This window comes from Parambassis ranga, chromosome 17, assembly GCF_900634625.1.
Source record: "Parambassis ranga chromosome 17, fParRan2.1, whole genome shotgun sequence".
Classification (NCBI taxonomy): Eukaryota; Metazoa; Chordata; class Actinopteri; family Ambassidae; genus Parambassis; species Parambassis ranga.
In genome coordinates, this window is record NC_041037.1 from 13,555,306 (window position 1) to 13,661,382 (window position 106,077).

At 41.1% G+C, this 106,077-nt stretch overlaps 7 protein-coding genes across 14 annotated transcripts; 2 read left to right on the forward strand and 5 right to left on the reverse strand.

The window, feature by feature from the left end:
• Positions 1-1,771: 1,771 nt before the first annotated feature.
• On the reverse strand, positions 1,772-4,888 carry nsun4 (NOP2/Sun RNA methyltransferase 4). The gene is made up of 8 exons (XM_028428617.1): positions 4,766-4,888; positions 4,225-4,444; positions 3,816-3,981; positions 3,573-3,727; positions 3,333-3,493; positions 2,851-2,975; positions 2,432-2,564; positions 1,772-2,276 (listed from the first exon to the last, which is right to left on the reverse strand). Exons 1-8 carry the CDS (start codon positions 4,856-4,858, stop codon positions 2,133-2,135), a joined length of 1,197 nt encoding a protein of 398 aa, XP_028284418.1. The 5' UTR covers positions 4,859-4,888; the 3' UTR covers positions 1,772-2,132.
• A 127-nt stretch (positions 4,889-5,015) lies between these two features.
• LOC114450504 (cytochrome b-c1 complex subunit 6, mitochondrial-like) lies at positions 5,016-6,513 on the forward strand. Its single transcript, XM_028428657.1, has 4 exons — positions 5,016-5,169; positions 5,538-5,597; positions 5,883-6,044; positions 6,130-6,513. The coding sequence occupies exons 1-4, from the start codon at positions 5,122-5,124 to the stop codon at positions 6,160-6,162; spliced, it is 303 nt and encodes a 100-aa protein (XP_028284458.1). The 5' UTR covers positions 5,016-5,121; the 3' UTR covers positions 6,163-6,513.
• A 901-nt stretch (positions 6,514-7,414) lies between these two features.
• Positions 7,415-14,534, reverse strand: pif1 (PIF1 5'-to-3' DNA helicase homolog (S. cerevisiae)). Its single transcript, XM_028427510.1, has 13 exons — positions 14,414-14,534; positions 13,647-14,210; positions 13,386-13,509; positions 12,995-13,120; positions 12,232-12,385; positions 11,760-11,874; positions 11,149-11,255; positions 10,833-10,972; positions 10,398-10,504; positions 10,209-10,296; positions 9,794-9,939; positions 7,840-8,031; positions 7,415-7,459 (listed from the first exon to the last, which is right to left on the reverse strand). Exons 2-13 carry the CDS (start codon positions 14,196-14,198, stop codon positions 7,415-7,417), a joined length of 1,896 nt encoding a protein of 631 aa, XP_028283311.1. The 5' UTR covers positions 14,199-14,210; positions 14,414-14,534.
• An 11,431-nt stretch (positions 14,535-25,965) lies between these two features.
• Positions 25,966-27,511, forward strand: ptger4c (prostaglandin E receptor 4 (subtype EP4) c). Its single transcript, XM_028428639.1, has 2 exons — positions 25,966-26,814; positions 26,924-27,511. The coding sequence occupies exons 1-2, from the start codon at positions 25,966-25,968 to the stop codon at positions 27,509-27,511; spliced, it is 1,437 nt and encodes a 478-aa protein (XP_028284440.1).
• A 1,402-nt stretch (positions 27,512-28,913) lies between these two features.
• Positions 28,914-42,859, reverse strand: artnb (artemin b). Its single transcript, XM_028428633.1, has 5 exons — positions 42,796-42,859; positions 41,934-42,253; positions 31,414-31,481; positions 30,085-30,298; positions 28,914-29,928 (listed from the first exon to the last, which is right to left on the reverse strand). Exons 2-5 carry the CDS (start codon positions 42,049-42,051, stop codon positions 29,423-29,425), a joined length of 906 nt encoding a protein of 301 aa, XP_028284434.1. The 5' UTR covers positions 42,052-42,253; positions 42,796-42,859; the 3' UTR covers positions 28,914-29,422.
• Positions 42,860-47,122: 4,263 nt separating this feature from the next.
• On the reverse strand, positions 47,123-87,122 carry st3gal3b (ST3 beta-galactoside alpha-2,3-sialyltransferase 3b). Of its 5 annotated transcripts, none has more exons than XM_028428611.1 (13): positions 87,017-87,122; positions 80,248-80,395; positions 74,223-74,285; positions 73,750-73,791; positions 72,640-72,682; positions 71,410-71,502; positions 67,639-67,733; positions 63,820-63,883; positions 63,632-63,727; positions 62,502-62,688; positions 54,220-54,366; positions 52,431-52,577; positions 47,123-50,224 (listed from the first exon to the last, which is right to left on the reverse strand). In XM_028428611.1, exons 2-13 carry the CDS (start codon positions 80,354-80,356, stop codon positions 50,135-50,137), a joined length of 1,176 nt encoding a protein of 391 aa, XP_028284412.1. In that variant the 5' UTR covers positions 80,357-80,395; positions 87,017-87,122; the 3' UTR covers positions 47,123-50,134. The 5 variants fall into 5 exon arrangements, with proteins under 5 accessions (XP_028284412.1, XP_028284409.1, XP_028284410.1 ...); XM_028428608.1 differs by having other exon boundaries at positions 74,190-74,285; XM_028428609.1 differs by lacking the exon at positions 87,017-87,122 and adding an exon at positions 82,286-82,819 and having other exon boundaries at positions 74,190-74,285.
• A 5,634-nt stretch (positions 87,123-92,756) lies between these two features.
• kdm4ab (lysine (K)-specific demethylase 4A, genome duplicate b) lies at positions 92,757-105,874 on the reverse strand. Of its 4 annotated transcripts, none has more exons than XM_028428509.1 (23): positions 105,740-105,874; positions 104,441-104,602; positions 104,084-104,259; positions 103,871-103,985; positions 103,533-103,726; positions 103,289-103,338; positions 103,097-103,200; positions 102,875-103,012; positions 102,548-102,774; positions 101,694-101,860; positions 100,942-101,609; positions 99,951-100,058; positions 99,633-99,744; positions 99,377-99,552; positions 98,882-99,095; positions 98,163-98,242; positions 97,328-97,383; positions 96,836-96,944; positions 95,878-96,069; positions 95,085-95,255; positions 94,821-94,940; positions 94,485-94,577; positions 92,757-94,224 (listed from the first exon to the last, which is right to left on the reverse strand). In XM_028428509.1, the coding sequence occupies exons 2-23, from the start codon at positions 104,579-104,581 to the stop codon at positions 94,102-94,104; spliced, it is 3,534 nt and encodes a 1,177-aa protein (XP_028284310.1). In that variant the 5' UTR covers positions 104,582-104,602; positions 105,740-105,874; the 3' UTR covers positions 92,757-94,101. The 4 variants fall into 4 exon arrangements, with proteins under 4 accessions (XP_028284310.1, XP_028284309.1, XP_028284312.1 ...); XM_028428508.1 differs by having other exon boundaries at positions 99,633-99,747; XM_028428511.1 differs by lacking the exon at positions 99,951-100,058.
• Positions 105,875-106,077: the final 203 nt, after the last annotated feature.

Here is a 106,077-nt window from a genome sequence, read left to right on the forward strand (position 1 = left end):
AATCAGATCAGAATCTATAGATCTAATCTTTGGAAGATCATGTATCGTGGCTTAAAACAATAATATATATATATATATATATATATATATATATATATATATATATATATATATATATATATATATATATATATATATATATATATATATATATATATATATATATATATATATATATATATCTCATCATATCATGTGACCTGTTTCCAGTCCATCACTAGTCTGACAGTCTGAAACATGTGACTTTATTTAATTAATGTTTCCTTGCATGCCTGTAAATAAAGATTTGCTTCATGAATGAGCAGTAAACACCGAGCAGCTGTAATCAAAATGTACACAGAGTATCTCCATCCACCCTGTAGCAGAAAAAAAGAAGAAAGTGCATCCTGCTGGGCTCAGTCTACACAGTAAATCTGTAACAAAAACCCCCACTGTTAAAAATCTCTTTCCTTCCCACAGCCAACAGGGACACAGGTCTGATCCTCACCTCTGGGCTGGAAGCACCACAGCACTAACAGCACTTTCTGGTTTATGTATAGAGACTACAACTTACAGTTCACCTAGAAGCACTGACGACACAAGCATTAAACTATTTACCAACCTAGTGTAGGTGCTCAAATATATAAATACAACATCATTCATTCAAGAGCTTCTGTGTTACAAGGTGAAAACTTTAGGCTATTACAGCATATTGCATGTTTATTAACAAAAATGCAACATTTAAATTGCATTTGATAGCGCGACACAAGCATTGCTGTGCACTTAAATCCATAATATTCATCTTTCTAATACACAGCATGTCTTGCTAACACAGGCTTACACACGGGCACACAAATGCACAGCGCTTCATTGGCTAATTCAATAATAAAGCAGGCAGCCATTCGAGTCTATAGACAGGCAGAATGGAGAGTAACTCATCTCTAACAGTCTGCCGTCTCCTGAGTGTTAAAACATGTAAATTTATGTAAGAGCCCATAGGAAACACATATTTACAATACGTTTAGGTAATCACAAGATATGCAAGGAGGCATCCGAGGCCCTGGGGAGGGATGGAGTCAATACAAAAATAGTTTTTATGTGTCATTAATTCCCTCTGCATTCCCCGATACATCCCCCTTTTACCGCAGTAATACAGTAATCACTCACAATCGCACAGAAAATTATCTGCACTCATCTGTGGAATAAAAAAGCGGAGGGGCAAAACAGGGCGAGTCGTCCCATTTTAGCTCTCTGCTGCCTCTTTAATGTTCATCTGGGAGCCGCATGGCTGCCGTCCATCCCTACACAGGGATAGGAGTCAGCTCCGGCACTTGGAGAAGCTTAATGACAGTGGGATGTGGATGGTGGACTCGTTAGACACACACATACACCTTTTTCACGCTACATTGCCTGGCCAGGACAACATAAAGGGTCATCGGCAGTGTGATGGAAAAAGAGGCACCTCTGCGCTCACATTAGGCTGCGATAAGAGGAAACATTTCACCTCTGAGTGATGTCAATGCAAAACGGGAGTCAATCCAGCTGTAGTAATGAAAGTTGCAGATTCAGATTGTGAGATGCCAAATGGTCAAATAAGTCATTACCTGCCTGTTCATTATGTCCTCCTTCCACATATCGCATTATTAGGCAAAGCCATCAAACCTGATGACTAACCACAGAACAAACCAAACTCATTTTCACTGCAGACTTAAAGAGAGAAAGTAATTCTGATGGAAATTTGTGTTTCAGTAATATGATTCTGTAACCTGAAATATCATATCTATACATCTGGGACAGTGCAGGAGGACAAACTCACTGGAATTCGTCCTGCAACTTTTATTCAGTACCTACAGTATATGTTGAGTGTCCTCTAGTGGGCAAAGAAGATACACAATACCTTTACTCTGCTGACACCTATGGGGCAAAAATGAAACTACGAGTCAAATCCACTTTGCAGTGTTGGCTTGTTCTGTTCTAAACAAACCAGAATGCAGTTGTGTCTAATGTATTCACAACTATAATGGGTGTGATGATATAAAAATAAAAGTCAGCAGTTGAGTCCATCAGCCGTCAGGAAATGCAGAGGTGTTCAAAATATAACAATGTTCTGATTCATGGGTTCATCAAAAGCGCTGAGGCCAACAGTTCACAATCTATGTAAGTCTCTTTAGCTTGCACATGTAAATGGGTCCAAAGTTTGCAGCTAAGTGTGGTATGACCATCTCACCCAGGTGGAGGTCAGGAGCAAAGTGAAAAGTGTTCCTAAACATTTGTGTGAGGTGTCTTAGACCGACGACCTGAATGTGGATGGTGATGAGAAAAAGGAAGAAAAAGAGGAAACAAAAACAGGAAATTACTTTCAGAAATATTAGAACAAAATTAATATTTTTATAGTTTTGTAATGTGCCTCTCTAGTACACTGCTTCTTGCGCACACTGAGTGTCTCACTGACCTGTAGGTGGATGCCATGATTCTGTCGGGCTAGGTGGATAGCCTGTTCGACCACAGCCAGGTTCTGGCTTTGAGAAAGTGTACAGGTGGAGTAAAGGATTTCTCCACCTGGACAAGCTGCTTCAATTCCAGCTCTGCAGGACATAGGAGGGAATTTGGTTACAGTCATACCACCTAAATAATAACACACCACTTCCCCAAGATGAAGAAGGAGGGTGTGACCATTTTGACAGTGATGATGACATCACAGCTGCTGTGGATGACTTTGTGGAGGCCCAAGAAGGACAGCTACAAAGTAGGGATCTGTATGCTATATGACCATTTGTAGGACTATATTGAAAAACAAATTTGCCCTCTTACTCTAGGCCACAGTCTAATGTACAATTACTGTAAAAACATGTACATTGTGTTCGAACTTACAGCAGCAGCTCCAGCTGTAGCTGTGGCAGCCTCCGTCTCTCACCGATTCTGCTCTTACTGAATATATTGTTGTCATCCTCCATGACTGAATGTCTGTCTGTGGTGCAAGGGACATCAACAAGGACCTGAAAACAGGAAAGAATTGTGGGTAATGCAGTAGAATATGAATAAAAAGCACCACAGAACGCCACAGGAGGACTGTATAACTCCTCCCCTTTCTGTGGGGAGGAATGCTGGAAGAACAGATAATGGTCATACTCTCCACTGGTCTTTATTTTAACATACATTGTGTACAGTCATGCTGCTTACTGCTCACTGTGTACTTGTATTTTTAACATGCAACCTGTAATCTCTGGCAAAAGAATATCCTTCAGGAATAATAAAGTTTAATCTTATGTTATCTTAAACATGTAATTTCACATATGTATTCAGGCACAGGCATTCTATACAACATAAAGAACAATTATATGACACTGCCTTACTCTGTCAAAAGTGTTGCTCTCGATCTCTCCCCATTTGGTGCCATCAAAGGACGTGATGCGAAGTTTCTCAACTGTCAAAAGCTCCTTAGGTGTGTAGCTGTGGAGGACCCTTTTCAATCGCAATGTCCGAGACACTGAAGTATCATTTACACACAGAAATCCTAGGAAAAAAAAGACATTGACAAAGTACTTACAAAAGAAATGATTAGGGATGGAGTGAGTGAGGACCACTCTACTTACTGACAATCTGCATCTGATGTAAAGCCAGGGTCTTCCCTCCAGGAGCAGCACAAAGATCAAGCACTGTGTGACCTTCTTGAACATCCAGTGCAAGACAAGGCAACAAAGATGCTGCATCCATCAGGTAGTAGCCCAGCAGGCCATACGTGTCTGGTCTTAAAGAGGACAGAAGAGAAGTGAAAATCAAACTACACTTCCACAAAAAGCCATGTCATACCTAATGTCAGATTAAATAATGCTTACTTCGCAGGTTTGAATCGTGTGATATCCCCTCTTGGAAACACTAAGCATTTAATATTTGGGCTAAACTGCAGGGAAGACAGCTGCTGACTGTTGTCAGCAGACTTGTTTGTAGACATGCAGTCCCTCCTGGATTCAACCTCAGAGCTGAGCTCCAAACATGGCTGAGCTGTAGGTAAGAACAAAAACTCTCATGAGACAGGTTAGTTCAACACTACTGTTGCTGTATCATTGCAATCGTAAACCTGCTGGACAAGAAAGCGCAAGTTAAAAAAAATAAAAATAAAATGTACTGAAATGTTAATTACAGGTGTCTGAAATAAAGTGAAGGTGCACACTAGGAAAATAATAATAATAATAAAAATGTCCATAAATTTAAAGTGATCACTCCATACTGAATATGCACACCTACCTTCTTCAGCTTTGTCACTGATGAAGTCTCTGCATCCCTGAGCTTGGAGGTCTTCTAAAACACCATCATGGGAGAAATTGTTGAGCAGAGCCCCGTACTTTCTCTCTGACAGCAGGGCAACTCGAACTGATGGCCACAGCTTCCCTAACTGGACACTGTAGGTGGCATCAAAATGCTGCAAAGCGAGTTTGGTGGGGGGAAACTTGGGACGTGTAGCAGCCTGTCCAGAAGCAAAGGAGAAAAATAATCTGTTGTAAATAGTTGATGCTATTTTCATTTCCCCAAAGAGACTATTTAATATTGCAAATGATGGAGATGTCACATTGAAACGCTCAAATACAATTGTGTCCTTTTCTATATCCAGCAAGGGTAAAAAGACATTTATTACCTGCTTTAACTCACCAAAAAGCATGTACACGTGCATTTCTCGTTTATTTCATATCCTTTAAAAAATCTTCACTGAGTATCCTTATTGCACTTTAGTGTAATTGTTGCTAATAACAACTATAAATTATTTAGTGATTGCGTGTTGAAAACGTACCCATTTCTCCTTCACACGGGTTCTTCTGGGCGTAAAACACCTTAAATCTTTAACTTTTCTTAACAGCAGTCTTGTTTCCATGATCAGCGCCATTTTGTTGTGCGACACTTTTTAGGACCGACTCCTCGCTGACACCCAAAAACAAGAGTTCCGCACGCACTGGATGGGTGGGCTTCACAGAGATCTGCGTCTGTGATTGGACCAAAGAAACTTCAATAATCCTTCTTAACCAATAGAATACATCATCCGGAGATCCTTCTAGTCGTTTCCGGCGTGTGACCGACCTCGCGTCCTCAAGCAAAAGGTTCTGAAGTGTTAGGACTCCTTCGAGTTTTATAAATTTCCAAGACATAATCATGGTTTTCGAGAGGAAAATGCTCACATACGGAGACCCAGAAGACGAGGTAATAAAAATGATGTCGTTCGAAATCACTTTTGTGTGTGTTTATGTTACCCAACTCTGCTGCTTTCGTAGAAGTCCATCGTAGGAGTTAAGTGTCAAGGAGTTCATGTATTTAAATTTTGCTCTGAAACGTGAATAAAGGCTTGTTTTCGCCAAGATTATATTAATCATATTAACATTTAAAATATAAAAATAAAACGTATGCCAATTACAAATGGCCTTGATATCTAATGTCTATACTGAATAATTTGATTTCGCCGAAATATTTCCCATATGTGATTAACTAGCAGACATCCGTTTTGTTTAAAAATAATTTCCATTTTGCACACTGATTTTACCTAATGGTCTGACATTATTGGCCCTGATCAGGAGGAAGAGGCCCCTGCAGAGGAAGAGGAGGAGGAGGAGGAGGAAGAGGAAGAAATGGTTGTAAGTATAAAGGAAATCATGTAAAATTTACTTGATATTGTTTGCACACACAAATGACTGAGGACCGATTCATAGTCCAAGTGTTATTCTGTAGACAGCGTTCATTCTGCATAAAAAGTGGCTTTACCCTCAACACAAGGAGGAATGTTAAGTAAAACGTGTCTGAGCACTTTCCCCTCTCTGCTTACTCTGAATATTTTTTTTTAAATCAGCATTTATAATTTTGTTAGGCATGCTTTAATGTAATTTTGCACACACCAAATGTTTTCATCTTGCCCCTATCAGGATCCTCTAGAAACGATACGAGCCAAGTGTGAGCAGACTGAACACTGTGTGCACTACAAGGAGCGTCTGGAGACTTGTGAAGCCCGGGTCAGCTCAAGATCCCAGACTCAGGAGGACTGCACAGAGGAGCTGTTTGACTTCCTGCATGCACGGGACCATTGTGTAAGTTTGTGTTACAAAGGATGGATAAATGACATTCTACTCTCTTTCAGAGCTAGATGCTAATTGCGCTGTCCTCTCTTTACAGGTTGCACACAAGCTGTTCCATAATGTGAAATGACCTGCCTGATCTGTCCCCACACATAGCAGCTATAGAACCTATTTAATTGCTAAAACTGTAAAATAATTAGCATAGTTATGAAATCTGTTGTTTTCCTGACCTAAGCACACACCACCCCCTTCAAACACACTGCATACTTGTTGAGATGTCATAAGCAGTATTTGAGGTTATAAATGACTGCTACAATCAATGTGTCCGTTTTAAGGTTTGTGCTAAAAAGAGCTCTGACTCGAGCATGATGTGGTCAGATCATCTGCACAGGCAAGTATGCTGCTCCAGTAATGGAGACTTTACCTCAGGTTTGGTCATGTATTTGTTGTTTGACCAGAAAATAAAGTTTTCTGTAGTTTCTGCATGTTTTCAGTGTATTTAACCTGTGTGTAAGTCTGATAATGTTAGTGTCATAGTATGGTTTAAAAGTCACACTGTGTCACAATACACATTAGGAAGTCAAAGCTTTCCCTTTTTTTATTCACCCATTCTCCACACTACTTAATATCATGACTGTGGTGGCAGCAAAGGGGTGCAGAGGCACCGTCCTCCCTGTCTGCTTCTGCGAGCTCCTCCATTCAGATTTCGAGCTGAACTCAGCCTGTTGGGAAATATGATCCTTCCACCGAGTCCTGGAACACTCTTAAAGCCTCTGCCCAGCTGCTGGATCTCAAACACTGCCAATATTGTCTCTGGATCTGGTTTCCCTGTCATGCATGGTCATGTTTTCCTTTGTTTTTAAGGGTCTTTTTCCATCCCACAACTGTTTCATACCCTGCAAGATGCCCTTACCTCCAAATAACTAAACTGTCTTAACCAATCAACCTTTTGTCATGACAAGGCCTGATAACAGCCAGCCTACTTAATTATAAATTTGTGTTCAATTCTTTTACATTTTCTAATTAAATCTTTGACTACAACATATTCTGGTTATGGAGGCATTTTAAAGCTACGTTTGATTTCAATATCAATATCAAGGGCAATCCCAAAATGGCTTCCACACATTGAATGAATACATGAAATTGTAGGTTAACTAAAATTTTATTTGAACATGATAACATCCATGATAATAAATTAAAAATGCAGCAAAAGAAAAACTCACAAAAAAAAAAACTGACAGGAATGAACATGTGGTGGCAGTATGACTCCATGTACCACATGCAAACGGGATAAGGCCATTTAAAACAAAAACCGTCACTGGGGGCAGTGGATCACTCATGCACACAGTGCATATTATTAAAGATTTAAAAGCTTCTCTTCCTCACCAAGCATTTTCTTTATTGCCAACATAATCATCCATGGAGGCCTGCAGAGAGCAGTGGAGACAGAACAGTTTGTCAAGCTGTGATCAGTTCATGTGATAACTGCAGTTTGTTAGATGAAAGCTTTGGTATTATTTAGTCCGTCTACCAAACACACATGCAAAATCTCACTAAACTCCTTATTAGGGAATTCACCTTACTTACATATACCACATACTAATTGCCTTATTTTAACATTAACCAGTAACCAGTGGAGTGTCCCTACATGCACCAGACATCTCCAGTTAACCGCTTTGGATCTGGTGTGTGTGTTTAAAAGTACTGTATTTACATAAATCTACATAAAACAGCTTACATTAAAAGAAAAAAAAAGTTATTAAAAAGGGTAATGGCAATATAAGTGAAAAAACACCTCTACACTTGCCTGCAAGAGCAGTCTCTCCTTCCTCAGTTTTCTGTAGAAGAGGAGAACGTCCGGATCCGCCCGGACCACACGGGGATCAAAGTCCATGACCCTCAGACCCTCCAGGCTCCGAGCCCGAGAGAGTGCAACATAGGCCTGGCCGGTCTCAAATACACGTGCCAAGGAGATTTCCACGCAGTCCAGTGTCATTCCCTTGAAGACAAAAGCATGTAAAAGCTGTTTTACAATCAATACCATCTGTCAATGAAGATTCTCAGTCATCCAGGTCATTTTCCTTCAAAAGGGTTGACCAACCATACTATCAGTGGTATAATCAAAATAATGTAGCACTCACACTTTATGGTTCAAAGTCACCAGAGTAATAGACAATTCCTCCATTCAATTCTCGGGGTAATATAATTTATTTATAAGTACCCATTTCCTCTGTAGGCATGCAGGTTTAGAATTTCCTTTTTATGTCCCTCTGACGTGACACCTCAGCTGCAGATCAAACACAGGCCACACACTGGTCACGACCACTGAACCCAATTACCCAGAGAGCCACCTTTTCCCCCTCCAGCCAATTTCAGAGTCTGAGGTCAGGATATAGAGTCAGTGGTGGCACCAAAGTGAAAGCTATAGAGATTGATTGGTGATGATAGTTACAGCTCATTGGTGGCTAGCACTAATAACAGGGGGGTATAGTGTTCAGGGTGTCTGACTGGGCCTTCATAGCAATTTCCCCTCATCAAACACGATTACTGCACCTTGTCCCACCAAGCCTGACTCACTCTGCCAACATGATTGATAAGATAAAAAAAAAGGAAACAAAAATAAAGTAGTAGACTTTTCATCTCATACTTTTTGCCTTTGAGTGCAGGACGTTCTAAGCTCCTTTTGTGTTTCATTCAGTGCAGAATAAATTACATGTGAGCGCTGCTTGAATGGAGACAGATGGAATCAGAGTCATGAGTTTACAGATCAAGATGAGCAGCAAAAGAGGTATGGTTTATGCCACTACCGACCCGAAGCAGAGCTGATAAAAACACGCCATTACTGCAGTCACTTGACACAGGAGTGAATGTCAGATGTACCCTTCTGCAGACAAAAGCCAAATGTAAGCCCAGTCTAAAAGATCAACAACAATCTGGAGCCTTTGTGCCCACTTTAATCAGATGTAATCCATTGTAAGTGAGACTTACTAATACACATTTCCCACATCAGTGCAAAGTCTGCATCTCTGACATAATGAGCTTTAGGGCAGCTTTAGGGCAGCCTCTGCTTTCTGACAATAATGAAGAGCAAAAAAATAAATTAGGTTTTGGCCATTTACATTAAAAATAGGAATTCATCAGGATTTTCAATTTACACAGACCCACGTAAACACTGGTGTATGGAGCCCCTCTGGTGACAAAAAAAAAAAAAATGGCCACGAGCTAGTAATGCCGGTTAACATAAAACCCCCCGCCAGTCGCTCCCCTCTGAAATCATCACCCCACGACTTTGTAGTTCTTTTCAGTTACACCGCACACAATATACATGGCCTTGAACACAAAGACTATGCTGATGTTGGGGAAGTAATGGAATTCATTATTCATCAGCTGGACGGACCTGGGATACTACATGGCTACATGTGGATGTACAACAGGTGCTTAAAGAATGGCATTCATGTAAAAAAGGAAGATGCCTCAGCCATCCGTCATTATCTATTTATGTTAACCATGTCATGACCACACATTAATATGCATCAATTATCTCGTGGACACGCATTATTTTATTTTATTTTTTTTAAATCAAATGTCACTAGAGGGGCTCTGTACTACTGAACTACCACAGTATTTCCAGTAGATAGGAACACTTCTGACATTCTGCCATTTACAAAGTTAATAGTGTCCAAACCTGATTCTCCAAGTTAATATGTGCAAACTGATTTGCTGAGCATTTGTCTCAGCCAACATGTCATATCTGCACTCACCTGGCTCTTGTGGATGGAGATGGCCCAGGCCAGTTTAAGTGGCAGCTGCTGTCGACTGAGGTGGATCCCACCACCAGACTTAAACACCCAGCGCTCGGGCTTCAGCACTTCTGTGGCACCGCACATGAAATGTACACGTGGGAGTCCTGATGAAGCAACAAATGAGAGACAAAGTTAGCTCTGCTGTTCAGACAGCTCTTGGCTTTAAAGATATTTTCAATTTAGTTTTAGAAGAAAGACCTCCAAATTTTTTTCACCATCAGGTTAAACTTTTAGGCAATATTTTCCCCACATTAAATAAAAACAAGTAACTATCGTAAGTTATACTATCAAATATCCATGTTCATAGTTTAAAGTGAGCAGAAATTAAAATAATATTTCATATTGCTATAGGCTTCAAGCTCTTTCTACTGACCGTGTTTTCCAGACTCAAAAGCCACTACAACCCCTCTCGCTCCATTCACCAGACCCCGCGCAACATCCAGGTTCTTTGTCAGCATGACCTTTAAAACAAAACCAAAAAATACAATAAAGAGCGGAGCTTGATACACTTACAAGTGAAATGGCATAATAAACTCTGGTGGATAAAGAATGACACACACACCTGAGCCCCCACTTTGAGCTGGATCAATCTGCTGACAGGGCTGTGAGCATCCATGGTCCGCACCAGCGCTGGGTCACTGTCCAGTGCCTCAAACACACGCACTGCACCTGAAGAACAGGGAGATGTTTCAACAGACTGACAGTTACAGCAAAAATATGGGGCAGACTAAAACCTGAAGATATCAGTGCATTCAATTCTAAACACAAGTTACATTGAAACAGATAAACAGGGTCTTACAAAATAAAAGTAGACCAGGTAAGGAAATAACAGAAGTCAGAAAGTTAGTGAAAACCACTCTAGAGGAAATGAGATTTAACACAGTTACTACTATATTGGTGACTGAATCCATGAAGCAGATTATTTTCACCTGGCTTCCAGCTGAACTAACACCTGTTCCAAGCTTTAAAAAAAAGGATCGGATAAAAGCAGTCAGACCTGGCAGCTGCTGGAGTTTGTTCTCATTTGTGAGCTCCACATCGTCCTTGTGTGTGCACAGCCTGGTCGCTAGAATCCCGTTCTTGTCGATCTGATGGTAGGCACTTTTCATCAGCTTAGCTGTGACTTCCTCTGTCACCCTGGAAAGTGTTAATTCACAACCTTAGAAAAACCAGAAAAGGAAAAAAAAAAAAACATCCATACAGCGCACAGACCAGACATCACACTGGACTTCTGGTATAAAAAAAATAGAAAGCGCACTTTTATGCCACATGTACAAAAACGGCAACGAAACGAGATTACGTGATTATTTTACCTGCCCACCCTCACTGCCTGCAGGAGGGAGATGAAGGTCTGGTCTGTTTGCCTACGTACTTCCATTAATTCCATGTTGACCTGGATGACCTTACGCCAACTCCTGGCCTGAGGGTGCAAAGTGAAAACGCTCTTTTCAGTATAATTCCATTAATGCTTTTCAGGAAATAAGCCGACAGTAGAGCAGATGCGGACTTGTATAACAGAACTGTGAATAAATGTAAACCAGTACGATGCAGTAATGACTCACATACTCAGACCAGACTGAACATATGCATGAACATACCACACAAAGAGAAGGGACCCGGTAAACTACCACAGTTCATTTTATTTGAGCTTCTTGATAATATCTCTCACGCCAGTTCCTGAAGCTTGGAAGCTCTTTGATTTAAAAAAAAAAAAAAAAAAAAAAAAAACTCTTCAAATTCATATAATTAAGGCTTTCTCTTAATTAAAAACACTGTTTACATTTCTTTGTTCTGCCAAACCTCCTTTGGGAAATGTATCATATAATTCTGTTTCCACCAGTGTGTAACTTTATGGCATTTCTTCACTGTGATTTATTGCTGAGCTGGAAGATGCCATTAACCCAAAGATGCACTGTAATCCAACCTGGAAGCAGAAGCTGGCCTTTTCCTTTCCCTTCGACACAGGAGGCAGCTGAAGGAAGTCACCACACACAATCAGCTGGATGCCACCAAAGGGCTCAGTAGACCTCCTCACTGACCTGCAGGAGTGGAGAAAAGGAGCACCTAACATTTATTTTGATTAATCTATAAACATATGCAGCTGGCTTTCAGCACACCGTGTACCAATAGTTTCCTACCAGAGTATATCTACAAAGGTAAACTGCACAACACACACTGATGCAGCTGTAATGTAATTTTAATCCCAAAACTTCAAACAACAATGACGGCATTTCACTGCAGAAAAGCACTTTTAATTTAAGCCAATCATAAAGCCACTGCATACTTTATAAGAGATGTACACATATATAAAGTTTGATTTATGAAAAAAGGGGGATTATTGTGGACCATTGATGCGGCACACAGCCTTGATGCTCAGCTTTGAATCAGATCCTCACCTGGCTATCGACTCCAGTTTGTCAAAGAACTGGGCCTCCACCATGGAGATCTCGTCGATGATGAGGTGCCGACAGCTTGTCCAGTGCTGCAGCACCCCGGGCCTCTGAGCCAGCTCAATGCACTGCTCCAGAGGGGCAGAGCCAGAGCCGATACCTAGAAAGAGCAGAAAGACAGATGGTCAGAAGGGACACAAATGAATAATACCCATGCAAATACTTGGTTATCACCTTCTACTGCATATTGAGATTTAATTTAAAACATCTTTAAATGTGGAAAGACATCTGAGACACCATTCTGAGATGTATTAATGATTCATATGCTGGGATAGGACATTATAAAAGAATCCAAAAGAGAGAACGATAAACAAAAACATTAAAAACATACGGAGAAATTAATGAAAAAAAATCATTTTGCTAAACATTCACTGGTACCAGATACTCGAATTTAAGCATTTGTTGTTTTATTCCATAAACCGGATTTGTGGCCTGAGAAAGCAGCAATCTCGAGACAGAAGGAAATTATAGACAACATGATGAATGAAAACAGAAACTTAATCAGCAGATTAATTAGTTCTGAAGTTTGCTTTGTGTTCCCGTCTATTTCTAATTGTGTAACTCACCTTGCTGAGATCTGCAAATTATCCAGTTATTTGAATAATAGCTAGTTATTGACATGGGAAGAGGGGCCTTAGTACATCCCAGGCCCATAATTGTGTTCTTTTTATAAAACAGATTTGTGGGTGGAAAATAACAAACAACTGACCAGCAAAGTTGTGTAATGTTGTTCCTCCGATGTGACAAGCAGCCACCCCTGTGCTGGCTGTAGCAAATGTGCTCTTTGGTGGGAGAGATCCTATGATTCTCTTGAGCAAGAAGGACTTTCCTGTACCTGGAAATACACACAGACATACAAAGTTAAACCAGAACCTGAAAATGTGTTACTGAAGGAGATTTACACCAAAATCTTATATTAAGAGACAAAATGTATCATTAAAAAGGAATAATAAGTGGCATAATTTAAATTCTATCTATTATGTCTAAAAAGATAGCTGCAAGAAACACATACAAACAGACAAAACACCATCAAGCAGACAACCCATGTAAACACAATACACAAGTACGCTGCAAGTTACTCTTTACCCTTACAAACCCACCTGCACTTCCAGTGAAGAACACATTTTTGCCACCCAGCACTGCACTGAGGACAGCGGCCTGCTCTTTGTTTAGTTTACATGTTGGCAGAGACAGGATGGGCTTCTTACTTGGGTTGGCCTTCACCTGAAAGAACCAAGAAATCTGTTTACAAATCCTCTTTAGGGTCAATGCAAGACAACAATCTGTATTAAAGCTAAGAGGAAAGCCATTACTGCAGCAGGTTGCTACAGACTCTGAGAATGAAGAAAGTTTGAACTCACTGGGCTGAAGTTACTGTCACTCCTGGAGCGCTTGACCTGCTGCCCTCTGCCTGCTGCAGTCATCTTATTGGTGCGGTCTGTCAGGCCAACAGGAGCCACTTTAGAGTTCAGCTCATTTACTTTCTGGATGTCCTTTTGCTGCAGGGGGCTGATGGCCTCGAAGCTGCGGGGCAGACATGCTTTGAGCTTCTCTCTGTTGCTCAGGGGCTTGCTGCTCTGCCAGGCCCGGTGTTTGATGCTGAGGGTTTTGAGGAAGAGGCTGAGCTGGTGGGGCGGACAGTTGGAGATGAGCACCTGGATGTTTTCAGGGAGCAGTTTGACGGTGCACTTTCCGTCCCTGGCGAATTTGGTGAAAAGTTTGAACTCTTTCAGATGGTAACTTTGGCTGATTTTGCCGTCGTGGACTCGGAGGATGATCTCTTGGAACTCGTTCCGGCCCAGAATAACAGAGGCTTTGCGGATGACCTGCTTACGTATGGTCTGGCCGGAGCTGTTGAGTTGCTCCACCGTCACAGCGCACTGCAGCTGACCGCTGTCCTCTCCGGCAAACATCGCAGTAACTTTCTGCGGAACACAAACACATTAAATTAATCACAACACAAGGCAGAGGCCACGGAGCGTAAAACTGGACACAACAAAACAATGTAAGGCTACCGCAGCTGTGCGTAACCCAACGACACAAACAGTGAATCGTTTACTACACGGTGACACGTCGTGATCCCAGTAAACAGACCACTGCTGTTACAGAACACAGTTTTAACTCTTACCTTTGTTTATGAATAAGTTCCGTCCTGATGTCTTTATGTGGCGCAGCTGCTCCTCCACCTCTGCACGCTTTTCAAATCCTCAGCGTGTGAAATCAGCCAATGGCAGAGCGGTACTTCTGTCCTATCAGGGGGAGGAGATTTAAAATTCTACCCAATTAAATACTACAACTGAAGCACATGTGACCGTAATGGCCAATCAGCGGAGCTGTGGGAAATTCACTCCTAGCTACCCGGAAATGATACAAACATCTCAACAAAACGATTTTCTACGTCAGTAAAGATCATTAAACGATATATTAAATCATCTAAAAATCGGTATATGCTAATATACCATATAAATACAAAAGGTCTTTAATAATATAAAGAATTAAGATCATTCACTATACTTATTCTACAGAATGCTTCAGGTAAGATGCTACTGTTAATGACAAAATATTCTGTGAATTATTTAATTGTTAGCTAAAAAAGGGGGCTCCACTTTTGTTTATTAAGCCTAATCTGCAAAATACAAAGTTGCCAAATTGAGTAAAGATCCTTAACACACAGAAAAAAATACATCCAAATTTAAAAATAAAATAGTTGTGAATGGAATGTGTGAGACCAAAGCTTTTCACAGTATATTAATTAAAAACTTTTTAGGTGTACAACTTTGCCCTCCCACGATTGAGCTGCCTATTAATGATGGTTCTAAAGTTAATTTGGCACAAACAATATCAACATGTGGGTTCTCCTTTTTACATGGCCTCTGAGGATTCATTTTCACATCTTCATTATTTTCTAATAATCACACACACAGGCCTCCCACAAACCTTATCAAAACAGTTTATATGAAGCATCTCAGGACACGTCAGGAAGAGGAAGAGGAGGAGCTAATGTTACTCCAGAACCAATCATTAAGCAGTCATTAGATAAGGCTGACCAAACATGATCTATTTCAAATGACTCACACCTTGATCTTGTAGCTAAGGAGCAGTGTACTGTGACAGTCAGGGCGTTGGATCAGAGTCATACAGTCTAGACATATGTAAAATATTCTACATTTATTATGGCTAATGTATTAATAAACATAATCATATAGGCCTATACGCAGGATGATCAATCACTCCTGTAGGTACAGGTCATCAGACTGATAGATTAGAATGCTCAACAAGTAAGAAAGATGGATAGACAGAAATAAAGAAAAGCTGTAATGATGAAGATACATGTAAAAATAATGCAAATGAGTCGGATTTATCAGCATAGCTTGTTGCAAATGAAAAGATGTTTTACTAATTAAAAAGTGTTTAATATGCATGAGTCTTACTCAAACCTTTTCACTAACATAACCCAGGAGTGAGATGGCAAAAGCAATAATAAGTAAATGGAATTAGTTTTTTTTCAAGCATATTCAGTCAGTGGTCCTGCTCAGGGTTTCTTCCTGTTAAAAGGGAGGTTTTCTTGCCACTGTCTGCTTGCTCAGGGGTCAGGCTCTGGGTTTCTGTAAAGCACCTAGAGACAGTGATTGTAAAAGGTGCTATATAAATAGAATAGAATTGTAAAAAACAAAACAACACTATAATCACACACTATAATCTCTGTATACTGCAGAAAGAAAAGAAAAATAAACATATTTCTGGGGTCATCACTTGGCCTTAATATGTGGCTGTCAGAACAGCCTTCATTTAAAATACTTGGGATTTTATTGCTTCACCTTTTATATTTACAAGCTAGTAGAATAACAATGAATTGTTTTGCCTGCTGCAGCACAGTCTGAATTCATTCCTGTGACTCTAAGTCATTGAGACAGTTGAAAGATATTTTCAAATAGTACTAGATCCATTGAAATGTAGCTGTGGTGACCTTCCTGCAGGCAAAATGTTAATCAGTGTTCTCCAGAAGCAGACTTTCAACCACAGCTATAACTGTTCCATGGGATTTGAGATGTGCCCAGCAGAACAAGAGTGTGTTTTTAAAGCACTAAAAAGTTTCCATCTTGGAGATTATTTATGAGTTCATGGAAAGCAACACATTCTGTGTGGGCAGTTCGGTTGGTTAACATTTGAGATGTGCTAACCTCCAGGCGGTGACTCCCTCATGAGGGTTTTAAGGTGTCTCTGCTCGTATGATCTGTACTGATGGTACATTTATAGTAAATACTGGCCTCTGATGTCACTGTAGATATTCAGGCTCGTGTGGTCATCATGAAAGCTCTTCAGAAACCACAACAACTTTTAATACTCTGTATTCAAGACAAACAGAAAATGGACAACAGCAACACTGATTTCCCAGCACTGTGTGGAAATGGAAAGATCCTTCTAATATGCGTTACATGAGGAGGTGTTTGAAAGCTTTAAGTAATAAAGCATAGTGTGCTTTTAAATGCATTTTAGATGTGGCAGATGCATTAGAGCACATTTTCATTAAAGTAGACTGCCACAGGAGGACATTATTTATCCTTGACCTTTAAAAACTATTGACTTTATTGACGACCACAGGGAAATGTGTTTGTTATATCCCAAATAATTATGACTAATAATAAGGATAAATGTGAGTTTACATACTGAGACACGTGTGTTATGTTGTTCTGTTGCCATATTTCAACATTATATTGAGGCTGAATGAGGTCTTTTTGCTGCATTGTGAATTCAATAACTCGCCAGGCTCATCTGGTGTCAGTTAATGAAGGTTCCACACAGAACACACAAGTGTGAAGAAAATATGCTCATCATATTTTATATGAGAACAATGTTTATATTCTTCCTTTCCCTGCCTTATTCCCTCTCATGCTGTCTTCATCATGCTGTGTCTCTCTAGAGCTTACAGAAATAGAGAGCACTTGAGTGCTGTCAAAATAAAAGGCACATCCACTCAACCGTTACCTATTCATCCACCCACAGGTGCAGAACTTTAACCCTGACCAGCAGCTAATTATGTGTTGCTAAATATTTATTGTAGTCTCAGCTCATTAGAAAGGGCTTCCAAGTAGCTATTTGACAGTATCTCTAGTTGTACTCCCTTTGTAAAGTTGAGTCTGTCATGCTAAGCCTTTTCACTCCAAATAACCTTTACATTATTCCACAGAGTGAAGGCTGGGCATCAATGGCAGGTCACTATGTCAATATGATTATATATAAAGTTTGAAAAGAATATTTATCACACCATCTCTGCTATTTTTCTCCAGTGTGTCATGCTAAGCCTTTTTTCACTTTAAATAACCTTCACATTATTCTGCAGAGTGAAGGCTGGGCATCAATGGCATGTCGAAACGTTACTATGAGTATATATAAAGTTTGAAAAGAATATTTATCACACTATCTCTGCGATTTTTAATGTTATGTATACAGCCATTACTTTCTTGAAATGTGGTTATATAATGGGAGTTAATGGGACTTAAGTGGGAATTTCCACTTAAATCTGATGCTACCAAAAAAAACAACAACTAATAATTCATCAAAGTCAATATTTTGCCAAATATTTGACACATCCATGACACAGCCACCCAACATTTGTTTTATGGAAAATAACTCTTTTTTTTCTCCATAAAAACCAACTGTGACATCAAGTAATCAAACTGGCAATTTAAGGGTTAAATTCGTCAAAATGATTTATTGTTGTAGTATAAGTTTTGAGCAGGGCTGAAGAGATTTATGCAAAAAAAAAAAATCAGTTAAGATGTTATAGCAGGTTTTTTTAGAAGGTGGACATTTTTTGTCCCTAATGAATTAAGAGGGTCGTAAATTTGTTTCACTGTGTTCTATTGAAGTATTAGAAAAATTAAAATTATAAGAGAGAGTCTTGTGTCATATGCCCCAACAGACAAAATGGTGGCCAGATAAAAAGGAACAAAACGCCCAAATGGACAAAAAAGTCCCTAATGATGCACAAAGGTTAATATAGCTGACTGTGGATTTCTGTACATTCTGAAGACAATTCAGTTCACCCTGAGGACAATTTCCCCATAGTAATGTGCCTCATTATTTCGGACAAGGGAACAAAGCGGTTATGACTCACCATTTTATATCTAAGTACGCAAATGCAGACTGGTACAAGAATCCCATCTTTCACTTACATCTCACTCACTGTGCCTGACAGTTGGGTCCTTAGAGAGAATGGAAATGTCTGGAAAAGGATGGAAGGTAAATTAAGATGAATCAAGGTAGTCAGGATGAGAGACACACACCATCAGCACTAAAAAAGAGCATATTTCAAGTGATATATTTATCAGACATTTGTATAAAGAGGATGTGACCAAAACTGTCTTAGGTTTAAACAGATGTGCAATAAAATAGTTTTGAAGAAAAGGCTGTAAAGATGAGCACAGTCATATGCCAGACATGTAGATACAGTAACAAACTTCCCATCTACACTAACCGAGTCATTGTCTTGGAGGAAACCTGCATACTCCCACCATCAGCAGAGGGTAAACGTCATGACAAGATAAAGACAAAGGTCCTTTTAAACACTGAGAAATCCCTCTGTCCTCGCAGCATATTCACACAGTGATTTGTATTCACATCCAAAATCCAGAACAAGTCTGACTGTGAGCACATTCCTCTCTTATTTCTGCACTGTACGGATGATTCATTGATATTCTGGCTCACCAATTGATCTCATGGCAACATGTACAGCATGTGATGTGCTAAGAGCCTCTGTAATTATCTCAACATCGCATTTCTTTTCACGTTTCCCCATTAGAGGGCAGAGGTACTGAAATATTGTGCCACTGGCTGATCTCTCTGCTACAGAGTAAATGCTGTCACACTAACACCAGGGTTTCTCTTACTGTGTGTGCTGGACTTTTAAAGTGCTAAACCTTCACCCCTAGCACCCTGTAAACAGTTCTGAGCAAACTAATTGTGTCATTGCCATGGAAACGCACAAGCGCACTATAGAAACAGCCATCTTCATATCTGTAGGGACTGATTCATCAATGCACAGAATGATCCACAAAAATAATCTAATAAATTGATATTCTGCATTCTAGTTATTGTGAATACATTTGCAGTAAGAAGTTCTGTCATTATAACTGCTGATGTATCTCTTTTTGTATGTATGTCAGTGACATCACATGTTCAGAGAGCTGACAGTCTGAATAATGAGACTATTTGAGGATAACTGTAGATTTAACACGTTCAGCCTGACTGAATCCTACAAGCCACATAAAAATATCACTCTGTGTGTGTCCTCCACAGATGAACTATTTCAAGAAAGCTCTGAGGGTGGAGACAACCATGCCACATCAGGACGATGACAGATAAGCTGCTTATTTTTCTATCTGTTAATCAGTTTGCCTGCAGCACCACATCTCGTCTCAAACAGTGGTTAATTGCCTTTGAAAGTGAGTCAGCTCACTTCATTTTCTAGATGTGTATGTATCTACGTACTTATGAGAAGTATTGATGTCAGATGAGCACCTCTTTTATCTCCCTCTCTTTGTGATGAAGTCTTTTTTTAAAATGTTGTGACATTGGGTCTGGTTGAAAGCAGGGGAAGTAAGTCATACCTGGTACACAGGCAAAGAAAAAGAAAAATATTAAGGGAAATATTAAGGAAAGAAAAGTGCTCAGGCTGCTCTAATCTCTTCCTTACATCTACGATGGAAGAGTGGATCGAAAAATGATGGAAAATGGAATGGATGGAAAATGACCGTCCAGTGTTGCATTCATTATTCATTTATTCACAATAATGTGGCCCTGCACTTCACACTCCAGTACCTCCGGCCCAAGGGAGAGGAGAGTGAGCAGACCTTGTTGGGGTGTAGGTGTTGTCGTTGGAGGCAGCTCTACTGTGGACTCTGCTCTGGTAGATGCTCTGCAGAGAGGGCAGAGGAGTCCTGGTCTCCACCAGTCTCTGCAGGCGTTTGTGGTCCATGACTGTAGAGCTGCCGTACAACACGGTGATGCAGCTGGTCAGGATGGACTCAACAACACAGCTGTAGAAGTTGCTGAGGATGTTTGGTGACATGTCAAACTTCCTCAGCCTCCTGAGGTAAAACAGCCTCTGTAACATACTTATACACTCAGCTTCATTGAACTGTTGCTAATGTTCATTTCAATACTCATTTAGTGTGTGTGTGTTCTTTTGGTTTGACAGATATTTAAAAAATTAATACTGAAACCCTAAAAAAATATTATTTTCATTCCACACAATGAAATATGACAGGGCTGTTTCCAGTTGCTTTGTAATAAAGACACATGTATGAAATCCTAGCCCCTCCTGAGACAGCTTGTTATTAAGCTTTTCTTTTCAACTTGTCAAGATGTGGTGGGTAATGTGATTCCTTGCACTCACTCAGTCTCCAGCTGATTTAGATTGTGTGAAAGTGATACTGTTAGGCCCCATAATGATGTTAACATTAAACGTCTCAGCACCGCAGACTGTGGAGGTAGCGCTTAATGTTATTTGGGAATAGTACTGGAGGAAAGACATGGTGAGGTGTTTCTTAATGATACAAGAGGCTGTCACGCTAATAATACTTCAGTTTACAGTGGGTAGTCTCAATAGATACAAGAGCAACTTTTTTGTTGCTAAATCTTTGTAATGCATCTTCTTGTTTTTCTATACTACACTACTTTTTCTGTTGCCTTCAAAATGCTGCAAGAAATATTACTGTTTGAAGAAGAGGGGAGCTTTTAAGCTATAGCAGTTTTGTCTAAAAAAAGTAGCCAGTCAATAATGATTAATCATCTATTAAAGTCCTTATTATTAAGGAGGAAACAGATGACAAACTGATGACAAAATTTTCTTTTAATTAAAATCATTGCTGTAATGATTAGCATCTCTAGCAATTCAATTCTATTTTTAATCATTTGAAGATGTGATGTGCACTCAAACACACATTCCCACCCTGCCAAGACCTACATGAATATTTGGACACATCATAGTTTTGTTCCCAAAACAGAGCTTAGACTAAACATTATAAACACTGCATCTCTAATCACAAACTTGGCACACAGCTGGTGTTAGTGAGCATATGTTCATCTGGGTGGCTGTGTCATTGGCAGCACACATGATGAAAATGTGCAATATCCTGCAGTCACCTGATGCATGATGACAAGACTCAGTATGGAGGAACATTAACACAGATGGCTGCACTCCGACTGAGCAGGCTATCATCTCCTCTGAGGGACATTAAAAAAAAGAGGGCGGGGCTCTAAATGAAGAGGATAACGCTGAAATCTCTCCTGGCATGCACAGTTCAAACACTGAGAAACAAAACCATAAAAAGTAATACAGAAACATTAATCAACTCTGTATGTAAGTTTCTCTACAAAACACCCCCGCTGGCATCTCCAAAGTACTTACTTCACCTGAATGTCAGCCCTCCTCCACACAGATGTATAGGCTGTTTTTCTATGTATATATACATGAAGCAACATGAAGCCAGATTTCTATCAGTAACAATAAGACATTAAATCACTTGGATACAACATAAACAAGTTCAAAGGTGAGGAGGCTGATGACTTCACCGGTGACTCTGGATACTATAAGCTGCAGGGTTCCCAAACACAAGAAAGAGACATGTGTGGGATGCACACACACGCACACACACACGTCCCTGCAGCTAATCAACTCTGACATGTAGCCATGTAACAGGGCATGTGTGGGATGATATCATTCAAACGTGTTGGATAGAACAATTCTGGGTATTTTGTATGTTGTTGAGATAAAAGCTCTCTACAGTGCCCGACTGTCTCCTCTTTACAATTTTGCAAGCCAGCCAGGGTCTGTGTGTGTGTGTGTGTAAGGAAAATAAGGAATCCAAACCTAATTGGATTGGAGTAGAGAGAAAAAGTAAGAGATCCAGAGAGGAGAGTAGGTTAAAGAGAATAAATGAGCCTTAGCCTCGCTGGTATAATGAGCCTGGCAGACTGCAGCAGAGGCTGTTGTGTGACTGGATGTGCGTGGAGAGGCAGCAGTGGTGGGAGAAGGGAAATCAGATAAAACTGGCTGATGACATCTCAGCGGCGCAATGCCATCGTCAGCTCCAAGCAGTGAAACACCATCATCAAATAACAGCTCACGTCACCACTGTCATGACATCGTAACGTCTCATTTTTTTTACTGTACCAGAAAAGGAAAATTGCAATCACAGCTTTATTTAATCTTCTGAGGTTTTTTTTTCGAAATCTGTAGATACATTACATTTGTCTTGTTTACCGAAACCAAATATCACCTGAGAGAAAATAAATGGACATTAATCCTCCAGACTCTAGCTCAGATACCTGAGAGAAAATCTAACACATTTAAGCCGGAGGAGCCTGGAGCTATTTGTGTTGCTTTCAGATAAAATCATGACTTTCAGCAGGTAAATTTTAGCTCTGACTAATACTACGTTCATCCTCTGAATCCTGTCTGAAGCCAAAAAAACAAAAGAATGAAACAAGTTTGACTTTGACACCTGAATAGCCTGCATAATTTTTTAGGTATTGAACTTTTAGTTGCTTCATATTGTGTCATAGCACAGAGCTGCTTGCTGTCTTCTCACCTGAACAGTCAAACGGCCTCTGCATAAAAGTGATGAGACAGCAATTTCAAGTGGCAAGATGCCAAAAGGTCAAAGGTCAATTCCAGTGTACACACACAAACACACTACATGTAAAACAAAGTCTTCGCTACATATATTACAGGTGTTGGTGATAGCATAGTTGTCTTTTGACCTTCAGGGCCACCATACATTTGTCTAATCCAAAAAAGCCATCATGGAAAAAAAAGCAAATTTCTGAAAATGTCTAACCATCCATTTAAAAAGACTGGAGGACTTTTAGCTGTAAATGAAAGCAGAAGATGCACAACATCCTGTTTTACTTCTATTTTTGGCTGAAAATATCACAGCTGCATATGTGTAATGTTTGTGTTGCTTAAACTGCACAACCGCAATGCTGTCAACGCCCTGGATTGCAAAAGCATCAGTCACTGATCAATAGCCGATTTGCATATTGATTATTTCAGGACAGGAAATTGATCAGGGTGTTTTGTAAGTAATAGCCTGTGAGGCTCCTCTGTTCAAATATATCAGCCTCTTCCTGTAATCAAAGCAGGACACTGGACACAGTGTGGACACACTACAGTTTGTAACACGAATGGGGAATTCCTAGTGATCACACGTGTCACCTGAGAATAACAGTGACGCACACACACACATATATATATATATATATATATATCCACACACAAAGGAAGCCCCTTATTAAACCCAGTCCTGGTCTGCTCAGTGCATGGGTCCCTCATGTACGGCCATGTGTGTACACAGACAGAGTGTGTTTTTATTGTGGGCTTCAGAGCTACTGACGTCTTAATGCTTTGGGTTATTACAGCACAGAGAGACGGAGGTGGACATACACCCAGGAGGCACTGATCCTGGATAGGAGGCGAAGAATCCACTTACACAGACAGAGACAGAGAGCCTTTGCCTCGGCCACTGTCTACAAGACAGAGCTTTTCCCTATTGTATATGATGAATCCTTTCATTTCATTGATTAGATTATACTGCTGCTGCTGCAGTGGCTTCTTCTTCTCTCTCTCTCTCTCTCTCTCTGTCTCTCACTCTGTGTGTAGTATAAGCAGTTGTAAATAGTTTCAACAATTACACACAATCAGTTATGACACGCTTGTATTTACCCACGTTTTATAGGTACTGCGTGTTTAATTTCATTAAATAAATCTCCCAGTTACATTTATGTAACCCATTAATGAGCCTATAATATAAAATGTACTCCACCACATGATAGTTACACAGACTAATAATCTACTAATCATTCTTATATTTGGATACACACACTATGTAAAAGCACTAAACGATTCCTCCACCACATCCAAACCAGCAGAGCTGCAGCCTGTGTGTATGACTCACATCTCCTCAAGACAGAGCTGATCAGCTCTTTCACACCTGCGGCATGCAGGTTCCTCACTACATGGAGGAAACATCTTTTAAATTGCGTTTTCAGTCTGTGTGTAATTAGCGCCTGATGAACTGGGAAGGCGGCTCCTTACAGAGGTTTCCCCACAGGCGCATGCTCCTGCATGTGAGTTGTAAAGTTTTTAAAGAAAAGATATGCACACTGATGGTGAATTTAAAAAGCCTGGCAAACAAAATTTAAGAAAAAGTAGTCGACTGAGATCAGAAAAACAGAGGAATAATAAATGTATGGGAGAGAACAAATACTGGAGCTGCAGAAGCTGCAGGTGCTGATGATAAGGCTAAGAGCAATTCTTCAGCTCACTGAACGTCAACATCAAAATTTATTTTGATAAAGACAGAGCGACTTGCGACTTCCATACATTTTTAAAATGCAATTAGCTAGCTCTAATGTGGTTCAGTGGACACGTGCTGCTCAGTATTTGCCTAAGAGTAACACAGAATCTCAGGCAAACAAACGAACAACACAGCCTCGCCTCTCTGTTGAAATGTTACATAAAACAGACACTGCCAAACTCTGACCATTCCTTCATCATAAGACAGAGCAGCTGCAGGCCTTCAAGGATTACACGTCACTCATGGTGCAAAAACAAAGCAGACTGATTTGTGAAAAACTCCAAACAGAGAAAAGAAAGCAAAGCTCTACCTGACTGACACCTCTGTTGTTCTTTGCCCGTCTTCATTAGAAGCTTTTGTGTGTTTGGGCTGTCAGATGCATTTTGTTCTTCTGTAATGAAGTTTCTTTATATATTTACATATAAACTTCTTTACTTCAATACAAACCTTCTAAAGTATGAGTCAGGAGCAATTCTTGATTTTCCTGTTAATTAACTTTAGAGGCGTAATGAGCTGAGGGCTGATTAACCCTGTGCTGGGACAATATCCGGAATTCACCACACAGGAGGAGGGTCTGTGGGGCCATAAATACATATACAGAGTGGCCCCTTTCAGTGCAGTGTGTGAAAGCGCCATCTTTAAATCACTAAGACACGTCCTGCGTGGAATGCCATGTGAGCGCGGAGCTGGGCGCTGACCTTGGTGCTGAAGTTTGGGATTTATGACCGATCTGCAGCAGAAGGGTCTGTGAGCATTTTACATTGGGGTCATGTTTGTTTACAAAACAAATACTTTTTCTTTTTTTGGCGTGAATATTTTATTAACACTTTAACTATGAGCAAATAAAATAAAAGACGCGAGACTGCCTTTGTGAAACTATAAGTGCGGTTATTATTATTTTATGAGGTTTTTCTACTGAATGACAGCTGTTGGCATTTGGCTGCTGGTTTCGGTGAGCTGATTCCACGGGCATTTCACTCCTGAGTTTAACACGTGGAGACTAATGAAAAGTGTTGAATATTGACTCTGTGATCCTGGGAAACCTGCTCCACCGCTCTCACAACCTGTACGTCACTCTCCTGACATCAGCGCACAGCTTAAATACCCGCAACACCGAGCGGTGTCAAACACAAACAGGCAAAGCTTAGAAGCTGAACAGAACGCCCACTTCAGTGCGCTCCACTCTCTGTGACTGGAGACGAGGTATCTCAGGATATACGCGTTTGTTTTTGAGTGGTGCTCCTTATTTCCAGAGCAGGTTTTCTTAACGTCACAGTACTGGCCCCTGAGCGCTGGCCCTCGTTCATTGTTTTTAATAATGATCAACGACACCGGGCTGGACACGAATGTTTCTGAGCCGCTGCCGCTTCTTCTTCTCAGTTCGAACCACAGTGCGTTTCCTGCGCTCCGGCTGGAGTCCAAGTCTTTGGTCATTTCAGCCACGATGTTCGCCGTGGGAGTCCTAGGAAACCTCATCGCCATAATCGTGCTGTGTGTCTCTAAAAAGGAACAGAAAGAAACCACGTTCTACACTCTGGTCTGCGGGATGGCCATCACGGACCTGCTGGGGACGTGCTTCACCAGTCCGGTGGTGATCGCCACATATGTGGCCAACCGCTGGCCTGGAGGAACGCTGCTCTGCCACTTCTTCTCCTTCTCCATGCTGTTCTTCGGGTCAGCCGGCATGTCCATCCTGTGCGCCATGGCTGTGGAGCGATACTTGGCCATAAACCATGCGTATTTCTACTCCCGGTACATTGACAGAACCATGGCGCGCTTTGCGCTTCTTGTCGCCTACCTGGCCAGCATTGTGCTGTGTATTATGCCCAGTTTTGGCTTCGGACGGCATGTTAGGCACTTCCCTGGGACTTGGTGCTTCTTGGACTGGAGGGCGATGGATCCACTCGGAGCCTGCTACTCCTTTCTGTATGGCGGCGTCATGCTGGTGCTGATCGCAGTGACAGTTTTGTGTAACTTGGCGGTGTGCAGGTCGCTGGTGGGCATGAAACAGAAAACAGGAATAGTCAGGACTGAGTTGTGTGAGCTTGGAGGGTCACGACGCCGCTTCCCCCGGCTGCAATCGGTCACCTCTGCTGCGGAGATCCAAATGTTCTGGCTTCTGGTCTTCATGACCATCGTATTCCTGGTCTGCTCCATCCCGTTAGTGGTAAGGACAACTTGTATCTTTCTTGTATTATATTCGCGCTAGCTGTGTGCCAATGCAATTAGTCACTGCTATTACAATGATGTAATATTTTAACATTTGTTTCCCTCAGGTGCGCATCTTTGTTAATCAGCTTTATGACCCAGCCTACATTTCTGCTGGAGGGAAGCCTGATTACCCAAGCGACCTGTTGGCGATCCGCTTTGCCTCATTCAACCCCATACTAGACCCCTGGGTGTACATTCTGTGTCGGAAAAACCTGCTGCTAAAAGGCTGCGAGAAGCTAAAGATGACAGTTACCCGTGTTAAAGATGGTCGCGGAGACAACATTGGCTGGGCAGAGGGTCGAAACTCTCCCCCGTCTTTAAACAGCAACGACACCAGTTACGCATCTTTACGCACAGCTAGCTACAAGAACGACATAGAACACCAAGTGTCCAAATCTTTCTCAGACTTCGCCCTGAGGCAGGCGTGGGAGTACGACACCGTCACATGCAACTTTCACCCGTTCAGCGTCGAATCGACGGCGATCCACGGCTGTGAAGAGGAGGGGACCGCTCATTCCACACAGGACACAGACTCGAAGGCTTCTCCGGGTCGCAGCGCGTCACCGCTGCTCTCCGCGCACGTCAGAAGAGTGGACATTGTGACCTGCACGTTCAGCACGCCAAGCTCGTGTCAGTCAGAGAAATGTCTCTGATGGAGACACCGACCTCTGCGGAGCTGCATCAGATGTGATATGAACCACCAAAGAACCAGATCCAGTGCTTGAATAACATCTGTTGTGACTTCAGTGTTTAATTGCTCAGCAGGTTGAGGAACGTGTGGTAGTGACTTTGGGGATTTTTGAAGGAGCAGGGCATTACCAGTGCAGTCATTACACACACTATGAGTTTTGTAACATAAAAAAAAACAAAAAAAACAAAGGTTTATTTTGACCAGTGGCTGTAAGTGTTTGTATACTTTTGGTGAACAACCTGGGCATTAGATAAACTGCGCTTACAATTTCCAGCCATGGAAATGTAGATTTTATCATACCCTATGGGTGCATTGAAAAAAGTGAATCATTCTAGGATTCTGATGAATGTGCGCCAGTTAAATACCTGTTTAACTATTAAGTGTTACACTGTACCTCTGTGTGTGAGCTGTGTGCGTGTTTTTTTTTTTTTAAATCAAGCTGCTAATTTTTCTTGTGCCATTGAACAGTGTTGCATGATGCAGGGTAAACAGAACTTTGGCATTTTATATATTTATATCGCACATTTGCATATGTTTTAATAACTGCAGTCAAAAAAAGCCAACATGAACATTTCAGAAAAAAAACTCTGTAATCTGTATGAGCTGAAGTGTCTTATGAATGTATTGACGGCAAATAAAAAATTACAAAAATGAAAAATGGATGAGCTTTAAATATTAAAGAAGAGCGGATAAAACGTTGACTGTGGACGTAAGAACCAAAGTTTTCTCTTTTTTATTTTGACCCAGCAGGTGGCGCTGGAGCATAAGTGTAGGATGAAAGAGGGTAGTGGTCACACCAGGAGTGGTTATGTAGAGCCTGATTAATACCAGATAACAAGACTTAAACAGTAAAAAAAAGCTTTATTCCCACGGAGGATAATACCATACAAAAATAAAGGAACTTTAATAACAATAATAATAATGAGAAATCAATTAATGTTATGGTCTTGCAGTATAAAAGCTCCGTTTAATAGCACATTTCAGATTTGGTGGTTTCAAATACTGGATAACAAAAATAGAGGTTATTCAAATTCAAGAGGGTGAGGTGCTCTTTATCAAAAATATTTATTAATGATGGCTTTGTTTCAGATGTCTGTTAGTCAGGAATGAATAGGAAGTGGGAGTCTCATGTTAACCAGCTGATTCTGCATGGAGGTCAAAGTGAAGACCGGCATCTGGAAAAGATGATAAATGGATGCGAGCAGACTTAGGTGTCAACATGAAATCTTGGCAATAAATAGTTATATATCAACACTATAGAGTTCATAAAAAAACAGCTCTCATATGAAGCCATAATAAATAAATAATTTATCCCAAATAAATACATTTTACTTTTACACAGTAATACATGAAGATGCATGGCATCCATTTGGCTGAGTTCACCTGAACGTAGATAAGATATGAATGTATTGTCCCTGTTTGTTTGTGGAAGAAAACTTAATGTGTGAAGTTTTGGATCTTTGTAATGTTTCTTTTTTTATATCTGTTAAACGTCAGTCTTCAGATCTCGCACATATAAAACCACAATGAGTCTCTTCTTGGAGTAATAACCAGTCTTAAATATGTTGCATTAGTTAAAACACTCGTTGATGACTCAATAAATTCAGACCAGGATTCTGTGATGACCTCTCTGGTTTCCACCTCGGCCCTTTATCGTCCAGCTGCACCCAGCCCACTTCCTCTTTTACAGGAAACCCACCACAGGAGGCAAACAAGTGGCCCCTATCACTTCCTCTGCTGTGTGTGTGTGTGTGAGGCAGCGCCCCCCTCTGGCCTTCCTGCACACAGCGTCCTCCCTGTGCCTTGTGACACCTCTCTGTTCAGGATGGGTGACATCATTCCTCATCACCTTCTCCTTCCTTCATCCCTGTCTTCAGCCCATACACATGCAGCTGGCAGCAGACAATGACTGGATGGTTCGCCATGTGGTCTGGGCGTCCATGAAGGAAACCGGTTCGTACCGGTCAGGCCTGCAGCAGGGGTGGTTGCTGACCTTTCGGGCAGTTCGCCGAGGCAGTGAGCCATTCTCCAGCAGCGTCTTTAGCGCCAGGTCATAGTTTGTTCGTGAAGACTGGCAGGAGCCCACACAAAACTTGAAGAGCACAATCTCATCTGAGTCAAAGCCCAGTCCGAGGTCCCGTACCTTCATCTCTCTCTTCTCCACCCGGCAGTCCCTGCTGCTCTGCTTCGGGTGCTTGTTTTTACCTTTACCTTTTCCCTTTCCCGTGTCTTCCTCTTCCTCCTTTTCTTTCTTCTTCTTCTTTTTCTTTTTCTTTGGTGATCCCTTGGGTTGAGGCTCCGTGGGGTCAGATGAGCGTGGAGAGCGACCCACCCAGCGGCTACTGTGATGGTCAACCACCTCATCAATTACAAAAGGGTCTGAAATCAAAAAGAAAGAAGAGCAAAAAAGAGGTTTTGACATTTTAACTTCCATAACTCATGTGACTGAGACCCACAGCAGATGCTGCAGGCTCAGGCCCCTTCTCATTGGAATATACTGCCTGCTGTTCTATAAATTATTAAAGAGCTTCATACCATATAAAGCATGCCAAGTAGAGTAAGGGTCAGTGTCATCTTCCTGCTCCTTGTCCTCCACCACCTCTGGCAGCGTCACAGGAAGCTCTCTCTCCTCCTGACCTCCCAGCAGGCTCACAGCATGGCCCGTCTCTGATCCCACACCAGCAGCACCGGCTTTCATGTGAGCTCCTTCCACTAGAGGCAGTAGAGAGACCAGAACCCACAGCAGCACCTAGGAACACAGAGGACATGTGAGTGGACAAAAGGACATCTGAGGGTCGTTTGGTAGAAGTTAGAAAAATAAATAATGGGTTGACGCCGTGGTGCAGTTATCAGTAAGGTTTGAATATGAATAGACGGTTCTATCATTTAATGTCTTTTAAGATCTGTTTATACATATGCTTTTTGTTCTGTTTCCAGGCACACCACTGTGCTGAGGGAAGTTGGTGAAGACCACAAAATCGGTCCATTTTTGTCAAGCTGTCTTCACCAGCTTCTCTCAGCATGGCGGTGTGGCTGGAAACAGAACAGATAAAGCAGCAAGAAAGAACCAAAAACATGAAAGTGATTCAGCTCAAAACACGGCGCTGTCAGGAGACATGATAAGTCTCTGTGGGTTTGTTGCTACAAGCAACATCTTTTACAGGACACACTCCTTAAATAAAAAAAGGTTTGTTTCATAATGTCTCCACACACAGCCACAATGATTTAGTCATTTTATTTATGATATTTTCCTTGTTATACAGCCAAGCATGTTTATGGCCCCTGTCTTAAAGTCTTCATTGGAGGCCGAGTCAAGCAGCTGCTCATATTCACCTTCCTAAGGTGTAGCCTCAACAAGCATGCTTAATTATAAATAAACTAGCAGTTCATATGTATTAACAAAACCTCAAGGTTCACAATCAGTTTAACTGAATAAATCTGATAAGGAAGATGAGATGATATTTACAGAGCTCATAAAACACGTAGCTCTCTGAAAACCCTTCAAAAGAGCAACAGCCGTGTTTTGTCTTAAGCCTATTTCATCAAAAGGGATCTCACTTACTGAAGTCAAATAACCCCACTTTCCTCCCGCCCAGGATCAAGCTCTGTCCGCTGGCTTACACTTTGCGAAAGCTTCAGTGCTGACAGGACTTCATGAAAAGCTCGGCTCTAAGCCATGAGGGGATGGATTTCATTAACCATTTATATCTACACATAACTCATCAAATGCTTTATAGTGGTGCAGGCTTATTTGCAGGGATGGAGATTTCATATAAATAGAATAAGAGATGACGTGACAGAAAAGGTAGAAAAAGCAGAAGATAAAGTGAGGTTTCGGTGCCCTCGTGCTGCATGCTGACAAACCTTGGCCTTTGCTGACATTACTGTAATCTTCTGTCTATCCTTCCTCCGAACTCTGCATCTGGTCCCACCTGGAGAGAAACAGAAAGAGAGGAATGTAAGAAAGGAACAAGGCTTCACTCTGTCAGCTTCCCTCCACCCAGAACTCCCTTTGAAAAGGCTAACATAAACTAAAGGCACAACATGCGGGCAATATGATGTCTATACATTCACAATTGTCCAGATACTGTAAAACAAACAGCCCCGCGGGGCCCTGAACGACCCGGGGTGTCACATAAATCACGTCCTCAATGCATGAGGCCAGTGTTTTCGTTGCTGCTTCAGTAATATTGCAGTGTTTGCTGCCAGCTAGTGTGGCTAGTGTTGGCTTGTCTGTTCATACATCCATGCAAACAGCGCCAGTCCAACAACAAAAGGCAGCATCTGCGATATACTTGACAAAGGCATTCTTCAGGGTTGCTCCTGTGGCAGAGGCACAAGCAAGGGGAACCAGGCATAGCGGGAGCACTTCGCGGAGGTCCCAGACAAAAACCACAGAGATGCAGGACAGGTGATAAGAAGTGTCACGGTGCAGATGTTTATATATAGTACGTGCAGTGTGGTGCAATGCGCTGGCTGTGGAGTGGTTACAAGTCCCGATGTGGCCCCACACAAGTGCAACTGAGCACAGGTCAGAGCATCTTGTATTCCAAACAAACGCAGCACCCTGTGCTTGTAGGTGGTTCTTCTTTATTCTAAATTAGTTATACAAAAATGTGTTGTCATGAAGTAGGTAAAAAATGTATTTAAACGTCTTTACAGGGTCTCCTATCGCAGGCCAAATGCATAAAAGACAACACCTCTCTCCACTCCACACATGCTCAGTGCACAGGCTCACTGACACACACCTTCCTCTTTTCTCAAAGCCAGCAATTTAAAAGACACATTGTACTGAGCTGCTCCTCAAAGTCAGCATCTGTGCTGGGTTTCCAGTGCACACACATCTGCTGTCCTTTCAGAGAGTGGCCTAGTGGATGGAAATTGGTGCATACATGGACCTCCATGGTGACCCTCTGAATCCTTGCAGACACGTGCATCCTGTAGACACTCGTGGAGTCAGCCAGGCTGTTTGTTTGACTATACAACTGAAGAAATCCAGCAGGGAGATGCTGAGGCTTCAGCCAGCGGGCACCATCTAGAAACTGAGCAGCTGAGAGTAAGCAGTGACTAGAAAGCTTTCAAAAATCATTCTGTTTGTCAATTTCAGTACAGGCTGTAGATGATGAACATGGCTGCTTATCCTGACAGAACCGGTGCCTTTGCAATGCAGGAATGTTTTACCACTCATTTGGAATAAGATGAGCTGCAGACCTTCCTTAAGATCTCAAAGATCAATTTGAGAGAACAGCCAAGACCAACAGAACATGGCAGAAGACCACTGAGGGTAAGTTCTGTTAAATAATGGATTAATTAATTATTATTATTATTATTTTCAGAAGTTTGCCTCCAAAGATCAAACACATCTTCAAAATGATCACCATTGAACCATTGAATTTTTTTAACCTCCAACAACTTTGAAACCACATCTATCATCTCTAAGAGGTTTTGTATGATTTGGCGCTGAACTAGAGCAACACTGCACACCCACTGCAACTATTTTAGCATGTACTGTTTGTGGCTTTAAAGATCTCGGCGATATGTTGCTGCACTGTGTTTATTTAACAGTTGAAAACAATCCCGGCAGTTCTGTCTGTGCAATGAGATGGAAGACTGACAAAAGGTTACGGATCACAGGTCTCGATAAAACCTGTTGATGCATTGATGCAATCCTGCCGGCTGCAGCTGTGGTGATCCAGTCCAGGCAGAGTGAGGTTACACACGCTGAGGGGACGAGGAGAAACAAACTGAGCATAATTTAGACAGGCAGACAGACTACACGCCATCGCTGCAACCTAAAACCCATCTGTTTGGACTCCTCGGCTCTGATTTAAAACCTCACAGCAGTATGCAGTGGGGCAGAGAGCTGCAGATCCTCACCGGGTCTCCTGAGAGGTGCCATTCTGAGTCCCTAATGCCACAGCTGGGAGTGTTTAGCCTTTTTTAGATCAACTAGCTGGGAGTCTACATGGGCCTGTCTGCTGGTTCATTTCAGCCCGGCACTCTGGAGCTGTTTACAGCTGGACGCCTCCAGCCTTTTCGGAGATGAGGTGGGTGGGGGAGTAAAGGGGTGGAGAGAGGGAGTGGGACACTAGTCCTGAAGAGCTCCAGACTGACACAAGCCTGCTGATGATGTGTGTGTGTGTGTGTATAGTTTCAGATCCAACACTGTCCATGTGTGTGTTTCTATGTGTGTTTAGAAAGCAAAGCATGTGTTTCTTCCTTGTTGGGCTGATTAAAGCCTTTCTGTTTGTCCATCAGGCTGCATGTCTGCAGCAGGGAGAGCGGAGCTCTTGTCACCTTCCATTTACACTGTTGGTCTGCGCTTGTTCACAGTCAGTTAAGTGGGTAAGCCCTCCAGAAGCAAATACAACCCATAAAGCAAGAGGCAGTCACTTTATGTGGTGTGCACTGCTAGTTCAAATAGTAAATGCTTAAAGAGGATGGACTTTGTTGTATGGAGTTAAAGCTCAGGAAATCAGCTCTAACGTGAGCAGCAAGCAAATTTAACACTAAATATGATGTAAGAGGAAAGCATTACACCAGTGTTGTTGTTTTATTATATAAAAGTAAACCAAATAAATATGAGGTTTCTGTGGGGGAAGCATTGCACTCCAGCCAGTTCAGACCAGCTGGGGGTCATACATGGTATCATGGAATTAGGAAGTCTGACATTAAGGTTGTACAATATATACAGTGAAGCCTTGTTCTTGTTTTGGGAGCTAAACTGCAAGACTGTTTAAAAAATCACTTCTTTGTTAAGACAGAAAACAGGGCAACAGAAGATCAATGTGTTTGTGATCAGTGATTTGTGTGCCTACTGTGCACTGTTCCATCCTCAGACCTGAGCGTTGCCCACAGAGCCTCCACACACCTCTCACCTTGTTAAAGAAAAAGAGCTCGGAGCTATCTGGTGTTTCACCTCCCTGTAAAAGCCTATAACTTCTGTGATAATGAGCTACTATTAGAGACGAGCTCTGTTCTGCCGTGTGCGCGTGCACAAAAATGTTCTGACCTGCAGCTTTAACCTGTCACTACCGTGGTGCCTGATTGCAGCAGCAAGGAGAAAAACAAGAGTACAGTAAATCACTGCTGGCTCAATAAAAGACACCTGCAGTGTAAGAGGAGATGCAGGGGAGAGACGCTGAACACCAGGAGAGCCGCCTGATCACTACCAGACACACAGAGACCTGGGGAGGTCCTTCAAACGTAGCATGATGATATCACCTTGTGCCCCAATGCTCTGCATACCCAGAGCAAAGTAAGAACTGCTTGTTTAACTTTATTTTTTGCAGTTAAATATCAGTCTACTGTGTTTTTATATATCTAAGTCTGCATATAGTGTGAGTGAATAGTCTAAAAGTAGCCTTCTGAGACAAATGTGGGATTATTATTAAATAGACTTTAATATGATGTCCAGGAGTCATGCTGTCCTGAACGTTCTATTGATTTTCACCTCCTTCATCTGCTTCTCATTTCCATTCTCCTGATTTAAAGCTTCATACACACTAAATGTATTTTTCCTCTTGTTAAGTGGGTTTTCTTCTTCCCTTTACGACTAAACCAATTTCACTCTTCAGCAGTTTAACGACAGCATGTCCTAACTATGCGAGGCTGCTGGGAAGTCAAAGCAGAAAAAGCTGGAGGAGGAGCAAAAACGAGAATGACATAATAATAATAATAAAGTAAAAAAAAACGATAAGAGTAAGGAGAGTTAAAAATAGAGAATGGGTTATTGTTCAGAGGAAATGAGAAAAAGATAATTAAACTATTGAATGAGATAAGTCTAAAAGCAGAGATAATGCTGAACACAGGGAGGCCAGGGAATGACAGAATAAGAGCGCAGACTGAAGCCCAGTCAGCCTGTAATCCCATAATCCCTGGCAGGCAGGCAGGATGTAATTGCTCGTTAGTGCCAGTTTCCACTCTGAGGCCTGTCAGTGCTGGAAAACCACAGAGCGCCGCCAAAATGAGAAACAGATAGCAGGTCCCATGCCTCGGTTCAGATAGGTAGGGCCCCAACTCAACCCAATCCCCTCACCTCCCCATGTGTGCTCACACACACACACAGTCTGTATGTGTTGATCTTTTTTTTCTTGTAATCTTTTCTCCACCACAGAAACATGAGATACATCCAATTTTTTTGTTAATTTCTGACACCCAACTACCCACACCCACAACCACACAGAGTCTGGCTCACACACAGGGAGGGGGGGGGGGGGCACGTTCATCAAAGGTGTGGACACTACAGCGCCCGGAGGAAGATGGTGAGGAGAGGAGTGAACCTGTATGACCTCACCCCTCTGCGCGTTTCTCCCACCAGGTGGTTTTATTAACAGACTGACAACACATGAGCCTGTAGGTGTCTGCGAGAGTTTCAGACAGTGAAGAAGGATGGAGGGAGATGCAGGGAGGAAGAATAATCTGTCAGCAGCAGGGTCACTGACTGTGAAGAACATGAGCCGGCTTGGCTTTAATTCCAAACCTCTCGGGAAACAGCAGCAATCAGTGCAGCCTGCATGACAGGTGCTATTCCATAACTGTATAGTAGTGAAGCAATTTTCCAGTGTGTTAAGTTTATATATAAAAAAATCGTTTTTCTAGGTTTTAGACTGAAAACACAGTAGAATCCCTTTTAGGGTTTTCTTTGCTTGGTGAATACTGATGCGCTGCTTTAATGAACATTTTCCATCAGTAATTGAGGTGTAATGTGAAAGGAGGTTGTTTCCTTTCATCCGGCTTGTTTTTTAGCCACAACAGGAAGCTGATCTTAGTGAAAAGGCTCCAATAAACACATTCTATGCTGCCAGCTCACACCTGAACAGAACACAAGGGAACATTTAGTGGTTAAAGGTTCAAAAAAGGTGGTCAGAATCTAATGTGTCAATGTGTCTGCTGGATGTGTGCAACATAGGAGCATTTTAGCTCTATGTGCAACCTGGGCTACATTAGAGGTACCTATTAGAGGTGAACCTATTGGTCACATAATGGTAAACGTGAGTGATAAGTGATTTATTCTCAGACCCTGCAGCTTTCTTTCCACACTAAAGAGAGGAGCTGAGAGTGTAATAATGCTTCAGTGGGATAAATGAAGCACATTCAGTGGAGAACAATGCGTTTGAAGTGTAACGGTTCTGGATTAACACCCTCACACGTTTAGGTTTGGTTGCCAAGAAAAGTTATTGCAGGTCATGAAAGCACCATTGGGATCAATGGGTCACAACAAGCACGATAAAATGTTTTTTTCTTGAGTCATAAAAGTGTCATCCAAGACCAGCGTGTTAACCTCGAGATGCAGCCATGACGTCTTCATAACAACAGACAGACAGAGAGCTGTCAGTGTCTTACCAGCTGAATATAAACATGTGCATCCTCTCAGCTGAAACAGGACACACTGGTGGTTCTTTATGCAAATCCTCTTCATTCTTACATTCCTAACCGATCTCTACAGGTTTGTCATTTGTCATGACAAAGGTAGCTTGTTGTTCTTGTGGTGGGTTCCCTGCCAAAGCCTGCCCGTATCTCTGACTTCACTTTCAGCTGTCTGTCAGTTACATTTAATTAGAAGAAAAATGGGACAACCCCTTATTGAATTGGTTCATAGTCAACAACTAACTTGCCATAATTCATTCATCCTTTATGTGTAAAGAAAAAATGACAAATGGTTTTGTGGTGCAGCAGAAATCAAAAGATCATTTGTCTGAATAGGATTAGCTAACTGGAATCACACAGTGTCATTGCCAAAGATGATCAGACAGATAATCTTAAGGGTTTTAACAAATTTTTCAAACCACACTGTTTGACATTAAAATAAAATGAACATTTGAATTTAGCTACAACAGTTGTGTTTCTGCACATTTGGATGTCAAGGCACTTATGTCACCTAATACAGTCACGGTAGCACCAGTTGCAATAATAACAATTATAGGTTACAGTGTAATATGGATGAAAGACAAAAAATAAATTAAATGTTTTTTTCCTTTCGAGACACACTTCAAAGTTACAAACACACAAGACACTTTGAGTTTCTCAGTACAGCCGACAAGTGCAGTGGGCCTGCTGAGATTTTCCTCTACTACACTTCTCAAGACAAGATTACATGTGCAGGGTCACCGGAAAGTTTAGCTAATGTGCAGTTACGACTAATTACCCACATAGTAACCCACAATGCAACAGACGTGTAAGCATCTTGTGACCTGATCAGGTAAATTAGATGGGACACCATCATCCTCCACACAGAGCCTCCTTTTCCCATGAGCACCGAGATGAAGACAGCCTCCTGATGCGACACATCTGTGTCCTCAGCGTCTCGCTCCCCTTCACTTTGCTTCTCACTAAGGCTGCTTCCCAGTGTCCCTGACCCTAATAACCCAAATTCCTGCCTGATTAAGTTGGTTTTAAAAGGAAGCCACACAGAGAGCGGTTGGTTGAGCCTCACCTTAAATGGGAACACATTGTAGCTATGTTGGAGCGATGATGGGAGGGTAGGATTTCACTTTCCGGTGTTTGTAAGGATGGCAGCGCTTAAAAGGCCGCAGAGGGAGAGAGAGAGGAAGATGAAGAGATAGAAAACACACGTGTTTAACACACAAAACAATTTTCTGTCAAACGCTGTGAAAACTCATATTACCACGAAAACTGAGTTTACAAAACCCCCTCTCACATAACCCCCGGCCTCACAACCTTTTCTTGCTCCCATCTTTTGTTGTTTTTTTTCTCCAAATTATTGAATTCAACACTGAGTTTGAGAGTAGCACTCAGAATAGCAGTGACACACATACACACACACGCTGGTCATTATTAGTGTGTCTTGAGGTCTGGGTGAACCAGCGCTCTCCAAAGTGTTTCCGTGTCACCCGCTCGTGCCCCAGACAGGCTGGGTTTAATGACCTGGCCTGATAGTTCAAAGCAGCCCTTAGACGCCATGATTAATGAATCTGACCCCCTAATTTCAGAAGAATACAGCTTATTGTATCAAAAAGCGCTCCCACAGACACAAACACTGTGCTGAGCTAGTTAACATTCTTCTGTATTTTGAGAAAAAAAAAGTTGTTTTAAGGAGGGAGATCTTATGATAAGGACAGGAGTTAGCTTTATGTTTCATCAGCGGCTCCAAAAGTATTAAGTGCTGCTTTGTTCTAAATAATTTAAGCTGTTTGAACCTGAAGACGTCAAAGTGCTCGACATCAACAAAACAGTTCAAGATCACAGAAAGAAATTATTCCCACTGCGTACTTACACGAGATTGTCCAACGCCACAAAAAGCAGGGACCCAGAAAACAGAAGTAGCATGGGAAGCATTTGTCTGTAGGAATACATCTAACAAATTGAAATTCCTTTTTGTCAGATCATGCCTCCTTCAATTTGCCCTGAAGGAATCACTGTGGTTCACTGCATACTCTAAGCACTTCCAGATTGAAGTTGCCCTGTGGCACTTCAGGTTGCATAATCAATCTCTCTCACTGCACTCTCTCCATTAGTGCTGGGACAAAAAAAAAAGAAAAAAAAAGAGTAACATTACACACGGACGCTGAGACACAGCTGAAGACAAGGCTCCCCGCACGGAGCACACATCCATCTTTCACTGACAGACTTCCATTAATTTGAAAAGACTGTGCCCTACTTTAATGGCTGCATGTTACACTGCAGTGCTGCTGTGGACCCAGCAAAATGATTTCATGTGTTGCTGGTAGATCTGAAGTCTGTCACTGTGTTTAATGAAGCTTTTTATCTGCCTGATAAAATGTTGTCTGTCAGTCATTACATTTAACCCTTGCATTTAAGTCCCTTAAGCTTTCTGTATGCAGAACAAATATGCTTATATTAGACTAATGATGGAGTGTGAGCGTGAATGGTTGTTTGTCTGCATGTCGCCCTGCGATGGACTGGTCCAGGGTGTACCCCGCCTCTCACCTGTAGATAGCTGGGGTAGGCTCCAGCCCCCCCCCCCCAACTAAACTAAAACTAACTAGAACTAAACTAGAACTAAAACACCAGAAAGTGATCACTGTTGTGCTGTGTCTGTTTATGTTTCACTGCCTAAAACAACTTTAAAATGTTCATCATTTGGCTTTGGTACAAGGTGATAGCGCCACACGTCAACGTGGTTCCTCAAACTGCAGTTCCTCCCCCAGCCACTGGAGGCCGGTTCCACAAGCAGGCCAGTCGTATTAAAATGTCCAACCTGACGTGAAGATGTTGACAGCCTATATAATGACAAGATGGTTCGGTTTTCCATCACAATTGGAGTAATGTTTATACATCATGTTTAATTATTTTAACGCACACAAATATGCATGATAAAGGGATTTGAATGACAGGCGGGTGCTGCAGGTGACGAGCTGCTCGTCCAATTGCACTCCAGGTGCAGTCAGGCCCTGCTGCGCTGGCAGTGTAGCTTCAAAACAAAGACCTGACACCACAGAAGGTTTGTCCATCATTCAGTCTACAGGCCGCATGTTGTTTGTTAAGACAATTACATACAGCAACACGTTTATTGTTAAATAAATGAAAATAAATAAATACAGTATTATGCTGTTAATCTGCAGCGTGGCACTAACTGTTGTTCAATTGTTCAATTGTTGAAATGGTGAAGAGGGAGAAGCAGCTGCTGTGAATGTACTCATGAGCTTGGTATGTGATTTATTTTTGGAAGGTTGGAGGGCTAAAATTTCATATTAAGGAATATTTTCTTTATACAGATCAGGCTGCTGAATTCTGAGCTAAATGAATGGCTTGAACATTTAGCCAACTTGGTACTTTTTTTAATCACTCAAAAACAAAAAGGTTTTGCCCGAGAGGCCCGAACAACTTTGATCAGATAACAAACAGATTACAAGCAGACACTGAAGAGAAGAAACAAAGAGCGGCAACTCAGAATCAGCCAAAAAAAACAAAACATTTATTCACTTGGTATTTTGTTTTTTCCACACTTCTCCCTGGCAATCAGGTGAAGTAAAAGTTGCAAGAGAGATTCGTTTTCCTCTATACAATTAAGAGTTTGATCCCTGGTATGTCTCAGAGTATTACAATAAATGCATACAAATATTATCCATATATATTTGGAGTATGAGGCTCTGCATCAGACTTGTCTCTGTGGATCTGACTAACAACACAGGACAGCATCAGAGCAGGAAAGAGTTAAACCCATAACACCAACAAACAGCACGCTAGCTCTCGTAAAGCCACACGCTAGTTAAAACAATCCAGACCACACATCAGCAGGCTGCTGTTAAAGAGAACACGCCAGCCCCGCCGTACCTGACCCTCGACTGGGCCGCTGACCCCCTGACCTCTGACCGGAGGAAGTGAAAGCTGTGGCGGCGTGACGGGGGAGTGTGAGATGCCTGAAGTGAGGGCAACACTCTCATGTTCAGCCTGAGAACAAACTGAAGATTTCCAAACACCTCCAGAAAAGAAAAACACGGCTGTTTCACGACATGTTTTCACACTTTTTACAGACATTTATTGAAGGACGCCTGCTGGGGACGTGCAACATGTCTCACGTGATGCCAAAGCTTTCAGACACGCAGAGATTCAACAAGTGCAGAGACGCAGAGAAGAGATGAGGAAAGAAGATAAGGCATCAGCTTCAATGGGAGTCCGCCTCGAGAGGACTTCCCCCCTCTAACTGAGCCTCATGTGTGTGACATTGTATGTACATGACTGTGTGAGTCAGCAGGTCATTGAGTCAGTGAATGAGTATGAAAGCTCATGAGTCAGTGACACATCATGTAGTTTCTTTTACGTCTTGACAGTTTGGGATGGAAAGTTCAGCAAGCTGAGACTGATATGAGAAGAAATGTGTTTACATCTGAAGACTTCATCTGGCCCAGATCCCCTCAGACACATGTGCAGCTGTGTGTGTGTGTGTGTATGTGTGTGTCCAACACTTTGATATTTAGATTTGCAGCCCACCACAGAAGAGGGTCACACTGGAGGACTTCCTGACTGGCCACTGTTTCCTCCTCATCCATAAGAACACACACTCTCACAGAGTCAGACCCACTGTGATTTAAATGTCTCCACAGTCCTCACTCCCCTTCTCGCACCTTGTAAACACTTCAGACCATAAATCATAAAACTTCACTTCATAAACCACAGAGAACAAGCGCTTCCACCATCCAAATCCCAGCCTGCAATTCACAAATACACCATCAATAAGTCTGAGGAGCCCAAAGCAGCTGGCAGGTGCGTGCGGGCACGAAAAGCCGCTGGACTGAAAAGAGATCAAACAATCTTTTCAGTGTTGTCACAGCAAACATGAAGACAAGAGGCCCGCTGTCACGGCGACATAAAGATACGGGGCACCATTACACTGCATGGCTATGACACACAGACTTAAATCACTGCACATATAACTTTACAGATTCCGAGTGGCGCCTTACCCGCTGTCCTGCGCGCAGCCTGCTCCAAGCGCGCACGGCACAGGGTCGGAGAGGCGCTTCCTCCCGGCTGGGTGCAGCTCATGTTTGTGGTTATCCATGCGCCGCGCCGATGTGTCATGTTGTTTAACGTGTTGTCACGGCTTGCCAGAGTTCAGAGCAGACTGTCTCCACCGAAGCTGAAGCAAACATGAAGGATCCATCTAAAAGCGGCTCAGCTTCAACACCAGAGGCGCCTCCTCCTCCTCCTCTTTAGTACGCAGCCAAAATCTTTTTTTTCTCTGGCCGGTGTCCTGTCACGGCTTCTTGCAGAGTCCCAGCGCCTTGAAAAGGGAACAGAGAGAAGCCAGTGAGCACAGACCTGCGCCTTTAAGCCATTCATTAAGTCTGATTTAAAGTTCGCGCGCTGATCTGACGGATTTTACGTTTTTAAAAGTGATCTGCGTGAACTGTATGCATTTCTACTCCTGCCCTGTTGGAAGACACTTGTTTTTGGAGACAAGTATACTCCTTCTGAAAATAAGAAAGGCTATTTTTAAAATAGGTGCTTGAAGAAAATAGTATTTTAAGGCGAAATACAAGGCATTTTGCAGACAGTTAAAACTATCCAGGGCGAGGAAAACAAACTTTACAGCTAACTGGGTACAGCAGACATAAAATCTAATTAGGTAGGAGTTTGTTTGTGGTGACATAAACAATCCAACACACACACACACAGACACACACAGAGCAGGACAGTCAAACAGTCAGAAGTGTAAAGAATGTTTGTTTCAATCTGCTATTTGTACCGTCTCTGCTGACTCACTTCCAACCATCGCTTCATGAAATGAAGCCAGTTTTTCAGGCACGGCTCCCCTCTGCTTACCTCCAGTAACCTGTCCGGTCTTGTCTCCAAACAGCTCCTATAGTTAATGAGTAAATAACACGTGAAATATTCTCACAATATGATTTGAGTCTCTTTTTTTAGGTAAATCAAGGTCGATTAAAGTCCGAGAAGAGACTGCGCAGCCAGGAAACCACAGGGAAGTCCTCACTTTCTGCTTCTTTTGTGTTTCAGTCTGTTTTTAAATTTGTTGTTGTTTTATATTTGAAGGTCAAACCGAAAAAACGCCGCGCTGACGCTCCAAATATCTTTTAAGTCCGTGCGTCACGCCTTTACGCAGCTGCTGTCCGCATCTGAAAGCGCGTCTCTTGTTTTGTTTTTAAATCAAAGAAAAACTCTTTCCTTGGACTCTGGGATCCAGTTATCAGAGACCATGTCTACTTCTCAGGAGTCTACTACAACAATGTCCACAATGCCCCACAGGACTGGAGGCTAAAAAAACGCGCCACTCCGCCTGTCAGAGACTTTGTGAAACCGCTGTGAGCTTTCTTCCCCATCCACATGTCTCAGATGTCTTTTTGTTCCTGCGCTGCGAGCAGTGAGGGAGGGGGGAGAGGGGAGTGATTGTCACACAGGATGGTCATGGAGCGCTCCTGGAAAAGCGTTCCAGTGGAAGAATCCGGCAACACACATCTGTCCTTCAGTGTTTACACTCCCAGTCTGATAAATGTCGAGTGCTTCATTTTATTCCACTCGGAGGCGCACACGCAGGCAGTGAGCGTGGACAGACTGTGCAGGGATGGACTGTGGGGGTTTCATTTAGGGTGCAGGTAGGAGCAGTACACACCCCTCACACAGGAGGAACTGAAAGACATTGAAACACTTTGTAGTCCTGTATCTCTTGCAGTGAATATTCCCCTTGGGGCCTGTGGGTTCCCGGGCCTGTAGTTGTGCAGCATTTCCATGCACACATACATGACTGAATGCACCCACCTGTCAGAAGTGAATCTGTGTGCACACAGACACACATTTGTCCTGCCCTGGCCTCTGTAGCAGACTGCTACACCTGCTGTCAAACCTGACAAAGTAAGTGTAACACGCCACAGACCCCCAGATCACTGCACCACAAACCAAGCACCTCTCTCCACCCAACAAGTTTGTCACCACCACACTCCACCCTACCCACCCACCCACCCATCGTCACACGGAAAGGCCCTGGAGCTGAGGCACTCCCTGCAGGGCAAACACTGAGGCCTGCTCAGCACAAAGGCTGGGTAAACAGCTCCTTATACTTTCCTCTACCGGACCCACTCTGTGCAGAGGCAGAGACAAATGCTGGGAGGATCCCTGGTCTCTGCCACTGTACTATTAATAGTAGCAACCAACAAGGCAACAATGCACACAGCTGAGTTGTCTGACATGCAGGAATGTCCCATCAGATAATAAGGATGAGCTCAATAACAAGAAAGAGGGATACAGACCTGCTAGCATCACAGAAACCTGTAATATTTCTGACAGAACGCGTGCCTCTTTTACTCCTTCAACATTATCTAACTCATTCAATTTAACAAATGTGTAAACAAGACATGAATTTAGCAGGTGGCAGAGTTTCAGCAGAGGCCACCACACATTTCAGAAGTGTGTCTACATCATCCGTCATGTCGGTGATGGTGATGAACGTGTTCGGCATTGTTAAAGGGATTTGCTGCATGCCACTGTTTGTACACCCACAGTTAAACCCCATGCAAGCAAAACACACACACACACACATATATCCTTAGTGCACAAATGTGTGTGTGCACACACAGGATTACAGTCATCCTCTCTGGCAAACGGCAAGAATTTCACTGGAGAATTCTTCATTTTAACCCAAAGATAAGGGCTTTTGTGATGTATGCAGTCCCTTTAGGATGTGTACAATGGTTCCCATGGATACCGCATGCAAGTCTGGTTTTCTGGTGCAAGTTGAGGACCGGATGGGAGAAAGAGTGGGTGGTTTGGATTTTGGGTGGTGATGCTGGAGGGAGAAAAGAGAGAACAGAGCGGCTGTGCTCCTCCAGATGTGATGTGAAGGAGAGTTAAAGGGTGTTTCTGTATTTCCTCTAAGGCTTCTCTGGTTTCTTGTGGAGGCCCAGGTCACTGCCTGTCCTATCCCTGTCTCTGTCTGCTGCTTTGTGCTCTCTCCATCCAAAGGTGACCTTCTTTTCTTGGACCTCTTCCAACTTCTAAGTTTGTGTTTTCACTTTTTAGGTGGGAACTCCCCTCATCTAGCACACTGCCAAAAGACCCCAGGCCAAATGTGTAAAACAAAGCCAAAAACTGTGGGACAAAGTCAGGCTGCAACTCCAAGAGCAAAACTCCTTAACAACATGTTTCAACATTAGCTTAACAAGCAAATTTAGCACAGATCTGCTCCATCAGAGCATTATTTAAAGCTGCATTGCCACAGGCGTCCTCCAGATTTGTTGTATCATTGTTCATACAAACAAATCATAAAGCAAAGCGTCCACATATGGCTTAATTAGGATAATGTGTGGCTGAATGGGGGGTGAGAAGAGTAAGCAGTGAAGAAGTGACAGTCATAAGCAGTGGTGCAGTTTTGGAACATCACACTGCCTTCAGTCTTATCTCCAAGGACGTGCAGATGAAATCATCAACTGGAAAGTTAAAACAACAAACTTACAACAAAACTCTGCAGGTGAAACTTGTGATTGAGTTACATTTATAAACTACAGGTGAATGAGTGACAGTTTTTGTCTTCTTTGTTCAAGGTTTTGCAAACTGCGCTCTGCCAAAAGTTGTATAAAAACATATTTGCACCGTCTCCTCCTCATACCTCACCCGAAAGGCCACGTCTGACAGCTCCTGACTTGCTTCTTGTTTCCATCTCTGGAGTGCAAAGAAACAAACACTGAAGGTATGTATGGCCTTCTGTTATTTTGCCATTTAAAACTGTCTATGTAAAATTCAACAGTAGCTCTATATAAAGAAGAAACACTGTACTCAGTTCCCATCTGTGTTACAGGAGCAGGACCAGCCTGTAGGTGTGTCATGATCACACAGACAAAGGTAAACTGACAGAATGTGGGACACGGTGCGTTGAAGGGAATGTTGTTTTCCCTCATCTCAGCTGACCCAGCATTAAGTAAACAGAAGAGAAAAATCGGGTGTCTGAATGGGTGTTTTCTCTCCCTTTTCCAACTCTTTTTACGAGGAGTTTAAATTTCAGGTCCGGAGGTCATGGCCTCTCCGTTCCAACCCTTCTGAGAGGAGGTGGGGCGGGGAAACCTGTCGCTGAGAATAAAAGGCCCGCCGGCTGAGGAGGTGCAGGCGTGCTCATACCCCCGTTTGCCGTACGAACAGGAACGACCGCCTCCAGCCAGCCGGTCAGCCAGCTGCCTCGGGGAGATCTCCCAGGTGGCAAATATTCTCCTGCTGCAGCGAGCAAGGATTCAATCCCACCCTGCGGAGGTCAGGAAATCTTGTCGAGTCAGAGTAGCCAGGGCTCGATGGTTATGGTGACCGGTGAGGCGTGACTTTGCCGGGGCTGAAAACTTTCTGCCACCCCATTAACAGCAGGATGGGACGGTCCAAAGGTGCTTTTAAGGGCCCTCAGCGTCTCGTCCCCTTTCACCTCGAACCAGCACCAACACAGTTCAGCCCAACAGCTGGCTGGCTCACTCTCGCTCATTCTCAGCAATACTCCTCTGCTTTATGATGATGATGGGAGGCGCTGACTTTGTGAGAGCTGCAGCTGAATGGTCCAATGTGTGTTTATTGTGTGTGCAACAAGACTCAGATGAGTCCCTTGTGGTTTTTCCAGTGAAACACGATCCACAGAAGTATTGTGCAGGTGAAAAGAAAGAAACACACAACACAGAGATGGGAACAGACCACAGAAAAGAAAGAAGTGAGAATCAGAGGGGGACGTGGAGTGGGACAGACATAAACACACCAGAGAAAAGGAGAGTACATTAGAGAGGAAGTCAAGTCGATGGAGGATTGAAAAATGATTTCCCCTGGCACTGCAGGTTGGAGATACAGTACAGAGCAACAGAGGAAATCCCCGTCTCCACTCCGCTCCATCCCATTCCTTCATCTGTCCTGGGCTTCCTGCAGTTTGTAACCCCTGAAACACACTGACACTGACGTTACACCACATGATGAAGCCTCCGACACTGTAAGCATCCTGAAGGCCTCACAGTCTGCAGAGATATTCAAGCTGTCACACTGTGACAACAGCAAGAATAAAAGGTAACGTAGACTAAATACATCAAAAATATTTACTATAACAAAGTGTACAGATATATGCATACACAACCAGACACCATAAAAAAGGCTTGACAGAATCAACATGCACAGGCAAACATCCATTACAAATGTATTTATTGAGTTGCAGAAAGCCTTTTATAACTATATATAAAAAAAAATAGTAACACTTGTAATCACTTTGACCTCCCCGTGACACTGATATGATGAAACAAAATTCGAAAATACATTCTGCTTTATAATGAACGGGTTGGTAGAAGAGGCGATTTGGGTCCAATCCATTTGAACTCCTCCAGCATTTGTTACAAAGAAAGAAAAACAAAGAAGAAATGGGCTCGCTTAGAAACTCAGTTAGAAATCTGCTGGTGGGTTGGTGTGTTTTAGCCAACAGAGAATGATTGTTTACACTATTAGCAAATGCAGGATTGTATTTGAAGGAGTGGCATTAGCAAGTCAAATGAAAATATTTCAGTGGGGTATTCAGTGATGTTTTAAAAATGTATGGAAGTTTAATTTGTTGGCTTAAACATACAAAAGCACCAGCACAGGGCTTCAAGTCCCCCCCCCCCCCCCACTACATGTACACATACATGAAATGGATCCCAAATAATCACAGAGCTGAGGAGCGACCTGTCCAGACACTTGGGAGCTGAGCGGACATACTGCGTCAGTTGCTGTCACTTTTCTACGGCACACCCCTCGCTACAGTTTCCAGGTGATGAGGTGTAAGGCACTGAGAGTGCCTCATGATGATGATAGTGCAATGGTCAGCTGTTCCCTGTACCTTTGCTCGTTGTGAACAAAAAGATAAATAAACGCCACACAGGGCCCAAAAAACCCTGTGCTCCTTCAGAACCAGTGGAACTGTTCTGAAAAGGCCTGGTCAAGAAAACAAACATTTGATGGAACAGTGTAACGAGAGCAGCATACTGATAGAAAATAATGGAAGGGAACATACTGTGTATGTGTGTACAGTAAATATGCACTTCTAAAGAAGTAACCACTAACTCTGAAATCAATACCCTGCTTTGGTGAGCAGTACTAAAAATGCACCAGTACACGATATAAAGCTGATTATCACATTCATATGATAACATAACAAGCAGATGTGACATTCTTACTGTTTTTTTTTCTTAAGGAAGATAAAGGAGAATCAAAATGTTTGTGTAATAACACTTCCTTCATTCAAATACTGAAAAGCACGGAGCAGAATGAGAGTGCTCGATTAGTAATATTGATTTAGGATTGACCATGTCATGGTTTTGGGGGCTTTGCTGTTGATTTCACTTTTCTATCGTAGTTATTTTTGTCTTCCTTCCTGACTTGTTTGGTTGCTCCACCCCTGCAGTGTCTCTGCCTGTTTGTCTGTAGCCTACTCCTACTAAAAAGAAGCAGCATACACACACTTTAACACTGGAAACCCAACAGTCAATATGACAAGGAACAGAGGAACTAGTGGAGGATATATATATAAATATATATATATATATAAGATAAGCTGATGGCCTGGTGCAAGTGGTGGAAAAAATAAAATAATTCCCACAAAGTGTTAAAGTTTGTGTTACTCCCAGAACACACATAACATCAACGTGAAGCACAGAAATAAAGGGTTGCAGACATTCAACATTAAGCCAATTTAAACAGATTCAGGCAAAAACGGAAACACCATCTTTGAGGAAGCACATGGTGAAATGCTAAACTCTAAAACACAAATGCAAACTTTTGTTTGAAACGGAATGCAGGCCCGCCTGTGACCAAAATGTTGGGACTTTGTAACAAAATAAATAATTAAAATTAACCTAAAAACAAAATATATAGATATATATATAGAGAGATTTTCTACAATCCAAGATTTCACCATTTACTGAAATACAAGAAATTTTGCAGCAACAGAAGGTTGGAAAAGGGACAGTAACAGTCTGTAACCCCTGATCTGGGCAGAGGTATGACACCTCGCTGAGTGTCTCTGATGAAGACAGTACCATGACATGAACAAAGGGAGATGCAGTAACAGAAATCTACCTCAGGACACCCGCCAAAACTGGTTAACTTAAAAAATATCCTAAAAAATCTAAATTAAATCTAAAATTATTTAGTGACCAGAATAATTCAAATTAAATTTACTCTGTTTCCTTTCATTTTTAGTGTAGAAAATTGTTTTTCTACAGACTAAAGCTGTAGAATAGGAACAGGGCTAGTGTTGTTTCGACCTAAGAGACTACTGATTATCACATCCTAAGGTCAGCGATGGAACTTTTGCAGAGACACTGACCTGGTGCTGGTCATTGTGTGATCCTGTGGAATGTGACAGATATCCATTTAAGTCCTGAACTACAGCTTTAAAACAAGCAGATTTAGGTTTAGATCTTCACTGACGTTAATGATACTGTCTCTAAGTAATGCCAGCCTTTGTGGCAGGTGGCCCTCACTTGTCATCTGGTTTGGCAAGCATCATTTCTGGACCTGGGACAGAGCTAAAGAATAGATGAAATGACAAACGACAGGTGAAGGATGGGGTCAGGGAGCTGCTGCAGCTTCTTACAAAGCACGATAGAAATCTTTGATATTTACATTGAGAAAAGTGAATACATTCAGGCAGCAAAAGGAGAGGTGGACGTCCTCTCCCCTGTACGAGGTACGTTTGGCACTACTAATACTCAGCCCATCCTCACACACACTGTTAACAGTCCAGTTCCATCCCTTTGCTGTCTGTCTCTTCCATCAGATTAACCAGCAAGCTGATCTAACCCCTGACTCGTGTTGGGTCACCTCTGCTCTTTCTATTCATCCATGTGATGCTCAGGGGTTTGAAGTGGTACACGCTAAAGGCCAGGGGAGTTTTTGTGTGACTGAACCAGGTAGATCCAGCACTCCCCAGGCCCATCCCCCCACCCCCGCTGCAATCAGCAGAAGTCTTTGGTTCAGAAGGCACGTGTGTGCGTCTCTCCACAGAAACCTCCTGTGTTTTTTTCTATAATCTTGAATATAACAACACCGGCAGTGTGCAGGCCACCCGGATTCTTTTCCTCCACGGGTCAGTCCATTCCCCAGTCCATTCCTGTTTTACAGTCATTTTGGGAATGGCAGAAGGAGACTGTAGGTGGGTGCAAACTCAGATACCATTGGTCAGGTCTGTGATGACATTGGCTTTCACCAGCTTGCGAAGGAACTCCTTTTCCTTGGATATGTTGTGCGTCCAAGACTGAGAGAAAATCAGAGGAAATAACAAATTCAGACTGTGGAAGCACCTTTTATAAAAACATTTCTACATGTTTTTTTTCATATTCCCAGCATCTATGCAACTGGATTTTCAAGTGTGCAAACATATGTGTTAAGCCATGCTGGGTCAGTTTTCCTCCATGCTGTGCTGGAAGAAGTCAGTCCAGCAGGCCAACATGTAACCAGATCCTGTAGTTCCTGTGTGGTGCCTTTGGATGAAGAGACGAATGAATGGCCAGGCAGCAAATAAAGAAGGCAAAGGATGGAGGAAGAAACATACAAGAGGGAATAGGAGGGGAACAGGGTCGAGCTACAGTAGGCTGGGCTGTTTAAGGCTCTCCTACAGGCATTAGGGTCTGTCTGGGTCAAAACTCCTACCACTACACTGACCTCAGAGAACAATAAGCTACAGTTTTACTGGAAATTAACATAGGAGCTGAGCTCACCCTACTCAAGTCAAACATCTGGTGGAAAATTGATTTTAATAGTTTTGGACAAACACCAGAAATGCTTTGTTAGCCTCTAGGCTTGTAGTAGAGCAAATAGTTTGACTGACACCTGAGCCAGTAGGGGCACAAGGACACGATATAAACTGTAGGGTAGCAAATAAAGCTTACAACCTGAAGCATTTTTTCTGCAACAGTGCTTAAACATGATCACCAACTACTATTTAGCATCAAGTGTTTATGTTTACTGTTGGTTTGATTGCTTGTTCAAAAAGCCAGGGCCCCACACAACTCAGCTCTGACTGAGGAGGAGGCATTATCTTAAAAGCAAATGTGGTTGGTTGTTTGTAGGTTACTAATAATTTCAAAAAGAAAATAATACATTTGTCTAGCTTTTGGCAGGAGTGTGCAGTGACAGGCAGTACTGTCATGAAGCCAAAATCATAAATTTCTCCCTTTAAGGAGGAGATTTTTTTCCTTCAAAGAACAAATTGCCATGTAATTACAGTTGCGTGTAAGATTTCAGTGCATATTCACGTTCTCTGGTGGCAGCAAAGGCAAACACGACTGCTTTATGCGGATATAGACAACTTGTTAGCAAACAGGTGGCTATTTACACATTGAGGTTCAACAGTTCTCACTACACATTGCTTTCCAAGCACCAATTAATCAGACAGCAAGCAGTAAAGTAAAGTGGAGATGCTAAGATTGGAAACTAGCTGCAATGGAAGAAAAGGTGGACGGTTTCACGGCTGTGTTGGTTCCAGAAAATCAAACAAACCCTGGGACTGGCAGTGGTTAAGTGTTCCAAACAAAAAAGCTGAAAGTATTCCCATTAATTAGCCATGTGTGGCTGATGATGACAATGTTGATGAAGAGGATGATAATAAATGTCAAAGGTTCACTGGGAGTTTAGACAAAGGTTATCATCATACTGAGCTCATGGTTTATACACATCAACACATGGGTGACATCCCTGATTCCACTGGGCTTCAGTGTAAACACTGAGAGGAAGACGTGACTGATGGAGGGGAGAGAGATCGGTCATGAGGGCGTTTAGAAACTGATCGATGCTGCAGAGACTGATGAAGATGAAAGAAGTGCTGCTTCTATTAACAGAAACTACTGAGTGTTGCATTCTGTTATGTATTTAACTGTTAAAATGCTTCCTCGCTTGCATGTTAGCTATGAAGTGTTAGATAACATAAAAGAAATAGAAAGTATATAAATGTTATTTAAATGCTCTGAGTCCTTTTTTTTTTTAAACATATTGTACAACTATAAAACAGAAAAGAACAAACTGAAATAAAGATGTGACAGGAGCAGCAAAGAAAACACCTCCATATCAGAACTATGGTCACTGAGCAGAATACAAACAGCTATTAGTCCTAAATTTATCTACAAACATTTATGCTGCAATATTCATCAAGCTCAAAGTGCTTAAGTGAGGCTGACCCCTAACAGAATTCATGAACTAATATTACCATCCACCCAAATAGTGAATGCTTTGTAGTGAATGTATTTTGGCTGTAGGCCAGTCTAAACCCCCCCCCTCATCCGCCTTCACAGGAATGGTGGTCCCACCTAATCAAAGACTAGAGTTATTCCTCTGTGGCAAGCATGAGCAAGGAGACGCCACAATATATTGTTATCATTAGCAATCAGTGAAGGAACACCAGGCTTTCTTTTCAAAATCTGATAACCTGGGTGTTATTACGGTATGTGATAGACACAAACACTCACCTCTTTAATGGCCGACATCTTGACGGCCTCATAGTAGTGTAGAGGTGCATGAGGCATGTTCATATCATAGCCAAAACCAGCCACCGCCACCTCGTCACAGTTATGCAGTGCCATCGTTATAGCAACTGTTCCCAACGTTGGAATGTTCTGAGGTAAAAACAGAGGCATTATTAGGACATCTTCACATTGAACCTTGAAAATTTGAATAATATAGAGGAGTAAAACTTTTTATTACTATTTTAAGTCCATTTCAGACCTGATCATGGTCTCTGACGCCGTTTCAAGTTAAAAGTTCAGGTATGTGCTTCCCCCCTTCCTTTGTATTTCTGTCTTTGTTCTGCTCCACTACTGCTAACTGACTTTGAACACTTGGTGATTAACTATTACCTGTAAGACGCGACCCGCAGACCCCTGCTACAACACTGATCTACAGAGTTGAACTGTGCTTCCTAACCGCCCTAGGCTGCCAGAGATCTGGGGGGTATCAGGGATGCGTGTGTGTAAGACTGTGTGTGCGTGGATGTTGCAGAACAAGGGAGCAAAAGTGTGGAGCAAGTTGGAAAAAAGGTGGGTGCAGAAGAAAGAGTGGGGGGGGAGGCCCCATTTAAATCATTACGCTGATTTGAAGCCCTCAGGGTAGGTGGAGCTGAACCAGCAGCTGGCCAACCCCCTACTGTGTGTTCTAATTCAGACTCTTTTACACACATACACCCACACACACTCAACATAAACACTAGAATAACAAATAGACCTCCTCATTAATTTCCATGTACATAAACATACACTGTGGTGGTCAGCAGAGAAACAGCGAAGTGTTCTGGGGAAAGAATGTGCCAAATCATACAACTCTGCAACCTGTATTGTATAAGACAGCACTGCAAACACTCAAAGACAAACACAAATGTGCACACAAATTACCACACACTCTCTCTCGTACAGACACACAACCAGATGCCCACATGTTGAACATATGTTGCGTTGAGTGGAGTTCATGCAGAGGTGTTCTAGTGGCCCCAGAGGGTAGGGTTAGGGTGATATGCTCCTCATGTCCCCTCCAATTCACTAACAATATTCCCCCTCTACAGTGTGTGCACACGCACAGTTGATCCAGACATCAGGTCCAGACAAATATCATCCCTGAACACGGTATATAGATTCGCTTTTAGGATCTTTCAGTGCTGTAAAATATCTTTGCAGCAACACTTTGGCCAAGTCAACAATTTGAAATTGTTTGTCAATTCTTCTTAATCAGCTTTCTTTTTTCCTTTTTTGTATTAAAGAATGTGCACAATATAATTGAAAGCTGCAGAACTGACGACTGACAAGTAAAAACATTCAAGGAAAATACAACAATTTGTACTAATCTACCATGACATAGGTGTTAAATTCCACAGCTTTACACATCTTTTTTTCTAATGAGAGCTCCTGTTACATGAGTAAGAATTCATAAACTAAGGCAAAGTCCTTAAATGGCAGCAGAAGCAGAACACTTGTGTATTTTTTTCCTTTAGTTAATAAAAAAACTATTGTGCATAGAAGGGAAAACCAGTGAAACTGTAATGATTATGTTTCTCAGTTCAGAAATGCTGGGTACATGCTCTTCAGTTCAGTATAATAGTTGAGAGATATTCAACTAATTCATTTCTGGAGGCTGCAATAGTCGGCGCATTTTCATTAATGAATGCTGAAGTGTCTTACTATTCTACAGAGTAATATGAGAGTGGACAAAGTGTTCAGGGGAAATTGCAGGTAGTGTGAATTCATGATACTGTGAATGTGTGTGTCTTACCCCTTTGCCCATCAAGCCATTGTTGAAGGGCAGGCCAATGAACTGGAAGGCAGCCTCCTGTATAAAGTAAGGGTTGAGGATTCTTATCTCAGTCGGCTCCCGAGGCACAGAGTGAGCGACTGACTTCCAAAACCCGTCTGTTCCTCTCTGAAGTGTTGAAAAAAAAAGTAAAACAAAAAGGTTGTCATTGACAGTGGACTATTTTTTTCTTCTGAAGGACAGGTCCTGTGTATGATAGAATAAAGGCACATAATGACACCTCTGCTGGAGACAGCCAACTGAAATTTACCAAACATCAAAGTGAGATTATCCTCCCGCAACACTGACAAAAAACACAGAAGCTAACTAAAAGCCAGACCCCTTTCAACTACTGATTAGGGAAATTACTTTTGGGCCTTAACAGATTAAAAAAAAAGGTCAGAGGTTTGCAGGACATCTGTAGTTATGACTTATTAGAAGGAAGGTCTGGCAGTCTGTGAGGGGTGCAGCATTACTACACAGGTTATTTCTTTTGAATGATTTCTAATGAGTTGTATTGACAGCTACATGTTATATGTTATATGTTACAAGATGTGCTAAATGAGAGGATAGTCTGTAACACAACAACCATCTGGAAGATCTCCAGAGGAAGTTGTTTTCAAAAGAATACTTGGTAGGTGATTTGATGGACTGTCAGTCAGTCACATCAATCAATCACTGTATAACTTTGTACAACAAAATATATAAGAGATGTACAATTTCTTGATATTGTCACTATAGAATGAAATCACAGCCCTAACACTAGCCACCACTTACACAAAGATTGTTCACCAGTGCAGCACATAGCTGGACACATAGCTGGTCAGGATGCATTTGGGAGAGCAGAGAATCCAGCGGCCTCTAAAGGTCAGAATTGTATAGGGCTTCTACTCTAAAACAGCATCTCTAGTAAACATCTATGGTTAAATGTGGCATTAGAAAGAAAACAGCCCAAATCACACTTTGACCTGAGGATGTCCTTTCAGACCTTAAGTCTTCTAACACAAAGCAATCATCACTGGTCGCTAAGACACCAAATCAGACAGGCCAGCAACACCTGAACAAAAGAATGCAACTATTATTGTAACATGCTTGTTTGCCTCAGTCAAAAAAATCTCTCTGACACAACAAAATATAATTGAAAACACTGATATTACTATACAGTGTGTGTGTTTGACTTGCCTAACAGTGTGACTTCCTAAAAGGCATGAAGCCAATAGGGCCTCAGATGTAACTGGGAATCACCTGTTCAAATAGTCAAGCACCCGCCTGCTTGCCTTTGATACAGAAATGCAAGACTATTTGTATGTGTATTTGTGTGTTGGCAGAGGTAGTAGCAACAAGTCTGCTGGCTTTGTGGCTTCAACAGTGGCGGCTCTTTTTGAACGTGGGCCCAGTTCTGTGCCTTCAGCAAGCTGCAACAGGAACAGCAGCTCATCTCTCCTGTCAACACAGCCTTTGTTTGCCAGGAATCTATTTAGCAGCGCTGTTTGGATCTGTGCACATATGTGTACAACGGATAAAGGGAACGATGTATTTTTTTGTCCCATTTATACTAGGAAGGAGAAGAGCTAAAGACAGAACACACACCCCTCTAACTTTACACAGCGATGACCTGGCATGTACACAGACACAAATGTCACAGGGTGGGGATCTCTTTGAAGAACCTTCAGACAAGTACAGGTGGCGTTGACAAATGTAAAAGCAATTAGTTTGTAAGGATTCAGCGTTGTTAGGAGGAAGGGAGTGCTGTTATGAGTTTAGGAATGTGAAGTTGCTTCCATTTAAAGCACTCCAACTACAACCTCCCATTTAGGATAAGGAGGGAAAGTTAAAAACATTCCGCCCTCCTTTGACAGCATCCATTTATCCTTTAAAAACATTCCCGCTGTTAAAATGACAAAAATGTGTTTGCAGGTGGCATTAGGTGAGTATTAATAAGATCTAACTAAACCTTATCTGGATAAAATGCCTAAAAGAAGGGCAAGTATTGAATAGGTGAAGCATTGCAAAATCCGTATTCAAAGCTCTTGCAAATAGCCTCAAGGGAACAGGATGTGGCTTCCACTGTGGGCTGACTGCTAACCTCTGCATGAGTGTGTATTACTTTGTCAAGACAAACTGCTGGACCAGTGGCATTTGAACACAGATGGATCAGGAACAGGAAGCTGCAGAGTGGTCCTACACCACTTACTCACTAAGACCTGACACACACATGCTCAGAGGTGATCAGAAGTGTGCAGCTTTGGCTGGTTGGGCTGTCACTGGCCTGTGGTCAGAGAGGAAATGACTGTTTCCTTTCTCCAAAGACAGCTTTATGGTTAAATTGGTCTGGATTATTAGATTTAAGTGTGTGCACAAGGCTGAGTATTCCAATAAAGCACCTGTTAAAACATTCTTTAAGTAGGAGAGTTAATTATTTGCAATGCAAGAAGATGGACTGTATGAGGTCAACAACACTCAGAAGAATTTAAAGTGAGTTGGGGGGGAGACACTGAACTCTTGCAGATGACAAGAGCGCAAAAAGATGATGTAATTAAACAATGTAGGAAGACACAACTGAAACACTGTACAATATTGAGGCTTACATTGTGTAATCATTTAGGGTATTCACACATTTCAACAACACAAGCCTAGAGTTGGAGCACACTTGCTGTCCTTGCAGGTTGAGAAGAAGCGAGCCTTACAGAGGTGATGTTAAAGAAGGGAAATCTGCACATTTTTAGTACACCTACTTAAAGGTAGGGTAGGAGATTTTGAGAACTCAGTGAGAGTCAGCCAGTTTTCAAAAGTAAACACACGCCCCTTTCTCTCGGAGCTCACCCCGAAGCCACGCCTCCCAATCACATGGACGCGCATTACCTGAAGATGAGCTGCTGTCTGTGACTTCGGCCATCATGCACGTACCTCTCTGGTGCGTGCAGAGCAGGAAGAGAGCGACAACCAGCCAACTCTCCGTGCAGGGGCGCCTCGTAGGATTGGCTGATGTTTTTAGCGTTTTAAAGCTTCCACAGATCCACAGAATATTCTTTGCTTTAAAGCAAAACTGCCGAACTAATCGGTTGCTATCGGATTGTAAAGAGAAGTTACAGTAATTTAACAAAAAGTGCATCAGAATGAAATCTCCTACCCTACCTTTAATATCCGAGTGGTTCCTTCCCCTTTAACAACATTCACAGTATAATGCGGTAGCTACTGTAAACAGGATTTTCCTCAGGGTTGTAAGGCTAGGTAGTATAACTTCAGGATGTACCATTAATGCATATTAGAGAAAATGTTAAAACACTCCGGGTTGTCTCCTTTGTCAACTTAAGCTGAAGCTTTGCAAAGGTTAAAAGTATTTGTTTTGTTATTTAAAAGTTGTAGGAAAAACATCACAGTGACAAAAACCACCAAACGAAAGCTTAAAGCAGAGGATTAGAGGAAGACAATGCCACAAAGAGAGGAGAGGACTGATCAAGACAAGTGAAGCATCAAACGGATGGAAAAAGCGATATGGACCAATAGACAGAGACGGTTAAGAGCCAAGGCCAAAAGAATACTAAAATGGAAAAAAGGTGCAACACAAAACCACTAAGTTAAGTGTCAGAAAAGGAACTGTGGGCTAGGGTTAATCACTTTAAAGACAAGATTGACGTTTGTATTTCTGGTTGGAAATACATATCAGTAGGACTTTAACATTGTTAAGATTCCCAAATAAGACACAGCTATGTTTGGAGCCATGCATTCTTAGTTTTCAGCATGGTTTAGTTTCATTGTGGCTTTTTAAACACATGCCAATGAAAGTGACTCACTGTTAAACTTAAAAGATTTGCTGTGTTGAATGAAGCAGACAACTGAGTTTACAGCTCCTGGGTGACAGCAAGATAAGTGTAGACAACCTGAAATACCAGGGAAAGACTAAATGTTTCCCATAGACTGGGTGACTCACTATAGGTGGCTTTAAGGCCCCTCTATGGAAACTGACAAACACATTTCTGGTCTATCATCCACAAGTTGTTTTTATGGTTTTGACCACAACTTAGAATGACAGATGCTCCCCTGAGGCAGCTCTCTTATATCTCTCTGGGTTCTTAAGGCCACTTCGTCCTGTAAGCCACTCTGTGGGTGTGTTGAATGTTTGAGTGGACAACCTTCAAGCAATGTGGCGTGCTGGACTCCAGTAGGCAAACTTTAGTAATTTAGAAACAAAAGGGAAGCCTTGTCAACTGTGAACAGTTGCAATTAAGGTTGTCTGGATGTGAGTAGCACTGTGTACATGTTCAGTCTTTGAGTTTCAATTCAATTTAGTTTTATTTATATAGCGCATTTTACAATCAGAAATTGTCTCAAAGCGCTTCACAGAAACCCAGAGCCTGAGTTTACAGGTTGTAGTGTGTCAACACATACATGGTCCACTGAAGAGGAACCGTTTCACAGTGAATATTTAGAAATTAGAGTGAGCTGCTGCAAAGGTAAAGTGCACAGCAATTGGGATTCCAGTTATGGAGTAACATTCTGCACAGAGCTGGTTATTTTATTCTCACTCGTTAACCAGGAATCTGAAGCATTCTCCAATTTGTGTTCTGTTTCTCTTGACACATACCAAGACCTCTGCCCCCAGTGAGGTCACAGTGGCTTCTGAGATCCTGGCCCCTCTGAGGTTATCCTGTGTGTGAAACCCTTGTCTCCACACTCCCATGACGACAGTGCCAACACTTGGCAACATTGTGACCAAAACACTTCTATGTGCAGAGGGAAAAAGCAGGTGGCATCTTGAAGGGTCAAAACAACTTACTGATATCCGACTAAAAAAAATGTAATGAGTCCATCTGGTAACCTTTAAAGACATGTCAAAGTTCTTCTCAAACTTGCAATAAACTCTTAATTATGCAACATTGTGTGCAGGTCTCAGTGTTAAACATTGCAGGATAGGTAAGTGACTCACTTTTGAAACACAACACTCATGGTAATCAGTGACATCCGGACACTATGTTAGTCACTTGGTTCATGTTCAAAATCCATGTTTACAAGTATGTAAATGTTTATGAATGCATGTATGCATGGTACTAGGGGCTTCTTCACAGATGTTTGAGCTTAAAGGGCCATATAGCTGCCCGGAGTGCACCCTCAGATAGAGTTACAATAAACTATCTGGGATAAAATGATACTTCTATAAACTGGGCAAAAAACACAGTTGCAGTAGTAAATTCTTCATGCTGGCCAACTTGGAAATGTGTTGATAATGTGGAGCAACACTTAATTAATTAATTTCTGGCATTGCATCAAGTACTGGCATCCTTACAATATTTTACTATTAGGTAAGAACCCCTGGTTCTATTTCTATTAAAGGAGAAGTGCTCTCTTCCTCAAATTGTCTGCATCCATCATTTATCTCTCTACCCTGCAGCGAGTGGGGAAGGCTCCTGTAAACAAACAGGGGAGATAGAACACCAACAGTCCACCTTCAAACCCCATGTTTACCACCAGCTGTATATTCTTCACTGTTTCTGTTTAAAAATATCCCCACACATACAAACAACTGTGGCTGTGTGTGCACAAACCGTGAGTGTGAGTTGTGCATAGGGGCAAAAATGGAAATTAGGAAAAAGAATGTTTTCCTCGAACGTAGGAAAAAAGAAATTACCGGCAATCGTGGAAATCATGTTTGAGCACATTTGTAAACAGCATGTAAAGTGGCAATCAACCAGGCAGATGCATATGTGGGGTCAGACTTTCAAGCACAGTGACAAAGCCGAGTTGTAATCACACAGACCAGTGGTAATGAAGGATTAGAGAAGTTGGGAGTCTTGTGATGTTGAAGTAATGTGATTGTATATGTAGTGGAAGACAGATGCATTTAGAGAGATCTGTGGCTGAATGTTCAATGCCAGATCAAGGTCAAGTTCGGGTTTGCAAATCTGAAATTTGCCCTGAAGTTTACTAGTCTGTCTGTGTGGGAGTACATGGGTGTGTGTATGTGTTTGTGAGAGTGCATGAAAACACCAAATAACAGATTGTGAAATTGCCTCTCTAATTTGTAAATTTGTTCAGCCGTCCAAAACTGCACTCGCGGCATTTGAAAAGCAGTCAAAAGAAAGTCAAGCACACTGACCAATGGCTGGATGAGTCACTTGCAACCGCACAACTGTGTACCACCCACTTACATTTCGGAGAAATACACTCGCTTTCATAACTGCAGAGAGCCAGTGAAAGGGGTCTGCATCCCTTCCAGCTGTGAGTGTACAGGTTGCACAAAGAAATCCCTGCTGGAACAACAGATGTAAAAGCTCCAAAGGACAACTGCGCTACAACGTTTCCCCTCTAGGATGAACAAAATGGATAAAGCAAATAGGAGGGAAGCAAAAGGAGGGAGGCTTGGTGCATGTTGAGGATTTCCTCTGATATTTCTATACAAGTCCTGCTTTTTCTTTTCTACACAACTCTGACAGATTCCTTTATTAGTTCCTGTTGTCTAGTAATAAGGGCCAAAAATATTGGAAACATTTCCCTGAATTAACAGAAGCATTGAATAGAAACACACATAAGTATTCATAATGTTTGTGTTTCCACTGCATGTGTCTTTGCTGTGTGCAAGTTTGATACAATGAAAACAGGATAAGTCTTTTACCAGGACTTTAGGTCCTTTCATGTTGTTGCCAAGAAATCCCTAAAACAGATACTGTTGTTTTGAACAACATGTATTATAACTTATATATTATAACAAGACTCAAACCAAAAGACACTTCTAATTTTTTTTGTTCCCATTCTTTCCTTCTTAGCAGATCAAAGAGGGCTGAATTGGGTGCCAGGGGCCAGATCAATTATCCCAAGCAGCCATTTCCACTGTCCTCTCTCTCTCGCTCTGACACACCAGAAAAAATCTGGGCTCTATCAGAGGCTGAAAGGGCCATCAGCCAGCCAAGCAAGCTATTTTCTTCCATTTTACTTTACTTTACTGTTCCCGCTAATTTTCTTTTCCTTAGCAATTATCCTTTTACCCCATTTCACTCTACCCTTTCCATTCATCTTTTTCTTTTGTCCTTTAATCCACCTTCACACCATCACTTACGTTTCTGGTTGCCTTTTTGTGCCCTATCAATCCACCATAGTCTTTCCCCTTTCCTTTTTAAATCTCCAGTTCCTCACTCGTGACTCTTTTTCATAACTATCACCTTGTAAAAATTATAGCTGGCAGCTGGTCCCTGAAAGCGACAGCTGTCCAGGAAAACGACGCAGGTTTCCCCAATCCGGTATTTCTGCACCATATAATTTAAAGACATGTTACAAGTACTTCTGCCAGGTCTGTCACATTCACTATGTTTATTTTAACAGGGAATATTATTTTTATGTCTTGACCATTATTCTAAGCAGCCAAGTCTTAATTAATTTTAATTGTGTAAAAACTGCAGGCAGTCGGACCTTGTTTGGAGAGTGATGTCAGTTACTAAAGATTTAAATAGTGAACATGCAAAGACATGTAAAAAGGCAACATTGTTCCTTTAAATTCACTACATTTGTCTTAGGAACATTCTTTTAAGTACCCACTTTGTTCTCGAGCTGAGTGAAATAGCAATAATATCAGTCAAAGTCATACTATGAGTGCTCAACAAGAACATAATGAAAGTGCCTATGGCAGCTTTTTTTCTAACAATGACTATAAAAGGATAGTCTGAAGCCATTAAAATAGCTGTCTTCTCTAATACTGAAAGAGATAAGGTAGGGACAGGTAGGCCATTCAGTCTGACTGGTTATTAAAAGGCCAATTCATAACCTCTCATCATAACGTCAACCGTATGAACACATAAAAGGACACATAAAAGGTTATAATGCAAAAGAAAAAGGAAAAATTACTTGTACTAGATTGTTTCATAAATGCTTTCCCACAAGCATTTAAACCATTTAAAACATCCCTATGATAAAGCAAAGATCTGTGCCATCCTTTACATAACTAGCTTAAATTTCCATAGGAAAGAACGCACAGAATGCGATCAGAGGTTACATTGCTATGTACTGTTAACAACACATAACTCAGACACACTTAGACAGAAGCTATATGCAGCCTAATACAGTCAGGTCCTGGTCAAACTCACACTTACTGTAAGAAGGAAAAAAAGTCAGTCCAGTGTTTAGTTTTGTTCAGAAAAGACTTCTCACTTTGAGTCTGTTTATACTTCAGTGTTTCAGACTTGTCTGCACATATGAGCTGCAATTCTTGTATCTTCTTCAAAATAATAGCATTCTATCCATAACAAATATATAAATACAACAAAAAATATTCTTACCAGTTTTTCCTTGAAGACCATCTGTCTGAGCCACTTGAAATCAAGAGGCTTGAAAGCGGAAAAAACAAAAAGGGAGTCTTTTTCATAGTTTTCAGGCTTCTGGATTGCTCCTTCTGGATAGGTGATCCTCATGGTTGTTTTTGTTCCTACATCTTTCCCATAACCCCTTACTGGGGCTTCATTCAACCTGCCAGCACAGAGAGAACCACAGAGGTTAAGTACCTGAGAAAAGGTTATACCAAATTATGTTTAGCCAAGTTTTAAATAGAAAACTGTTAAATAAAACCTTGCAGGAGACAGATGTTAAAATCTCTCTTAAAAGCCCTCTTAAATGTTCATTCACTGTTTACATGAACTTAAGGGTCCTACTTATTGCAACGTGAACAAAAGGTTCAGGCACACTTAAAATACCCTAGAACCTCAATAACTTGTAAGGCCAGAATTTAGTCATTAGGTTAAAAATGTCATTATAAACTGTCAACATAATAACAATAAAATAAATAACACTAAAAAAGCACAGCAAGGCGATACAAAGGATAAAACAATAACAATCACTTCCAGCTTTCCTCTGAAATTTAAGTCAAAGTCAAAAGGAGATCTAGAAAACCAAGGAAACTTTCAGTCAGAACAGCACATCTGCTGAGCAGAAAGGCGAAGTCAAAACCTCCACATGACAGATGAGGAGCTGCAGGAAGTTTTAGCCAACAGATGACTGATGATACATCACTCCACTGATGCAGACACTAATCACAAGGGAAACTTTTTTGGGGACTTGAACACAAAAGTCAACATCTGGATAAGTCTAAGTCATTTTTGAAACAAGTGTTCTGGACAAATGAAGTTCAAACAGAGCTCTCTAGCCTCAATAACCAAAGATATGTATGAAGAACAAGAAGAACACTTGTTGAAAAGAACATCTCGTCTTCTACATGGTCTTTTCTTTTGTGGCTATGGCTCAGGAAACTATGATGAGATCCAAATATGAGGACAGGACAGATTAAAACATACTCATAGTCTCTTTTTCAGACTATTCTACTATGGGTAAAACATTGCTTATACATATACTGTCAAAATGAGTTCATGCAGAATTCTGTATTGCAGCTTGTTATTTCATTATGGTGTCACCTTACCTCACTACGACATCGTAGTCATCTATACGAGAGCCCAGAGACTTGTTGGACAGAATTCCACCGTTGCCTACAATGATGCATCTTTTACAGCTGAGACTAAAAGGCAAGATAACCAGAATTCTGTAAAATTGGAAGCTGACGGACAGAGGACTTGATGTTGTGTGTGTGTTGTGCACAGTTGTGTGTACCTGTCTAGCTTCTCTCCAAGTCCAAAATGTTTGGTAGCAGTTAAAATGTTGTCAATCATTCTCTCTGCAAAGTAAAACAGAAAGAAACTACATTAAGGGAATGATTATATTGTACAACATTACACATAATCATACTAACTGTAAACATCATGAATTTTATTGTCCATCGGTGTTTAGGCATACATTTACAGGTGAATAATTTGAATAGATGAGTTAATGTTCTTTAATTAGAAGCATAAAATATTTGAAAATCACATAAAAGGGAATTGCTCTTTAAGAAGACAAACTACCAAGTATCTCAGTGTACCATTAGAGATATAACAATCTAGGTGGTCTTTAGACAGGAGGAGAGAACACCTCTCTCCGTTTATTCAGTTACAGATAAGAAGTGACCAATTAGCCTTCAGAAATAGCAGCGATGGGATTATGGAGGGAAAAAGGCTGTTGTGTTCAGCAGGAGAGGGAATCTTGGAGAAAACAGACATACAGAGAAGGTATGCGTGTGTGTATGAAGAAACTCTCCCATAAAAGCACTCAGAGAGGAATGTTATTTTCAAACAAGCACATTCTCATGGTTAAGTGGGTAAACTTGTGCTTGTCTCCTTGCGTGGCTAGCACCCCTCTGATCGCAGGGTGAGAAACGGGGATGTTTAGCCATAGCGTACATTCCTGCCATGTTCTTCAGCACATTCTGCAGGAGTCATGCTTCCAACAATAGATATTACATATATTTAGCTCTCCTGACCATTTTTAGGCCTCTCCTACTTTTAATTTATCTTCCACAACATCCCTAATGTGGAAAACGCATTACAGATACCACCTATTTGGCCTAATGCTAAAGCATTATAGAAGAACTTGGAATCAACTACTATGGTACTGTACTGTTCTTCACAGCAGGAACACAGCATTACATGGTTAAAAATGTCACACATTTTAATTACACTTTTCTTCATACAGTAATCACCATACAGCACATTGTCTGCAGAGAGGGCCCAAGAGATACAGCAAAAGTGAGAGTAAAGAGAGAGTGAGAAGAGAGTTTAGACTGGGGCCTCAAAGCAGTTTGTTAGACATATTACAGCCCATTCACCCTGGCTAACGATCCTAATGATTAACCTGCCGAGGGGAGGCTAGCAGAGCCACGGCCCATTGTTTGGATGTGGTGTCGATGTCTGGCGTCAAGCATCACCCCAAGCAGCATAAACACAAGACCAAGGACCACACCTGGATCCAAGCGAGTGAAAAGTGAAAAATCACAATGGGGAGAGCACTCTTCCAAAAGGACGACATGGAAGCTAATTGTTATAAGTACCCTAGATAAACATTTCAGCAAAGTATGTCTTGTGGTAGAGCCAAAGACAGATGGTGGTAGGTTAAGACATTAGTCCAACATGGAACTTTTGAAATGACAAAAATTTTTACCGGGAACACAGAGGAACAGCAGAAGCATCAGATAACACCTAAACACAGACACACTGTTGGGAAGATCGTAGCTTTAACAACATAAAGGATGATGAAACAATGGTATTTCTTAGACCTGCGCTTAACTAAGATTTTACCTAGAACTGCTATGGTATAAAAACTATCAATTACTTTACATTAGACTTTTATCAAAGACATTTATATGTAATAATCTGGGGGTAACAACTTGCTGAAGAGTGAACACTATAAATTTTGTATCTGATTCGTTGGCACTAGTTAGCTGTGTCTCTCTAGCTGGATCACATAACTGCCTGTGTGCATTCACATGATGGGCGAGCTGGGAATGAAAACAATATCCAAAGGTGCAGGAATTTCATTCCTTTAACTGTGGAGCGTTTGAATTAGCTGCTAAAGACACCATTTATTAATGTGCTGCAACTGTTTTATGCCCACAATTCAGTTTAACACACCTATTTATACAAAAAAGTGTTACGTTTTCCAAAGGTCTACAAGACCACTGTTAAAAGCAATAAGTAACAAAACTCTAATAATATAAATGAATCCTTAAAAGTCTTATTTAGTACAGTAATGGTTTATTCCTTAAATGTTTTTCATGCCTCTGGGGCAGCAAAGGCAGATAAAGCAAAACTCAGAAATTAAGAGTCAGTATCAGCAGTTACAGACTTCTACTACTACTTTTCTGATCTTTTGTACACTTGACTAGAGTGTGATATTTTGCAACTTCCATGTATCTCCAACAAGTGCATGTCCTGTTCTAGTTAAGTTCTAGTTGATACACAACAATTGAAACAACTCGTACCTCTGGATTTATAACTATATTCTTAGGATTGTCTGCTAATAATAGATATTGCCCAGTTAATTTTGTCTGTCTGTCAATGTTAACATGCATAAATTCTCCCTCATTTTGCAGGCAGCATCACCTCTCTAAACATTAGGATGGATGACTAAACTGAAGGAATATGATCTTTCTCTTCCCCTCATGACTATCAGTTTCTTCTCACTTACACTATAAAGTTTCTTTACACTGTAGACATACCTATGTCTTTTACACTCAAAGGTGTGGTAATGTCATTTTATGTGCATCACCTTCCTGTCAATGTTCATTTTGGGCCAATGCCAAGAGGGCATATGAGGCTTTACTTGATGATATGAGCAACATATGTCAACAAGTGTACAAATTTAAATTACCGTTACATTCCCCAGTTAGTATTTAAAATGGGTGCAAACTATAACTAATGGCTCATTTTGTCCCTTCAGTGACTGACTGTAGCCCTCAGATAGAATCAGCATGGTGTAACTGTTCTTGTGCTATGGCTAGTCTGTGCCAACGGTGCTTCTTGGCAGACTTAAAAATAAAAATAAAACGCCCACCACCGCCACCCTATGTTCCCAATTTGGAATCCTTTGTGGTGTTCTATTCAAGATCCACACGTATCATCTCTCCACCTGAGTAGCACTAAAAGGGAAACCCCACAGCCATCACTCCGTGGAGAAAACAGAAACCAGGTGTAACACTCACACAGGGAGTGCTCTTTTGATATTGGCTGGGGTAGTGTGTATATCTGTGTATGTGTGTGTGCGCATTCAAATGACAGTGGAGAGCTTGCCAGAGCACAACAGCGACATTCAACGTACCTTCTGCTAAGTAAGCACTGGAAAATATGAGATAGAGCATGTCAATGAAGCCAGATTAATGTTATCTCTTCAGTTCCCATGGCACTGTATGGTTTGATATCTGAAGTGCTGGAGTGTGTTAAGGTCAGGGAACAAGTGCATACAATGTGTGTGAAGACATTTAGGTAGGAGTGTTGTTCCACAGACTTGAGATGGAATTCATCCAGCAAATACACATCACTTTAAGTGTTACAATGACAAACAGAGCAGTCAGTCTGTGGATAGTGAAATTTGGGTTGGTATGACAGACTATTAATGTTACCTACGATCGTACCTAAGAAATAGTAGATCTGTCATATCCAATAAACAGCTGTAGTCTAATCCGCATCTATTTTTTAATATAATCTGTTCCTTGGCTACTGGAGACAAATACACAATCGAATCACCTTGGGGCAATTTTCTAATCCTAATAAAATGGGGGGTTGCTGTACAATGATGCAGACCCTGCAGATGTCAGCTTGAACTCACATTTAAAGGAGGAAATGTCAGAAGTTAGAAAGAGCAGTCAGAAGGGTTTAATGAGAGATTGAGTTGCATTGTGGGAAACTCAGAAAAAAATCTGAAAAATCCCATGTCTGTGACACACAAGATAATCTACACATACAAAAATAACAAAATAGCATTTCTTGATGGGTTTGAGTGCATATACATTATGAACAGAAATGCAAACTAATGAAGAATAGCCCCAAAGAATGTCTTTACCTTGTGTTTTGAATCCAAATGGAGGTAAGTAATTGGTGACTTTTGCTAGACGTTTAAAATTCCGATCAAGAAACATGGGGGCTGGTTTCATGAACCTGCAAGAAAAATAAACATCATTAGCTGAGGTAAAGCACCAGAACAATGCACAATGCACACCGTACTATTCAGAATCCTGTAAAAAAATTCTTTGATTAAGAATGATTTACTCTCCTAACATGTCCAATTTAACATGGCTTTAACAGTAAACAGATTTGACTGGGGCATGTTGATCATTGAAGTAAAACCTCAACTACCTCCTGTGTCCTGTTAAAGCTTCCAAATACAAGCAAAGCCTGTACAAAACTTACAGCAGGTCATAACAAAGCAGGTAACAGACAGTGTGGCAGGAGGAGCCACAGAAGGCAGCTGCACAGCATAACGCATCAACATAACCCCTCACCCATAGCTAAATCACAACTGACACACAGTGTTGATAAATCTGTTGAGACAACACACTTCTGGCAGAAGGCTTTTTTTTTCTTTGAATAATCTGAAGCAAGACCGTTTCTACAAACTGAATTAGAGTGAAGGAAGTTGTTTTCACTGTTTGCCACAGTGTATGGTAAACACCATAAAATATAAAAGCAAAAGTCAAAAGCACCACTGTGACCAAGGTTTGTAATGCCCCATGAACCACTGCTTCCAGCATCGCCTCTTCCTTATCCTGTGTGTCTATCTGTGTGTGTGGTTTGATTAATAACAGTCCCAAAATCAAAAGAAGCCATTTCCTCTTAGTCACGCCTGTAACCCCAGTGCTGAGCTATGTGTTACCTTTGCAAATTGTGGCTTTGGGATGGATGTGTGTTTTTATGACCTGCTGTCAAGCTCAAGGGATGCAAGAGGAGAGGAAGAGAAAGACGTTCTTGTGATTTGTTTTTCAATGTTTACATGGATGGAGCACTGTCAGAAAAGACAATGTTAGGTGCACTAAGAAGATTCATCACATTAGTGTATTTTGTTTATAACTTAAGATATATGTAGATTACATTAAATGTTGTACTGTCCTCTTAACTGGAACTGGACCACCAGCAACATAAGTGATGCATCCAGCAGAGGGGCTGATGGTGGGCGCTACACACATAAATTTTGACACAGACAGAGTACACTAACTACCAAAGGCATTTTAAACTTTGGAATCAAGAGAGGACACACACACCTCTGTTTCTCAGCAAGAATCTTGCATAGCTTATTCCCATAACACTGCCACAGACTGACAAGAAATATGCATTCCTGAGACACAATGACCAAACATGGCTGACACTGTTGGGAGACCTTCCGGTTAGCTTAAACGTCTTCCAAGCACTGTCTTTAATACCCTCATTATCCTGCAGCTTTAAAGTATGAGAGCAGACAAACTCAGAAGAAGGAGTTTCTATCCTCCTCACATCACCTGACAAAGACACACACACATATTTCTGTCCTGCCAAAACAAATGGAGATTCATTAAACCCAAGACATCTGGGGCCATAAGGGGCTATAAATAACACAAGACCATTACAAGCCACTGAGCCCTGACCAACAGTCAGTCACTGACATCCTGACAAAGCAGAGAGACAGGGGGCTGTTTGTTGTTAAATAAAAAGAGAGGGCTCCCAAAACAGCCAACAGGCAGGGATGCATTGTGCTCATTTCCTTTGCTGAGTCCATCTCTCACAGGCAATATTTTCATAACCGTGCCACTTCAAGTTCACTGCCAACACTTGATTTAGGGCTCCAATACAAACAGTTTTGGGTAAAGCACAGGGGAGGGGAGGTGTGGAAAATAAATTGGATTCTGCAGGGCAAGGGGCTCCAGAAATGACAAACGTGGAGGAAACAGGAGATGATTAGAGGGAGAGCCACAGGACCTCACTGCTAGAGGGTTAAGTATTTTTTTTAACAGCTAAACTAGAGGCTTGACCGATTTAGAACAAAATGCTAACAAGAATATTTAAAGGATTAGTTGCTGCCTGGTTAACACACAAAAGGGAAGCAGAGAAAACCCTAATAACTAAGATATTAACTTGTTGACTTGTACACAGAATAAATGACACCATAACACACACAATGTGTAATTGTGTATATTCAACCACACATGTACACCGATGCATATATACAAATACACACACACACAACTTAGGGTAAGTGCAGAATTAATTGTGCTCATTGACCTATGTGTAACTGGGTTGAAGGTGGTAGTAATCAGCAGGTTCCCAGGGGTGTTCAGTGTTGCACAGAACTTTGATCCGACACGTGCGGCTGATTAAAGGAAGTCATTACGCGGGAGGACATTGTTACACGTAGCCTCTCACATAGTCAGAGGGCAGCTCCACAAAAGTGCTTTGTCTGTCCTGTTAAGCAGTGTTGCAGTTTACAGCCAACAGTGCGAATGAGGGAGTTGTTTATAGAAGTCTGTGTGTAGAAAAACACACACACCCTGTGTATATACTGTAGGTCTTATGCCATTTGTACAGTGGCGAGAGAATTTAGACTGCAAACAGACAAATTAGAAAAACATCTTCATCAATTTGACAACACGTGCTGCAAATACTCACAACATAATAAATACACCAATGTGACACAAACAGATGCAAATACCTAACACAAGCGGAAGCCAAACACAATGAACATGTTTTCAGGAAACTTAAATGGATACGATATTTTCATCATGAACCAGGAACCTTCTTGCTTTGAGATGACAGTGCTAACCACTGCACCAAGACCTGTTCATAATAAGTAAAAAGCTAATAAATAATGTGTCAAGGATGTTGAAATAAATTTTAAAGGACAGCAGTCTATAGTCATTTAAAAAGCCACATGGCATTAATAACAAGAGCGTCCCAGCTGGTATGTCACCCTTTAATGTGCCCGGAAACGTTTCTATTATGTTGTGAGTATTTGCATCAAAGGTCCAACTTAGTTGTATCAGTATTTTGCAGGGTGTTAATGTTATTTACTTAAACTGTGTGTATTTTCATTAAGTTTCTTTTTTGTTTGTGTTGTAATTATTACAGCAGGTGATGCCCAATAAAAGCAATACCTCAATCTACAGCTTAGCCCTTTTGGTTATTGTGCATTTTCAGGCAACAGATATATCAGGGCCAATACTTGAAAATGGGGTGGGTGAATATGTCCCACAAGTAGGTCAACTACTGAAGTGCCACTGGCTATTGTTCAGCAATGCAGAAAATTACCCTTGCTTAGCTTCAAGAACTCTAACTGGACAATGTGCTATAGATCGAGCTGAGACAGGCAGTAAATAAGAGGCCCACAGAAAAATCAAAAGAGTCAATCAAGAGTGGGCTGGGTACCAGGAAGCTCGTGATGAGTCAGGACAGGAAGTTGGTTGGTGTTGTTCATAGAGAAAGTCTCTATGATATGACAAGGAAAGATGTAGGAGACCTTGTACTCTGGTGACAAAGGTTCTTTTGTGAGACAGAGGGTTTACGAGGACACAGTAGAGTTTTTGTGGTTGGGGAGATGATGATAGAAACATGATTGAAACTGGTGAAGATGGGATAGGAATGTGAGAGCTTCACAGTTTGTGACTCAACCCCTGAAGGCTTAGTCGGCCTAAGAAGTGACATCATGCATCTCTGCATGTTTCAGTAAGAGCTTTTCTCCTACAGACATCGATCTGAGTTGATTTGTTTGTAAAACTCCTGATTGCATATGTGATGTGCTTAAAGCAGTCAGGTAGCATCAAATGCATCTTCACACTGGGATTTAAAAACATGTGTTAAAGATTCTCACTTGTGATAGATGGTGGTCATCTTGGCTGCTGCATATCCTGACTTGCACACTCCTTCACTGAGGTTTCCATACTTGTATTCTAAGTCGAGTGGCCTGTAATTTAAAAGAACAGAGGGAGACATTAATCAGAAACAGCATAATAACTGATTATCTATTATACAGATATATAAAACCAGGCTTGTCAAACAAATCTGCTGAAGAGATAGAGCAACAGATTGCTGAGGAAGTTAAAGAACTCGGCAACAACTCAGCGTATCACCTGTGTACGGCAAGAAATGCACAGACCTTGTTTAAATAATCACACTGACAGTGCTAAAACTTGAACCTCCCAATTTCTACCATGATCATTAATAATGTGGTGATTCTAGTTCAAATAAACAGGGAGTAGGGAAAGGGGCCCAAGTCTGTGCACTATGTGAGGTCCAAAATCTGAGTTGGCAGGATACTCTGCTTAACTCTTATGTAAAAGTTCTTCCATGAAAATGCACTATATTTCTATCTATCCTATTTAAATGCTTGCACTTACAGTTTGGCTGGAGTTAGTCTCTAACTGATACCGCAATTTGGAGGACAGGAAAAATATGGGGTAGCTATAGAATATTACATGACTTTTAATGGTGTAATTACTGACAGTGTAGATATGAAGGGTTAAAGGTTTACTACACAAATATACCCCTATAAAATACATTTTAAAATGAGTGTTTATGGTGTGCATGGACAGATGTAAACTGTGTTAGATAGCAGTGCATTATTACTGCCTGCATGGCAAAGCAGGCAGTAAGGAAAGGACCTTAATGTGGCAGTTTAGAGAAAAAGTGTCAAACTAGTTTAGGGAATTATACACATATCGACGGACATGCTGTCATAATGACAGTTGCATGATGACTAGCTGTAGCATGTTCTCACCCTGACAAACAAGCACCAACTACATTTCAATCCACACACATTTCTAATATTATTACTCAGACCACCAACATATCTGCTAATTTATCACCATGTATGTTTATTTAAAAAAATCAAAACAGATTAATTGGATGGATGTTTACATTTTTATGTTTCATATTGAGAACCACAGCTGTTATAAGTACTTTGTGAAAACAAATGAGACATATTAAGATCAATCATGTCAAAGTCTAACAGGAAATCCAACTCAGATATACCAAATAAATGAATTGCCTGATACATTACTTCAATCATCATTTGAAGTTTTAACTAGAATGATGTACTCACAGTTTCGTGTCCAGCTGTAGTAGAAAGCCCTGCTTGTCGTACACTGAAAAATTAAGACAAAAACAATTTGTTACCAAAGGTCTGCAAACCACAGGGACAAATCTCAAGGTAGCCTTTGTTGCAAACTGTATATTGTCTTGCAGTTGACATGATCACAACTATCAGATCAGAAGCTGTAGTTGTAAACTCTGAGCAGCTTTCATGGGGAAAATAATGGCAAATGTAAAAGCATTAGGCTCAAGGATTTGTGACAAACAAGCACGGTTAGGGAAAAGCCAGCCAAAACAATCTGTGGAATTTAAAATAAAGTTAGAAAAGAAGTTAGAGATCACCTATAGACAACCAAAGGGACAGCCAATAGGTGCCTTGTGAAGCATCGAGGTAGAAGACAGAGTGACATAGAAACCAAGAGGAAAGTATTTAAGGTGAAATGAAAACCTCATTTTGAAATACTTCATCTGAGTTTCTAGCATTTTTACATTTAACAACAATGCTTGCAGGGCCTACAAACATTAAGGATCGTAATGTCTCTCTGCAAAATGCCAAAGACTATGTTAAACATGAGCATAAGCTGAAAGTTGGAAGAGTGCAGTATTACTCTTGTAGCTGCGGATCTTGTCTTCACAGAAAGCTGCAGAATAAAGATGAAGAAAAAGGAAAATGGGAATGGATGACAACTGGTTAGGAAAGGATCCAAGCACTGTCCTGGATGATGGGAACATAGCAGCCAAGATGAAAAAGTAGCACAAGGGCAACGTCAAGGCAACATAGGAGAAATTAAAACTGCAGGTGTGGACCAGCAAGAAAAGTTTAGTATCAAGCATCAAAACTGCAGTCAGCTTCACTGTCATTTTATACCAAGCCAAAAGAGGGCAGTATTGTATTAATCTGCAGCACCATATGGAGAACAACAAATGAGCATACGTTTAATTCCTCTGTAATTTCCATTGATTTCAAAAAAGCCGGTTCGCTTTTCTAATGTTGCTAGTTTTTCAACACTAACAGGACTGCTTCAGTATTCCAGGATTAGAAGGATCTGACATTTTCTTTTCAGCGGTAAAGGAACAACAAGGACAAGTAGGGGTTTGGCAGGTGGGGCTGCAGATGTACCTGAGCCTACAACTCGTCCCACGGTGATGTCTGTTTCCAGCTCTGAAACACAAAAGGGTGTGTTAGCACCATTTGAGGTCAGTCAGTTTTGGCAGCATTGGACTTGAAATTAAAGTCAGACATTACAGAGCAACAAGAGGAGGGGGGTGGATAAAGGAGAGGTTAGTGGCTTAATCCCAGTAGACTTAAATTAAAATTCTCTTTAGTCTCAACCTTTATTCAAAGAGGAGAAGCCCAATGAAGTAGAAAATTAACTGCAAGAAGCGCCCATTTTGTTTGTGATTATTATGACAGAGGTACATTCAGAGGTAACTGTAAACACTTAATTAAACAAAAAATGGCAGGAAAATGAGAGTAAATATGAAAAAGTGTCAGTGGTGAGTTAGCAGATTTATTTTACAACAGCCCAGACTAAAACAATAAACACCCATTTCAATCACCCAGTATGACGGGCAGGGTCCCAGTGCCTCTACCTGTAATTCTTTTCACTTCAGCACCTTTAGTCAGGACTACAGTTGCCTCTTCTGCATCCCTCTCTGTAAACAAAAGGGGTTAACACGCTGAAAAATATCATCAGTGTAGATGACTTAACCAGGTGAGAAAGTACTCACACGATATTGAAAAATATTATATGAGCTTCAGCAAAACAGACAGCTGCTGCAGACAAAAACAGATGCGCACAAATACAATGCAGAGACGACACAAAACACAAACATACGATTAATGTACATATACACCATAAAGTAACAATGCAGCATAACTAGGGGTCTAACGACACTCAAACCGAAACCAAAAACTGGAATACACCACACACAGTATGGACTAAGTCCTCTCACAGTGTACCACTGACCTTAATGCAGAGCCCAGAGGTGGGTCTACAGTGGAATTATTTATTTCATTTCAGTTCACTAAGGGAAGCAGACTGCACTTACTACTCTAGAATCTAGTGTTGTCTAACATTGCCTGTATCATGCTACAAACTCTTCCCCCACAGCAAACTGAACTGTACTATGGTCCCACTACCACTATATGGACTGAACTGTGGCATTGGCATTATAATCACATCTCTAAGCATGTCCTATCTCACCTCTGATTTCAAAAACATTTACAGACCTACAGTGAATCACTGATTTAAGCATGAAAAAATGCTTAACACTTTTTTTCTTCAGGATAAATGATTTCAATTATAATGCTTTACAGCACAGAAGCACTCTCTTTGAAACAGAATGCAGATAAAAATGGCTCCATGTGACTAAAGACAGACATTACTTTAACACTGCTGTATAATCAACTGACAGTCTCTCCTTGTGAGGGCTTCTAGAAGATCAGATTCTCCAATTAGCTCAAATTCCAACTAAAACTATATGCACATATATCCAAGAAAACAGCAGGTGATCCCTCATAGTGAAAACCAAGCTGGAGTCAAGAATGTTTAGGGCTTCATGAGCTGCTAACCTCATGGTAATAAAGCACTGTAAAATAAAATCCCATTTGGGGAAAAATTATACAATGCATTTAGGATTGTAGATGAGTAAAGTGCAAAATATTCTCAGGAAATGCATAAACAATGCCTCTGCTCTCATGATAAAAACATTTTTCATCAGCTATAATACTTCAGTGTTTCTAATTATTTGCAGGTGTTGACTAAAGTCAAACAAATCGCTTGACATCTGTTTCAGAACATGCAAAAACCTGATGTGACTTTCAGTTCCACATAGCTTGTTTGTAGAAAGGTTACTGGTTTAGGGCTTCATCTGCCTTCATCTTATTTTTGAGTTCAACTCTTCCGTTTCTCACATGATTGCACACCAATGTAGAATACAACAACAAAAGTTCTTTTAACAGATCTAAACTTCAGTGTATTTTTCAGCACTTGCTTATCAAATGTCAGAAATAACATGAAAATGCACATGTTTTCTTACTCATTATTATCATGAGAACCCTCTAATGTCAGTACAAGAACACAATGAATTGTTTGGTCTTGTTGCTCGATACGCATGCATGTCCTAAATAGCCTGTTGTGTTTTTACAATAGAGCAATGCATTTATTTTACCACAGCTGCACAGATGTCAACAGCGGTTACTGACTTGAGTGAGAAAAAAAAACAAATTGGTACTAGGGATGTAACAATTACTGGTAAATCTGTGAAATTTTATACGATCAGAATGACTATGTTATGATTACCTCAGTGGATTAATCACGATATATAGTAACAACCTAATCCATCACGCTGCATGCGGCACATGCATTTATTAAAGTGATGTAACTGCTTTAGTGCTGGAAAGACAGATTACAAGATTTTATAACGGCGATGTCCCACTTTGTCCTGATCGCTTGTGTCATTGCAACGCTTGTGTGTAGGAGGATAAATGAGCAGGGGAGTGAGAGCTCTTACCATTAATACTGGATCTTTGATCAACATGAAGGTTTTTGGGCAGACAGCGGAGTTCTGCAGGTCGACAGGGGAGACTTTACTGCTGAACTGCACATTAGTTTCACTTGAGTGAATTAACTAGCTGGTTGTTTTCTGCTAAAATAAGCCCATCCCTTAATGACCGGCTGATTAACATTAAACTTGCTTGCTGTCAGCTAGTTTTAAAGAGTTAAAATACACAGTATAATGAAGAACCCCTTTGCTTAATACTAGCAGAGCATTGTCTGTCAGTATAATATTTACATACATATATGAGCTATAGCCTTGGACACACAGTTGGGCAAAGAGACAAGTTGAGGAAGGTGACAGAGGAAGAGAAGATATTGTATAAAACACACAAATCCAAAGGCAGCAACACTTCTAATTTACTAGTCCATCTCCTTGATCATCACCGACAGCGTTACAGCCAATGCAAGATAAAAGAACATCAGTTTAAATACATAATGTGGGGAACTTCGCTTTTAGGATGATTACCATATTTTGTGTAAATCGTTGATAGCTTGTCAGTGAGGTATACTGAAGCAATATCTGAGCAAATTCTATCCTAAAACATCCATCCATCCAATCCAGGGCCAGGTTGCAGTGGGAGCAGTCTAAGCAGAGACACCCAGACTTCCCTCTCACCAGACACTTCTTCCATTTTTGTTGTTAAATGTTAAATGTAAAGTGCCTACGTAAATATAAAAAAGGTAAAAAAGTAAAACATTACACATTATACACTGCAAGAACATAAATAGAGTACCGGTACCTATGTGTAGCCTATATACACACCATTTAAAAAATAAAGAGAACACTTAAACAACACAATGTAACTCCAAGTCAGTCACACAACTGTGAAATCAGCCTGTCCAGTTAGGATCAACACTGATTGTGAATCAGTTTCAGCTGCTGTTGTGCAAATGGAACAGACAACAGGTGGAAATGAGAGGCAGTTAGGACAAGGCAATTACAAAATATTCCACTATGCAATGAATTAAGATTTTCAACTGGAAACTTTCACTCATTGAGATCTAGGATGTGTTATTTAAGCAGTGTAGGGTCATCAAGAAGTCAATACATGCTATTAATAAAAGATACAGAATAACTTAGGACATGCTCTTAATGATAAGCCTCTATATGACATCTGTCTCTAGGCCAGTGAATCTATAGCACTATAAGTGCAGAATGAGAAGGAGAGATTATTTTGATCCTCTCAGTGTGACAGCATAGCTTAGCCGACCAGGACAGAGGGAAAGAGAGACTGCCCACATGCTCATTCTTCCCCTTTGATGCTCTCAAAGCCCAACATCTGGCACCACAGTACTGCAGAAAGCCAATATTTTGCACTGCAATCTCCTTTTTGTGCTACTAAACCATGTATTAGAGGAAAAAATACATTTGTTTGACTCTTTTTACAGCAAAGGTTACCATGACTGTATAAAGTAATTTTCTTTTGTATTTCACAAGTAAGAAATATGGATTTAAAATGAATTTCAAGAAAATGTAAGGTGTTGCAGCAGAACACAGTCTTATTATGTAGTCATTTCAACTCATGAAGTGTTCTGTTCTTTTTGTTTTTAATCAGTTTTAAGAAGAAAAAAAAACAAGTGACAAGGTCAGCTTCAACTACATGTGCTTTCCCCTGGGAAATTAGTTTTCTGTCTCCATTACTATGAGCTGAGTGGACGTTTCTTGTGTTTTGGGTTGACTACATGGGGTAGCCTGAGGAGTTGTCACATTTGTGCTTCAGCTTGTTAGGGTGGCAGTTTGTCATGGGATGTAAGGAGACTATGACTTTACCATCCATCCATCATCTTCCACTTATCCAGGTCAGGTTGCAGGGGCAGCAGCCTAAGCAAAGACACCCACACCTCTCTCCCCCATCACCCTCCTCCAGCTCCTCTGGGGGGATACCGAGTTGTTCTCAGGGCAGCCTTCCAGCGTGTCTTGAGCCCACTTCCCAGTTGGACATGCCCAGAACACCTTGGCAGGAAGCAGCCCAGAGGGCATCCTAATCAGCTCAACTGAGTCCTCTCAACATGGAGGAGCAGCGACTCTACTCCAAGCCTCTTTTGCAGTGGTAGGTTACAGCCCATTATGCTTTTTAATCCGGCCCCTCAACTATTTAAAAACTCATACATCTGCCTTTTCCTATATTACACAGCATTGTATTTGATTCCACCAGATGGCGCTCTCCAATAACAAGCAACCTTTGTTACAGCCAAATCTCTTGTCCCTGCAGTGTGCACAGATTTATTCTTCACATTTTTCATTGCATTGAGCCCTACTTCAACAAGGAATGGACCAAAGAAAAGAATGGTCGGCAGTGAGGGCTGAGTTTTTAATTTTGTTGAGTAACACAAAGTGGCTTTGTGATTTTGCATTGCCGTGGGACAAATTGGCTCATGTGAATGCACTGAACACAAAGCTACAAGGGAAAGATCAGTTTGTGTATGAAGTACACACACGTGAAAACCTTCAAAGCCAAATTGACTATATTCACAAGACAAATGTCGAACAGCTCATTTGCTCATTTCAGCACTAGAGACACAGTAAGAGACCCTAAACATGAAGAAACACGCCAAATTACTGGATGACCTGCACAGAGAATTTTGCCGTCACTTCTCTGATTTTGAAAAAATTGCAAAGTCCCTACAGCTGGTGTCATGACCCCTGTCAACAGACTCCGGGGAGGTTGCAGTTGGAACCAATAGATCTTTAGTAGCACTCAGTCTTAAAGCAGAAGTTCGACTCCCTGAAACTAGATGAGTTTTATGCTTCACTAAATGAAACTGGGCTTACAAATATGCAGCAGATGGCACAGAAGATGCTGGTGTTGTTTGGCTCTACCTACATGTGTGAGGACACGTTCAGCGTGATGAATATCAGCAAAACACGCCACAGATCCCAGTTAACTGACCTGATCTGTCCTGAGGATTGCCACAACTAACCTGACACAAAACTTTGATGCGCTACCAAAAAACGGTGATCAACAACACTGTTCAAACTGACACTGAATAAGGTTTATATACGTTTATATAATTCCCCCTGCCTTTCCATTGCCTACTGGCCTGGCCCTTCCACCAAATTTTAAAACTCAATGTGGCCCTTGAGCCAAAGTTTGTCCACCTCTGCTCTATTGGATAGCCAAGCTCCTCAGCAGGGGAGGGTTGAAATGTCGATTACCTGTGAAGTCGAGAGCCTCTTACTTCACCACAATGAAACGTAGTAGCGCCAGCCTCACTGCTGATACCGCACCAACCCACCTGTAGATCTCCTGCTCAATTTTTCTACCCAATCGTGAACCCAAACTTTTATTACATAAAATGTAATACGCTCTCTGTTTTACCAATAAAACAATCTGTAGGAGTTTAAAAATAAAAAACATTTAACTAAAATGTTTTGGCCCCCTCTGCTGGACTTAAACAGTGGTTTCAGAAAGACCACACTGTGACAATATTGTCTGATATACATCACCAACTTCTACAAGCTTGTTCTGAGCATTTCACAGAAACTCTTTACTGAAAATATGCAACCGTCAATGTCAACTCCTCAAAACAAGGCCAAATGCACCATAAGTATTCTTACGTAAAGGACATTCTTTCTCAGTGTGCTATGAAAGGCAAAGATGAAACTACTGTGAGTTACATCATCACAATGTGAATGGCTCTAAATGTCATAAGTCAATAAGTAGGTTGTTAAAAGCAAACAGCATCAGCCTTAGAAGAAGGCTGTCAATACATTTGGATAAAAGAAAAGCTGATTAAACTGTTCCCCCACATCCAGTGCACTAGTAAAATGAATAAATACACTAATTTCACATCAAGAGACTGTTTTTTTCACCAACACACAGCTTGACATAATGAATGTTCAGCAATTGTGCTCACAAAATGAAATAAAACAGAAAAAGACAGACAGGTAACTGGCATTTAGCACAGAGAAGCACACAGAAAAACAGACGAGGCTGAAAAAGGCTTACTCATTCAACACAAGTAACAAACATTAATACGTTTCAAAAAGATAACAACAGATGGAGGATGAAACTGTGATGAATAAACATTACAGTCAGCCAGATCTCACTTACGAGGCTTCTGTCCCCATACGTGTAGATGCAACTTCCCAGAAGAGTAGTAAATAAAGACCAGGACCAGCATGGGGCACAGGACAAACAGCAGCTTGTGTGTGGGCTTCATGGTCTTCAGTCATTCACATGGCACCATCCAGGTCATCACCTATAATGAGAGGAGGAGGAAGTTGCATTTGCACATGAACACAATAAGAACAAACCTGACAAGTGGAGTAGAAAAAAAAGACAGAGAAGATGAAGTCAAAAATAAAAGCATGCTAGGTAAACATGTGAGATACTTATATGAAGATTTCTGGTCTGACTCAACCAAGATTTAATCTCACAGAGCTAATCCCCTGGCCATGCACACCATCCACCACCCCAGAGGACTGGCTACATGTTCTTATCTAGAAGATGGGCTCCATCACAAATAATGATTACAATTATTATAAATAATTTAACATCAGCTGTGGACAACCTTGACTAATAGTTCAAGTAGGAACACCTAAAGGAAAGCATTTTTTTCAGTCAATGGATATGTCAGTAACTTATCAGCTTAGCTGTTCAAGCTTAAGCACACTATTCCAACAACAGAAACGTTCATGCTCATTCACAGGAAACTCCTCCCTAACTGATGCTGTTGAAAGCAGCATAATGATAAAAGGTTGTCGGTTTATCTGAGGTCTTTGTTTTCGGTTTATTCAGTTAAGCACACATCATTGTGTGGCCTGGGATGTGCTTTGAACAAACCTCTCTAATTATATATCTTCCATCACACAGACACAGCAAAAATGATGATGTGCCAAATATTATCCACAACATTTAGACTGTAGAAATACTTCACTGAAATTCCTACATACTCTATAACGGGTTAGATCAGAGGAGTTCAAGCTGTGTTAGTCCTACAAAACAATACATTTAGTACGTTCTTAATCCCTGAGAGGCAACAGATGTCATCCCAGACATTAGCAAACTGTACAGCACGTACCTGATAATGGCCGTCTAAAACAAAATGTAACTCAGTAACTCCATTAGTCGACCCAGGCGATCCAGATGTTTACTATGTTTCTACTAAACCCGCTTGAATGCAACACAGGCGCGCACACACACACACACACCTGTGGAAGAACTTTGCGAGCACCTATGCCAAGAAGCATGCCATCAGCCAAAACATTCCCGCTAGACACATAATTCTATCTGACGGTAAATAATACTAGTCACTGAAAAGACAATTATAGCAAACTATACTAACACCACAGTGACTCCGCTGTGGACAATATCTGAACACAACCTAACCTAAAACCATCAACCCCGCAGAAGTCAGCGTGACCACATCACAGTATAACGGAATAAACGCGAAACTGTCACCACGTACTCGTGTGTTACTTAAAACATCATAAGCCTAAACATAAGTTATATCTAACGTAACGTCTCTATTTTAAGGACAAAGTCGCGTGAATATTCAACTTACGAGACTGGTTGGGCGCAAACGAAGTTCCGCAGCTAGCAAGACAAACATAACGGAACTTTTTGGTGCGAGTATCCAGCCCCAGAGTTATAGCTGCTGGATCCTCACAGCGTGTCTGTGGGCCTGTCCTGGTGTAAAGTATCCATTCACACTGTTAAAATGAAACCACCGACATGGTGAATGTGTTTATACATAGAGGTAGCAAGCACTGGGAGAGAGTACAGACAGCATCAGGCAGCTAACTGTTATCGTTAGCTTAGCCTGTCGCTATGCTAACAACGCTACGTTGGCACAGTGGGAAATTTGCCTTGATTCCTCGCAGGCCTGCGGTGTATCAACACAGGGGAAAATGCGGGCAGACACACATGCTTACGTACAGCAGCAGGCGCAATAGGTGCTCAAACTGTTCCTCCGTGTAACATATATAATGTCACGTAACAACAGCGAGTCTGACCAAGTCCACAGAACAATACTGAGGGGGTGTTTGAGAGCACCGGTTTACCCAAATTAACCATCACCGTCGAATAAAAAGCGCAGAGCCACGTATCGTCACCTCTTCCAACACGATGAGACAAGTGTAAACATTACCTTTGTCCTTTCCTTCAAGTCCCTGGATCAGAAAAAAAAATATCAGGCTTAGATTAAATTATGGATTGGCCGATAAAACGACCGTGTTCTCCCTCCTCTCCAAGCCATCTTGATGAAATCTGTGAAAGTCAGAAGACGACCAGCCTGTGTGCGTGTTTCCAGCCCTGTCTCACCGGCTCTAGCTCTCATTAACGGGCTGGCAAAAAGAGAAGCGCACTCCTTCCATCAACATTAAAAGCAGCAGCTGAGCGTATAGTCCACAGCGACAGTTCGCTACAGTCACATGAGGGAATCTCCGTGAATTACGATGCCCCCTCCTGTTGTGGCCGAGCTAAGATGAATGCACCTTTTCATCTGCCCCTTCACGTGGTGCTTCGCTCCGCTCGTCAGCTGTTAACATGGCATTGTGGCTGGCTTTGCTTTAAATTCATTTATAGCCGACAGACTGACACGTCGACCCCCCCATCCAACTGTAACAGCCCTTGCTCAGCAGCATTAATAAAGAAGCAGTGATGTATGGAGCCTGTTGACCGGCCTACCCCACACTGTCATGGTATGTGCTTGGCCAGCACAGTTTTTTATTGACTGGGAGGGAGGGAGGTATGTTTTTATCCAACAGTGAGTGAGGTTATTACTTTGAGTCAGAAAGTAGGCTATGGTTCATTTTTCAGTACAGTAGCCCACTCTGTACTGATGATTAACATGCCTTTGGATTAAACTGTAATTGTTGAGGTAAACACACTTCCTGTTGTTTCCACAAGTCTTCCAAGAGAAGAATAAATATGTTTGTGCCTAAAAAGTGGAATCATGATGAAGTGATGTGCTGAATTCAAAGGTGGCAGAGTGAGCCCGGAGGACAGCCTCACCACTCATTGACATGATCCATCATGAGTTTGACAGATGGAGGAACTGTGTCCTAAAAATCCCCGCTATATGTTGAGGTAGGTCCAATAAAAAATGATTCAGTTGACAGAGGGAGAGCTAGTCTACTGGTATGGCTTTCACTTTTACTGCCTTTCCTGGTCCTTTGCCATCTGTTGTCATATCTTTCAGAATGATGTTATCTTATCATAAACATTACATGCTCACAAACCCATGCACATCACATGACCAGTAGAAGAAACCACACTAAATTATTCATGCATGTACTTACAGCAGTGGCATAGGAAGCATTAAAAATGTGTACAAAGTACATTAGTATATTATGACATATAAGCACCGTTACTATATTTTTCACAAGCAATCGAAACAGCGTTAGGTGGAGTTTCCTCCTCCAGTAAATGTGGGGGGGGGGGGGGTCCAAACAGGCCATTTTAAAATGTGGGGGGGGGGCCCTCTGATATAATGGTAGCTACGCCTATGACTTACAGATATCACAAGCTTCACCTTCAAAATCAACACAGATGTTAACCTGATAAATATGTTGTTGCCATGTAGTGCACACAGACATAAATGCTAACTTCGTTCATCCGTCCCAGTCCCTATCATGTGTCTGCTGTATGCAGCGGATCTATAGTCCTGTCTTTCACACCTGCTCAGGTTCTTCTGTTTATTCAGCTTTCCCTTGCGTCTTATTTGTGGCCTGACATTGATAAGGTCTTGTATCCTGCAAAAGCAGTTGTTGGGCTGAGAGCCAAGCTAAGGGAGGGGTGAGGGGGTGAGGGGGGGGGGGGGGGGGGGTGAGGGGGGGGCAGCAGTTCTCCACTTTTGCCCTGCAAAGAGTGTGGCCGAGTAGCACACAGATCTATTAATATTGAATCAAGGAGGAAATAGAATCTGCTCACCCACTGTTCTCCATCTGGGGTCAGGAGATTATCAGGAGCCAGGAGAATTAAACACACACTCAAGCAAACACGGGAGACAAACACACACACACATGCTAGCCCATTGAAGTGTCCCTGGATCGCAGGCTTTTTCAGAGCTGGCGTGTGACTCCCTGGTGAGTTGGCAGCACTTCATGGCCTTTGGCACAAAGATCATTCATTTACATCACACTTACAAACGATCGATGAAAAAAGAGAGAACAATGCGAGGACATGTCATTTTCCAAACTATTTCTAACCGTGTCTGGGAAGCACATTGTTATTTGTTTGTCTGACACTGAGGAGTTTTGTGTTTTCTGAAGGGGAGTCCACCACTTCTGGTTCTAATTTCAGCTGAGAAATAAACCACATTCAAATTAATTTCACCCTTTGGGACCCAGATACATTTTTCCTGCTTCTCTGTGGTTTTGCACCATTGCTCTAATTATTTTCAGATTGGCAAAAAACTCATCAGGTGTGGAAATGTGGAATGATTCCTCTCAGCAATGATGCTATCAATTTACTGAAATTAGCATTTTATCTCAGCTGCGTGTAGCACAGGCGGTTTGTGCTGTGCTCCATAAGCTGACTTCAAAAGCAGGTGCCACAGATGCAAAACAAGTTCAGACTGTCGTTGACATGGTTACATTCATTATTGCTTTCTGTGCTCCAGTTGCTAATAATAAAGGTTAACAATGCTTTTTATCCTTTGAGTTTTCATAATGTTGCGTACATGTATCCAAGGCTTGTAGATAACAGCTGCACGAAGGCTAAACCTCGGGAAAGAAGCTCCTCAGAGATCATAAACCGCTTGATAAAATCTGTTCCTATACTGAAACCTCTAATCATCAATATCCACAAACACTGAGCAATGAATCCCTCTGAAGGAATTTAATCTGGATTATTGTTTGTCTTCTTTAGGGCAAGCTCATTTAACTTAATATGCAGATGCCATACCACACCGAAGTGTGTCGAAGACAACACGTCCATACTAAACAATGCCTCATGTGTATCACCCACCAGGTAGACTCATGGTCACGTTTCTGCTAACAACATGCAACATTATTTTTCATCTGCATTAATGGAACATAGGATCATATATCCTATCATGAGGCCAATGAATGGGTGGATGGATGAGTGCCCAGAGCTGAACTCAGGAGTCTGGGGGTCAAGTACCAAAGAATTCCTAACCATCGTTTCCAGCTCATTTATAAGTTTCATTTTCTCGCAGTTAACTGCAGCAAGAAGCGACGGGCTAAGGTTAGGCATTAAAAACAGGCTAAGGGGTTAAAACCGCTCATTCATGGTCGCCATTTCTGGCTGCCATTGGTACAAGTCTCCGCCCCCATGAACACAAACAGACTCGCTCACTGTTTCTGTTTTTAAGGGTGAAGATATCAACCCCATGTTATGTTTTGTCTGCTGAGGACAGACATGGTCAAAGAGCTTGTATCTATACTCACCAGAAACATTGACATATGTTCAGTGCTTCTTATCATCATATTTCTGCATGAAATTCCTACACAAGTGCAGCCAGTCTGTGGCGAAATAAATAATTCATCTGTGAACTGAATCATAGATGAAGTGTCTGCTCAGCTGTGGCTGTTGCTCTAGTGGGATGGCAGCAGGAAATAAACTACATGGTATTAAAAATAAAATCTGCTAAAGGGATACTAATAGATCCCATACAGTACAGAGCATGCAGGAGCAGACTACAGTCACTGTGGACACTGTTAATTATTTATGCTTTGCACCAAGGGTGTAGATTTGCTGTTGACATTGGTGGGGACCTAAGAATCCAACGGAATTTAACCCTTCCTGCACCCAATGAGAATCAGTTTTTTTTAGGAAGGGATCAAATTATTGGTGGGGACCCGTCACCTCCGTCCATGCTAAACCTACGCCCTTGCTTTGCACCATCTTAATTGCAACCACTTACTTTGTCAACACTAAAGAATGATGTGTTGCTGTTGTCGTTTCTCAGTAACACAAAACAAATGTTTTTTTTAGTGTCGCAACATTTTAGGTTCAAGGCCTTTCAGAGACACACCACACTACCAGCACACAGAATGATCAGTCCAGAAAATAATGGCGCTGAATGAATTTCAGCTCAATTATACAAAGAAATTAATATTTCGGAAAAATCTGTGGGAAAAAAGTGAAAAAGTTAAATGAGAAAATATCTCTGTGTGGTCCCTGTAGACTACATTCCACTAAAGCAAATAAGGATAAATAAAGATTCTAAGCTATCTTTCCAAGGGCACAGGAGAATTAACAATGGTCATCATTTTATTACTTCAACATAAAACTTTATGTTCTCTAGAATCTTACCTCTTCGGTGTGAATGCAGAAAATTACAGCTGAGAGATAAGTGTGACAGTTTGGCTTATAAACAGACAGTCTGGCTCTGTGGAACTCCTACCAGCTTCCGTAACACTTACAAAAAATGTGAAATATTCACAAATAGTAAAATGAAATGCAGAAAAAATTGAACATCCCACACATGCTTTTGTTCTTTTGGGTCTTACTGCATGCAGAGTGCCTTTCTACATTCACAAGTACACCAGAGAGTTTGTTTCAGCCCTGTTGGACCAAGGTCACAGATTCATCCTTGGATTACAAATTAGTTCAAACAAAATATATTTTGGTTTCAGTCTTTTAGTGGTGGTGCAGATGATCCAGAACATTATTTCCACACAGGCTGAGAAACGATGCAGGGTGTTATGTATTTTGGATGTCATAACATGAGTCACTGTGGTTTTAAAGTGTTCTTCTTTTTCTCAGTTTTAACTTATCTGACAGAAAACACACACATGTCTGTGCCTCTGGGATGAGAATGTGGCCATTACTTCCTTTGACAGAGAAACCACAGTACTTACACATAAGACATGTTTGAGGATTTTAAATTCAAAATAGAAAGGGACGTTACCTTTTCAGCTGTAGCTGTCGAGTCCTCGCAGAGTGTCAGTAAAAACTTTCCCACCAATGAAAGCACAAGCACGCTTACAGACGAGTGAGTCTAAAAGGCAACTGTCCTGTTAGTGCTCTCTGTAAACATTAGTTAACCAATAACAGGAGGAATTTAAATAAGAAAACAATGAAGCCATAGATAATCAGAATGTGACTATGCAAAATACAATGTTGTTGAGGAAATTTGAAAACTCCATATTAGGAGAGAGGGAGAGGAGTGTGGGAGATTATATAATATTAAATTCAATATTACTTATAAAGTTTCTTTCATGTCTCTTGCTGAAGCATAAAGTATTACATGATACTTGCAGTAAATGTTTACCTCCTAGCCATGACCTGCAAAACAAAAAGCTGAAGGTCGAACATCTGGGTCATGCACACTGCGTTTAACCCCATCAGTTTTTACACCAATTGGAAATCTGTGAATAAAAAAACTCCTTTTTTAAACTTAATCTTAAAAATGGTGGAATAATGGTATCACAGCAGATATTGATAGCAGCATTAGGCCTAAGCTGGTGGTCTTGGATGTTGGACTGTTTGAGTGCTTGCAGACACAGGATTGCTCAGATGATTATGGGTTCGATCCATCATGTGACAAAGCAGGGACAAAGTAGAGCCTTGGGGAAACCTATAGGCTTAGATTAGAGAGCCTAATAGACCCTGTGCTGCTTAATGAGGTGGCAACAATAGGAAGTCCCATTCAGAATGAGACAGAAGCACTGCTGTGTTTGTGTCATGATGTGTAAAACGACAGAACGCTATGGTGTCAGCAGAGATCATTTGGAAATTGATGAGATTTGGTTTATTTGCTGACTGCTATTTGCAGAGTCGTCAAGCAGTCTCCTGTCAAAGTCTTAATCTAACCAAACAGGACTTTCACATCATGCATCTAGACTCTCTGACGCTCTGTGTGTGTGTGTTTGTGTGTGTGCGCCTTCCTTCTCTGCAGGCTCGTAGGAGCTGCAGAGAAACTGCAGAGCTTTTTCATGTGCTTTGCCTGTCACTTTTGTAACAGGCAAGTTGTGGCAAATAGTTAGATTAAATGTTAGATTTTCTGAAATTATTATGCAAAATGTATCATGCAAAACATAGTAAGAAAAGATGTATGCATATTGCCACATTAAAAGCATAAACATTAACAAGGACAAAACTTCATTGCTTATAAATAAATTGCTTCCCTTGTACGCTCACTCCATTAACGCAGGCTTAATGTTATTTGTCGCAGACAATAATCAATCACTATCAATCTAGAAGGCAAAGATGTGTACTCACTGATATTGATAGTTATCTTTTGTGTGCTCAGTTCACGTCGTGCTGTGTAACCATAACAGTAGCTCCATAGCCTTGCAGCTGTCTGCAGCTTTAAGTCATGAGGAGTGAAACACTGTATCTCCCTGTTAACAGACATTTTAAACTCATGAAGGTCTTTGGGTGCAAAAGTCCAGCGCTCTGACATGGTAATGATTAGTATGAGTGGATGTGATTTTGCATGTACACATTCCCAGTGTGACAAATTAAATCCACAATACCAGGTGGAAAAGGAACTGAGGAAGGAAATGAGGAACATGCACAGTGAAAGTAGGAAGTGAAATTATTAATAATGTGACAAAATATAATCTGGCACTGGGAGACTTGTATTATGCAATAAGGTGCCACATTTGAGTGGAAAAAAAATATTTTGTGTCAAATATACAGGCACAAGTGGAAACAAGCAGAAAGCAGCTTATGGTTGCTTTATGGTTGTTTGACAAACATTACCCTTTTAACTATTTTCAGAAAGAAGATAATGTTTTCCTGTTCATGCAAGCAAAACTTCCGGCGACAGTTTTATAGCATCAGCAGTGGGGGAGGGGTGTTCTCTTACATCTTCCATCAGATTAAACTGCATGTAGAATCTGCACCATGTGGTTAGCAGCTAGCAGCTGAGGAGCCAGTCAAGAAGCCACATACTATAGAAGTTGCACCAGCAATGTGTATGTGCAAAAGTATGTAGAAAAGTGCTATATACATAAATGAAGACCATTTCCAATTTGATATTTGAACATCTAGACCTCTGAAACAAACGCCCTGCCATGCCTGAGCAGAGTTATTTGTGTGAGAAATGTGGCCTATAAAGGCAGGATGTGGCCATGCCTGGGTGGTTTTGTGTCATGGAGGTTTTTGGGGGTCGTTTTATGTGCCTGTTTGTGCTACTTATGTTCTGATGGAGCTTGTGATTGCATACCTTCTTAGTACACCCACAGCAGCTCTGCAGCTCCTAGCCTTTTCTAATGTTGATGACACACAGAGGGTTGGTTATATGATTGAAAAACCTGACACATGATAAGCAATTTAAATGCTGCAGTCTTTGGAAAAGTTGCATATAAAAAGAGACCCACATATTGGCACATACTGGTACTGTGTGTACAGACAAAAGACACAATAATGTCTTTTTACGAAGACAGTCTCAGATTTGTACGCCTTCTGCGTTTGGGTCTGAAAATCTGACATCAGTAGCGCAAAGTAACCTGAGCCTTATCACTTGACTGCCATGTGACTGGGACAATAGTATCCTAGAGCAACCTGAGGGAGCCACAGCTGCTGGGCCACAGCAAAGGAGCCAGAGATGGTGTGTGGAGTTAAGATATGGGGGCATACTGACAGATAGAGCACGGGTGCAAAAACAATGAGTAAGCCATTTGCTGGCACATGCCTGCTATGTGTTCGCATCTCAAACATGAAACTGAGGCAAACCTGGCTCTTATAAGCATGTCTATGTTTGTTAGCTCGGTGTTACATTTATGGGAAATAGTATGCAGTGCATTAAGTCAAGCTGGACTAAAGCTGTAGGTAAATATGCGGTAAATTGAGGTTGAACATTGTAAAATAAAACAGCTAAAAGACCCCAAATGTTCCTGAAGGAATGTTATAATGGACAGGAAGGTACCTACAGGGAGGGTAAGGGGAGGCAGCTTCCCAAACACTACCTGTATCACCATAGGCTTTCACATGGAGAAAAAGTGATATTTCATATTTAAAATCACTATAAAACTCAAAAATAAGAAAAACATGAAAACATCATGCAAGCATTTTAACCAGATCCTTTCACATTATGACAAAGTAACATCATGTCAAAGACTAGCAGAGAGTCACAACTGACAAATGAATCTACATAAGAGAGAGGAAATAAAGAGAACACCAACACAGAGTCTGCTGCCCTCTCAAAAACCTACAGCACTCCAGCCTGTGTAAGATGTTCAAACTACCTGCTGTAAAGATGACAATTTTAATATCAGGTAACAGCCTTCATGCACAAATAAGTGATTATTGACACTTCAATACAGTCCCAAAATAATAAAATGCTGCTGCTATAGGGATCAGTGTGGTTAACAGTTTTTATCAATGCTCTGCAGTCCGAGCTCAGCTTCCACTGAGGCTATTTTGAGCAAACCGGCACATGTCTCAGATGAATTCTTATGACCTTTCTTCCTTCAGTCATGACACAGCCTTCTCTATTACCCCACATAAGCATCACTTTGTCCCATGTGATGATTCACATCCACATATTTTGCTGCATAGTATCAAACCACACAATGGTACTTTCACTTAGGTCACACAGACACATTAAAAACATCCGGTGATGCAATGCAAGACAGCTTTATTTGACATGTTTTTTTTTACAGGTTATACATGGGGTCACTGACTAATCCACACCTGGCAGATGCTCAGGGAGTGAAGCCAAAAGTAGCGGCTCCTGTTGGCACCGTCGCCTGTCTGTTAACAGATGTTATTGCCTTCTGTTAATGTGAAGCTTGGGTGTAAGAGGGCGCAGAGCCAGCAGGACGCACACACGAGGCATCTGCCGCATGTGGCTTTGAGGCTTTATCGGCATCTGTACATGTAGACGTCGCCATCCGCTCTGCCGACATGTCAGGTGTATTTACATTTCATACTGTATGTTTATTTAATGACATGAAATAAATGACGGTAAATGTAGCTGTGTGCCTCTACAGGTGTTTTTTTGTCATCACTAATAGATAATGGTGTGGAATTTTCCTCCAGTGATGATAAAAACATACTTTGTGACATCACAAAAAGATTTGGTCACATACCACTAACCAATCAGTTTACACTTGAATTTGTTCAAAGGAGATTTTGTAAGACTGCTACCAGTAAATGCCCTTCTTTTCTCAGTGGAATACAGTTCCTTTGAATGGCACGATTTGAAACCATGGCTGACAGTAGATTTGGCGTCACAAAACCCCAATGTGGCAACGCAAAAATGAAACCGAACAAGGGAAATAACCTCACAGAGTTTCATCTCGTCAGAAGACATTCAGATGAGTAGGTGGATCTCGGTTACGAAGATGATAGCGAGTATGGCAGGATGTTGGCATATATATTTCTCAGCCAACAACTCTATGACCACATCCATCCCACCGACAGGGTTTCTAGTCAAGTCTCCTGGGGCATTTCTAGAATCTGAGTCAATCTAAAAATTCCCTCAGTGCATTTCTTTTTCTGAACTGTCACTGTACGTCACCTCGATTGCCCAATGTGGAAATTAAAGTTCCTCTGAATTCCTTTTTCTTGTCAGAACATGTAACACTAGCAACATTCAGTTCAGTCTTTCACATGGCAGCAAACGAGGAAACCATGGAGTTCATAAATCATGTTACACTGGTTTAACAATGTGTCTGATTTGTCAGCCAAATAAAAAAAAAAGTAAGACAGCCCACCAGCAGTTTAAGAGAAGCTCCACACCCCATCACTGCACAGCTGCTTTAATTAAAAGGTGCATGAAAATGATTAGTGTGTGTGTGGTTATTATGACTGCTAAATCTGATCACAAATTACATGGGTGTGGAACAGTATAACATTTTCGTTTATTGGCATTTATTCTATTATCCGTTTCCCACTGTCAAAGAGAAATATAATTTATAGCCTACAGTACAAAATATCTCAGTTTTCTTGAATAAGACTGTGGAGAACAATGCCGCTATAACAACCATTAAACACAGCAGAGTTTCAGTAAGGCCACACTACAGTAGGATCGTTTCCTGTACATGGTCTTGAAGGACCCAGACTAATTGACATCCCATCTCCCTCCACCTAATGAAGCTTTTAGTGCCAGCATAAATCAATACATATCATTATGTGCTAGAGAATGTAACAAGGAGAGGTGTGTATAGATGCCTTACTTATGTCTAACACAGGCACGTTGCACAGTTTATAACAACCTAAAGCTACAGGTTTTGGTGAGATAACCATCATCAATTACACTCGGAGAGTGGCAGACGTGCATGGTGACAGGCTTATCAATTCTTTTGTCTTTTTACATGGACGTCACCTCCTGCTTGTCTTACAGCCGACACACACTCCACACTCCAAGTGGACCGGTGCACTCAGAAGTGCCAGGTCATGATCAAGTTACTATTGCTTTTGTTAGGCTCCAACATGGCCATTAATCAGTTATGAAGTGACATGTCTAACAACCACCTGGAGTTCAAGGAGGTGGGAGAGAGTGCAGTGATTCAAAAAGCCAGGAGCCGTCCGTCTCTACCTCACAAGCTGCACGCCCTCTGGCTGAGACAAGCAGCAGAAGCTCAGAAACGTGACGCACATAAAAGCATGTTAACAGAAACACTGAATGCATCTCAGCACTTTGATCTGCTGTTTCTGCAAGTGTGATTGTGGGAGAGAAAGCAAATTATACAAGGTTCTTTTTCTTAGCCCAAACTTTACTCAAACAGTTGATGTTTACAAAGAGTGAACAGATTTAATCCTGCCTTGGAGGCAGAAACAGAACAAATCAAATAAACAACAGCAGCCATGAAAAGGGCATAGCTAAAAGGTGTCTGCACACCTCATCCTACTGAGAGGCCGGGGGGGGGGGGGGGGATCTCTACACTAAGCAGGTACATGGAACTATCATGTTTTTTAGGGAATAAACTATGATCTGACAATCTCTAAAGCTAGAATTTTTTGAAACACACACAAAAAAATAAAAAGCAGACAATGGTAAATATACTCTGAAAGTAGGCAAAACTAGTGACTTTGCTTTAACTTGAATCAAATCTCACCTTCTGATCCCTGCAACAGAAAAGCAAGCCTAATTTGTTTTACATTGAAAACCTTTCAATATAATAAATATAAATACATCTGAGGTTTTCTTCAGACTGTGAAAGAAACATGACAAAAATAGCTTTGCTCTTAAACTTAAATAAAGTGTAATAATAACATTACTTACAATAGTTATAATAAGCCCAAAATTTGCTTGGCCCTTGGAAATGTAAGGCGTGGGGCTTATAAAACATGTCCAGACACCCTGTCTTCACAGTAGATGACACACCTCGGTACAGGTGAACAACATACATACTCCGCAACCACACAACGCAACACAAAGTGAAAAGATTAAAAAAAAAAAAAAAAAAAAAAAAAAAAAAAAAACAGCATCAAGTGACGTTAAGATATTTCAGTTCTAGGGTTGCCACATCTCAGTTCATTAAACTGTCAAGGAACATGGCTGCTGTAAATAGTGTGGAGTTAAAACTAAATGTGAAGAAAAACAGATGTCCGCAACATTTCTTCCTGTCAAATTATTGGAATAAATTGTTATGAAAATAATAATTAGTCTGCAAATCAGGAGTAAGAGATCATTTTAGAAGAACATCAGTAGAAAACTGCCCACTGTTATGTACAACTGGCTAAATGTGATGGGAGGAAAAAAAGAAAGCTTGCCCCAGCCTTTGTGTGTTTAATAATTCATTGATGGCTTCTTCCTGAGAACAAAAACAATGAAATGGAGGAAGAAACACATCTACAGAGGATAATGGGAAATGAATATAATTCAATGCACACAAAAAAGACATTTAAAGTCCCAGCCGTAGTTTATAAATATGGAGCCTGAGAGGCCTTGGAAGAACAGGAGAGGGGAGGGTGGTCGTTCCTATTAGCAGAAGCCGGAAACAAATAACAAAATAACAACTAAAGACCTGGAGCTCCCTGCATTAAGCCAAAGGAGTAGAAATCAGGAGACAGCAATGGACGTCACTCCATGATGGTTCAGTAGATGACGGGCTCGATGTAGTCCTCTCTGTAACGAGAGTTGATGACTCGTTGCCTTTTGGAGTTCTGTTCGACGTCGTTCTTTGTGAAGAGCTTGAAGCGCATATCTGACGCCACAGACTGAGGACCAAAAAAACAACCAAAAATTATTCAAGAATAAAGCACTTTATGTCTTTTTTATCCCAAGTGGTACTCACATGCTCAATAAATATTAGTACTCTGGTTGCATACTCTGCAATAACCCTGCCATATTTCTGCACTCTTGCATATTTGGACTTAAAACCTATGACGTTGTGCCCTATGTTCTGTCATTATTAGTCTTACTGCAGATCACCCTCATGTAGCACAACAACTGGTAATAGGTTTCTGAAGAAGGTTACCATTCGTGACTTGACTCGTTTTGGCAGATCTTCATCTAGACAGTAGATGTCTTCTCGCTTGACAGTGATTTGTGATCCATTTTCAAACTCCACCTGGATGCACATACACAAATGAGCATGTTAATCTGATCTACATATAAATGCTTTAAAAAGTTACTATTTTAATACCGTATGCGGGTTATCACATTATAAACATAAAAAGGCTTAACTGATGAAAAAGAATCTTTTTAATGCATCACATTTAACCTTTTAATCAGAGCCCACCATGGATCCAGAATGAAAACATAGCTCAGCTTCTTGTGGACCAAGATCGGAGACAGATAAGAAGAGGTTTACCATGTACATAGGGATAGAGTGCGACGCCACAAACTTGGCTCCATATAACAGTCCATCTGTCCATCGCACTTGAACAGCATCACCTTCAGAAGGTGGACCGTAGCGGATGCAGTCACGGTTCTGGCAACAGATCGGTGCAATTCACATCAGGTTTTTGTTTAGATAAACATACTTCACTTATTCATAAGTTACCTTACAGTTTACAGTTAAGAGTTTTAATGTATCAGTGACCAAATACAATGTTTTAATATCCATTTCATTAACCTCAATGTCTTCAGGGAAGAGATTGTCGCTGTAAGACCCATCGTCGAACACAACCTCGAAAAATGTAGCTGTAGTCCGCTCTATCACATCGCTGTGGTAGTAACGGCCGTTTTTGTATTTACAGATGACCTTCTGGCCTGCTGCTAACTCTCGCATGGAATCCTTGTTGCGCTAAGGAAGAGAAACGTTACAAGTTCAAAAGCTTATCACTCCACAGCAGTAACTGACATATGACAAGATATGAAAGTGGTTATAGTGCAATAAACAGCACAGGACTATAAAGATAACTTAGGAAACATAAGTACTTTATAATTACAACTATGGTGATCACAACAATATTTGTAAATAATGATTGCCCAGGAAATTGTTCTATGTAATGCATGATACTATTCAGATTTTACTGTTACAGCTCAGAACCTTGGCCTGATGATCATCCTTCAACAGCAAGTTTATTGTTGAACCAGAATTCTGTCATTGTATTTCTTTTGACAAGACCAAGCAGATGTGTGTCTCCCCCAGGGAGCTTGTTTGGGCCTGAGGGACCTTCTCTCATTTTTACAATGAGGAACTGATAAAGTCCACAGCCTGTTAAATAGATAATGTGTGGGCACAACAAGAAGGAAAAAAAATGGGAGGAGCTCTTAAAGAGTGTTTTTGTCATTTGTTTTTGTATTGCTTAACTTAAAATAAACAGGCTTCTTTTTTGCAGCAATTAAATCCAAGCTAAGCAGTGGGATCAGAACCAAAAGCAACAAGTGAGCCTGTCTGTCTGTTAACCCCAACCTAGGTTTACCTGAGGTATGACAGGTGCTTTGTGTCTGTGGCAGGTGATGTAGACTATGAATGGCCAGTCATCCGGATGCATGAGGATACCAGCTGCCTGAGCGCAGGTGGGGTGAAACGCTGTGGAACAACGCCCATGGGAGCACTGGACACAGCATCCCTTCACCTCCCTCTTCATCCGTTTCCTGCAGTATGCACATTTCTACCGAATGAACAAGACACAAATGTAGACGGGCAATGAGGGTCAGGAGTTTGAGGCAGCAGGTTAAAAGAAAGGATATACAGAGGAAGGAAAGCAGGATGAAGGAAACATGCCAAGAGGGAAAGAAGATTAAAAAAAAACCTAAAAGGGAGTAAAAAATAGGCAGACTCAGACTGGAAGATAGATATATAGACGGAAATTGCACAACCTTCCTTTGATAACTAAACGAAGTCCTGACATCATGTGTCTACTTTTAGTACATTTAGAAGCAGAGCCTTTGAGACTGGAGCTGTAACAATGGAGACAAGGCCAACTATTCTGACCAATGTCTGCATTCTTTTAAACTTGCTGGTTGTGACACTGAAGGAGACTGTACAGTTAGCCTTTCACATCATTTTAACTGAAACCTTTCAGTAGGTTTAATTAAAAATAAACAATAAATTGCTGTCACACATCGTCACATTTTTGTTGTGCACTGCCGCTGCTGTGTCTATATTTAAGAACATACATCGACCAAAATGAGAAGTGAAACCTCAGCGACAAGAGTTTCACTATGACGACACATGAATCCTCAGTAAAAACCCACTAAAGAATACCTTCAGCATGCACTCATAGGAACTCATTTTGTATCTGGATCAAAGGTACTTGGGAAAAGTGGAAAAACAAATCTGACTCATTGCGTTATAAATAATTTGGTATGTATCACGATGACAACGACAAATGCAAACCAAAACAGGCAAAAACAGACAATGACAGCAGGTCTTACCAGTTTGAACCGTGACAGTGGGATGGCAGAGAGGTCAATGGGGCTGCGCTCAGTGATGTTGACAAAGTGAGCTTCCAGCACAGTGATGGCACACTGTACATGAACCCACCTGCGTGAAAAGTAAACATGAAGTGCATTCTGAACAAACAGTGTGATGTTTCTAGAAATGTGTTTCTAGAAATGTCAGAACCTGTATTCAGCAACATGGATTAAACAACAAAGCATTGTGTCTAATGCCATCTACTGCTGGGAATTATGTCATTGTGTAAACATGTTTTCTGCCAATAAATCACTCAATTTTAAGAAATTATTTATTTAGCTGGGAAAGTATGTGTAGCAAGCAAAAAAAGGTTTCTACTTCTTTGAAAACATTTTATCTGCAGTATTGCCCTCTGGTAGGATTACTGCATGTACGTAAACTAAAAGGTTCAGTCATTAACTTCCTTCTCTACAGCGACAGCAACACTGTGTTGTAGTAGTGGTACTACTCACTTGCCATTGTTGGCTCTCTGTAGAGCTCCACCTCTCAAGGAACACAGACAACAGTCCTGGAGAAGGGGGAAAATACACTTTTTAAAAGAAAAAATACCCTGTGTCATGAGACTCTTAATCTTATTACATGTTTTTCTAGTGTGCTAACTTTGAAGTGGACTGCTAGTGGCCCGAAAGTCTTTGGGAAAGAAAAACTTCAGGCCACATTCCCAGGATGTTTAAGTGACATCAATTGTTCTAAGCAGGCAAGAACGCCGAGTGCAAAGGAAGTTGAAAGATACATTTTACAAACAAAAGGTGGGAAAAACAAGATCCGTGAACAATAACAGATAAAGGAAGGCACAGTTTCACTATCTTTAAACAAAGGAAGTGTGGAACACAAAGAGCCAAGTTTATTTAAATGTGACCAAATGCTCTGATCATGCAGTTCTAGTAAACATGCACAGGGTGGTAAAGCTGGATTTAATGACAATGTTTATATAGTGCTTTGAAGCAAATAAGAATATTTTACTGATGGACAGATAGTAGTTTTTAAATCATCAACAACAGTAGGCTTGCTGCTGGCCTGTGTGGTTGTTTCTTAGCCTTGCTTTGATCAGTTGCTTCATTTTTTTTTTCCCACAATATGTTTTTCACCCCCATTTTCTCCCTGTGCTTCCTATTGATGATCATCTGCTAACAATGATGCTCATCACTAATTAGGTGACATGGTACACAGTAAAACATCTCTTTGTATTTGTGGTTTCATTCATCATTGGTGTGATTGGTGATTTATAAGATTTTACTTTATTTACTTTGAAAACTGCTACAAGGTGTCCGAGTGCAATTAACAAACCTCGGTTATGGCATCAGCTTCACAGCGGGCACACAGCCAGTCATCTAGCTCCATGTCATCCCCAGACACACCATAGCAACCTGAGCAGGCAGAGAGAACAGCAGATCACTTCTCACAAATTTTATTTCAACGCTTGGTTCTTTGTATTGTTTTTAATCAAACCTGCTGTGATTTAATAGGCATTATTTTGAAGCTTAGTTAGCAGAAATTTAGCTTGCAGATACTGTAAACAGTTAAACTTCTTGACTTAAAGTGGAACTTTATCCAAACTCCAAATCTGGTCAACGCCCAATCAAAATACTAGTAACAAAATAAGTAAATAAAATAACTTATTTTATATTATTCAGCAAAGAATAGTTTGAATGACCAAAATCTGAGTAGTGCAACAATGAGGAAGCATTTATTATATCAGAAATTGGCATATATATTTAGAATAATACCTAATGCACTTAAAATAGTGAACATCAACAAGAGAAGCTTCATGAACTATCAAAACTATTAATTGTAGTGCAAATGCTTGGGTTATATAATCAATAAAATGCAAAAACAATAAATTAAAAAAAAATATGCAGGTCACATGATTGACTCTCAGAGCATGGCCTGCCCAAGCTCGATAATAGAGGGGGAAAATTTCGGCTTTGGTCGGGCGAATCTAATCTTCTTATCTAGTACTAACACAGTTAGTCTCCTAATATATAGCAGAGCAATGCATAACTTACTTGTATGTACACGGACGCAGCACTGAGCACAGCTGACCAGCCGGCTGGTGCCATCCGCTTCTACATTAGGGTTAGATAGCTGTCCCTCCCCGCTATCGTTTGCCTTGCTGGGATGGGTGTTGAAGCACATTTCAGGAATAAGTGGTTTAGACCACTGACGGCCACCGGGGCGGCTCACCAACATCACATTGGGATGGTCACTACTGGACTCCGTCTTCAGGAAAAACAACAGAGAGAAGTTTGTTATGTTAGTTCAGATACTCAATCCCAACAATCTCTGCCAGTCTCAGAGCTGGTTGTTCAGTCTTAAATAAATAAATTCAGCAGAGCTGAAAAAAACATTCCAATAATAATAATTTTGGGGCCATTTTCTCCTGATAAGCATACAATACAAAGGTTTATCAAAGGCCAGAAGAGATAACTTTGTGCATAGCAAACTGATATAAAAGAGGAAAAGGGAAAATACATAACAACAGGACATGCTTTTGGCTCTACCTGATGGTAAGTGTAGAAGAGGAGGCAGATGGAGCAGTATGGGGCCTGTTGACCCATGTTTTTGTTGTACTCCCTCTCTGCCTGTGGGTTGCACGGCCGACACTGCCACAGTTGGGTTAGTGGTTTTGCCCACTCTTCCTTTTCCTCTTGTTCAACCTCCATATCTGCATACAGATCTGAAGACAACAAAATATAACCAAAAAGGGCAGGCACAATACACTACTAAATTATACACCAGACCTTAACAGCTACGCACCATCATCACTTTGCACCTCTCTAATTAGAGGATGATGGCGAGGCAGCCTACACAGCTGGCTTTCTTGTTCCTTCTTCACCACAGACTTGCAGTATGATTGCTCTTCTGACACCTGCTGGAGAAAGACAAGTAAGACAAGAAACTTCAAAACAAGAATTATATACACCTGTATCTGCTGCAATGCACACATCATTTGTTCTGAAGTTTCCCCATAGTGAGTATTACTGGGAGTTCTGTACTGGTATGCATATATTCCAAATAAAACAATCAGGTTGGACCACGCTTTTGAGAATTTGGCCATAAGTAGCAGTTACTTACATGATAACTGTGAGGAATCACCTTCATCTCATGCTGCACTAGCTCCCTGACAGGGATGGCGTCTTGGAGGATCACAATGCCATTATCCGCAAGGGGACTTTGGTTCCTCTGTAGTTAAACAGCATGAATAGCATTGAACTTTCATGGCAGATTATGTCAGTTAAAAGTGTATTCTGCCATCATAAAGATCATCGGGAGTTGTTGTGTTAGTAGGACTAGTAATAGATGGCGAGTTTACAGAGATTAGTATGCAAACATCATGCAAGGAAATGCACCAGTACAGAGCTACCAAATAGTCTTACGTTTGAGTTTATTACCCAAAAGCTTAGTATAGAGTCAGGATAGCACGTGTGGCAGCAAATTTATTTATGCGTGTCTACTACTATATCATTACTATTAGTATCTAACTATCTATTACTATCTATTGACAATAGGCATTAATTTGATTAAATTTCAGTTAGGGAGAAGGTTAAAAAAAACCCAGTCGGACATTCACTAGCCAAAGACTCAGCCAAAGTTGAAAAAAGAAAAATGGCACTCTCTACTGTTACATTTAAATATAACATGCCAACAATCAACCTGATCCCCTATTAGAATTATTGTGCTGCTGTTAGGATTTTAAAACTGATGAGCCATACCTGTGCTTTGTTTTGTCATGTTACAGCTGATCAATCACAATGAAATATAATATAATGAAATATTTACTATGTTTGCAAATCTTTTCCAGCACACTGGTGCTTTTAAGATAAATCTACCTTGTATCTGATGAGCTCACATGCAGTTAGTTCACTAAGAGATCAGGGTTAGTTAGAGAAAACCTTCTTTCTGAAAAGGTCCAAACTCCAAGAAGCAATAACATGGCTGAAAACTACTTTGAGATGTGAATGCATGCACAGTACCATAAGCAGTAACCTATGCTGAAACATGCACCTATCACTGTACACAGACAACCTCAGTCTATTAGAGAACTCTAAAAAATAGAAATGCTGACCTTCCGCTTGCGGTGCTTGGGAGTCTCCAACTTCTCTTTGCCCAAGTCTTGGGGCTGTTGTTCCGTCAGCAGAGGAACAGACTTAGTGAGCTCAACTGCTGGTTGTTCAACTTCAGCCTGTTCTTCAATAGACATTGGCAATTCGGTTTTGTCCTCCTCTTCATCCTGCACCAGGGGATTCTCTGCTCCCGATTCACTCTGTGTTACTTTGGTAAGAATAGTTTCATACTCTGACTGTGTCTCATTTCGCTCACAGCTCAGTTCTTGGGATGAAGACTGACCCTGTGTGTGTGACGTCTTGTGTTGAAGATGTCGGGGTTGATGCTCTCTGGCGTAGCTGTGCACCTGCAGCTGGGTGTGGGGCTGCTGCTGTTTTTCTAGGGTGTAGCTGTGAACATAAAGAGTGTCTTTTGGGCTCAGAGTCCTGTGGAAGAGAAGGCTGGCCACACCCATTTTGCGGGCAGGTTGAGCTGTGGGTTCTGTCCACACAGGAGTTACTGGAACCGATAGATGTCCATTTCTGGCCTTCGTCTGAGAGGAGATAGCAGGTGCTCTAGTCTTGGTATAATGAGGAGTGCGACCTCCATCAATGCTACTTTGGGTCAAACTCCTGTGAATTGGACCCATTAAAGTCGGCTTGGTTGGTGTGACAACCAACTTTGGTGGGCCTGCATATTAAAGAAGAGAAGGAAAATTAATTTATTATATAGCTACTTTACCGAAAACCAGTAAAATGATGCTAGGATAAACACCTTTATTTTTTCTGCAATCTTGTGAAGTCATTCGTGGAGGTATAAGACTTAGCCTGGGGCGTTTTCCATATCGTTGTGCCTCTTCATCATCTTCATCTTTGGGAACAACCTCCTTAGGTACCTCCAGACACACACGGTGTCGCTTGGTCTCTATCCTCCGTTTAGTGCTGAGAGGAAAGAGGAAACAGTGGACTGTAATCATGACATGTTAAAGTAGAGATTTAACAAGTCACCATGTTATAGTTTTACAAATATATTTACAGATCTATTTAAATAAACACTGGCTTTCCTCCATCAAGCCCTTCTTCTGAAAAATAATACTTTAACCAGGGGATATGATTTAAACAATAATTTAAAAATATTTAAACAAAATAACCCTACCTGGCTAATTTTATTGGTTTTAGAGGAGGAAAGGTTTGAACTGAGCAGCCGTATGAAGCAAGCCTTTTACCATATCCCAGTGCAACCTGATCATTTTTAATAAACATACTATGAGCAGTAATCTGTTTTGCTTGGAGTAGTAAGGACCACTTACAACCATTAGGTCCTTAATTAAACAATAAGCAGTCCTTAGCACATTCTATAATAAGGATTTAAGCGTTTGCAACTCCTCCTTTATAAAATAAATAAAGTCTGATTTACATTTCTTACACGTGCAGCACTATATTACAAATTCTTGTTTGTCTGCACAGAAAAAAGAAACACCTAAAAACAGGTGAGTGTCTTACTTGTCTGCAGTAATAATATATATATATATATATATATATATATATATATATATATATATATATATATATATATATATATATATATATACATATGTATATATATGTATATATATATAAAAACAGTACCTCTTGTGGTCTCCATCCTCCCCGCAGCTCTCAATAGAACTGCTGTTGTTGCTGCTGCTGATGTCATTAAAGGATTCTCCCAGGAACTCCTTAGCTTCTGGGGTAGGCCTTGAATGGTCTATGGGCATCACATCTCGCCCCTCCAGCCACTTTTTATAACGGTCTGGCTGGTATTTCCTCACGAATACATCCATGGAAATCTTCACCATGTCTTTACGACATGAGCACTAAAACGAAAGAAAGGGATCACTGTGGATTAAATAATGGCTGATATGGTAGCAATGTTAAATGTTGACTGATGACAACAGGGTCATTAGTGGCACTTACCAAAACTGCTTGCTTGCCATACTCAATCCATCGCTCTGTGGCAAAATTGGTGGATTCTGCACAGTTGAAACCATGGTTGAAACCGGCATGATATGCATAGGGGAACGTGACCATGAACTCCCCAGCCTCCTGAGTAATCTTAAAGGTACAAAAAAAAAAACAATTAGCAACTGCAGTTCATACATTTAGCATGTTTTCTGTGGATTTAACACTCTTCCATACCTTTTCAAATGGAATGCCGTATTTCTTCAGCATCGATGGAGAGATAAGAGTCATCTTGTGTCTTAAAAAGGCCTCACAATTTTGAGCACTTCCAGGAAAGAACCCTTGAAGAAGAGAGATGAGTTGCTGCATACGTTAACATGACTATGTATTAATCCCATATCTACAGAGGATTTTTCAACAGTCTCTTACCTTTAGCCAGACGCTCCAGTCTTTTCCCATGTTCTGGTGGAATACAGTACCTGCAGTCAAATAAGCAAAAATTATTACTTTGTACTAACGCATCTACTTCAGATCAACTCAGCCTGCCTTATTACAATTTTTAAAGTTTTAAACAGCAGTGGTAACCCATGCAAATATGTACAGCATTTGAGAATATGCGACTGTTTGCTTAGTATGCAAATGAGCAAGAAAGTTAATTTGAAAGTGTGTTCACCATGATTTAGGCTCTCCAAAGTGTAGATAATTGATGCTGTAAAGGTCCATGTCCTCAGTATGCCATGCAAAAGTGGTCTTCCACATGCCAAAATACAAATACGGCGTATTAACACCCTCAATGGTGATGCCACTGTCACGTTCCACAGTGTCCAAAATAGTGTCCAGGTGGCAAATGTTCCACTCTTTGACATCCTGCCAAAAACAAGCAAACAATTCAAGATCAAAAGATTAGGCTGTGGTCATAAACAACAACAAAGTCAAAACCACCATAACTGGAGATGTTATCAGCATCCCATGTGCACCAGGTGCACAGAGAACAACTTAAAAACAACTCACTGGATCATATAGGGTTCCATTAACATCTGCCCCATATATGGGAGGGTTAAATGTCACGTTCTTCCAGTACTTTCTTTCCAGTTCCTCGAAGTCATCATAATGTGGACTGCAAAACCTAAAAGGTATTAAGAGTAATTTAGCAGCATAAACATTAAGTTTCAATATGAAAAGGTTATGAAGCAGTTAACAGTATTTAAACGGAACACTTCTCACTTGTCACTGTTGGCAATCTTACGGAACTCTCTGACTGTCATGGACTTTTTCTGAATGTTGTACTGTGTGAAAAGGCCCGACTGGCCTGTCACCACCTGCTGAATTGGTGCAGGTATTACCAAGTCATCTATGTCATCATAAGACCTTCTAGGCTTCCATTCCTTTGGTGGGACAATCTTAAAGGAAGACAGTGTCCAGTTAGTTAATGCATTGTTCACAATAAAAGATTCTTCACCAGCAAAGCTTAGAAAATGTGTGCAGTCATACACAACAGTTAGCTTGTAGTTTTACATTAGCTCTAATAAAATAAATAAATATGATGTTGTAAACATTATAGAGACCTGTGCAATTACTTACTTTAGCCAGGCCTGCTTTGTGAGCTCCCTGGGATTCCATATAAGCAATGTAGCGGCTGAAGTTCTTGAATTCCTCAGCAGACGGGTAAAACGTCATAATCCCTTTGGAACCATAGTTTTGGGTAATCATTTCTGACGCCATCCCAAAACTATATGGTAGCTTCTGCATATATAAATAAGAAACTGTAATTTTACAATGTGATAAAAAAAATATGTGGAATATCACACCAAACACAGAGTATGCACCCCCAGACCAACAACAACAACTAGCAAATAATAACAATAATAAATCAAAAAAGAATCCATAATAACATGACTGTCTAGTAACGTGTGTGGAATGGCTGCAGTATTATTTCCATGTGCAGAAGGAACTAAATAATAAAGAAGAAAAGAATTTACGCGCAACACTGATGGTCTACTTGTAACCTTTGCAAATCAGACCACTCCTACAACTATCTCATTATCATATCGAAAGAGTAGAGCGTTTACCATAACTTAGGCATCAATACTGAACACTATAAAACGTTATTGTAGGTTAGACATATATACGGCGTTGAACAAGCTAGCCTAAACAGTGCTGAGAGACCCTGATCGGCTCACGATTGGCTAACCCCGTGTCTCTTTAATTCGCCTCCACGGTTAAAGCTCAGTCTGCTAACATTAGCACCTCTGCTAACTTGCTAAAGAAACGTGAGCTAATTCGGGAAACCGCTATGGAACGGCACATAACATTAGCACTAGCTAGCTTGATAGCATAGCGGTGTTCTACCTATCCCTTAGCTATCGGCACACTTGTGACAGTGCAAACTAACATAAACATCTAAAAGTGACCTTTGATACTAAACCAAACACCCAAAGTATAAAAATGAGCGCCAGTAAGACAGGGAACACTACTAACCTAACGTTAACACGGCGAGGGGAACAGACTACTGTCTGTCTTACATATTACACCATAGCTACGTTGTATCAAATCCAGCCCATTTGAACGGTGTGCTATTAGCAAACTTCGACAAAGCTAGCTCTGTCATCATCATCATCATCATCAAACAAATTTTACTGAATAAAAGTAAAATTACAGAGCGCTTATCCCTCACAGTGTCGTGTGGCGACTTAAAGTTTTAAGTAATACATGGAGTGAAACTACCACTCGCCAAGTCAATAACATCTTTATCAGGAAATAGACTGTACCCTGTAGCAACTAGACGCACAGCAGCTCAGGCTAATACAGCCATCAGATTAGCATTGTGAGTTAAGAAGTTAACACTGTGTGAAGAAGCTCCCCTGACATGCAGATACTTACCACCTGCTCTTGGTTTACTCGGAAGCTGTATCTAGCAACACCTCGTAATCAACAGAACCAGCGATTGGAGACATAACAGGGAAAAGACAGCTTGCTAACTAAGCCCCCGTGAGTGCATCACTGTCCTCCATTACCACTTCTACGCATGCACACGCACCTCGGATTTTGTTTACCAAAACACGCACCGGACACGCTCAGCCAATAAGGGGGCGACTTTGATGGCTCGTCGTGTGAAGCATGAAAATGTCTAAATATCAACGCAATTATTGCTACACTTTTAACAATTAACGATTTAACTAGAAAAGGGCATTTCCTGAAGAAAATGCAAGTTTGATCGT

Coding starts and splice junctions, on each gene's coding strand:
- LOC114450504 (XM_028428657.1), top strand. CDS start 5,122: ATGGTTTTCGAGAGGAAAATGCTCACATACGGAGACCCAGAAGACGAG. Junction 5,598..5,882: donor AGGAAGAGGAAGAAATGGTT/GTAAGTATAAAG, acceptor TGCCCCTATCAG/GATCCTCTAGAAACGATACG. Junction 6,045..6,129: donor TGCATGCACGGGACCATTGT/GTAAGTTTGTGT, acceptor CTCTCTTTACAG/GTTGCACACAAGCTGTTCCA.
- kdm4ab (XM_028428508.1), bottom strand. CDS start 104,581: ATGGCGTCAGAAATGATTACCCAAAACTATGGTTCCAAAGGGATTATG. Junction 96,070..96,835: donor CACTGTCACGGTTCAAACTG/GTAAGACCTGCT, acceptor TTCATTCGGTAG/AAATGTGCATACTGCAGGAA. Junction 95,256..95,877: donor AAGCACCTGTCATACCTCAG/GTAAACCTAGGT, acceptor TCTCTTCCTTAG/CGCAACAAGGATTCCATGCG.
- st3gal3b (XM_028428608.1), bottom strand. CDS start 80,356: ATGAAGCCCACACACAAGCTGCTGTTTGTCCTGTGCCCCATGCTGGTC. Junction 62,689..63,631: donor GACTACGATGTCGTAGTGAG/GTAAGGTGACAC, acceptor CTGTGCTGGCAG/GTTGAATGAAGCCCCAGTAA. Junction 52,578..54,219: donor ATGGCTTGATGGGCAAAGGG/GTAAGACACACA, acceptor TTTTTACCTCAG/AACATTCCAACGTTGGGAAC.
- artnb (XM_028428633.1), bottom strand. CDS start 42,051: ATGACACATCGGCGCGGCGCATGGATAACCACAAACATGAGCTGCACC. Junction 31,482..41,933: donor GGCTGCGCGCAGGACAGCGG/GTAAGGCGCCAC, acceptor GTTTCTCTCCAG/GTGGGACCAGATGCAGAGTT. Junction 30,299..31,413: donor TAATGTCAGCAAAGGCCAAG/GTTTGTCAGCAT, acceptor CTGTGTTCCTAG/GTGCTGCTGTGGGTTCTGGT.
- nsun4 (XM_028428617.1), bottom strand. CDS start 4,858: ATGGCGCTGATCATGGAAACAAGACTGCTGTTAAGAAAAGTTAAAGAT. Junction 2,976..3,332: donor AGAGCAACACTTTTGACAGA/GTAAGGCAGTGT, acceptor TCCTGTTTTCAG/GTCCTTGTTGATGTCCCTTG. Junction 2,565..2,850: donor CTACAGCTGGAGCTGCTGCT/GTAAGTTCGAAC, acceptor TATGTCCTGCAG/AGCTGGAATTGAAGCAGCTT.
- pif1 (XM_028427510.1), bottom strand. CDS start 14,198: ATGTTTGCCGGAGAGGACAGCGGTCAGCTGCAGTGCGCTGTGACGGTG. Junction 13,510..13,646: donor GTGACAGTAACTTCAGCCCA/GTGAGTTCAAAC, acceptor TGGTTCTTTCAG/GTGAAGGCCAACCCAAGTAA. Junction 12,386..12,994: donor AACATTACACAACTTTGCTG/GTCAGTTGTTTG, acceptor TGCTCTTTCTAG/GTATCGGCTCTGGCTCTGCC.
- ptger4c (XM_028428639.1), top strand. CDS start 25,966: ATGATCAACGACACCGGGCTGGACACGAATGTTTCTGAGCCGCTGCCG. Junction 26,815..26,923: donor TCTGCTCCATCCCGTTAGTG/GTAAGGACAACT, acceptor TGTTTCCCTCAG/GTGCGCATCTTTGTTAATCA.